The 134,143-nt window shown below is 37.0% G+C and overlaps 1 protein-coding gene, 1 long non-coding RNA gene and 2 pseudogenes across 9 annotated transcripts; 3 read left to right on the top strand and 1 right to left on the bottom strand.

Moving 5' to 3' along the window:
• The first annotated feature begins 19,150 nt into the window (after positions 1 to 19,150).
• On the top strand, positions 19,151 to 57,915 carry LOC144376415 (OX-2 membrane glycoprotein-like; annotated as a pseudogene). Its single transcript, XR_013436879.1, has 6 exons — positions 19,151 to 21,127; positions 25,112 to 25,450; positions 26,142 to 26,436; positions 37,237 to 37,339; positions 39,214 to 39,285; positions 57,729 to 57,915. The product of XR_013436879.1 is annotated as an OX-2 membrane glycoprotein-like (transcript).
• Positions 28,445 to 30,905, top strand: LOC144376416 (UPF0561 protein C2orf68 homolog pseudogene; annotated as a pseudogene).
• Positions 57,916 to 58,163: 248 nt separating the features above from the next.
• Positions 58,164 to 84,584, top strand: Cd200 (CD200 molecule). Of its 7 annotated transcripts, none has more exons than XM_013359715.4 (7): positions 58,164 to 58,398; positions 65,594 to 65,675; positions 68,690 to 69,016; positions 70,897 to 71,169; positions 73,537 to 73,644; positions 74,036 to 74,155; positions 83,299 to 84,584. In XM_013359715.4, exons 1-6 carry the CDS (start codon positions 58,387 to 58,389, stop codon positions 74,125 to 74,127), a joined length of 894 nt encoding a protein of 297 aa, XP_013215169.1. In that variant the 5' UTR covers positions 58,164 to 58,386; the 3' UTR covers positions 74,128 to 74,155; positions 83,299 to 84,584. The 7 variants fall into 7 exon arrangements, with proteins under 7 accessions (XP_013215169.1, XP_077900366.1, XP_077900364.1 ...); XM_040270380.2 differs by lacking the exon at positions 58,164 to 58,398 and adding an exon at positions 59,418 to 59,438; XM_078044241.1 differs by lacking the exon at positions 58,164 to 58,398 and adding an exon at positions 68,428 to 68,534.
• Positions 84,585 to 97,861: 13,277 nt separating this feature from the next.
• Positions 97,862 to 99,915, bottom strand: LOC120883968 (uncharacterized). The gene is made up of 3 exons (XR_005726113.2): positions 99,778 to 99,915; positions 99,015 to 99,108; positions 97,862 to 98,325 (listed from the first exon to the last, which is right to left on the bottom strand). It is a non-coding gene; the product is annotated as an uncharacterized LOC120883968 (long non-coding RNA).
• Positions 99,916 to 134,143: the final 34,228 nt, after the last annotated feature.

Below are 134,143 nucleotides of genomic sequence, written 5' to 3'. Positions count from 1 at the left end.
TTCATGTTAAATTAATTTGTAAATGCTAATGTAACTCTAGTTTAATATTTTAAAGTTTGGGGTAATGAAGCAACAGAGAGATTAAATAGGGTTTCAATGCCATTATAATTCTTTTTTCAGGTTAAATTGACTTTTGACAGCTTTATCAGACCAAATCTGTGTTGTTTTTTTACAGTCTTCAGTTTATTATTTTTAAACATTTTTATTAGTTCTTCATAGTTATAATTACAGAATGTATTTTGACATATTATACACACATGGAGCATAATTTCCCATTCTTGTGGTTGTACATGATGTGGAGTTACACTGGTCATGTATTCATATATGAACAAAGGAAAGTTATGTCTTATTTATTCTACTTCCTATTCCCATTTTCCTTCCTTTCCCTTCATTCCCCGTTGTCTAATCCAAACTCCATCTATTCTCCCTACCCCCTTATTGTGAGTTACCATCCACATATCAGAGAGAACATTTAGCCTTTGGTTTATTGGGATTGGCTTATTTCCCTTAATATGATAGTCTCCAGTTCCACCCATTTACTGGAAAATGCCATAATTTAATTCTTTATGGCTGAGTAATAGTCCATAGTGTGTATATATATACTACATTTTCTTTATCCATTCATTTGCTGAAGGGTTCCTAGGTTGGTTCCATAGCTTAGCTATTGTGAATTGAGCTGCTAAAACATTGATGTGGCTGAGTATATGCAAAGGAGTGGAATAACTGGGTCAAATAGTATTTCCATTCCAAGTTTTCTGAAGAATCTATTTACTACTTTCCAGAATGGTTGCACCAATTTGTAGTTCCACCAGAAATGTGTGCGTGAACCTTTTTTCCCACATACTTACCAATCTTTATTGTTTCTTGTATTGTTGATCATTGCCATTCTGCCTGGAGTGAGATGAAATCTCAGTGTAGTTTTAATTTGCATTTCTTTAATTGCTAGAGATGTTGAACACTTTTTCATGTATTTGTTGATTGTATTTCTTCTTCTGTGAGGTGTGTGTTCAGTTCCTTTGCCCATTTATTGAGTTATTTGATTTTAGTGGTTTTTTTTTTTTTTTTTTTGTAGATCCTGGAGATTAGTTCTTTATCTAAGGTACAGGTGGCAAAGATTTCTCCCATTCTGTAGGCTCTCTCATCATGTTCTTGATTGTTTCCTTTGCTGTAAAGAAGCTTTTTAATTTGCCAGCATCCTATTTATTGATTCTTGATTTTAATTCTTGTGCTTTAGGAATCTTGTTGAGGAATTCAGTTTCTAAGCTGACATGATGGATATTTGGGCCAACTTTTTCTTCTAGTAGGCACAGGATCTCTGTTTTAGTGCCTAAGTCTTTGATATACTTTGAGTTGATTTTTGTGCAAGGCAAGAGGTGTTTAATTTCATTTTGCTACATATGGGTTTCCAGTTTTCCCAGCACCATTTGTTGAAAAGGCTATCTTTTCTCTAATGTATGTTTTTGGCACCTTTGTCTAGTATGAGATAACTGTATTTATGTGGATTTGTCTCTGTGTCCTCTATTCTGTACCATTGGCATACATGTCTGTTTTGGTGCCAATACCATGTTGTTTTTGTTACTATAGCTCTGTAGTATAGTTTAAGTTCTGCTTTACTTTTCGTGCAAAGAGTTGCTTTGGTCTGGGTTTTTTATTTTCCCAAATGAATTTAATGACTGCTCTTTCTATTTCTTTGAAGAACATCATTGAACCCTAATAGGAATTGCATTAAATTTGTATAGCACTTTTGGTAGTATGGCCATTTTACAATATTAATTCTACCTATCTAAGAGCACAGGAGATCTTTCCATCTTCTAATGTCTTCTTTAATTTTTTTTTCTTTAGTGTTTTGTAGTTTTCATTGTAGAGCTATTTCACCTCTTTTGTTAGATTGATTCCCAAGTATTTTATGTTTTTTAACACTATTCTGAATACAGTAACTTTCTAATTTCTTTCAGTTGATTCATCATTTATGTATAGGAACACAATTTATTTATGGGTGTTTATATACTGCTACTTTGCTGAATTCTTTTATAAGTTCTAGAAGTTTTCTGGTGGAGTTTTTGGGGCTTTCTAAATATAGAGTCATGTCATTGAAAAGTAGGAATAATTTGAGTTCTTGAGGATAGGTACATCCCATTCATTTTCCTTTAATTTCTTTCTCCTAATTGCTCTGGCTAAAATTTCAAGGATGATGTTGAATAAAAGTGGTGAAAGAGGGCATCCTTGTCTTGCTCCAGTTCTTAGAGACAATGCTTTCAAATTTTCTCCATTTCAAATGATGTTGGCCTTGGTTTTAACATACATAGCTTTTATAATGTTGAGGTATGTTCCTACTAGCCCTAGTTTTTCTAGTGTTTTGAGCATGAAATGGATGCTAAATTTTGTTAGATGCTTTTTTTTTGTATCTGTTGAGATAATCAAGTGATTCTTTAACTCTATTGATGTGATGAATTATGTTTATTGATTTCTATATGTTGCACCAAACTTGTATCCCTAGGAAGAACTCCATTTGATCATGGTGTACTATCTTTTAAATATGTTTTTGTATCTGATTTTCCAGTATTTTATTAAAAAATTTTGCCTCTATGTTCATCAGGGATATTGGTCTAAAGTTTTCTTTCCTTGATGTGCCTATTTGGTTTTGGTATCAGGATTATTCTGGATCCATAGAATGCATTTGGAAGGTTTCTCTTCTTTTCTATTTCATGGAATAATTTGAGGAGTATTGATGTTAGTTCTTCTTTGAAGGTCAGTAGAAATTGACTGAGAATCCATCTGATTGATCCTGGGCTTTCCTTGTTTGGTAGGTTTTTGATGGCATCTTCAATTTCATTGCTTGAAATTTATCTGTTTAAATTTTCTGTGTACTCCTGATTTAATTTGGGTAGATCATATGTCTCTAGAAGTTTGTTAATGTCTTCACGATTTTCTATTTTATTGGAGTATACATTTTCAAAATAATTTGATTGTCATCTGCATTTCAGTAGCATCTGTCATGATATTTCATCATAAATTTTAGTAATTTGCTTTCTCTCTGTTAGCTTGGCTAAGGATTTATCAAATTTATTGATTTTTTTCAAAGAACCAATTTTTTGTTTTGTCAATTTTTTTTGATTCCATTTCACTGATTTCAGCTCTGATTTTAATTAATTCCTGAATTCTACTGCTCTTGTTGTTGGTTTGTTCTTTTTTCCTAGGGCTTTGAGATGTAATGTTAGGTTATTTACTTGTTGACTTTCTATTCTTTTAATGAATCAGCTTATGCAATGAATTTTCCTCTTGGCACTGTCTTCATGGTGTTCCAGAGATTTTGATATGTTGTATCACTATTGTCATTTACCTCTAAGTAATATTGTTTCATCCCTGATTTCTTCTGCTATCCATTGGTCATTTAATAGCATATTATATATCTTCAGTTGTTAGAGTAGCTTCTATCTTTTAATTTTATCATTGATTTCTAATTTCATTCCAATATGATCTGAAAGAATGCAAACTATTATCTCTATTTTTTATATATTTGTTAGAGGTTGCTTTGTGGACTAAGATATGATCTATTTTAGAGAAGGATTCATGTGCTCCTGAGAAAAAGTGTATTTCATTATTGAAGGATGAAATATTCTCTATATCTCTCTTAAGTCTAAATTATTAATTGTATCTTTAGTTCTATAGCTCCTTTATTTAGTTTTTGTTTGGAGGATTTATCCAGTAGTGAGAGAGGTGTGTTAAAGTCACCCAGTATTACTGTGTTGTGGTCTCTTTGATTCTTGAAATTGAAAAGGGTTTATTTGATGTACATAGATGCTCTATTGTTTGGGGCATAAATATTTACCATTGTTATGATGTATAATTCCCTTAAGCAGTATGAAATTTCCTTCTTTTTCCCTTCTGATTAACTTTGGCTTGAAGTCCACTTTATCTGATGAGCATAGAAACTGCTGCTTGTTTATGAGATCCATGTGAATGATATTGTTTTCCATTCTTTTACCTTCAATCTGTAGATGTATTTGCTTATGATGTGGGTCTCTTGGAGACAGCATATAGTTGGGTCTTGTTTATAAATCCAAGTATGTCAGTTTATGTCTTTTGATGGATGAGTGCAGGCCATTTACATTCAATGTCATTATTGAGATATGATTTTTATTCCCTGCCATTTTGATTTATTTCTGGTATTAAACTGAATTAGTTTCTACTTTGATTGACTATTCTTCTAGTGTAGTTCCTCCTTTAGCTTGTTTTCACTTTCATTTTTCATTTCTTCTTCATGAAATATTTTGTTGAGTGTGTTTTGTAGTGCCAGCTTTCTAGTTGTAAGTTCTCTTAAATTTTGTTTATCATGAAAGGTGTTATTTCCTCATCAGTTCTGAAGCTTAATTTTGGTGAATATACTATGGGTACCATTTTATTTCACAGATTGATACATATTATTCTAAGACCTCCTAGCTCTGAGGGTCTGCATTGAGAAAACACCTGGGATCTGGATTGGTTTCCCTTTAAATATGACTTGTCTTTTTTCTCTGGCAGACTTTAGAATTCTATCCTTATTCTGTATTTTAGGCAATTTCACATATGCCTTCATGTGGGTCTGTTATAGTTTTGTATATTCAGAGTCATGTAAGCCTCTTGTATCTGGTTTTCCATTTTACTCTTAAGTTTGGGAAGTTTTCTGATATTTCATTTTAAAGTTTGTGCATTCCTTTGGTTTGTATCTCTGAGCCTTCTTCTGTCCCACGTTATCCCCAATTTCTTGGAAGTTCTGTTCATAGTCTCTTAACATCTTTTCTCCATGATCAACTTGATTTGATTATACATTTTGTCTTTTTGTCCAAAACTTTGTATTTCATGTGGTCTAGCCTGTTGGTGATGCTTTCCATTGAATTTAGTTTATTGATTCCATTCATTTCAAGTATTTCGCTTAACTTTTTCAAAATATCTGTCTTTATTGAAGGGATCTTTCATTCCTGCATTTTCTCTGATTTCATTCCTTACATTATCCTTTACCTTGCATATTAGTTTAACTATGTATATTCTCAATGCCTTCTCTGATACATCTTCCACTGTGATGTTGATGGATTCTGGTATTGGCGTATCTTGGTTTGTTTGGGGTGATTTGTTCCCTTACTTTTCCACGCTGTTCTTGTGTCTATGTATCTAATAGTATGGGTCTGAGGTAGTAGAGTTTCTATCCTGTAGACATACAGTGTCCACGAAAGTTTCTAGTACCTCACCATTTAGAGGAAGACTAACAACCAATGCAAACAATATATAGCATAAAACAAATAGTTCCTGTTATGACGTCTTCAATGTCTTCACAATAAACAGAGATTTTATAATCAGTTATTGCCTACAGTAAAAATAATAAGTTTGCAAAAGGGTTGATACTTTCAAATTGTGGACAGAGGGATGTGATGATTATGAGGGATTAGGAGAAAAGATAGAAGTAAAAAATTAAAGAGAAGGTTAAAGAAAACAATAGAGATTGGATGTTAGCAGAAGAGAGAAAGAAATGTGAGAGAAAAGATATATATAAAGAAAATGTTTTAAAAAATAAAAATAAAAGAATACCAAACAAAACAGAAATATACTGATTAATCATCCTTGTCCTCACAAAACTGATCCATGAAAAATAACTGGTTTGAAACATGCTATAAATTAGAAAAAATATGAATATATATAAATGTCCATGAGGTCATTAAATATATATATATATATATATATATATATATATATATATATATATATCCATTAAGGTCACATTTAAACAGAAAAAAGAAAAAAGGTAGAAAAAAATTTTGGGTGAAAAGTTAAAGAGTTATTTCTGTTGAAGTTCAAAAGACTCTCAGCTTCCCTTCTCAGCAGTATTAGGTGAAGTCATCTGGAGTATGATGCTGCTCCATGCTTGGGGTGGGGTTGCTAGAGTGAGAGAGTTAATCCTATAGGCAGAACTCCTGGAGGTGGGGTTTAGGCTTAGGCCGGCTTCAGGCTCTTCACTGAATGTCAGTTGGTCTGGAGATTTTAAATCAGCACATCTCCAGGGCCAAGCAAGTGCAGGTCCATGCTGGAAGACTGCACCCCAGGATCTCCCCTGGGTTCCACTCCTGTGGTGGAGGAGCCAATTCTTAATCCATTACATCAGCTGGGAACCACATTTTCTGGTTCAGTCTCCAAACTCAATCTCTCCTGCCCCTGCCCTTTTGAATTCCCAGGCAGGCATGTCTCTTCCAGCCGGTCCTGCAAATGACCAGATTGGAGGGGGAGGGGGAAGGTTGGGTGGATTTTCATGACCAATTTTTCCCTTTGTAAATCTTTCCACGTTTGATTTTTCTTCTGGTCATTTAGGCATACTCTATGTTGTGCAGTGTGGGTTTGCCAGGACTGTATTTCGGGCTAGACTTGGGTTTGTCAAGAATAGTCTCCCTCAGCGGCCAGCCCCCACTGTGGCTGCAAAATGGTTCCTTCCTGTTCTCTTCATGCAGCCAATAGAGATGTGGTTTCTTTCCTGTACAAGGATATTGTGTCACATGCTTTTTAACTCTAAATTCTCTGTATCCAGATCTGCCTCAAGCCTCTTAAAAATGCAGGTTCCTTTAATTTTACTTATGCCCCCACTTTGCTCATGGAGTCACAGCTCTGGCTGGTGCCTCTAGTGGTGGCAGCACCCGTAGCACTGGGGATTTCTTCCTTTTTATATTATATCCAATCTCCTAAACCCCCAATCTGCTGTGAGTGTCCCGTATTAAATTCCAGTAAAGTTCCCCCTTTTTTTTCTTGTTCACCCACTTTGCTATCTGTTTTCTTGGTTTCACAGTATGGAGCAGCCAGGAAAGTGACTGTCTCTATCCTGCCATCTTGAAACAATCCCAGATAAAGTCTTATTAAGGAAAAAATAATAATATACTATGTAGATTCTGTAAATTAATGTATCAATTATTAAGATCTCACTTTTTGCTGCGAGTAGTGGTGCACCCCTATAATCCCAGTGGCTCTCTGGAGGTTGAGACAGAAGGATCAGGAGTTCAACATCAGCCTCAGCAACTTAGTGAGGTTCTAAAGCAAAACTTAGCAAGACCCAGTCTTTAAATAAAATATAAAAAAGGACTGGAGATGTAGCTCACTCATTTAAGTACCACTAGGTTCAATCCATGGTTCAAAAAAACAAAAAAAACAAACAAACAAACAAAAAAACCAAAACCTTAATTTTCTTTGTGTGTGATGGTAATTAAAGACTGCCCTCTTACAAATGGTATTTACATTGTCCTTTACAGTTAGCCACCTTCAGAAATTCTCTTTCTCATGGAATGTGACATTAATTTAATCTTGTCGCTGAAAATGAGAAATCTTCCTTTCAATCACATTTTGCAGGATTGTGGTGACCCTTAAGAAGGCACAGTGGAATCTCAGTAATAGAAGGCACAGTGGAATCTCAGTAATCTGCACATGCTGCAAAGCTCAAACTTAATGGTTTATTGTGTGTAGGTTTAAATCACAAAGGCTGGATTGTCTCTAAACTTTCCTAGTCCACTAGGCAGCCTTTTCCCCCACTGACTCTGAGGGCGAGTAGTCTATCACCCTCCAAATGCCATATTACTCGGAATAAGTCCTTCCTCAGGTCAGGACCCTCTCCATATTCATTACTTAGAAGTGCTTTCCTCTGGAGCTTTACTTTTCAGTGCCTCATCAATGAAAAAGGTGCTATTGAATCATTTGGAAAGAACTGAGGATAAAAGCATAATGGAGGAGGGGTGGGGCAAAGGACCAGACTTTCAAACTAAGAGCCTGGTTAATCTTTAGAAGAGTCCTTGATTATCTGCCACAAGACAGAAACTACAAGAGAGGGCATGGCTGAACCTGTAGCTGAGTACTGTAAGGGCATTTGTTGTTCTGGGAGAAGAGGCTAAGAGAGAAAGCACCAATGGGAATTGTCAACTCCTGAAAGGGAAACTATAGCAGATCTCACCTTCCAGAGCCTCAGGAGGAGTATCTAATAGTATGGGAGGTGAGGCCAGTAGCTTCTTTCACTCCAGAATGGTCAAGACCAACTGCAAACTCACTGACAGTTATTTGCTCCAAGCCCCGCCCCTGGCCTGCACCCATTGGCTTGGAACTCACAAGCCCTGACTTGATTTGCTAGTAAAATACAGCCTTATTTCCCTGTGGACTAAGGCATTTAAGTTATAAGGCTGTGTTCATTTAAAAATAGGTGAGGCCAGATGTGGTGGCACATACCTGTAATCCCAGGGCTGGGGAGGCTGAGGCAGGAGGATCACTAGTTCAAAGCCAGCCTTAGCAAAAGCCAGGCACTAAGCAACTCATTGAGACCCTGTCTCTAAATAAAATACAAAATAGGCCTGGAGATATGGTTCAGTGGTGGAGTGCCCCTGAGTTCAATCCCTGGTACAAAAAAACCAAAAAACCAAACACACAAACAAACAAATAAAAAAGAAACATAAAATAAGTGAATAAATAAATAAACAAGGGCTAAAAAGAAACTTCTAAAAATTGTATTACTTATGTTAATATAAAGCTTTGGAACAGTGAATTTCTGGCAAAGAGCCAATGGATGCTGTTTTCTCAGAATTCTAGGGGGAGTGAGTTTCTTGGATAAAATAGGGTGGTTGAGATTTTGCAATATAAGAATATTGGTTCCTGGGTTAGAAAAAAGAGAATGGCTATTCTGGGCAATTAGAAGAATAAAATCAAGACAGATAGACTAGGTCAATGTTTATTATGGATCATATGTGATAAAATGTTTAGGAATAATGATTTACTCATTTCTTTTTTCTAAATATAATACCAAACTATTTTAATTGAAATTACTTAGCATTGTTACTATAGAGGTGATTTCCATATTTCTACTTTCACAAAAATATTTGGCAAGAAATTTTATAATGATTTTGAAATCTAGTAACTATTGGGCAAGAGATGCCTCTTTATACTTTCGCTGAAAGTTTTTGTGAAGCTATTTTGATTTTTGTGAAAAGGGAGGAAGAGGTGAGAGAGGTCAAAGATTGGGGAAATGAAAGAGGAAGACAAAGATGGAAGTAAATGCTTAGGAATAGCTGAGAAACTTTCTTCTTGGCTGTCAAAGAAGCATTTACTGCCTTTACACAGTATTGTGGACAATAGGTGTTATGAGAGAAATGATCTACACAAGGTTAACATTCTAGAGAACAGTCACTCAAGGAAAGTGCACATAATATTTTAATAAAATAAAAATTAAGATTGTTTTTGAGTCATTCATTTAGAAGGAAATACATATTTATTAGTAGAAATAGAATTAGATTAGATAATGAAACAATCACTATATTTTTATGAGAAAGATAATTGATTCATATTTTAAAGTTAGTTAACTTTATTTTTTATTATTTGTGTTCTGTCTTTCTCCAGCACACTCTTAATTCACTTTGGTGACTGTGAAGATCAGGTAACTAACTGTATTATCTCTAATTAGTTTAACTGGAATTCAATGGAAAATAGTAATTATTTGTTTCTATTATGTGATTTTACAACAGTTATTTGGCTTCCTGGTTTGATTATGATTTTTTAAATGTCACCATTATTAAATTTAAAATTTGTACATGCTAAAATCTATTGATGCTTTTTATTCACAGCTTTCTTCTTTAATTTTTAAGTGACTTTCTTTTATGGTTAAGAAGTTTACTTAATATTAAAACCTATTGACTTCCAATTTTGAAAGAATTTTTTTGTTTGTTTTGGTACCAGGAATCAAATGCAGGAGTGCTTAACCACTGAGCCACATTCTTGGCTCTTTTTGTTTTATTTTGAGACAGGGTCTCCCTAAGTTGTGCAGGGTCTCACAAAGTTGCTGAGGCTAGCTTTGAACTTGCAATCCTCCTGCCCACCTCCTAAACCACTGGAATTATATGTGTAAATCATAGTGACAGACAAGTTCCAATTTTTGAAGTATTATTATTATTATTTTGTATTTTACTTAGGACAGGGTCTCACTGAATTGCTTAGGACCTTGCTAAGTTGCTGAGGCTGGCTTCAAACTCACAATCATCCTGCCTCAGTCTCCCAAGCCCCTGGGATTATAGGCATGTGCCACTGTGCCCAGCAAGAATTAAAAAATTTCTGAAGCCCATTAAACTCATATTTCTTCAAAATTATTTTGGTGTAAAGTAAATGCCATAAAAATGGTGTTATTGCTCTTCAGAGACAAGGTCATAATCACTTTGACTGAGATGATCAGTGAAGGCCTTCCAAAAGAAGCAAGATTGGAGTCTCATGAAGCCTTGTTGAATGTACAAGTTCTGTGAGAAAATAGGGAAAACATAGCAATCATCTTTTATTGCATTATTTCTACATACATAAGAGCAGGATATGTATGTGTGTAAAGATAAACAGTAAGTGATTTCTTTTCCCACAAGCTTTCTTATATGTAAACAAATAGTTATCAATAGTGAGTTACATACAATAAAACTGGTTATGTTAATTATTTATACAAGGAAATAATGAGATTTCTTTTTTTTTTTTTTTAGAGTTCATAGGAGATTGGTAAAAATGGGGGCAATGTTTTAGCAGATTTTGACAGACCAAGCTGTGTATACTCTGGGTTTTGGAAAATACTATGATGTGTTCAGGATGCTTTAAGTAGTTCATTATAGTGGATACTGGGGCTATGCCATTGGTGTGGATAGACTGGTAGGAGATTGTAAATCTTAAGGCTCTGAAGTATATGTGTAATAGTAATTAGGTAGAAAGAGATGGAGAAATTTGTTAAAAAAGTAATAGTTACACTTAATGACAAACACTTATCTTTTTTATGTATCGATTGGCTACTTGAAGATTTTTGCTTGTGAAGTGCCTGTTGAAGTCTGTTACTTGTTCTTAAAAATCGATACGTGAAGGCTGGGGAAGTAGCTCAGTGGCAGAGCACTTGCTGAGCATACATAAGGCCCTGGTTTGGATCCCCAACACCAATTTAAAAAAAAATTATAAATGAGGAATTTTGATTTCTGGGACTACATAGTCAGTGTATCTTTCTCAATCCCTTGCAGTAAGTGTAACTAAAAGCCCTGGACATTATATATAAAATAAATACAAGAAGACTCTGAAGATGAAGAAAAAGGAAACCAGATAGGGACCTTGAGAATGAAACAGTGTTGACTTCCCTGGATGATGATGATGATGATGATGATTATCATCATCATTTTTTGTCTCTTCTATCCCAGACTGGGTACTAGAAATTCCAATGAGTATGGATTTAAAAAGAAAGAAAAGAAAAAAAAAAAACTAGAGAAACCTATTCTTCCCAGTTAAAAAAGAGGAAAGGGGTAGCCTAGAAGACTGAAAACGTTTACCCAAACTGCTCTCCTCTAGTTAAACAACACAGAAAAATTTTCAGTCACCCACCCATACCCATATACCAGCAAGGGCTCAGAGAGAAGCCCACAGTCTTGGCTATGGCTGGGTTCCAGAGCCTTGCCCTTCCATCCATCCCAATCCAAGTGTTATCAGAAAAGGCCTGTGGGATCTGGGACTTTCACACCTGACCAAAAGGAGGGAGGCTAAAGGGAGAGTCAAGACTTTCACAGTACCAAAAAATGATTTCTCAGTGTCTTGGTGGAGGCCACACAGGGAACAGGACTGGGGAATGGCTGAGAGCCCTTTCCCATCCAGGAGCTCTCAGCAGAGATGCAGTCAGAAGCCTCAACTGCCTCTCTTAGCTATCAGAAGACACTACCTCCCCAGCTGTGTGTCAGTTAAGACCAAGTAGAGAAGTTGAACTTTCATCTCAACCTGCCTGCAACAAGATAGAATCCCTGCTTCACACAACAAAGCGGTGTTAGAGAAGCCCTGCAAACATAGGATTTAAATAAAATCTCGAGTATTATAATGTCCACAAGATCCAGATATTAGGTGAAAATCACTCATTCAAGAACCAAGATCAGGGCTGGGGTTGTGACTCCATGGCGGAGCACTTACCTCACTTATGTAAGGCACTGGGTTCCATCCTTAGCACCACATAAAAAAATAAATAAACAAAAACAAAGATATTGTGCCCATGTATAACTAAAAAACAACAAAAAATAAAATTAAATTAAAAATTAAAAAAAAAGAACCAAGTTCATCCCAACTTGAATTTGAAGCTCATCCCATCCTCAAATGACATAAATGTCAAAATTCTCTGAAAAGAATTTAAACACAGTTATCATCAAAATATTTTACCACTGGGCACAGTGGCACCAATCTGTAATCCCAGTGCCTTGGGAGGCTGAGACACTAGGATTGTAAATTCAAGGCCAGGCTCAGCAATTTAGCAAGACACTAAACAACTTAGTGAGACCTTGTCCCAAAATATAAAAATGAAACAAGGGCTGGGGATGTAACTCAGTGGTAAAGTGCCCCAGCACCAAAAATAAATAAATAAATAAACAAATAAATAAATAAATATAATAAAAATAAAATATTTCACCAAATAATGATGAACCTAATTATTTCAGCAAATAATTAATTATTACAAATGAAAAATAACAACTCTAGACAAAAAAATCTCAGGGGAACAAATACATGATATAAGGAAAATACAAATGGAAATTTCAGATGCAGAAAATGTAATCAATACAAATTTTAAATATCAGGAAAAAAAGCTCAAAAAACTAGTGCTTCTTTGGCTACATTTATTCCTAGGTATTGAATTATTTTTTATTATAATGGGATTAATTTCTTCATTTCAATTTCTCCTTATTCATTGCTACTGCATAGAAGTAAAACTGATTTTTCTACATTGACATTGTATCCTATAACCTTAGAAAATTTACTAACTACTTTTCTTCTTCTTTTTCTTCTTCTTTTTTTTTTTTTTTTTGTACCAGGGATGGAACCCTGGGGTGGTTAACCATTGAGCCACATCCCCAGTCCTTTTAATATTTTTTATTTAGATACAGGGTCTCACTAATTTGCTTAGGGCCTCTCTAAATTGCTGAGGCTGGCTTTTAACATGGAAGCCTCCTGCCTCAGTCTCTGGAGCCACTGGAATTACAGGTGAGCCACTGAGTTCAGCTATTTATCAGTTATTACTGGCATTTTGTGGAACTTTTGGGGGTCATTGATGGTTCCATACAAATTTTAGATTGTTTTTGCTATTTCTGTAAAATAAAATGTCACTGGAGTTTTGAAAGAGATTGCATTGAATCTACAGATTGCTTTGGAAATTATGGACATTTTCACAGTATTAATTAATTTGATCCGTGAAGATGTAATATTCTCTCATTTATTTATGTCTTCTTCAACTTCATCAATGTTTTAGAGATTTTGCATACTATTCATTCACATACTTGGTTAAATTTAATTTTCTCCCCACTGGAATGAGCATTTTTATTTATTTTTCAATTTTATTTTTTAAATTTATGTATGACAGTGGAATGCATTACAATTCTTTTTTTAAAAAATATTTATTTTTTAGTTGTAGTTGGACACAGTACCTTTATTTTACTTATTTATTTTTATGTGGTGCTGAGGATCGAACCCAGGGTCTCGAAGGTGCAAGGCGAGTACTCTACCGCTGAGCCACAACCTCAGCCCCTACAATTCTTATTACACATATATAGCACAACTTTTCATATCTTTGGTTGTGTGCATAGTATATTCACACCAATTCGTGTCTTTATACCTGTACTTTGGATAATAATGACCATCACATTCCACCATCATTAATAACCCCATGCCCCTTCCCTTCCCCTCCCACACCTCTGCCCTATCTAGAGTTCATCTATTCCTCCCATGCTCCTCCTCCCTACCCCACTATGAATCAGCCTCCTTATAGTGAAGAAAACATTTGGCATTTTTTTTTGGGGGGGGGGGATTTGCTAACTTCATTTAGCATTATCTTCTCTAATTCCATCCATTTATTTACCTGCAAATACCATGATTTTATTCTCTAAATTTAATTTTTAATACTTTTGTAAATGGCATTGCTTTTTTTATTTCTTCTTCAGATAGTTTGTTGTTACTGTATAGAAATGGTATTTATTGGGTTGGGGGTGTAGCTAAGTGGTAGAGTGCTGAATTCAATCCTCAGTACAATGACAACAGAAAGGTACCTATTTTTGTAAGTTGATTTTTGACCTGCATCTTCATTGAACTGGTTTATTCTAATAGTTTTGTTTTGATGGAGTTTTAAAATTTTTCTACATATAAAGTTCACTTGTAAACATGGTGTTACTTTTTCCTTTATTTCTTTTTCTAGCTTAACTGCCCTGGCTAAGACTTCCAGTTCTATTTTGAATAAGTGGGGTGAGAGTGGTATCCTTGTTTTGTTCCTAATCATAGGAGGCACTATTTTCAGCTTTTCACCACCGAGTATCATGCCAGCTGCAGGCTTGTCTTTATTATGGTCTTTATTATGTTGAGGACAATTCCTTCTATACCTAATTTGAAGCACTTTTTATTGTAAACAGATGTTGAATTTTGTTGAATGCCTTCTCTGTGACTAGTGAGATGACCATGCTTTTTGTTGCACTTATTGATTTCCATAAGTTGAATCATCTCACATCTCCCAGATGAAAAATCTCCATTCACGTTGGTTTATGATCCTTCCAATGTGTAGTTGAAATTGGTTTGCTGATATTTTGTTGGGGATTTTACATCTAAGTTAAATCAGGGATATTGATTTACGATTTTCTTTTCTTGTACTGTTCTTGTTTTGCTTTGGTGTCAGGGTAATACCACCCTCATAAAATGAGTTTGCCTTCTATTTTTTGAAGAGCTAGAACAGGATTGGCATTAATTCTTCTTTATATTTGGCAGAATTTACCAGTGAAGTAATCTGGTCCTGGGATTTTCTTTGTTGGTAGATTTTTGGATTACTGATTTTAAAAAAGTGGATATTTAAGTCCCTTATTATCAAGATTCTTACTTGTAATGGTTATGTTTAACTTTTCTATTTCTTCATGACTCATTTTTGGTAGCTTCTATGTTTCTAGGAATTTGAGCATTTTTTTATGTAGTTTGTCGGCATATAGTTATTCATAATTGTCTCTTAGTATCCTCTTATATTTTTGTGGTAACACTTAATTCATTATTGTTTTTATTTTTTAAAGTCTTCTTTTTTTCTTTAAACTAGCTAAGGGTTTCTAGATTTTTTTCTTTTCTTTAAAAAAAACAACTCTTAGTTGTGTTGGTCTATTCTGTCATTTTTCTAGTCTCTATCTGACTTATTTATGATCTAATCTTTGTGATTATTTTCCTTCTGATAACTTTTTTTCTTTTTCTACTTCCTTCATATATAAAATAGGGTTTGCTGTGTTTTGTTTTTGTGGTATTGGGGATTGAACACAGGACCTCATGTGTCCTAGGCTAGTACTTCTGATCTACATCCCCAGTTCTATTTTATTTCATTTTAAGACAGAGCCTAAGTTGCCCATGCTGGCCTCCAACTTCTTCTGCCTCAGTCTTGAGATTAGTTGAGTAGCACATAATACAGGGAGTTTGGGGGGTACTGTGGATTTAGCCCAGGAGTGATTTACCATTGAGCTACATCCCCTAACTCTTTTATTTTTATTTATTTATTTTTTTATTTTGCAACAGAGTCTTACTAAGTTGCTTAGGGACTTGCTACATTGCCTAGGCTGGCCTTGACCTTGCACAATCCTGCCTCAGCCTCCTAAACTGCTGGGATTACAGATGTGTGCCCAGTATTATCTTATTGATTGATTGATTTTTCAAGAGTGTGTTTTAAAATTTCCAAATGTTTGTGAATTTCAAATTTTGTTCCTGTTATTGATTTATATTTTTACACCATTATGGTTGAAATCCCTACTTGACATTTTTTCCATGTTCTTGAATGTTTTAAGACTTGCTTTTTGACCTAATATGATTTGTCCTAGGGAATATTTTATATGCACTTGAAAAGAATATTTACTCTGCTACTGTTGGATAAATGTTCTACCTATGTCTGTTAAGTACACTTAATCTACAGTGTTGTTAAGTTCTGCTGTTTTCATGTTGATTTTCTGTGTGGAGGATCTATCCATTGTTGAAAGTGGGATATTTAAGTCCCTTATTATTATTGCATTGATGTCTATTTCTCTGTCCAGATCTTGTTGTATATATTTAGGTGCTCTGATGTTGGGTATGTATGTGCTTATAATGGTTACATGCTATTGATGAGCTGACTCCTTTATCATTTTATAATGACCTTCTCTGTCTCTTGTGACAGTTTTCATATAAGGTCTATTTCATCTCATGCAGATATCGCCACCCATGATCTGTTTTGGTTATCATTTGTATAAAATATCTTTTTCCCCCCATGTGTTCATTTTCAATCTATGTAGGTTATTAAAACTGATGTGGAATGGAAGCAAGTAGATGGGTTGTTTTTATACATTCATCCATCTTATCTGAAAGTACAAGTAAACAAAACAGAGACAGATCTGAACGCCTCAATGGATCAGCAAGGCTTTCTTTATTAAGCAGTGGAACAGCACATTTTCAGGAGAGAAAATGGCAACTGGTTACAACAGGGGTCTGATTTTTATAGGGTTTAAGTGAGGCTTGAATCATAACAGAATGTGTCAGTTGGGCAGTCAGAGGGAACAGTTGTACAAGTTCAAAGTCCATTGTTGCTGGGAAATGGTCCAAAGCACATTGTTTTCCTGCTTTCTCTGGGAACCACTGTTCTCCTTTCTCCCTGGGGGTGCTGAGGGCCATTGCCAAGTAGGAATGACGCATCGAAATTTCCTTGCCAGCGTACCCCATGTTAAATGGAAATTTGCTGTGACATTGCATGTGTCTTTGAGAAAGGTGACCCTGCTCAAGGACCAGGGTGGATCCAGGTTGAAGGTGTATCCTGCAGGTTTTAGGAAGTATCCGGGTTTAGGATAATTTGGGTTTAAGGCGTTCCCGGTTTAAGACAATCTGGGTTTTAGGGAAGTTCCAGGTTGAAGTTTATTCCTGCTGGGAATGGGGCGTTCCTGCTGCCTGAGTTCCAGTTGAGAAAGTATTTGGGACGTGAAATGTGCGGGAGAACTTGGATTTCCCCAGAACGTGTTTGTAGAGGGCCGGTGTGAGTTCGGGAATAAAGAATTGCTGTTTGAATCTACAAAGCTGTAAGTGGCTCGTGATCTTGTGCCCAGTCAAGACTGCGGCATGGGGGTTATGTTTTTTTAATATCCTTCATTATCACAGTCATACTTTAATTATTTAGACATAGTTTTCTTTAGATTGGGGATCTGAGTAGTTATTTAAAGTTGTAAATTCTTTGTTCATATCTTCATGACTCACAAAAAAGTGAGTAAGAAGCTGGATTTTCAACTCAATAGAATTTCCGGCACTTCAGCATAGCAGCTGTGCCACTCGTTGATGCAGACACCAGACCACTAAGGAGGCCTCAGGAATGTTCCAAAACCCAAAGTAACAGAATCTGTTTCATTTTCCCTTTGGAAACTGAGTTTTTCTCTTACGCAAGAAAATAGCTTTCAGGTGAGTAGTGGCTTAGAGACTGGAATATAGGTGGAGGGAAGGTTTGTTTGAAGGGATGAAAGGAAGCAGAGACTCCAACACCCACAGCCATAGGAAGGACAAACATTGATGTATCGGATGGGGTGTGTCTCATCAACCCTATATTTTAGAGGATTTTGTTTCTTCTGAGACAGAAGCTAGGGGAGAAATTATAAAAGGGGGATATACTTTTAAATAGAGATTTATATGTGACAATAGGAGAAAAGAGAAGGCCCATTGCCAGAATGTGTCTTCTGTTTGCACACATCATTGTGGTCTTGTGGTGGGGGTAGGGAATGTGGCGGGGGGGGGGAGGTTGGGGTAAAACACAAGTCAAGGCCTAGAAGACCTTTTGTATCTGAAGATGAACTAAGAAGACCTCTAAGGATGTGTTAGGAGATAAAGAAAAGGGAAATTGGCCACTGCCCTTTATCTTTAGGTGAGAATCAAAGCAGGATAATCTCAGCTGTGAAGTAAAGTCAAATACTCATAAAACAATCTCACATGCACTGTTGACATGCAGTCTATTCCCACTGCCTGTAGGAATGATAAGGCTGATCATTTTATCCTGGCCTGACACCACCCGTGATTGTCTAAGTCAGAAAATGTCTGAACTCTCTCTGATAAGCGCTCCAAGTTCCTTCTTTGGGACTGGAAAACAGTACACTGGGGTCTTTGTAGTCCTGGATTGGGAGACTGGGTTGTGTAACTATGTGTGTGTGTGACATGGAGGCTGGATACTGATCTCAGTCTGAAGAAAACAAGACCAACTGTATACCTCTGAGTTGAGGATTTGCCCCAGGTCCCAGATTTGGCTTCATTTTCTCCCACCTTTGATTTATGTGGCTGATTAGGAATACTTTGGGAGATACGGATAAAGATCTTCACCCTCAATTTTTAAGGCAGAACATATAATCTTGAAGACCATGATGATTAAAATACCAAGCACATTTGGGGAAAAAAATTTTCAAATGGACTGTTCTCATTAAAATATGCTGTGAACTGGTAGTGAATGTGCATGGCTTCTCCAGGAGGAAGGCATGCTGGGGAAACATGCAAAATTGTGGGTGTGGAACGCCTTCTGGCAGGTGGTTGGATTGGGATTTAAATGTCAAAAAGAGTAATGAAAAGTACCAGGTAAGGAGCACTTTCCCTCTCTTCATTTTAGCAAGTGAATACTATTTAATTGGAAAGTGTTTAATGATCTTATAGGATATGATTTTTAATTATTTTTAATCATATAGGATATAAAAAATTTTAATTTTTCTACTCCAGTTCTTTGGGGGAAGATGGCAAGAAGAATATTTTTCAGAGGCTTGGCATATATCTATCGAAAACAGTTGTTCAACCCGAGGGCTGGGAAGCCTCAGTGTACTCTTTTTCAATCCCAGAGAAAGAACTTGGATGACTCAACAGAGACGGTTTGGACATTTTTTTAATTCATGTCGTCCTGGGCAACTGCAGAGTGGACCGATATAGAGGGCAGAGATGCTCCGGCAGGCAGAGGGAATGTACAGACAGACTGCATGCTCGCTGTACAGATGGATTTCTTCAGATGTTTTATGAGTATGTTCTTTTATTTTATAACCAAAGTTGCTTTGCTTTGATCTTCACTTAAAGATTGGAGACAAAGGAACTGGCTAGTTTTCCCCTCTTCATTTCCTTTGTTATCACATTCTTTAGAGTCCTTATGTTTTTTTCTTTTTCTTTTTAGATATCTATGCCAGTAGAGTATATTGTAACATATTATACATATGTGGAGTATAACTTCCCATCCTTATGGTTGTACATAATGTAGAGTTACACTGATCACGTATTCCTATATGAACATAGGAAAGTTATGTCTGATTTATTTCACTGTCTTTTCTATTCCCATCTCCCCTCCCTTCCTTCTTTTCTCCTTTGTCTAATCCATGACTCATTTTTGGTAGCTTCTATGTTTCTATTTTTCCCTACCCCCACCTCAAATATTCTCTTTTATATGCAGATGTATTAGATCCGCATATAAAAGAGAATATTTGGCCTTTGGTTTTGAGGGATTGGCTTATTTCACTTAGCATGATAGCCTTCAGTTCCATCCATTTCCTGACAATTTTTAATTTCATTCATAGATCAGTAATATTCCATCGTGTGTGTGTGTCTGTGTGTGTGTGTGTCTGTGTGTGTGTGTGTGTGTGTATCACATTTTCTTTATCCATTCATCTGTTGAAGGGCACCTAGATTGGTTCCATAGCTTAGCTATTATAAATTAAGCTGCTATAAACATTGATGTGGCTGCATCACTGTAGTATGTCGATTTTAAGTCCTTTGAGTATGTGCCAAGGAATGGGATAGCTGGGTCAAATGGTCCATCCACTTCAAGTTTTCTGAGGAATCTACATACTGCTTTCCAGAGTGGTTGCACCAATTTGCAGTCCCACCAGCAGTGTATGAGTACATCCTTGTCTCACTGCCCTGAACAACAAACTTTCCTAGGTTTTAGGAAGCTAGTCAACCATGAATGAGGGAGCAGAGAAAGAACAATGAAGGGTGACTGAAAACCACAGGGAACCTTATCTCACAGATCACACCTGGAAGGTTATAGCACCTGTGTGTTAAACCTGTCCCGGTCATAATTGTATCCCCTAAGAAAATCCATTGTTTCAAGATCATACTCCACCAGGTACTGGACCTTCCCTTATCACTGAAACCATGTCACAACCCCCAATCACCCTAACAACCAAAACATTAAGACCCTCACTAAAAATGCTTGCTGAATTCTTCTCAAAGAGTAATAAACTGATTAAGGGGGCAGGAAATTGAGGCAAAAATAGGGGGACTCAATTTCCTTTAAAACTTCCTCTCTGTGAGTACTATATCACCCCCTCTTGTAGGTAGCCTGCAGTTCTTATGCCGTGAGTCAAAAGTCAAAAGGTGGACCTGGTTTGTCTCTCTGGAGACTTCCCTGGGAACTCCAATAACTCTGGAGGGCTGGAGAAGCACACTGTTCTCTTCCCTGAGAGGACCCACTGTCCGCCTTGAGAACATCCCCTTTTCCCTTTTCCTTTCCCTTCTAATGAAGGCATGCCTGTTGCTCTGAGTGACATGTCTGAAATCTTTCTGGCATGACAGCAAGAACTGGGATAAGGGGGGCCTTCAGGTCTGCCTCAGCTTTTCAGCAGGGCTCTGCCCTGCGGCAGGAGGCACCCAAAGCAGTCTTGTTCCTTGATCTCACTCACTGTGAATAAATGAGCTCGATATTTGTCCTGTGCATGGATAACAGGACATTAATATTAGGAAAGGCTTAGTAACACTCTCAAAAGGAGTGCTAATTAAATTTTCTTGCAAATCAGTAGAAAAGGAGCCTGTGAATAAATTGTGTGACTGTTACAAACAGCAGACAGATATTTAGAAGAATGTTTTTATAGATCTAAGTACCTGAAAAGAACTGGAGGCTAGGCAGACCAGGAAGTTGAAAAACAATAGTTAATAGACTTAATGAGTCACAGGCCTGTGGCGGGAAAAGGTGAAGGTAGTGAATGGTGCACATTCACTATCGGTTCACAGTGCTGGAGGTAGGATAAGAAAATGCATCAATAGTGAAGGTTCTCATCAACAAATTCCATGGGCTTTCCACTCCATCTTGTCCCCCACCTCTTGATTCTTCCCATCTGTGCACAACAAACAGGTAACTCTACAGTTTTTCTTTCAAACATGTTTGGTTGGAATCAATAGTTTAAAAAAATGCCTATTTACTTTTATATACTGAGGTAAACAAGGTGGTATGTTTGCATCTGTATCATGTAGCTATTCAATCATGTAGCTAGCAAGTTGTTTAAACTGAGTCTGTTTGAAACAATGAGTTATTCAACAGAATGCAAGAAAGGTAAGAATGAAAAGTCTTTCTGTATCAGAGGTATCTGAGTTGCTCAAACTGGAGGTTATAAAGCTACCAGAAGCATCTGAACTCTTGGCAAACTTGCTTTGCTTTGTAGGAGTCCTTGTGAATATATTGAAGCAGCATATCTGCCTTTTAGTTTCGAGTCTGACTTGTTCTGTGTCTCTTCTTGTTCATGAAGACCTTTTTGATGCTATCAAGTCTGTAAATCTTTTCCTTTATAGGTTTGTCTATCCTTACGAGCTTTAAGAATTAACAAGTATTCGGTCCTATTACTTTTAGTCATTTAAAATTATTTAATTAAAGATATTTAACCTGAATCCTTCTAAATCCATTTGGTTCATGATAAAAGCAATAACCAGTGTTCTTTAAGAATTCAGGAGATTTTTTTTTAAAAAAATCACAATGATTTCAAGATCAAAGAAAAACAGTAACTTCTAGTTAAGGAGTCTTTTTCCTGGGGGAAGTATCATTTGAATTCAATTAGATATTTGAATTCAATTGAATTCAAAGTTGAATGATGGATGACAGAAGCTGAGGCCAATGCGGGGTGACAGTAGAAGAAATCAGCATGTCCTGTTCTTTCTGTTCTATTCCCCTAATATACTTCAGCACCTAAAATGCACATCTCATTGTGACCAAGATTTAGTGTAGTGGAACAGAAGGTGCTTAGCAAGGAATGCTCCTTTGAACATCTCTGTTTATGTTTTTGGAAAATCTATACATGTACTTCTGTTAGGCATGTAGATAGAAGGAGATTGGCTAATTATAGGAGTGCTTGTATAATCCTCATTTTAATTAGTGTATTCCTGATGACAAAGCTGAGCACCTTAAATACATTTATTGGTCATTTAAATACTCTTTTTGTGTGTGATGTGTGTATTCAAATATTTTGTTCAGTTTTCCATTGATTTGTCTTGTTGATTTGTGTAAATATATATATATATATATATATATATATACATACACATTAGGGTATAAATCTTTGTCATGTACACATATGGAAAATATATTTTCTCACTCCTTGGGTTGCCTCCTTACTTTTGAAGACGTATCTTTTGGTGAATTGAAGTTATTAAATCCTAAAATAAGCTAGCTTTTCATTTATTACTTCATATCACCAAGAAAGGAATAAGGCACTAAATAACAATGTATTCCCTATTTAAAAAGTCAATGGCACCAGGTGCAGTGGCACTGACCTATAATCCCAATGGCTTGGAAGGCTGAAGCAGGAGGATGGAAAGTTCAAAGTTAGCTTCAACAACTTTACAAGGCCCTAAGCAACTTAGTAAACAGTCCCTGTCTCAAAATAATAGATAAAAAAGGGCTGGGCATGTGGCTCAGTGGTGGATCCAATCCTCATTATCAAACAAAAAAAAAAAAAAAGAGAGAGAAATCATTGGCTACCACAGTCATATAGATGTTATACAATATTCTAAAAACTGTGTTTTATCTCTCACATTTAGATTTTCAGTGCATTTTAAGTAGATTTTTTTCCTCTGGTCTTAGGTGGTGACCAATCTATAATTTGTCCATACAGATGTCCCATGGACACAGCATTTATTGGGAAGATCATCTTTTTATGCAACATGACATTACTTTAGCTTTTCATCTAGATAGTAAGTCTTCAGTTTATTGTATTGGCTTTTTAGAATCAACTCCTTAATTCAAGAATTAAAAAAAATTAAAAACTACTTGCGTTTTGATTAAATTTCCACTGAGTTTCAAATTTAACTTGGAGAGGATTGACATTTAATTTTTTTTCCTATCTGAATATGGTATATTTCTAAATTTATATATATCTTCTTTGTTTCTAAGAAGTCTTTTGTAGATTTAAGTAGAGAGGTTTTTATATATCTTCCATTTTGTTTATTTCTAGATTTTCTTTTCGTTAGGAGGGTGAACTATTTTAAGTACTATTCTCAAGTGTATATTTTCTACTTGGTTAGTGTGCATATATAGAGGTACAATGATTCTTTAAAATGGCTTATTTTTTTAGAAAGTTTTAGGCTTATAGAAAAATTGAGAAAGTAGTAGACAGTTTCAGTAACTCCCATGACTAGATTTTCCTGTTATTAACATCACATATTAGTATGATAACATTTGTTAAAATTAATAAACCAAATCTGATACATTGTTCATAACTAACATCCATAGTAAATTTATGTTACTTTAGTTTGTATTCAGTGCGTTTTCTGTGCCTGGATCCCATCTAAGGTATCACATTACACAACCCTGTCATATCTCCTTATGCCCCCATTAGTTATAGGAATTTCTCAGAGTTTCCTTGTTTTTGATGACCATGACTGTTTTGAGGAAAATATATATATATATATATGGAGGGGATGTTTGGCAAAAGAAGCTGCTCACCTTAGGGCGCAGCAGGAAATAAAAGAGAAAAAGGAGCTATAGGGATTTCAACATCCATTTCAAGGGCCTGGCCTAATGACCTAGTTTCTTGCACTATGTTCCACCTCCTAAAGATTGCATTACCTCTCAATAGCACTGCAGCACATTTAGGGATAAATGCCTGTTTATCAGCAACATCTAAGATCCAAACTGTAACACTACATATTAAAAGAACTGTGTAACATGCCAAGCATGGTGGCACACATCTAAAATCCCAGGGACTCAGGAAGTTGAGGCAGGACTATCACAAGTTCAAGGCCAGCCTCAGCAACTTAGTGGGGCCCTAAGCAGCTTTGTGAGACCTTGTCTCAAAATAAAAAATTAAAAGGGCCAGAAAAGTTGCTCAGTGGTTAAGCACCTTGATTTCAATCATTGTACCCAGGGGTGTGGGGCGGAGGGATGTTACTGAGCAGACATCTCATTAAATGAAATACACTCTAACTCTGGGTTTTAAAAAACAAAACAAAACAAACAAACAAACAAACAAACACCTCTCTATTCCCTGATTTCTAGAGAACTGACAACCCCAAATTACTCACCTCTGAGATATTCCCTCTTCCTGAAATTTTATTTCCTTTAATTTTTCTTGGTTTTGCCATTGTCTGATGCTCTTAAGTATATTGTTATGTAATTAATTCAACTTTCCTAGTTGTTCTCAGAGAGTGTTAATATCTCACAGAGTACTCCATCCTACCTAGCTATGACATTTTATGATTTTAGTTTTTTTTAGGTTTACAGATTGTGACACTTAGAAAACACATTCAAACACACACACACACACACACATACACACACACATACACACATATCACTTAATATAAAAATTTTCCAAAGTCTTTACAGAAGCAAAATAACATTTCACTTAACTTTCTATTAGAGAATACATAATCAGATGCCCTTTTCTGCATATCAGGAAAATTATTAAATTTTTTTTGTTCATCCAACAGAGAAACTGTGGCCTCCTGCCAGTCTTCTATTATAGCAGAAGATTGAGGAAATCAGTGCGTTTGAAGATCTAAAGGTTTTATTTGCTGTATGGATTCTATGCCCATAACACCTCACCTTTAGTTTAGATCAGTTAGTAGCATTCTTACCTTGTGATCTACTTTAACTAAAAAGCATTTTTAAAAGCTAACAATATTCATGTTGCTTAATTTGTGTTTCAACTTTTGTACTCAATAAATATGAATTGATTAGGTAATATATGCCAGAAACAATTTTAGAACTAGATATTCAATATAGAAGAGTTTATTTTCTAGTGAGCAAGACAGATAAATAAATGATAATTAAAAGATAGAGAGGTAAGTGCTATGATATGCATTAGCATAAAAGCACATTTTTCTTCATTTTGAACTTTATTTTCAGATTCCTTACATAAAATAAAGCATAACAGTAATGAATCAGTTGCACTAGGAGGAAGTGTGACCATTTTCTGCAATTTGACAACTCCAGCAAATGTCGTGCAAATCACCTGGCAGAAGATCCAAGACTCTCTTCCACAAAATATTGGCACTTACAGCAGTAAATACGGAGAAAAGATTCTTCCACCATACATAGATAGGCTGCACTGCAAGATCATTGAACCCAACTGCTCCTTCCTGACAATCAATGAAGTAACATTTGACGACGAAGCCTGCTACAAATGTCTCTTTAACGTGTTTCCTCATGGAAGTCATGGAGGGAAAATCTGCCTGAACATCTTAAGTATTTAAATGTTTTCTGTGGGATCAGAGTACTGAGGCAGAAATCATGGGCTTGTGGTATTTTAAGGTTGGCATTCAGAGAATGTTAGAGGATGAAGGACTGATAGAGAGCATCCCAGTCAAGTCATTTACTATATGTAAGGCATAAAAAAAAAAAAAAAAGGGATTGGGGGAAAGCCAGTAACGATCACGTGACTGCCCATGTTCACACAGTGCAGGACCTTCTCCCCTGTCCTCTAACTTCTTTGCCCTGCACTGGCTTTCAACTGTGAAGCATCCCTTCATTTAACTGGAGAGTTGAGAAAAGTTAGGAAAAGAAAAAGACTTTAGGGAAAGAGAAAGAATGATGAGGACTAAGAGAATAAGGAGTTTCCAGTCTTCAAATAAACAAAATGTCTCATGGCTTGTGGCAGTGTGACAGAGTCACCATTACTATATTGTGATAAATGTAACTTTTAGGCTGGATGAAAGTTGAGACACCAGTTGTTCCTCTCACCTTGGAGGGGCTGTGGGTATAGGAAATGATAGTATGAGGTTGTTGTTTGTTTTTTAAATGCAAGGAAAGGTATCTGAGAGGGCTCTTCTCAACATTTTGGGATCATATAAAAATTTGGGGAGGCCAAGTTTTTAACAGCATAGGAATCTGGTATGGTATATTTTCATACTTAATTGTGTTTCTCTTTCTGCCTCAGCTGTAACTGAATTGACACCGGAACCCCGATTCAGTCCTGACTCTGAAGGTTTTCTTTAATTATTCAGCCGTGGGAAAACCTGCACCTCGAATCTCTCTTTTCCCCTCACGAATCCTGAATCGTCCACCTGAGGAATACCTTGCTCAGAACCCCAACGGTACCATAACGGTCACTAAAATGTACACCATCTCTGTGGAAACTGTGAGGTCCCTAGGACTCCAACATCTGATTGTGCACATGGATCACCCTCTAAGGAATGAAGAGAAGATTGTTCCTCTGTCAGAAAAACAAGAATGTAAGTAGCCGAGAAGCCCAGAGAGGGGAAATATTTATCTTCCCTTAAAATTCACTTTCATAGGTGTTTGTTAAGTCATGTACTTTGAAAAAAAATGTCATACACATGCATAGTTAAAAGACTGTAATAATGAAGACAGCCTCATAAAGCTGCTCACCTGCTCCCTGGGGCAGCTGTTTTTAAATGGAAGATTTTGAAATTGATCTTGATATGTCTTCTACCCAATTTCTATCTCAATCACTTTGGGCTTATTTACTCTACCTTCAACTTTTCCTCTGCCCTTGCCCTTCCTCTGCAACCTTTATGGTTAAACCTGTTTCTTGTTTCATACTCCACAGAAAGTCTCTCTTTGCTGTCCATTTCTTTCTGTCTTCTTTCCCTTCTAGCTCTGCCAACTGTATTTATAACCATATTTTTTTTGGTTATGACTAGGTATAAACCATTTATTCTTTTACTGAAGTAAAATAACAAAGTATTGTTGATGGACTCCCAGAGAGAAGGCTTTAAGGAGTTAAAAAAAGTAATTATTTGTAATTAGTATGTCAAGGTTTTAATGAAATAAAAATTATATACAACATCATTCTCAAACTAGAAGCCTTAAATAGGTTAGCCCCAAAGTGTTTCTTTTTAAACAGTTTAAATTATTTGTCAACATTTAAAGATCCATAAATTTCAGGTGAATATTATGGATTTCATCTTTTCTCTAAAATGGAAAGTTCTGGCAAATCTGGGCTCACATTTGTGCTCGGTGAGGACTATCTCATCTTGGTTCCTTAGCTTGGGTGTGGGTGCTCACTCAGTTCTATAACCATAATTAAACAGGGTTAATAGGAATGGGATAATTTTTAAAGAGCTCAAGAAATAGTATGTGAATAATGTCTTTATATTCTACCCAGTAATCTTTTAAAATTTAGAATTTCTCCAAATATTTACTCTACATACTGATAATCTGAGGTTTTATTCTACCACTTTACCATTTATTTTCTGTTATCTCACCTTTAGTCTCTAAATATTTATGGTACATACTGACAATTTAAGAGTTTAATCTACCACACTCCTATCATTTTCTGTTATCTCATCTGTTCCTTTCTCTCTTTTTTTTACCAATTTCTTTTGGTTAATGATTTATCTATATTTCCTTTCCCCCATACATTGGTTTACAGATTACATTATTTTTGGGATTGACTTGGAAATTATAACATACATCATGACTAATTAAGGTCTAAAAAATGTAATACTTTAGTAATCACTTCCCAACAGTGCAATGAGTTTATATTAACTCCCACTCCTTGTGCCAATATTTTTGGGCATTCTTTATGCTTATATATCACAGCATATTATCATTGCTATGACTGTTATTTGTTGTACTATTCATTTATATTTACCCTCTCTGTTGCTATTCATTTCCTTGCCCATTTTTCATGCTTTTCTCTGAAATCATTTTCCCTCTACATGGAGAATATCTCTATTGCTTTCCTTTATTTCTCTATTGGCGTACCTGGGACCAATTCTCTCAATATTTTTGATTAAAGAATATGTCTTCACTTTTGAAGAACATTTTCACAAAATTTGTGATTCCAATTTGACAGGTTTTTTTTAGCATTAATTGGACAATGTCAAATATGTCATTTTATTGACTTTCTATTACCATGATTACTGTTGAAAAGACATTTCTTAGTCTTGTGGCTTAGTCTTCAGAAAGAAAAGTATCTTTCCCATCCCCAGCTCTGGCTATGTGTAAGATTTTCTCCTGGTGTTTGTTGCTTACCAGTTTTATTATCGTGTGCCCTAATGTAGTATTCTTATTCTGCTTGTGGTTGTCCAAAACCCTTGATTTTTTTTTTTTTTTTTGTGGTGCTGGGTATTGAACCCAGGGCCTTGTGCATGCAAGGCAAGCACTCTACCAACTGAGCTATCTATATCCCCAGCCTTTTGATTTCTTAATATGGGAGAAAATATCCTTTTCTATAAATGTTCCACATTTTGTTTACCCATCCATCAGTTGATAAATATCTGGGCTGGACCATTCGCTGGGGGCGCCGCGGGGCCCTTGGCGGCCAGCGGTGGCTCTGCACCGCGCCTTCCGGATGGAGGCAGCGCCGGGCCCCGGGCCGGGGCTCTGCTGCCGGCATGAGCCACAGATTCGTGCACCACATACGACAGAACCAGATCGCTCAGGACCACTACGACAAGAAGGTGAAGCAGGCCAAGAAGAAGGCGAGGAGGAGGCACACGCGGCCGCACAATCCCGACCTGCAGGTTCTACCCACCCAGGCAACCCAGACTGTGAGGAGTCCGGTGAAAGCAGCAGTAGTGGTGGCTCCGAGCTGGAGCCTTCTGGCCATCAGCTCTTCTGCTTAGAATACGAGTCGGACAATGGAGAGGTCACATCAGTTATCCTGTTATCGTGTATCAGGACCATGACCCAGGAAGGGTGAGTGAGGAAGTGTCAGCACACACCCCTCTGGATCTGCCCATGCCAGAGGCCCTCAAGTTGCATATCCAGGAGGAGATTGCCAAACGCCGGAGCTGACACTGACCAGGTGGAAGGCATTCTCTCCAGGCCAGAATCCTGCACTTGGATGAATTCTGACTAGGGAGCCCACCCTACATTGCGGTGCTAGGACTTGTCTGTCTGATCTTGAGACGCTGATAAGCTGCTGCCTCCACAGGGGTGTTGCAGGGCTACACCTAGCCCACCTCCCTTGCAGCAATTCTTTCTCTGAGCTCTACTTATGCATCTAGCTATAAAGTGCCTTTGGACCTAGAATGTCAGCTACCGTCCAGCACCTGGGCCAAGGGGGCCCTTCCAGACTCTACCCACTTCTTCCTGCAGGGAAAGGACCAGTCTTTTTAGTCTTCCAACTCTCCAACTGGTGTGTGACTTGAAACATGGGCTCTCACTGGAAGTCTGACTCCCTGGGAGGGAGGCGGTATCTGTCTTCTCGCAGCTTGATTGCCTGTTTCCTGGTTTTATGATAGAACAGAGAAAGAAGGCCCCAAAAGGAGTTGGGGGGCATGGCACCATTCCTGTCTCTTGAAGGGGGAAGAGGTAAAAGAAGGCAGTGTTTAGTGATTGCCTGTTGGGTCCCTTTATGTGTTTGTCATGTGGGTCTCACAAAGGCCCCTTTTACTCCTTTTTTCTTTAGGAACTTTTGTTTATCAAGGACATATATTTCTACCATGACAGCATTCTAATACATGTATGACTTTTGCAGTGACTAAATAAAGTGCTGAGGCCTGTACTTCAGTGAGGGTGGTCCTTCAGAGCTGCCCTGCTGGAGCAGATACTGCTGTCTGCCCCAGAGCTCAGCCCCACTGCTCGCCACCACGTCCATCTGGGGCCAGGATGGTGCTATCCACCTTATTTAAACCTGCCTCCAGACAGCTTGCACCTGTTTCAGAAACTCGTGCTTTGCCTGGAGGAGCATGTCCACAGCATTTCTCACAGGTTCTAGAGATGTCCACAAGAGGAGTGCCCTCTGCCGGTCAGTGCTGAGGCAGCAATCTTAGCCTGAGTGAAGCAACACTCACTTGAGTAGGTATGTTCTCAGCTGTCTTAAAGAAAAGTCTGATAGGCATGTCCATTGGGTATGGAGTGTTCCTCCCTCTGTTCTTAACTGAGGTTAAGCCCGAATTTTAAAGCTTTTGTTTCCTGGGCCACAAAGGGTGATTACCAAGAGGAGGTAGCCGTCATGCAAGGTCTTGGAACTGTGCTTCAGTGAGCTGTGAAGCCTGAGTTGCAGCCCACTGGCAAGCAGGAGGCCTTGGAGTGCAGTGCAGGGAAAGGAAAGGAAAGCTTTGTGAGGTGAGAACCCCAAGCCCCACCAGCCAGTAGGCTAACACTCACAGGAAGAGCCTCTCTGGACAGGAGACTGCCAATCGGAGATGAGTCCACAGGATAGGAGGAAGCCCTTGGGTGGTGAGTGCCCAACCTGCTGTGAATTTGGCAAGATCCATGAACTCAGGGTGCTGGGTTCCCTGATGGTTCACAATTTAAATGAGGACTTTGCTTATCAAGTGAGGAATGAGAATGGAGTCCCCTCTTGTCTCAGCCTTTGGGAGAATCACCATGAAATGCTGACTAGTATTTGACATACTTTAACTCCTCCAAATTCCTGTCCTGTCCTCCAGGAATCACATGACCAAGAAGCCATAGGCACCCACCCCAAGTTTCCCCAGGAGTTGGGGTGAGGTAGAAGTGAGGACCTGCTGAGTGAAGGGCTCCTCCGCCTTCTCGGAGCCAGCAGAGCCCGGCAGGTTGCACTGGCTGCTTGGAGGTGCCAGGTGTGAAAAGGCCTTGTTTGTGTTTTCTGGCTCCCAGTGTGTCTGCTGTTGTGGGTAAATAAAACAGTGTACAGACTATTTGAAAGTCCCAGATGGGAGACATTTTTCAAAAGCAGTATTTTGTTAAACCAATAAACTATGTTTTCAGCAAAATAAAATAAAATAAAATATAAATAAATAAATATCTGAGTTATTTTCATTTTTTGTTATGGCAAATGATTTTGCTATGAATATTTGTGTAAAAGTTTTTGCATGTGCATGTTTCCAATTCTCTTGGGAATATACCCAAAAGTAAATTGGTTGTTCACATGGTAATATGATATTGACCTTTTTGAGGAACTACTAAACTGTTTTCCACAGTGGTTAAACCATTTTAAGTTCCTAATAGCAATACACGAATGTTTGAATTTCTTCACATTCTTTCTAATGCTTTTTATTCTCTCAATTTTAAAAGAAATTATAGCCATAGCAGTGGAGGTGAAGGGGTATGTTATTGAAGTACTTTATACTCTTTAACCTAAATTCCCAAATGCTCATATCCCCAGCCCTGGGAAAAACTAATCTGATTATATATCTATACATCTGTCTATATATTTTCATGTAAATGTAATCATATTTGTGGTCTTTTGTGATGTATGATTTTATCTTCTTTCAGAAAGCATTTACTTTTGCTTTCTGTAGGTGCTTATTAGGGATAGATTGCCTTAATACAATTAGGGATTAGATGACTTGAAATAGTCTATACTCTTCACTCCTTGAAAAGTGGAGTCTCTTTCTGGTCCATTCTTTTTTGATTTTGTTGTTTTTGCCTTTTTGTTTGTTTGTTTTGGGTACTAGGGATTGAACTTGGGTTACTTAACCACTGAGCCACATCCTCAGTCCTTTTTTATTTTATTTTATTTTATTTTATTTTTATGAATATAGTAAGACTCTACAAACATGTTTTATTTCTCTTCAAATACAGTTTTTTTTGCATGTAAATAGAGAGTGTTGAATAATACACATATTTTTACTTCTTTTTGTTGCAGTTTTAGTCTTTTAAAATGTTTAGCTATTGTTTCTAATAAAATTAATTGAATATCAATGAATTTGAGGAAAATTTATAGACATATTCCATAAAAACTAAAACTAAGACTATTAGCATCATTAAAGTTTTCATCTAATTTCATTAGAGAAATTTGATTTCAAAAGCTTTTCAATGAATAGATCAATTATATAAAAGTCTAAGACATTTTTATTTTTAATAGTTTCTTTAAATCCATCTATCAGCAAATATAACATTGTAATTAATTCCAAGAACATTTAATTTACGAAGTCAGATCCTATGTCTTGTATTCCAATTTCAAAATCTAATATACCAATTTATATTAATGAAGATTCCTGAGACTGAAATATATTCTCATGCTTGTTAAATAGAAGGCACTGACTTTTTTTTTTTTTGGTTGTTCACAACATTACAAAGCTCAGTCCTTTTTTATTTTTAGATGAAGTCTTGCTAAATTGCTTTGGGTCTCACTAAGTTGCTGAGACTAGCTTTGAACTTGCCATTCTCCTTCCTCAGCCTCCCAAGCTGCTGGGATTAGAAGTGTGTGCCTGGCTCTGGTTCATCTTATCTCCTGGAGTTTAACTCTTTGGAATTTTAAGCCTCAAGTCCTACCAGGACCCTTTGCCTTGGTAGACTTTTAATTCCAGGCTTTATTGCTGACTTTTCTGCTCAACTTTTCAGTATCTCAGCTTTGGCTTTCACTTTAAAAATTTGTGCTTCTCCTAAGTAAAAACATATCTTAAAATGAGACACTCCCTCTCTTGGCTTTCTCCTTTTATTAGGTCTATAAATTCTTAATGATCTGGTAACCCTTTGATGTTTCAGAACATTTTTAAAGTAATTTGTCCATATTTTCTTAATGTCTTCAGTGGGAGGGTTAGCCTCAAACTAATTAGGTCATTGCTAGAATTAAAACTTGCTTATATTACCCAATTTCATACTGATAAGCATCTTTTCTTCTGTTACAAATGCATTTCCATAGCTTTGTTGCCCATGGGGCCCTTGTCAAAATGTTCAGGAATTGCTGTGCTTTGAACCCCCTCTTCCAGAAGTACAAGACAGCATCATTTTCAACCCTTATCACATTGCCTTAGATATTCTCTACAGAAATGATGAAGAGATCCTGACTTACCTGCTAACCATCCTCTTTTTTTTTTTTTTTTCTGAAGGAAGGTAGAAATGATACTCCTAACATTTTGCTCCATTTTGGGAATCCCTTTATGTTTGGATAAGCACTACAGAACAAGATTTGGATACAAGTGTCACCTAAAAGCTCCTGTGTTAACTCAGGAATATTCAGAGATGGGGCATGATTGGAAAAGGTGGGTCACTGGGGCATGTCCCCAGTGCCATAGTCATGCACATAATCATATTCTCCCTCTGTCCTTCCTGGCCATCATGAGGTGAGCAGTGCTACTTTCACCACCCTCTCTTGTTATGGTGTTCTGCCTTGTCTTGGGCCCAGAGCAACGGACTTGACAGATCAGGGAATAAACCTTTGAAACCATGAGCCAAAATAAGCTTTTCATCCTCCAGCTTGTTCTTGTTGGGTCACAGCAATGGAAGGCTGACTAACACACATATTCTATAGTTTATGTTAACCGTCCTTCTGCCTGAATCGTCCATTGGTCCTGACGAGAAGTCACATGTCAATCTGCTAATTGTAATAGCAGATACGACTCCATATTCTTTTCCTCTTTATTTTTGTTGTGGTTTGGAGATGAGGTGTCCCTCAAAAGCTGATGTGTGAGACAATGCAAGAAAGCTTACAGAGAAAATGATTGGGTTGTGAGAGCCTTAACCTAATAAGTGTATTAATCCTCTGACAGGAATTAACTGAGCACTCACGGTAGGTAATTGGGGTGTGGCTGGAGAAGGTGGGTCCCTAGGGGTGTGGCTTTTGGATTTGTATTTTATCCTTCTTGAGCAGAGCTCTCTCCGCATTCTGGTCCCGTGTTCCCAGATGCTTTCTTCCTCCACACCCTTCCACCATGATGTTCTCCTTCACCTTGAGTCCCAGAGAATGGAGTTATCCATCTATGGACTGTGACCTCTAAAACTGTGAGCCTCCAAATAAACTTTTCCTTCTTTAATTGTTCTTATCAGATCTTTTGGTCACAGCAATGAAAAAACTGATTAAAACAATCTTAGTGCCATGTTTTGTTTTGTTTATTTATTCATTTTATCCTTCAGTGTGAATACCTGTGCTGCATTCATTTAATCTAAAGTATTTTAATTCTGAGCATTTTCTCATTTCTCTGATAATTTCCTGCCTGTTCATCTAACTGATTCTTTTTGTATAAACCTCTGATTAAATAAGCATTGAAATATTTGGATTCAATTTTTTTTCCTAATATTTGTATCTTTTTTTCTCCTTTTCATGTTAGCTGGAAGGTTTTCTAAAAATTGTCTTCAAACTGATTCATTGAATTTTTCCTTTTTTGGACAAATCAGGTTTTTAATTTAGAATTGCTTTGGGGATTTAAAGTGAAAATTGTCTAATTTTTTATAGACTTTAAGAAAGTAATATCTTATCAAATATATCTGGGAATAATAATTTGGAAAGATTATATTTAACTTCTGTTTCTTTAATTGTCTCCCCCTACCTCCACCCCTACCATTTTAACATTATGTTTCTTTTACTTAGCCGCCTCACTTGGATGAAGCTTTCTTCAGAGTGTGGTGAGCCTTTCTTTATTGGAGGTTTATAAAAGGCTGCAGTTTTTGGAGAAGTGAACTTTTGTTGTGTAGAGAGCAGGCAGCAATTAGACCGGAGATCCAATATTTTATTTTGGCTGGGTTGTAAGCATCTTGGTTGTCCAACGTTGCACTTTGGAATATGAAGTAGGCGATTTTAACTATAAATTCTGTTATTCCCCTTGAGTCGTCTTCTGCTTTTTCAAGGTTCTTTCTTCGTTTGTTGTCTGCTTTGTACCTCCCCAAGGCTGCAACCTCTTTTATCTTGTACCTTCATAGCTCATTGCTTTGTCTTCTTTACGTCTCCTATGTTTGATTCTTCATAATTTCTTATCACTGGAAGTTCCTCTGCAGTATTTTTGTTGTTTTGAATTTAAATCTTTTACTTTTATCACTATAATTTTAATGAAGTCTCAAGAAATATTTTTGCTTATCTGTCTCTTGAAGCTGAAATTAATTAGTTTCTTTTTTCTGGTAAATCTTCCCATCTTATCTCCCATCAATCTATTGGCTAATTTGGTTAACTTATGGTTAAGTTTACTTCTTATTAAGGTACAAAGTCTGTAAGAAGTAATGTGAATTTATAAAAGCATTATTCCTTGCTTACTTTTGTGACAATATCAAGGAGGTTAATTTCTGATTCTGTTGAAATCTCATATAGAGCTTTATCCCCCTATGAGATATATATATTTGTTTATATATATCATATATTTATATATGATATATATGATATATATATATCATATCCCCTTTATCCCCCTATGATATATATATATATATATATTTGTTTATATATCATATATTTAGAATGGGTATGTAGTATCTCATTGAATATATCTAACTATCTATCTATCTATCTATATATGAGATACTACATACCCTATTTAGAATGGGTATGTAGTATCTCATTGAATATAGATATATATATTTATATTTTTGTTTGTTTGTTTTGTTTTGTTTTTTTCCTCTCAATACCAGGAACTGAACCCAGAGACACTTGACCACTGGGTCACATCCCCAGACCTATTTTGTATTTTACTTAGAGACAGGGCCTCATTGAGTTGCTTAGTGCCTTGCTAAGTTGCTGAGGTTGGCTTTGAATTCACAATCTTCCTGCCTCAGCCTCCCAAGCTGCTGGGATTACAGGTGTGCACCATCATGCCTGGGCTTCCTGGGAATTGAACTCAGGGGCACTTGACCACTGAGCCACATCCCCAGCCCTATTTTGTATTTTATTTAGAGACAGGATCTCACTGAGTTGCTTAGAGTCTTACTTTTGCTGAGGCTGACTTTGAACTGGCAATCCTCCTTTCTCAGCTTCCGGAGCCACTGGGATTACTGGCGTGTGCCACCATGCCTAGCTCCCCTATGCTTCTTTGTTGTTGACTTTAGAGATTTATGTTCACATTTGGGTCTTCAGGTTCAGTCTCCTCTGACTATTTAGAATGGGTATGTAGTATCTCATTGAATAAGAACATCAGTAAAAACAGAAGCTCACACAAAACAATGGCTGAGCAGTCAAAAGTAAATGGCCAAAGTTATTCAACTAAAACACAGGTGCTTTCCTAACAGCATTTAGGGAAGAAGAAACTAGTGACAAGGCTCTCTTTTCCTTCAATGTAATAGAAAATTCAAACCAGCAAATTAAACAGGGGTGAAAGTTTACTATAGGATTAATATTTATATTTAGGAGAATTTTAAAAAGGACAAGACAAACAAATAAACAAATAAACCCTTACCCTGACAAGACTTAAGAATATAAAACTCACAATATTTCATGCATTGAACATAACTTCAAATTTCCTTAGGAGCCAACATAAAACACAAGTTCAATTTTCTATTTTATCTAAGAACAATCATTGTTAATCCTTAAGAATGGCCTTTTGCTAATTTAAATTATATTAAAAGAAGTAGGAATTATATTCAAAGGCAACATAGAAAGAAGAGGTATCTATCATATGATTTGGGAACACTAGGGTCAAAAAACCCTATTTTTAAAAGTGTTGATGCTCAAAGCCTTGCAGTTTGTTTTTTGTTTTCCCAAGAGTTCATCTTCTGGAGTTGGAACTGAACTTGTTTCCCAATTTTGCCACTTAATCACCGTGTATTTAGGGGATTCTCTTAACATCACAGACACTGCATTTCCCCATCTGTACCTAATAACTGTACCTACCAGTTAATGTAAATAGTCCTTGTAAAATGCTTCTTACAGGTTTTTTGTATGTTAATCTTAAATATTTGTTATTATTAGAAATTCATTTTCTGATGTTATTACAGACTCTAAATTCCATTTTGGTAATGTAGTCATCCACTATACTATATTTTGCTTAATCATTTTTCTGTGATGAATATTTAAGTGGTTATGTAATTTTTTCTCCTTTTTGAGATCAATAGGATTATATTAAATATCACGTCTTATTTTGAAGAATATGTACCAGTTTGAGTATATTTTACTATATTTTTTTATAAATTGGAATATGGCACATTCTTGTAAAGAATAAATTTGAATGTCAGTGAAGCAGTAAGAATCAAAAGAAGAGAAGGAAGAAAAAGGGAAAGGGGGAAGGAGAGATGAGGCATTGAGGAATGAAATTAATCAAATTATTTGTACATACAAACATATCACAATGAATTCAGCACATGTAATTATGATAAACCAATAAAATTAATAATAAAAAAAGGAATATTGCAAATTAAAGGTACCAGGATGCAGTACACTGTAGAGGAAAAAAGTATGGTCATGAAGAACATGTTTCTGGTTTTTCTTTCAGGTGCTACTTGTTCTTCTACTTGCATATGTATAGTTTCAATGATCTTCGTTTGTGTTTTGATTAGCACACTCCTCATTCTCTATTTTTGTTGGAGAAAGATAAAGTAAGTCATATTACTATATGTTTGTGATAAAGAAAGTTGTTAAAACAAGATTAGTTTTAAATATCTTTGTAATAATTTTAAGGGATCTGGCAAAATGCATCATGAAAAGAGGAATGAAAACTCTTCCATATGCTTGGTTCTTTCCATTATCAGAAGTGTGTCTTTGTCAAAATGATACTTTAATTAGGATTGCCATAAAGGTGTAATCACTTATGCTTGTAGTAAATTGAGTTTAAGATTTTTTATTGAGATTTTTATAGGAGACTGCATATGGACCCTAGACAACTGGTGGGAGGGAGTCCACTGTGTAGTAGAAAAGACTGAGACTGGGAGCCCCAAATAAGTCTAACTAAGCCATAATGAGCTGAAAGTGATCTTATTTTTACAAGACTGATTTAATAAAATATCCATTCATTAATCCAACAAATACTTCCTGAGGCCTCTAAATTGCTGTGCATTGTTCTCAGTAACAAGACAGAATTGAAACAGATGAGTTCTTTGCCCTAAGGAGTCTACATCCTAGTGAAAAGAAATAGACCATGGAATGACAAAAGGAAAGAGGAAATATCAGGCAATGATAAGTACTGGGTAAAAAATAAGACAGAATGATGTGATTGAAAGACATGTGGTTAGTTTATGTTAAGAGGTATCTGGGAATGGGGACGTTTCAACTGATACCTGAATAAGTATAACTAAGTATAACAGATACCTGAATAAGCATGAGTGGAATGCTTGGTGAAGAGCATTACAGACAAAAATGAAGAATATTTAATTCATATACTAATGTGGGAATAATCTTGGTGTGTTACAAGAATAAAAAGAAAGTTGGGGCTGGGGTTGTGGCTCAGTGATAACGCGCTTGTCTAGCATGTGTGATTCTCAGCACCACATACAAATAAATAAAAAGTAAATAAAAATAAAGGTCCATCAACAACCAAAAAATATTTTTTAAAAAAAGTCAATGTGGTTAGAACAATGTTTTGGAAATGGAAGTGGTGGCCAGAATAGGTTAGGCCCACAGGCTTGGGATTTTCATCATCTGCAATTTCAATCCATGGAAACAAGAAGCACAAGAATTTGATTTACACTATCAAAAGCTCTGTCTTGCAAGAATGTGGACAAAGTTCCTTAGAAATCAAGAATGAAGAACAAAGAGAGGAGAAGAGAGACAGTCTGGAATACAGTGGTAGAAAAGGGGATGGAGGCATTAGTGATGTATTTGGAATCTGTACATTGGGAGAAGAGGATGTGGGCATCTCACTCAGGCCTAATGCAAATTCTCTACCACTGAGCTACATTCACTGCCGAGGGGTATGTTTAGGATGACAAGATTTACTGAAAGATCAGATGGGGAAAAAGAGCAAAAGGAAAGAAGTATGCTGATTACTAGACATAGAACAATGATGTTATTGGAGTATATTTTGAACATTAGATAAAGACAATTTATAAATCTGGGAAAGAACAGAGAACAAGCTTTGGGTGATGGATTAAGAATTCTATTTGAAACATGTTAATTTAATTTTGAGATGCCTATTTCACATCCAAGGGAATATGTTAATTAAGTATCTACATATATGAAATCTGAAATTTAGGGAGTAAAGACCAGAGGTATAAGTCTCCAATGGGACAATCATAAATTACATTACTATTGAATAGAAACAATATGCAGGTTCTGTAATCGGAGTATTTTTATATTGAACTAAGCACTTGAAAAGATATTTTGGTCACTCTCTCAAGAGAATTTGAATCAGAGTCTTCCAATATTTTATTAATGTTTTGTTTTCATATTTCATATTTTTACAATGTACTGCCATGAGGGGGAGTGTTTGAGCCATGTTCATCTTATGGATGCATCATTGTTACTATATGTCTAGGCACCTGTGTGAACGATCATCATCACAGTCAAGAGAGATTCCTGAGGAGACAGAACCTCATCTGACACACAGGTGATTGACACTGCCTGATTTTGTTTTTTACTGTTATTGTGTATTCCTCAAATTTAATACCTAATTTTCCAAGTTAAATTATGCATTTGGTAGCAGCAATTATCATTTTAGAAATAAAGGGAAACAAAGATTGATTTGTTTAAATATATAATCCAATTCTATGAAGTAGTAGATTCAAATGAGGCTAGTTAATATTAATACTTTTGCTTTATTTTTAATTTTTAAAACTTGAATTTTCTAACTGATACATAAAAACACAAATATTGTGATGCATAGCTATAGGTATACATTATATAATTACATAAGCATATAATATTTAAATCATGTTAAATGTACGTATCTCCTCAAACATCATGTATGGTAGTGAAAACACGTAAAATTATTTGTATTAGCCTTTTACAATATACAGAATTTTATCATTATTTATAGTTATTCTACTTTGAAATAGCACACCGAAAGTTATTCCTCCTAGATAACTAGTTTTTCTAAATTCTCTTTCAGTGAATTCATCACTAATGTATAGGAACACATTTGATTTATGGGTGTTAATTTTATATCTGGTTACTTTGCTGAATTCATTTGTTAGCTCTAGAAGATTTCTGGTGGAATTTTTGGATCTTCTAAATATAGAATCATGTTGTCAGCAAATAGTGATAGTCTGAGGTCTCCCCCCCACCGCATTTGTGTTGTTTTAATTTCTTTCTTCCCTCTAATTGCTCTGGCTAGAGTTTCAAGGACAATGTTGAATAAAAGTGATAAAAGAGGGCATCTTTATCTTGTTCCAGTTCGCAGAGGGAATGCTTTCAATCTTTCTCCATTTAGAATGATGTTGGCCTTGGGTTCAGCATATATAGGTTTTACAATATTGAAGTATATTCCTACTATTCCCAGTTTTTCTAGTGTTTTGAACATGAAGAGGTGCTGTATTTTTTCAAATGCTTTCTCTACATCTATTGAGATGATCATATGATTCTTGTCTTTTAAGTCTATTAATGTGATGAATCATGTTTATTGATTTCCATATGTTGCACCAACCCTGCATCCTGGGGTGAACCCCACTTGGTCATGGTGTACTATCTTTTAAATATGTTTTTGTATGAGATTTGCCAGAATTTTATTGAGAATTTTTGCATGTATGTTCATTAGGGATACTGATCTGAAGTTTTCTTTCCCTGGTGTGTCTTTGGTTTTGATATCAGAATGATACCAGCTTCATAGAGTGAGTTTGGAAAGCTTCCCTCCTTTTCTGTTTCATGGTATAATTTGAGAGGTATTGGTGTTAATTCTTTTTTGAAGGTTTTGCAGAACTCAGCTGAGAGTCCATCTGGTTCTGGGTTTTTCGTAATTATGAGGCTTCTGATGGTGTCTTCATTGCTTGAGTTTGATCTGTTCAAATCGTGTATGTCTTCCTGGTTCAATCTGGGTAGGTCATATGTCTCTAAAAATTTGCCATGTCTTTGAGAATTTTTATTTTATTGGAGTATACATTTTCAAAATATTTTCTAAATATCTCTATTTCAGAAGTGTCAGTAATGATATTTCCTTTGTCATCACAAATTTTAGTAATTTGAGTTTTTTATCTCTTTCTTTTTGTTAGCATGGCTAATGGCTTATAAATTTTATTTATTTTTACAAAGATCTAACTTTTCATTTTGTCAAATTTTTTTTTGCTTCAATTGGCTTGATATACTTAGATGCTCCATTGTTTGGGGCATATTTATGATTGTTATATCTGATTGATCTATAATTCCCTTAAGCAGTATAAAATGTCCTTCTTTGTTCCTTCTGATTAACTTTGGCTTGAAGTCACTTTATCTGATATGAGGACACAGAAATCCCTGTTTGTTTATACAATACATGTGAGCGATATGTTTTTTCCATCATTTAACCTTTAGTCTGCGGTTCTCTTTGCCTATGAGGTGAGTCCCTTGGAAATAGCATATTGTTGGTTGTTTTTTAATTCAATCTGCTAGTCTGTGTCTTTTTAGTGATGAATTCAGGCCATTAATGTTCAAGGTTATTATTGAGATATGATTTGTGTTTCTGGCCATTTTTGGTTTATTTCTGGTTTTTTATTTGAATTCGTTTCTCCTTTTATTGACTAGTCCTTTAGTGCATTTCCTCCTTTCACTGGTTTTCACATTTTTTTTTCATTTCATCTTCATGGAATATTTTGTTGAGAATATTCTAAAGTGCAAGCGTCCTGATTGTGAATTCTTTTAATTTTTGTTTATCATGGAAGGTTTTTATTTCATCTTCAAATCTGAAGCTTAATTTCACTGGATATAGGATTCTTGGTTGGCATCCATTTTTCTTTCAGAGCTGATATATGTTATTCTAGGACCTACCATCTTTGAGAGTCTGGGCTCAGAAATCAGCTAAGATCCATATTGGTTTCCCCTGTATGTAATCTGATATTTTTCTTTTTTTTTCATTTTAAATTCTTTTTTAAAATTTTTATTATTAGTTGTTCAAAACATTACAAAGCTCTTGACATATCATATTTCATACATTTGATTCAAGTGGGTTATGAACTCCCATTTTTACCCCGTATACAGATTGCAGAATCACATCGGTTACACATCCACGTTTTTACATAATGCCATACTAGTGACTGTTGTATTCTGCTGCCTTTCCTATCCTCTACTATCCCCTCTCCCCTCTCCTCCCCTCCCATCTTCTCTCTCTACCCCACCTACTATAATTCATTTCTCCCCCTTGTTTTTTCCCTTTCCCCTCACTTCCTCTTATATGTAATTTTGTATAACAATGAGGGTCTCCTTCCATTTCCATGCAATTTCCCTTTTCTCTCCCTTTCCCTCCCACCTCTCATCCCTGTTTAATGTTAATCTTCTTCTCATGCTCTTCTTCCCTGCTGTGTTCTTAGTTGTTCTCCTTATATCAAAGAAGACATTTGGCATTTGTTTTTTAGGGATTGGCTAGCTTCACTTAGCATAATCTGCTCTAATGCCATCCATTTCCCTGCAAATGCCACTATTTTGTCATTTTTTAGTGCAGAGTAATACTCCATTGTGTATAAATGCCACATTTTTTTTATCCATTCATCTATTGAAGGGCATCTTGGTTGGTTCCACAGTCTAGCTATTGTGAATTGTGCTGCTATGAATATCCATGTAGCAGTGTCCCTGTAGTACGCTCTTTTAAGGTCTTTAGAGAATAGTCTGAGAAGGGGAAGAGCTGGGTCAAATGGTGGTTCCATTCCCAGCTTTCCCAGGAATCTCCATACTGCTTTCCAAATTGGCAGCACTAATTTGCAGTCCCACCAGCAATGTACAAGTGTACCCTTTTCTCCACATCCTCGCCAGCACTTGCTGTTGTTTGACTTCATAATGGCTGCCAATCTTACTGGAGTGAGATGGTATCTTAGGGTGGTTTTGATTTGCATTTCTCTGACTGCTAGAGATGGTGAGCATTTTTTTTTTCATGTACTTGTTGATTGATTGCAGCCTTTAAAATTCTCTTTATTCTATATGCTAGGCATTTTCATTATAATATGCCTTGACGTGGGTCTGTTGTAATTTTACACACTTGGATTCCTGCAACCCTCTTGTATTTGATTTTCCACTTCATTCTTTATATTTGGAAAAATTTCTGATATTATTTCATTAAAAAGATTGTGCATTCCTTTGGTTTGTATTTCTGTGCCTTCAACTATCCTGATAAATATTAAAGTTTTTTTCATGTTATCTTGTAATTCTTGAAAGTTCTGTTTATGGTTTCTTAACATCTTCTCTCTGTGGTCAACTCTATTTTCAAGATTATATATTTTTATATATTGTCTTCATTGTCTGAGGTTCTTTCTTCTAAGTGGTCTAGTCTGTTAGTAATGCTTTCTATTAAATTTTTAATTTGGTTTATTGTTTCCTTTATTTCAAGGATTTCTATTTTTTTTCAGAATTTGTACCTCTTTCTTTTTTTTTTTTTTATTTTATTTTTTTTATTGGTTGTTCACAACATTACAAAGCTCTTGACATATCATATTTCATACATTAGATTGAAGTGGGTTATGAACTCCCAATTTTACCCCAAATGCAGATTGCAGAATCACGTCGGTTACACATCCACAATTTTACATAATGTCCAATTAGTAATTGTTGTATTCTGCTACCTTTCCTATCCCCTACTATCCCCCCTCCCCTCCCCTCCCATCTTCTCTCTCTACCCCATCTACTGTAATTCATTACTCTCCTTGTTTATTTTCCCATTCCCCTCACAACCTCTTATATGTAATTTTGTATAGCAATGAGGGTCTCCCTTCATTTCCATGCAATTTCCCTTTACTCTTCCTTTCCCTCCCATCTCATGACTCTGTTTAATGTTAGTCTTTTCTTCCTGCTCTTCCTCCTTGCTCTGTTCATAGTTGCTCTCATTATATCAAAGAAGACATTTGGTATTTGTTTTTTAGGGATTGACTAGCTTCACTGAGCATAATCTGCTCTAGTGCCATCCATTTCCCTGCAAATTCTATGATTTTGTCATTTTTTATTGCTGCATAGTACTCCATTGTGTATAGATGCCACATTTTTTTTATCCATTCATCTATTGAAGGGCATCTGGGTTGGTTCCACAGTCTAGCTATTGTGAATTGTGCTGCTATGAACATCGATGTGGCAGCATCCCTGTAGCATGCTCTTTTAAGGTCTTCAGGGAATAGTCCAAGAAGGGCAATAGCTGGGTCAAATGGTGGTTCCATTCCCAGCTTTCCCAGGAATCTCCAAACTGCTTTCCAAATTGGCCGCACCAATTTGCAGTCCCACCAGCAATGTACAAGAGTACCCTTTTCTCCACATCCTCACCAGCACTTGTTGTTGTTTGACTTCATAGTGGCTGCCAATCTTACTGGAGTGAGATGGTATCTTAGGGTGGTTTTGATTTGCATTTCTCTGACTGCTAGAGATGGTGAGCATTTTTTCATGTACTTGTTGATTGATTGTATGTCCTCCTCTGAGAAGTGTCTGTTCAGATCCTTGGCCCATTTGTTGATTGGGTTATTTGTTATCTTATTGTCTAATTTTTTGAGTTCTTTGTATACTCTGGATATTAGGGCTCTATCTGAAGTGTGAGGAGTAAAAATTTGTTCCCAGGATGTAGGCTCCCTATTTACCTCTCTCATTGTTTCTCTTGCTGAGAAAAAAGTTTTTAGTTTAAGTAAGTCCCATTTGTTGATTCTTGTTATTAACTCTTGTGCTATGGGTGTCCTATTAAGGAATTTGGAGCCCGACCCCACAATATGTAGATCGGAGCCAACTTTTTCTTCTATCAGACGCAGAGTCTCTGATTTGATATCAAGCTCCTTGATCCATTTAGAGTTAACTTTTGTGCATGGCGAGAGGAAGGGATTCAGTTTCATTTTTTTGCATATGGATTTCCAGTTTTCCCAACACCATTTGTTGAAGATGCTATCCTTCCTCCATTGCATGCTTTTAGCCCCTTTATCAAATATAAGATAGTTGTAACTTTGTGGATTGGTCTCTGTGTCCTCTATTCTATACCATTGGTCCACTCACCTGTTTTGGTACCAGTACCATGCTGTTTTTGTCACTATTGCTCTGTAATATAGTTTGAAATCTGGTATCGCTATACCGCCTGATTCACACTTCCTGCTTAAAATTGCTTTTGCTATTCTGGGTCTTTTATTTTTCCATATGAATTTCATGATTGCTTTATCTATTTCTACAAGAAATGCCATTGGGATTTTGATTGGCATTGCATTAAACCTATAGAGAACTTTTGGTAATATTGCCATTTTGATAATATTAGTTCTGCCTATCCATGAACAGGGTATATTTTTCCATCTTCTAAGATCTTCTTCTACTTCTCTTTTTAGGGTTCTGTAGTTTTCATTGTATAAATCTTTCACCTCTTTTGTTAGGTTGATTCCCAAGTATTTTATTTTTTTGGAGCATATTGTGAATGGAGTGTTTTTCCTCATTTCCGTTTCAGAAGTTTTGTCGCTGATATACAGAAATGCCTTTGATTTATGCGTGTTGATTTTATATCCTGCCACTTTGCTGAATTCATTTATTAGTTCTAGTAGTTTCTTTGTAGACCCTTTTGGGTCTTCTAAGTATAGAATCATGTCATCTGCAAATAGTGATAATTTAAGTTCTTCTTTTCCTATTTTTATGCCTTTAATTTCTTTTGTCTGTCTAATTGCTCTGGCCAGTGTTTCGAGAACTATATTGAATAGAAGTGGTGATAGAGGGCATCCCTGTCTTGTTCCAGATTTTAGAGGGAATGCCTTCAACTTTTGTCCATTCAGAATGATGCTAGCCTGAGGCTTAGCATAGATAGCTTTTACAATGTCAAGGTACGTTCCTGTTATCCCTAGTTTTTCAAGTGTTTTGAACATAAAGGGATGCTGTACTTTTTCGAATGCTTTCTCTGCGTCTATTGAGATGAGCATATGGTTCTTATCTTTAAGTCTATTGATGTGGTGAATAACATTTATTGATTTCCGTATATTGAACCAGCCTTGCATACCAGGGATGAATCCTACTTGATCATGGTGCACAATTTTTTTGATGTGTTTTTGTATTCGATTCACCAGAATTTTATTGAGGATTTTTGCATCTAGGTTCGTTAGAGATATTGGTCTGTAGTTTTCTTTCTTTGAGGTGTCTTTGTCTGGTTTTGGAATCAGGGTGATGTTGGCCTCATAGAATGAATTTGGAAGAGCTCCCTCTTTTTCTATTTCCTGAAATAACTTGAAAAGTATTGGTATTAATTCTTCTTTAAAGGTTTTGTAAAACTCCGCTGTATACCCATCCAGTCCTGGGCTTTTCTTGGTTGGTAGTCTTTTGATGGCTTCTTCAATTTCATCCATTGATATTGGTCTGTTCAAATTGTGTGTATCCTCCTGACTCAGTCTGGGCAAATCATATGACTTAAGAAATTTATCGATGTCTTCACTATCTTCTATTTTATTGGAATATAGGTTTTCAAAATAATTTCTAATTGTCTTCTGTATTTCTGTAGCATCTGTTGTAATATTGCCTTTTTCATCCCGTATGTTAGTAATTTGAGTTCTCTCTCTTCTTCTCTTTGTTAGCATGGCTAAAGGTCTGTCGATCTTATTTATTTTTTCAAAGAACCAACTTTTAGTTTTGTTAATTTTTTCAATAGTTTCTTTTGTTTCAATTTCATTAATTTCCGCTCTGATTTTAATTATTTCTTGCCTTCTGCTACATTTGCTGTTGTTTTGCTCTTCCTTTTCTAGGGCTTTGAGATGAAGTGTGAGCTCATTTATTTGTTGGTTTTTTCTTTTTTTGAGGAATGACCACCAGGTGATGAATTTTCCTCTTAAAACTGCTTTCATTGTGTCCCATAGATTCCGATATGTTGTGTCTGTATTTTCATTTATCTCTAAGAATTTTTTTATTTCCTCCTTTATGTCTTCTGTAACCCATTGATCATTCAGTAACATATTGTTCATTTTCCATGTGATGTAGGATTTTTCCTTCCTTCTTTTATCATTGATTTCCAGTTTCATTCCATTATGATCAGATACAATGCATGGTATTATCTCCACCCCTTTATATTTACTGAGGGTTGCCCTGTGGCATAATATATGGTCTATTTTTGAGAAGGATCCATGTGCTGCTGAGAAAAAAGTATATCCATTTGATGATGGTTGATATATTCTATATATGTCAGTTAAGTCTAGGTTATTGATTGTGGTATTGAGTTCTATAGTTTCCTTATTCAACTTTTGTTTGGAGGATCTGTGCAATGGTGAGAGAGGTGTGTTGAAGTCACCCATAATTATTGTGTTGTGGTCTATTTGATTCTTGAACTTGAGGAGAATTTGTTTTATGAATGTCGCAGCGCCATTATTTGGTGCATAAATATTGATAATTGTTATGTCTTGTTGGTGAATGGTTCCTTTCAACAGTATATAATGTCCTTCTTTATCCCTTTTGATTAACTTAGTCTTGAAGTCGATTTTATTTGATATGAGGATGGCCACCCCTGCTTGCTTACGAGGACCGTGTGCATGGTATATTTTTTCCCATCCTTTCACCTTCAGCCTGTGTATGTCTTTTCCAATCAGATGTGTCTCCTGGATGCAGCATATTGTTGGATTTGTTTTTTTAATCCATGATATCAGCCTATGTCGCTTTATTGGAGATTTTAAGCCATTAACATTCAGAGTTACTATTGATATATGGTTTGTACTTCCATCCATGTTTGATTATTTATCCTTTTTTTTAAAAAAAAATTTAGTTTGTTTCTCCATAATTATTTTTCCCCTCGCCCTCTGTCTTTACCGAGGCACTTCCCTCTGATGGTTTTGGTTATTGTTTTTCATTTCTTCCTCATGTAGTGTTTTGCTCAAAATGCTTTGCAATGCTGGTTTTCTGGCTGCAAATTCTTTTAACTTTTGTTTATCATGAAAGATTTTTATTTCGTTGTCATACCTGAAGCTTAATTTTGCTGGATACAGAATTCTTGGTTGGCATCCATTGTCTTTCAGTGTTTGAAATACATTGTTCCATGACCTTCTTGCTTTCAGTGTCTGTGATGAAAAATCCGTTGTTAACCTTATTGGTTTACCCCTGAATGTAATCTGTCTCCTTTCTCTTGTAGCTTTTAATATTTTCTCTTTGTTCTGTATATTGGATATCTTCATAACAATGTGTCTTGGCGTTGGTCTACTGTGATTTTGTGTGCTCGGTGTCCTGTATGCATCTTCAATTTGTATATCTGTTTCCTTTTTTATTTCTGGAAAGTTTTCTGTAATTATTTCATTCAGCAGGTTACTCATTCCCTTGGTTTGAACCTCTGTACCTTCTTCTATCCCGATGACTCGTAAGTTTGGTTTTTTTATGTTATCCCATAACTCTTGGATGTTTTTCTCATGATTTTTTACCAGCCTTTCTGAGTTGGCTAGACTCTTTTCAAGATGAAATATTTTGTCTTCATTATCTGACGTTCTGGCTTCTACTTGCTCCACTCTGTTAGTGATACTCTCAATTGAGTTTTTAATTTGGTTTATAGTTTCCTTCATTTCTAAGATTATGGTTTGGTTCTTTTTTATAATCTCTATCTCCTGATAAAGGTGCTTAACTTCTTCTTTTATCTGTTTGTGTAATACATTCTCAATGTGTTCTTTCACTGCTTGAATTTGCTGTCTCGTATCCTCTTTAAGGTTCCATTCCATCTGTCTAAGGTGTTCCTTGAGTTCTTTATTTGACCATTTTTCTGATGACTCTAGGTCCTCCTGAATATTTAGGCTGTCCTGCATTGTTTGTACTCCTTTTCTTCCTTGCTTTTTGAAGCTGCTCATGTTACTTCTTGTTCTGTTTGACTGCTGAGTTACTGTTTACTCCTATAAATTTATTTGATGCTTGGGAGGAAAGGTATTAGAAGGGAAGGGAAAAAGTCACTAAAGAGAATGAGAGTAAGCAGGTAGAATTCAAGGAAGGGGGGTAAGATAATTGAAAAGAAATGAAAAGACAAAAGAAGAAAAAAAATAGGAAATAAAAAAGAAAAAAAATTTTTTAACTATTAAAAAAAATTAAAATTAAAATTGGAAGAAAAAAATTGTAAAAAAAAATTTAAAAAAACAAGAAAGAAAAATGAAAATGAAAGAAAACCCGAAATCAAAACTAAAAATAAAAAAAAAGAGAGAAAAAAAAAAACTAATAAATGCAGTCTTAGAGTTTGATTAACTTCTCTTCCAGTAGGTGGCGCTGTGACCACCAGGCCAAGTTTCTCCTATCAATATGCGGAAACCAATCACTGTGCAGCAGCTCCTCCTCCCAGACTGGGCGAGTCTCCAATCCTGGGTGCCTAGGGCGTCCTCTTGTGTCTAGTCACTTCCCCACTTTTCCTCTAGCCAGGCCCCTCTCACGGGTGCCACTCACCACAATACTGGGTACATGCCAGGTCTGCTGCTCCTGGGAGCCCTGTTGTCATGAATCACTGGGCACACTCTTCCAGTTTGCCAATCCCTCAGACCCTAAGTTTGTAGAGCTTGTGGCTGAGAATCCTCAGCGAATTTTACTGCCCCTCCGGTAGCCACACCCCCGGTAGCTGGTGCAAGAGACCTCAGCTGTCAGCACTGGTGGGAGCGGTAGTCCCGCGCCACCTCTAATTCCCTCGGTCTGGCTACCGTGCTCACGAGAGAGCTGGGAGAGGCCCTTACAGGAGAGCTGGGATTGGCCCTTAAGGTTTCCTCGATGTGTGGAGAGGGAAGGCTAGCGAATTACACACCTGTAGCCGCAGGTTTCAATGAAGTTATCTCCTCCGCAGCAGTCTGATGACGTCAGTTGTCTGCCATGGTGGTATCTCTTGCAAATGGCGACAGTTTATTTCCCTTTGCCGGGTGACCAATGCAACAGGTGGGTCCTTACTGTCTCTCCCAAGCCCCGTTTCAAACCTGTGGCCACTACCTATGAAGGCTCGGTTGGCATTTACCTCCGTAGGATCAGAAGGGCTGACCGGTTGTTTCCGCCGGATGGATTAGTGCTGAGTCACAGCTGTTTGTCTGCGGGAAGCAGGCAAACGGGAGCTTGAATTCAGCCGATCCAGGTTCAGTGTGTGTTCTGAGAGGCCCAGACTGCTCGCCCCAGATCCACGTCAGCTCAGCATTGCCTAGTGATCCTGAGCAAACAGAATTAGGCTGTTTACGACTCCCTATGCCTGCACAGCTGAAGAGGTCAGAGAGTTGATCTCTCCGCGCCCGCCGCCATGTTGGAATCCTGTACCTCTTTCTTGAAGTGATATTTTGCTACCTGTATTTGCTCTCTCACATCATCCTTTACTTTGCAGATAAGTTTAACTATGTACATTCTAAACTCCTTTTCTGACATTTCTTCCACTGTCATGTGGATGAGATTCTGTTATTGGAGTATCTTGGTTTGCTCGGGACTATTTGTTCCCTTGTTTTTTCATGTGGTTTCTATGCCTAGCCATCTACCAGAATGGATCAGAGGCAGTAGAGTTTCTACCCTGTGTACTTACAGTATCTTTGAAGGTTTACAGTCCCTCACTGTTTAGGGGGAGACAAATAATAACAACCAATGCAAACAATTTACAGCATTAAATAAAATAGTTCCTACTATGACATCTACAATATTAATTATCACAATAAACAAAACTGGATATGATCAATTATTGCCTATAAAAAAACCCAGCAAGTTTGCAAAAGGGTTTTCATTTTCAAATGGTAGACATTGAGAGAACAGGAGTGATATAGAATGTGATGATTATGAGGGAGGAGGAAAGAAGACAGAAGTAAAGAATCAAAGAAAAGTGAAAGAACAATAGAGGTTGGCTGTGAGCAGAATAATAGAGATAATCCAGGAAAACAGGTAGAAAAAAATATATATAAAGCAAAAATTCTAAAAAATAAAAATTAAAAGAATACAAAACAAAAATAAAATACATTAATCAAAATCCTAGTTCATGGGAAAAAAAACTAATCCATTTAAAATGACTGGCTTCAAAAGAGAAGAAGAAGCAAAATGGAAACTATATAAATGGCCATGTACCATTAAGCTCACAATTAAACAGTGAAAAGAATTTTTTTTAAAAAAAAAGAAAAAGGAATAAAAAAGAAATAAAAATCTTGATGAAAATTTAAAGAATTCTTTCTTTGGAGTTCAAAATGTTCTTAGTTTCTCAGCACTTTAGGTGAGGTCATCTGCAGTGTGATGCTCCACCTCTGGACTGCTGGAGTGAGAGAGGAATCCTGTAGGTGGAGTTCTTGGAAGCATGGTTTAGGCTCAGGCAGGCTCTAGGCTCTTTGCTGAATGCTAATTGGTCTGGAGATTTAGCACACCTCAGTACTTGCTGGTCCATGCTGGAAGATTTTACCCCAGGAGTCTCCCCTGGGTTCCACTCATGAGGTGGGGGAGCCAATTCTTAGTTCGCTGTGTCACCTGCAGACCCCAGGTTTCCTAGTCTTGGGTTCAGTCTCCAAACCATTTCTCCCGCCCTGCCCTTCTCAGTTCCTGGCCAGATAGGTCTCTGCCAGCTGCAAGCAGTTGAATTAGAGAGGGAGGGGTAGTGCCAGGCGGGTTTCCTTGACCAGTTGTCCCCTACATAAATCGCTCTCCACATTTGATTTTCTTCTGGTCACGTGTGCACACTCTGTGCCCTGCAGAGTGTGTTTACTGGTCCTGTATTTAGGGCCAAACTCTGGTTTGCCTGGAATCGGCTTCCTGCATTGCCAACCCCTAGCCACAGCTAGGTTCCTTCCTCTTCCTCATGCCTCCTAGAGAGATGGTGGCTTCTTTCTCCAAACATGGATATCATGCAGTGAGTCCTTCAGGTTTGTTGGGCAATATCCTTGGTCTCTGAACTCTCCGTACCCAAACACTCCTCGGCCCTCCCAAAAATATGGGTTCCTTTAATTCCATTATTCCTCTACTCTACCCACAGAGGGGCCTCTCTGGCTAGAGCCTCCAGCCTAGCTGTGGTGGTGGCTATCCCATTGGAGGGGGAGGGTTCCTTATTTTATTATATCCAACCTCCTGTGCCCTGGTCTGCTTTGAATGTCCAGTTTTAGTGTCCAGTAAAGTCCCCCACCCCCTATTTTTGTTCACCTACCTTATGGAGAAGCTGCCTATCTGCTTTCTTGGTTTCTCACCATGGAACATCCAGGCATGCAACCTCCTCTATTCCTCCATCTTGGACCTGAGCCCTCCACAGTGTTTTCCGTAATGGTTATTCTCATTTACATTGCTGCTAACAGTGTCCACGTCGACCACTGTTATCTGTTATCTATTTTTGATAATAGCCATCCTTACCTGAGTGATAGCTCACTGTAGTCTTAATTTGCATTTCCCTGATGATTAGTGATGTTGAGCCTTTTATCATACACTGTTAGACATTTGTGTGTCTTCATTTAAAGAATGTCTGTTTAGGTCATTAATATTTATTGTTTATTTTTAATCAGGTTATTTTTAAATTTTTGCTATTAAGATTTTTTTGTTCATTGTATATTCTGAGTATTAAATACTTGTCAGATGTTCTCCCATTATGTAACTTGTCTCTTAACTTTGTTAATTGTTTCCTTTGCTGACCAGTACTTTTTTAGTTTGATGTGATCACCCTATTTGTCTGTTTGTCTATTAGCTTTTCCCTGTCATTTTACAATCTTTTCCAAAAAACTTATTGCTTATACCAATTTCCTGAATGTTTTCTTCCAGTAGTTTTATAATTTTAGGTCTTAGATTTAAGTCATTCAATCATGTTGAGTTGTTCTTTTGTAACTAGTAAAAAGTAGAGATCTAGTTTCATTACACATATAGATATTCATTTTTTTCAGCATTATTTATTGAAACAACTATTTCATTTCTAGTATGTGTCCTTAACATTTTTGTTGAAAATCAGTTGGCTTATAGACATGTGGGTTTACTTCTAGGTTCTATTCTGTTTCATTGATCTGTGTGTCTGTTTTATGAAAATATGCTCTTTTCATTACTACAGCTTCATAGTATGTTTTGAAATCAGGTAGCATAATGCCTACTTATTTATACTTTGTGCTCAAGATGGCTTTGGCTATTAGAAGGTTATTTTTGGTGGTCTTATAAAAATTTTAGGATTGTTTTTTCTGTTTATGTGAAGAATGTCATTAGTATTTTGATAGAAGTTGCCTTAAAAGGTGGATTGTATGGACATTTTTATAATACTAATTGTTCCAATCTATGAACATGGGATATCTTTGTACTTTTTGTGTTTCCTTTAATTTCTTCCATCAGTGTTTTATAATAGTTATTGAAGGATTATTGAAATTTTAAGAAGTATTGATATCTTTTTAGTGTAATTTGCTCCGCCCATATTCTGGTATCCATTTAGTCAAGTCTTTCTGAAAGTATTTTAGGAGAAAAATTAAATTTTCTCTCTGTAAGGTTTGTGTAATTCTTCCTTTGTACTCTTCCTTTGCTCACCATAATAAATAATATTTTTTTTAAAAAAATGAAATCTGGCCTGGGGATATGGCTCAAGAGATAGCGTGCTCGCCTGGCATGTGTGCAGCCCGGGTTCGATCCTCAGCACCACATACAAACAAAGATGTTGTGTCTGCCGAAAAAAAAAACTAAAAATAAATATTAAAATTCTCTCTCTCTCTCTCTCTCTCTCTCTCTCTCTCTCTTTCTCTCTAAAAAAAATGAAATCTGACTAGTTATTAGTGGGTTAAAAAATTTCTTGAGTTTGTGAGTTAACTCATATTCAGAAACCATTCTAACCTCTATCAACTCAAAGTTATTCTGTTGATTCTGACAATTTTCTATGCAGATTATCATTTCTCTCATAAATAACAAAGGTTTGGCTTTTAAAATTTTATATATATATATATACACACACAATGATCCTTTCATTGTATGTATGTATGTATATATGTGTGTGTATGTATATATATAATAACATTAATAGTGTTTTTTCTTGTTTCTGGATTAAAAGAAAATGTTAAAAATTTTTCTATTAAGTATGATATTTCATGTATTTTGGCCATTGAGCATATCATCAAGGTTGAGAAATATTTCATTCTTCTTTTTTTCTTAAGTTTCTATTGTAAATAGGTTTTTGAACTTAAGAAGTATATTTCTATTCAGATAGTCATATGAATCATAGTAGTCCACCAATATAATAAGTTATGTTGACAAAATTTTTATTGTCAAACCATTCTGGGAATTTTCCTACTTTGTAAATAAAAGAAGACTACAATTTCATTTTCTTGTATTATCTTTCCCTGGTTTTGAAATGAAGATAACATTACCCTCAAAGAAAGAACTAGGTAACTTTATATTTCTCCTTTTTGGAACATATATAAGATAGACATGTATTCTACAACCACCATCAGATTCTGTGGCTTTTTTCAGGGGAAATCTTTGCTTTCAAAGTTATTGGCCTATTCACGTTTTAAAAATTTTATGACCAATGTGTCACTTTCAGAAATTAATTCATCAAATGTTCTCAAATTGATATGACTGTTCATCATATTGTTCTACTCTTTTTACTGTTTGTTACATCAATATTACCTCTTACTTTTCATTTTATAGTCTACTTAATTTATCTTCCATTTTCAGTAAATCTTGACAGAAGTTTGTTGAATAATCTTTAGAAAAAAAATTTTATTTACATTTTATTTTTATTCCTTTTTGTTGATATCAATCTTTAGTTTTATTATACCCCTTCTTCTCATGTTGGTGAGTTCAGTTTGCTTGTTTGCTCAACATTGACATCTGATAAGACATTCAAGGTGGCATATTCATTTCGAGTGAACACTTTTTTAAATCTGTCCAAGAATTTTAAATGCCCCTTTTTCCTTATCTGCAAAACATTACTTAAATTATGTAAAGATCTTTCTTCTTTCCCAGAGAATTTTAATGCAATTTCTTTACTTCATGGTGGCAGAGAATTTGTTTTCCCTTCTTTTATTCACTCTTCTGTGTCTCAAGGCTCTATCCTTTGTGTTTCTAACCAATTTGTATGTTACAATCACTGATATATTAGGACTTTCCTCGAATTTTATTGTCAATTTTCCTATTCAATTTAGTATTTTCTTATCCTTTCATTAGACTCAGTATTGCTTTGGTGGTTTAATGGGAACTCGATGCTTATTCTTCTGCTATTTTCTCCTAACTTACTAAGAACAATGCTCATACTTATTTTTTAATGTCAATGTCAAAATTTTCCAACATATATACCTTTGCATAATTCTTCCTACCTCTCATAATCTTGTTCTCTAAGCCTTCCATTTAGATCTGAATTATTTAATTATTTTACTTGAGATACAGTTTTGACACCTTGCTTTTGTTAGAAAGCAATAATTCTGGTGAGTTACTTATCCTTTCTATCTTGTCACTTCCTCTTGGATTAATTTTTTCCTTTTACTAAAATATTTCTTTTCAAAAATGTTTTCAAGGAGAGTCTTGATGCAATAAATTTTCTGAGGATTACATGCTTAATAGTGTCTTATTGCATTCTGTCGTTGTATAGTTCTTTGATCATAAAATCTAGGACCAAGACTTTCAACAGATGAAAACAATCAAGGCCCAGTAAAATATCATTTAGCCACTTAAAAAAAGACAAAAGTTAAAAATAATGTGATAGGCAAGTGTATGCCCCAAATCCAAGTTAATCTAACAGAATGTTGTATGTGTGCTTATAAAAAAAACTATGTATCAGAATGTTTATAGCCACACTACTAATAATAACCTCAATATGGAGAACAAATTCCCATTAACAGTAGAATAGGTAAATAACTGTATTGATATAATGGGATTCAGCAATGAGAATGAATGAACTACAGCCATGTAATAAGGTAGATAAATATTTCAAATTTACAGTTGAGTGAAAGAATACAGGCACAAAGGAAGACATGTTCTATGAAGAATTTACATATAAAGTTCAGAAACAGACAAGGTAGTCTATGGTGTTATATATTACAGAGTGTTTTCCAAGGCAGGAGTGGAACAGTGACAGGAAGGTAGGCAGAGGAGTAGGACAGGACCTGTGGGTTATTCAAGTTCAATTTTTTGTTCTGGGTTCTAAGTATATTATAACAATTCAAATTGTGTACTCAGGATGTATACACTTCATGACTGATACTTTTAACATAAAATGTTTTCAAAATATACTAATTTGACTTTTTTAAAAATAAAAGACAAAATGGAATTCAGAGTTCTCTTCAACACTTTGAAAATATTAACCCACTGCTTTCTTGCTTCCAACACTGCCTTGTGACATTTGATGTCCTTTGATTTTTTTTCCTTTGTAAGTGCTGCTTTTGAAGTTTTTAGAATTTCCCCCTTGATCTTTTAAATTTTTACAAGCACACACATACGAGTACTAGAGATTGAGCCCAGGGGAGCTTTACCACTGAACTACGACATTCCCATCCCTTTTTATTTTGATATAGGATATCACTAAGTTGCTGAGGGTCTTCCTAAGTTACTAAGGCTGGCCTTGAACTTGTGATCCTCTTGCCTTAGCCTCCTGAGTAGCTAGGATTACAACTACTATTATTATACTACTGCACCTGGCTTAATTTGATATTCTTGATTTCACTGGATATCTATAAATTTTCTCTTATGTATCACTTATGTTTGGCACTCCATGAGTCATATATATATATATATACACATACATACATACCATGTTTCCGTTTTTCTGAAGAAAGTCATTTATTATTCACAGTCCTTATTTTTTTCTTTTCATGAGTCTGCTCCTCTTACACAAATATTGATACTCTCTGTTCTTCTGTTTGCCTTGTATATGTGTATATGCATATATGTGTAAATATTCTTATTAACACAAATTGGCACACAGTAGCATGTGAGAAAGTGGTTGAATGAGGGGAAGAAAAGAGCTTAGCAGATGTAAAATCATTTCTTCCTTGAGTAACTGATATGCTTTATAAAAGAAGCTTCTGAGGCCTCCAGAAGTGAAAGTGAATCTTAGTTTCCAAAGTAACCTGAGAGGTTAAAAGATGAAATGCATTCTGGCTCACCTGTTAAGTGTGAAGTAATTTCACACTCTGAAAAATAATAGTGATATGCCCTGAGAGTTCACCATGTGCCAGGAATTGCTTTAACCCCACAAGATATTATGAGTCTGGTGGTATAACTCTTCCATTTTCCTCTGTCTAAAGCATTCAGAACTTGCCCACAGTCACATAGCTATTTCATAAATTCCTGGCTGTATGTTGTTTCTGGTTCTATCTATATGGGGTTTGAGTCATATAACCTTCTTTAAGTTGTGGTTGTCACTTACCTAGCTCATAGGTCATTTGACTCATAAATATAATGATGAAGGTCTTGAGAAAAGAAATTTATGTTTCCAAGTAAAAATTTCCATGATACCACTTAATGAAGAATCTAAAATTGTCAGGTAGAATGGTGGTTGGTAGAAGCTGGTAGGAGGGGAAAACCGAGAGATATTAATCAAAGAATACAAAATTACAGTTTTGTATTTTTGAATAAGTCCTAGAGATCTACCATCTAGCACAGTGCCTATAGGTCACAATATTGTATACTTAAAATTTTCATGAGGGTCAATTCTATCATGTGTTCTTATCTCAAGTAATAGTAATAATAAATAGAGTGTGAGTAAACTTTCAGAAGGGATGATTTCACAGGTGTATATTATCTTGAAGTTGCGTACAGCTGTGAATTGTACATAAGCAGTATGTTTATCATTCCTCAATAAAGTGGGGAAGGAAGAGAGGAGGAGCCATAAAAGCTCTGTCCCAGCACCTTATCAGAAGGTACTGGCAGTAAAACGTAGAATGCTTTTTAGGTGGGCTGGGGATGTAAATCCGTGATAGAGTGCTTGTCTAACACCACAGGTGAGACTCTTGGTTCAATCTCCAGTACTGGAGGTAGGAGTGGGGTGGGGGAGAGAGGGCTGAGCATTTAGAAGTGAGCATTTCATTGATATCTTTATCTTTTTTTTTTTTTTTTTAGACTCACGAATTCTGGAAAACTGGAACAAAAACAATCCTAAGCATCCTCATTATTAATGCAAGTGGAAGGATATTTCTCAATAAAGAAAACTGATCACATCATGAAAGGCGAAATCATTACAAAATTGATTACTTGAATATATAATTTGATTCTGAATTAAAAATAATAAAGGTAAATTTTAAAGAAAGTGATCCACTGGTTCAATTCAACTTCAAAATATTTGCCAACATAGTTATTTAAAGAATTCATCTCTCCCTCTTCCCACCACATTTCCTTTCTCAGTACAGGTATCAGGAACATGTTTTTTTTTTTTTTTTTAATTGAAAAAGGAAAAAAATATTTGAAGATGAGCTAGAATTAATATGAAAACCATAGCCCACGAATTGATCCAGGCTCCTTTGAGCTCGTGGGGGCGGGGGGCGGTGGCGGTGGAGAAGGCAGAGGAGGAAAAGAGGCGGAGACCCAGCCGGAGGCCTCCAGCGAGCAGAGAGGGGCACCACCATTTCTGGTGCTAAGGATAGAGACTGAAGCAGGTGACGCCTGGGATCCTCTCCCCTCCCCGGCATAGCTCGGGGGCAAAGACTGGTCGGGGAGAGCTGCCGGCCCTTTTCCTAGCAGCAGCCGGCCACCCGGCGCGAGCGCGCGGCTGGGATCCAGAATGGAGAGGCTGGTGAGCGGGGCTAGGGGATGGGGAGGAGGGCGCCGGGTGGGCGAAGCGGAGCCGGTGGTCTTGGGGCGGGCAGGAAGAATGCCAGGAGCTGCGGCTGATCGCTGTCTGGTCCGAGCTGGTCGGAGGTGCTGATGGCCAACGCATTCTCAGAGATTTACCCTGCTGAGAAGCGACTCTTGCCTTTTAAAGGGTGGTTGACAGGCTGTTTTGGGGGTCGTGGTTCTCCTGGGGAAAGGATGCTTACCCGGCGAGGGCGAAGCTTCCCCGAGAAAAATCACTGCTTTCCGCCCAGAGAAATTGGGGCCGGGAGGCGAGCGCTGGAGGCTGCGGGTGCTTAGGGCGTCTCCACTGGCTGACTGCGGCTCCCGGGGAGAGCGAGGCACAGCCTGCCCTACACTGCCCCAAGAAGGGGATGGCAAGCGTTGGGCTGGCTCGGCGCTGGCAGCCAAAGAGGCGGTGGGGATGCAGAATTCCTATCTCGCTTGCTCCCAGAGAGCTCCTTGCCTCTTTGATGCTCAGCCTGGCTCTTGTCTTGGGAAGCCATGAAAGATCCGATAAAGCGGCAGCAACAATTGAGAGCGGATTGAAACGCTTTGTGATCCTGTTTCTGGGAAGGGTTAAACCCCAGGATATCTAGGGAGGCCGACATTTTGTTTATTCTGGATCTGTTTATATGACCAAAGTCAAAGGCGAGGATGTTCGTATGCCCTCCTGGTATATAATTAGGTAAACATAATCAAATACCATTAAAGCCTCAAGGTAATATACTCATATAGAGTTGACTGGCAAGACCACACAGCCAGTTACTTCATTATCTTTTTTAACAAAGGAGAATGGTAGTCTGTGAGCTAGTGTCTTTTTCTGGATAGATGCTCTTGATCATCACAAGAAGGAATTATTACCCCATTTTACAAATAAAGAAACAGGAAGAGAGATTAATTTTTCTAAGACCATGTGGCTACATGTGGTGGGGTGGGGGTTCGGACTTAGACACTCTCAGAGGAAGAGAGATGTGTACCTGCCAGGTGGGCTGTTTTGAGGTAAGGTCTGGGCCTTGGTAAATCTGGCCTTTTCTGTGAGGGCCATTGTGGATTTCTTTGTTTTCATGATTGGATTCCTGTTTTGTTTCCATTGATTAATCTCTTTAGCTACCTCACACGTTTAGACATTTATTAATCCTAGACTGCAGTAAGTACTGCTAAATACTTTATTCCTACTATAGGCTTATGAGATAACAGCAACATTGATTTAGTGCTTATTTGTACCAGGCACAATTTTAGGAGCTTTACCTATGTTACAGGCTGAATACCTCTTATTCAAAATGCATGGTACTATATGTATTTTAGATATCAGATTAAAAAAAATTTAGAATATTTACATAATTTATACATAATGAGATATCTTGGAAGCAAACTTAAATCTCACTCGTTTTTAATATAGACCTTATACACACAGCCTGGAGGTAATTTCATAAAATATTTTTAGTGCCTCCTTTATGATTACAACATATCAGATAATGTGAAGTGTAGAATTTTCCACTATGACATCATATTAACATTTAAGAGTTTTAGATTTTTGTAGCATTATGAATTTCAGATCTCTTGCCTGTACTTCATTTAGTCTTTTTAACCATGAGGTTAATACTGTTATTTATTTATATATATATATTTTGTCTCAGGCAAAAATGATTCGTCTTACCTTATACATTATAGTATTTGTTTTAGGCAAAACTCAAGTCAGCCAGAGTCTTCCTTTGTGGCTACCATACAGTAATGCCAGATAGACTTCTTTAAAAAATAAAAATCCTGTTTTTTTCAAGTTGGCAGTATTTTCATTTACTCTACTTAGAGTAGAGGAACAATTGTGATTCTTTTTTTAACAGTGGGGTTTTCTTTCAGATTACCTTTGACTCTGTCACTGTATTTTTTGTTTCTTAATATTGCTGGCTCCCAGTCCACAGTTTTGCATTTTGGTATATGTCTGCTTTTTCTCTTGTCCAGAAACAGATTTTCTCTATGAAATCCCAATTCTGCATTTTCTCATGACAGCCTGCTAGGTCCTGGGTTTTCAATGAGAGAAGCACATAATTATTTCTTAAAACAGCATGGAATTAGGATGCCAATATCTCTTGCCACAATAGCTTTAACTGAAAATAAAACAAAATGTGTTGGTATCTGACAGGAGATCCTGAGGAAACATTTGGCTGACTATAAAATAGAATGGGGCAGTCCCGGTAACATTGAGAAATTTTTCAAATAGTCACTGGGGCACTTCAAAACTAAAGGCTTTTTGAATGTGGTACCTGTGAGTGGGTGAGTAGTGCGAGGTGAGCAGGTGTTATGGGGGCTGAGTATATTTTCAGATAGCACATCATCCATGACTTCCTAAAGGCAGTAACTGGTATTAGCCTTAGATCTGTGAAAACAAGGGGATAAATCAGCAGGTAGGCATGGCATGCTCATGGTATACTTAGGCATTAAATAATAAAATACATGTGCAAATGGTAATTTGTCCTAATGGCATGTTCAGATATAAATTTTATTTCCCCATAACCTTAGAAATGTAAGGGAAAAACCAACTTGTGCCACATAGATGAATATCAGTGTGCACCATGATGGAATTCCTTGGGATTTAGGCAGAAAATCTGATTGGGCCTCCCTGTCTGAAGATGAGGAGGCACTACTCCGATATTGGGTGGCACTGGAGATAAGACCACAGAGATACATCATCCCTTCCAGGGCATCCCTCTCAAAAGATCTACAAAGGACACAAATAGAAAATGTGTTGGAGATTATCCATCTCTGGATTCATCCAGACTGTGAGAGCTCTGGTGCTCCATGAATACATCCACCTCTTGAGGACACGTGGGCCCCAGAGGAACTGAGACAAGCCTGATTCTGATGTTCATCACAACATTAATTCCAAACTACGGACTGGGCCAGGACAACTGGGGCTCCTCTCATTATAGCCATATGCCTAAGTGTAGCTTAGGCAGGTGGTTACTCCTCTTCCTGAAGAAAAAAATCAAGGTTGCATAGTGAGATTAATGTTTGCAAAACATCGGATGATCTAACCTACATTGACAGTTCTACTGAACATTTCCCAGTAAGTTTTAGGTCATGGTTACCCTCTGAGGGATGAAAAGATATGTACTAATTAGAACTAAGATGTCTATACAGTGGGAAGAAAAAAACTTATTAAAATTGGGATGCTCCCACTGAGGACAGGAAAAGGAAAGATAAATTCCTGTGGCAGGTAAGAAAAAGATATTTAGGTCATCAAAGACTCTGTTCCCCCACCGTTCCCCCCATCCTAAGGCCACAAGAAGAAATTGGAAACCCCAGGGATCTAGTTTAGAGTATTGGGGAAAATGAACTCTAGCAGAGTTTTTGCTATCATTTATTCTGTCTTTAATCACTTTATTCAAAAGCAATTGTAAAAACAAGGCTTAATTAAGGCAACCAATGAGAATGAGGTGATGAGAATCCTTCAGGTACCAGCCTTTGCAACCTGATATGGAACTAAGGCTGTTTAAGTGGATATGGTTCAAATAGTTTAGAAGAAATCTTCAAGTTATAGCAGAAGCTGGAGCTAAGCAGTTCTGACAAAACATCTGCACATTTAGAACAGAACACCCACGCTGGGTTTGTTGTGGCAATAGATTGGAACTTGGAGAAAGTGGTCAGGATGTCCTGAGGTTCTTGTGGGGTAATAGAAAAAGTGGTTAGATAAGAGATTATTTCTAGCCAAACAAGACAATGTCCCAGCCTCTGAAATTTAGCTGAAATTTTTCTTTCTGAGAAGAAGTTTCAAAATTGGCAGTTCATGTTTTAGTATTAAATGTTTTCCGATGGATAAGAGCGAAGAAACAGAATAACAGACTGGGGTGAGGGATGCTAGACAGGTGGCATGCAGGTTAGGAGCAGTGTCTCAGGGTCTGGGGCTAGGGGGAGCTATGTTTTTGAATAGGGCATTTTCTCTCAAGGTGGAAAGTGGACTGGTGTGTTTAAACAAGATCTGGAACTGGTGGGATGGTAGACATAAGGAAGTAGGAGCCTTTGGTGGGGGGAGCGATTAAGTCTATTTGGTGCACCAACAGGCTCACAGACCTAACCAAAAAATGCTTCTGAGGCACAAGATCGCTGTGCCCTAAAATGACTGAAATCAGGTTCACAGAAAGCCCTAAAAGATCTAAATAAAAATCAGGGAATTCATTTTTGGTAGGGGAATGGTTTAAGCAAAAATGCCAAGATAGAGAATTGTGTGGTGCATTGAGAAATAGATAAGAGGGGAAGGATATGTAGGGAAGCAGTGGAAGATGAGTTTTCAGGAATGGATCAAATTAGGTGAAAATGCTGGAACTATTTTCTTTAAAAAACCAGGGAAGATAGAAGGTTCTTAAGGGTGTGGTAACTTGTACAAAGATGAATGTTAAAGAGAATCTGTCTAATAGTATTATGTATGTATATAAGGTGGATGGTGAACTTAATTTGAGATGGGATGCTGTGTCTGCCTGATCCACCACTGTCTCCAAAGCACCAGGGACAGTGACTGGCATGAAGTCAGACTCAGGAGAGATTATTAATGACAGAATAAATGATAGCAGAAGCTCAGTAAGTAGGAAGACAACTACACAAAACACCCAGTGTTAGGAGTCGAGACCAGGAAAGGTGAGGAGCAGGGACTTCACAAAGTATGATGTATTGTGTAGAGAGACTAATGACATGTCTGGGAAGTGAGAGAATGTGAAATCCAGGATGACTCCAGTGACTGGGAGATCAGAGTTCACAAGAGAAGTCTTTTTGATGAATTTAGTGTCATTCATAAATGTATTCATTCACTCCTTTCCTTTCTCATTCATTGGATCCACAGCACTGGAAACCAACTGAAAACCTAAAAGAACTAATGCAGAAAGAAGCTTGGTAGTTTCAAGGCCTCCAGAGGGTGGTAGGGAGAGCTGAAGGGCAGGGAGAAGAGCACAGTGACATGAGCTGGGAGAGTATCTCTGGAGGTGCTGAGCCATAGGGGTGGAGATGGAAGCCAAAGACCCGAGTCAGACATCTGTGGGGGATGCTTTATCACTACCAGAGTTTCCAGAAAGTTTCTCAGTGGTTCTCATTAAATGTTCCTTAGGGTACTAGTTTCAAAATTGAATATAGTATATTGTTCCAGGGCAATGAAGCCGGGATCTCTGGTGCCTGAGAGTTTAATAATTCCTTATAATAGTGATTTGGTAAAAGGCAGTAACAATATCATTTTATTAAAACCAGAAACATTACAGTATTTCTGTAGTAGATTATGGTTAAGAGCTCTAGAGCCAAACTGCCTGGGTTTAAAATCCAGCCTTTCTAGCTGTGTGGCCTTAGGAAAGTTAACTTCTCTTGTGTCTCATATTCTCCATTTTGGAAATGGTGATAATAATGTTACCCGCTGTTTACCGATGACGAGTCCTTGCTTCCCTGAATGCTGAAGTATATAACACCAGAGAAGCACATGGAGGCAAGTGTAGAGTGGAAAGTAGAAGTACAGAAGAAAAGACTTCTCCAGGAGGAAGAAGGGGACCCAAAAGGCAGAATCCATGGAAGGAGGAGGTCTTCCCTGTATTATAGTGAAGGTCTACTTTAGCTTTCCTGGCATTCCTGTGGCATTCCCTGTCCTTTGTCCTCCCTTACCTTGCAGTGATGGAATGTAGGTGGGAAGGCCCAAAGGAAGGGGGACCCCTGGGCTGAAAGAGTAATCTGGGCAGGAAGGGGCTGGGGTGTTTGCCTTGAGCTGCTTCATTAACATTTCCTTGGGATGGGCTCTGGGCATTGGGGACATAACAATTCAATTTCCCCAAGTGCTGCTCTGGTTTCCTGGATTCCATTCTCAATAATGGCCTCCATTTTATTTGTCTTACTTGATATTAGACCCGATTTACCTAACTACACTAACTACCTATCTTTAAATCTGGCTTCAATAAGAAGGTACTGTAATAGCTTTATATGAACTATTAGATGAAGTAGTTTATCTCAAGTGCTAAGAACAGTGTGTGGTGCATAATAAATATTCAATAAAGGTTAATATTGTCATCATTAGTGTTTTTGTCACCTGAGGCAAAATGGAAGTTGGAGTGTTGTTTTCACATATTATCTTGTATGTTTTTGGATTCTGGTCTTTTGCTTCTGTCTCCTGGTCTTTTAAACCAGACAGTCAGGCACCCAGTACTTTAGAGCTCTGCCACAAGAAAGCAGGAAGGAATCTCAAGTTTCGCACAAGCAAGATCCTAAACATTCAAGTTTCATATGAAAGACCAAGGACATAAAATTCATGCCAGAAAAAGCTAGAGAAAACTTAAATTTCTTACACATCTTTATTTTATTTTATTTATTTATTTTTTTGGTACCATGGATGGAACTCAGGGGCACGTGACCACTGAGCCACGTCCCCAGCCCTGTTTTGTATTTTATTTAGAGAAATGGTCTCCCTGAGTTACATTTCTTGCTGTCTTCCTTAAAATGAACATCCATGGAGACCAAGTGAAGGAACCCATGAGACAGCTGTAGGGAAAAGTTCAACTGAATACACCCTTCCTGCTCATTTTTGAAGAAAGCAATGCCCAAGAAAACATTCCCTTAAACAGCCCCATGACTTACAAGAAGGCCAAGGATTTCTGCCTAGACACATGAAAACACAGCAACGAAGAAAAAAACAATCAAATTAAAACCAGTACTGGTTTTTTAAAAGGTGCAATTTATACAAAACTTGTGACATTTGCGGGGGAATCTGACTCCACAAATCTCTAGGTGGTTACGTGTTTCTGAAGTGTTTTTCTTAATACTAACAGACGTGGACTATTTGAGGAGTGGATACATTCTCCATTTGTATTCTCTGCATTTTCTGTATTGATTTAAGGTAGTTTGTTTTCCCCAGTGTCTTTGAGACTTTGCTGTTGACAATGGTGGTTTAGGAGCAAGACCACCCATTGCAAGGGCCAATTGCTATTACAAAAGAGCCACACTGCAGCTTTGCCCTCTCCACATCCTGAATACTCTGTTATTTCTTCTATCTATAACCTCTAACTACTTCCACAAAATCAAATTCTCTGGGGAAAACTTAACTCTCCAAACATGTCCTGAAATAGCACTTAGATGGAAGATTGCTTGGCCTTATCCAAATGCAAACCCCATTTCTGTACTTTGCTTTCTGTCTTCAGGTATTCAGGAAGCCCTTCTGTCATCTGTCCACCTACAGCCTGATTTGGGGCATGGCAGCAGTGGTGCTGTGTACAGCACAAGGTAACGATGTTCAGTTCTCCCGCCCCGAGTCCAGCAAATGCAATGTCTGGGGTGGACACTTTGGCCACTAACCACTATTTGTGCTGTGCTAGTTCCATTTGTCTGCATGAATTATTGAAGCATGTAATTTGCTTGGAAGAATGGGAGTGGTTCTTTCTGCTTTTCACATGTTTGTTTGCAGTAGAGAAGAATAGCTGTTTCCATAGATGAACCAGGCTTATGAAAAATATTCTCTTTGAGTTAAATTATGTTGTCATTTTTCACCCACCAAAAGACTTCAAGACATAGTAATTCTTCTGTTTGTAAGGATATGGGAATGCTTATGGGAGTCTGAATGGATTCGATATTTTTGGAAGACAATATCACAACCTTAAAACTGGGCATGTCCTCTTTTTACAGAAAAATATAGAAAGTAATGAACTATAGAGGATATGTAGGTTCACATTATTTATCATGTAAAAATCATACCCATGCCATCCGACTGCTGCATTCCTTATTTCTCCCTGCTCAATCCCATAGGTCACTGCTGACTTTTCTGTTGGACTTTATTTTCTAAGTTTTAATTTTTAATCATTTTCAGTGTATTGTTCCTCAACATTGCCCACAGGGGAAGGTGATGATTGTGAAGGACAGGTGGGCTTCATGCCCATCAAAACCCTGGTCCACAATATCCAGTATTTACCAACTGACTGGAAAATCTAAATGGATTCCATACCAGCAACAAAGAATGATGAAATTTCCCATCAGTGGCTTCTTTCATAGTCAAGGGGGAAAAAATTACCTAGGTGTTGAAACCTACTTTTGATCTCTTTTCCACCACATTCTGAAAGCAACAATTTCTTCCATTCTTTGCTCTCCAAAATTTCAACAAACTTTCAGGACACCTCAACCCTACCAACAGGTGTTGCCTCCCAGAACCTTCTCTATGCCCCAAGAGTATCTATCATTAAATCTTGAGTCACACAACAGGGGTCCAGAATGTAATCTGTTACTCTTCTTCTCTTTTTAACCCTGGTACTGTTGGGGAGTTCGTGTTTTTTTTTTTTTTACTTTCTTTCTTTTTGGTGCAGTCTTCTTTTTTTTTCTACAATAGCTGCCAACATTTTATCTATTTTATTCATCTTTGAAAACAAATTTGGTGTTTTTAATCAAGTCTACATTTTATGTATTGGTATGTTAATGGATGCTTTTATCTTCATTAAGGTGGGGGGGTGTAGGTTTGGGAGTAAGTTTATATTCACTTTCAATTTCTCTTATTTTCTAATAAACATAATTAGGATAAGATTTGTCCCTCTAAGAATTGCTTTACCTATTTCCACAGATTTAACATTTTTTGCTATCACTGTCAGTTATAATTTATGGTTTCTGCTGATTTCTAGTATAAATAAAAAGTTAAAAGAAGTGTGTAAATTTATGATTTTATTGCATTGTGAAAAGTGTTCAAGTCCACAAAGTATAGCAAATTTTGGTAGCTGATTTCAATTTTAGGAAATATTTTATATGTGTTTTGAAAAGATTATGCAGTCTTTCTTTGAGTATTATATATTTAAGTTATATATATATATCCATAAATGCTATATAGTATGTATGTAAATATGAAATGTTTTATGCTAAATATATAAAGCATATGAATAAATTTTTTTTTTCAAATTTTCTCTATCCTTATATTTGTTTTTTTCTTTGTTTATTTTAATATATGGAATTAAAGATTCTAAAAGATCTATAGTAAATGCCTATGATAAGTGTGGATTTTTAAATTTTTGTTTGTAATTTTATTCATATTTGCTTTATATATTTCAGAAATAGGTTGTTAGGTGCATGAAGATTCATGACTGATATATCTAACTTTAAATTGTTCTTTTCCTCATTTTGAATAATTTTCCTTCTTAAAATGCTTTGTCTACTACTCTCTTTTCTCTCTTTTTGCAAATCTTATTGGATTGATATTGGAACATTTAAGTCTGCTCATTGAATTTTTCTTGAATCCCTTTCATATCCTTATCCTTTTGTGCTACATTCTGGAGGAATTCCGTGACCTGAACTTCTACCCATTTACTGTGGTATCCATTCTGTTAATTGAGCAGTCCGTTGAGATTTTGTATTTTTCTTTTTGCACATCTCTAATTTCTACCATTTACAAAATTGTCTTCTTACACACTTTGGATATATTCATGTCAAAGTATTTATTGATTTATGATACCTTTATTTATTTGGTCTGGCTTCTTGGGTTTGTGGACTTTAGTTTTCCCTTTTCATTGTGTTAGTTTTCTCAAATGCGTGGTTAGTTTGTTACGATGTGGAGGTTTCCCATTAAATCATCTGTCATAGAGAGTAAGTGGCCAACACTGCAGAGCACAAGAAATTACTGTCATAAAATTCAGTGAAAATGGGGATGCATAGATTGTCATTGAGTACCAAAGCTTCAAGGTCCTCATAGGTACCACAAGCCTCCCAGAGCGCTGTCTTGTTTATCTCTCTATCTGATGTGCTTATCTTTCTGCTTTCTGGAGGCAAGCATCTCTGTGTTATCCCCTTCCTTTGTAGGCTGTGTGTGTGTGTGTGTGTGTGTGTGTGTGTGTGTGTGTGTGATGAATAGAGCTGCTCTATCTTCTTTGCTTAAACTGACCACTCTGCCTGTTGTCCTTTGGCTCCTGGCTTCTACCTCTCCAAGCATGAATGTACTTGGTGAATCTTCTATACAGTCTAGCAGTTTTCATCTTCAATCTCATTCTACTTGTTTTCCAACTTACAGGGATTCTCCACAATTCCTGGTCTCTGAGCATTTTCTTTCTTATTATTATACTCTATTACTCTACTTTGAAAGATTGAACAAGTATATATTTGTCTACCAAGAAATAGGTATGTAAATAATTTTGTTTTCTTCTTTGCATTTTTCTCTTTTTAAAAATTGACTTTCACATACACTTTGTTTATTATCAGGAAAACATGTTCATGTGTGTATGAAAGTATGTATTAAAGTCTTAAAACACACATGTTCTTTTATGGTTCTATAGAGGAAGTGGTGACCCAGGATGAAAAGTTGCTGCTGAACACACCTGCATCCTTAAGATGTTCTCTGCAATCTGCCCAAGAAGCCTTGATTGTGACATGGCAGAAAAAGAAGGCTGTAAGCCCAGAAAACATGGTTACCTACAGCAGGAGCCATGGGGTTGTGGTCCAGCCTGCCTACCGGGGCAGAGTGAACATCACCGAGCTGGGACTCCAGAACTCAACCATCACCTTCTGGAACACAACGCTGGAGGACGAGGGGTGTTACATGTGTCTCTTCAACACCTTTAGTTCTGGGAAGATCTCGAGAACAGCCTGCCTCACCCTTTATGGTGAGAATCTCTGGGAATGCACTGCCTGTGGGGAGACACTATTTGCAGGAATGTTTGGAACATGGTGGTATGGCTAGTTGTTCAGGTTCATAATCACAGAATGGCTCACTAGAAGACACAGCCTTTCATGTCTCTAGTAGCTATTTGCTGTGGTTTTCCTTTTTTTTTGAGGGTTTGTGGTGCTTTCCTGAGTTGTTCTGCTGGAGTCAGCTTTCTCTTAAAATACAATAGGCTTAGTTTGATGAGATTTCTTTCCTCTTCACTATCATGTTGCTAAGGATTAGGATATAGGAATAAGGGATGACTTGGAGACATGGCACACTTGGCGGTGGCTTTAAGAAGGAAAAGACAAATTTAGACAGGGTTATTAAAAATATTAATGTGAGACTTTAAGCATGCCAACATTATTGGCCACAGGAGGAGAGAAGATTCAATGAGGTCACAATTTAAGGAAGGCACCACAATACCAAATACAAGTTTCTTTCATTTATTTTGCCCATGCTGGATCCTCTCCACAGAAACTTATGTCAGGGTTTCTTCTTGCTTTTTGCTTCTGTCATTTTCTGTCTGTCCATTCGCTTCTCTCCCCACCTCCCTCCTTCCTTCCATCATATTTCCCTTCTCCTTATCTTGTTTTTCTTTTTTTTCTTTCTTAGGTCATAATTTTTGGATTTCTGTTCCTATTTCTTCTTTTTCTCTCATCTTTCTCCTACTCTGTCTCCCTTACACCTAATTTTCTGTATTATTGTTCACCTGAAAATCAGATCACTCTTGAGTTTTGCAGCTTGTCATACTGTTCTCTTCCACCAAACCTCTCCTTCTAAGCCATTCTTTGGTACATCTCCAAAGAATCTGGACACCTAGTCTGGCCACATTAATCACATTCCTCTCTCTTCCTTTGTTCTCTTTACCTCCAGTGCTTGCTTTGTTTGGAATCTGGACATTCTTTGGACACAGCTGTAGTTCTACAACCCTACTCCTCCTCATCCACCCACCTCTTAACCTAAAAGTATAGATCAGCTTTAATTTGGTGCTGCCCTGTAATTGTCTTGAGGGCTCCAAAGCCAACTAAAGAATATTCTGCACTGCTTGGCAGAGATAAAGTCTACATTCCAATGAAGTGAAGTCATTGGGGAAATTTTAAAAAGGAATAGGCTATGGCTGGCCTGAAAATTAAATTTTTTTCTCATAAGCTAGTTATTTTCCCTTAACTCTATCAGGTGAGGCCTAAAGTCCTTTAACTGCCGTATTTTGATTTTTCAGGTTATAGGATAGGAATTGCTAGTTTGTATTTTGTGTACATCTTTCAAACAGAGATTTTCCAAGTCTTCTCTCTGTATCCGATTTGCTCATTCAGCTTTGAGGAAAAAAAAAAAAGAATTGGTATCACTAAGTGGCAGTCCTTCTTGGGGCTGTCTGTTCTACACCTACCCTGTGCTTCTGATAGATGCAGAGTACATGTATACAGGTGCTGGTGGGGGCTACTGTCAAGCTACTTGAGAGGAACACCCAAAAGAAGGGAGAGGTGCTACATTACTCATGCAAGAGGAGAACATAATAATTAGGCTTTGAAATATTTGAGAGAGACAAATCACATCTGACTTTTCCATAACTTTCTATCCATCCAGCTAGTTCTGCTGGAGGCAGTTACAGAAAGGGCCTTTCTCATCACAGGTTTACACCAGGCCGTTCTCTATCCTGCAAATTAGAGAAGGAGACCTCAAATAACTGGGAAGGCCCCAGCCCCAGTGGGTGTGGGATGTACGACCTCATCTAACTAGTTTCCATTTGTCATTCTGTAAGGACCTTTTCCTCATCGCTGTAAGGAGACTATGTGCTTAACTGATGGCAGGTCATATATATATATTTTTTTGTCCCAGTACAGCCCACAGTATTCCTTCACTACAATTTCTTTGAAGACCACCTAAATATCACTTGCTCTGCCACTGCCCGCCCAGCACCCATGATCTCCTGGAAGGTTGCTGGGTCAGGGATTGAGAACAGTACTGAGAGTCTGTTACACCCTAACGGGACCACATCTGTCACCAGCATACTCCGTGTCAAAGACCCCAAAAGTCAAGTGGGGAAGGAGGTAATCTGCCAAGTGCTGTACCAGGGGACTGTGACTGAGTACAAGCAAACTGTGAACAAAGGTAAGAGAAGGAGGGCAAAGATGGCTATGGTCACATCTGCATATATCCGACTGGAAGGTGGCAAATATCCTTCAGAAATTTTAAGTCTCTCAACAAAGGAAGTAACTGGGGAGAGAAAGGTACAAGTAAGGAAAGAGAAGCAGAGTTGAGGAAGCAAATAAAGCAAATTTTATAGTAGTCTCCCCTTATCTACAAGAGGATACATTCGAAGATGCCTAGTGGATGCCTGAAACTGCAGAAAATACTAAACCGTATGTGTATGTGTGTGTGTGTATACACACATGTATATAATATGGCTTTATTATATTATATATAATTATATTTATTATATAATATATATATTATTATATAATATAAATATATGTATATTATATATAATATGGTTTTATTATAGTTATGTTTATACTAATAATAAGATAAACAAATTATAACAATGTACCTTAATAAACATTTGTGATTTGGGTCCATTATTAAGTAAAGTAAGCATTACTTGAACCCAGCACTGTGATATTACAACAGTTGTCTGATAACCCAATCAGCTACTAAGTGACTACTAGGCTGGTAGTATACACTGTGTGTATACACTGGACAAAGTGATGATTCACATTCTAGACAAGATGGAATGGGATAGTGTAAGATGTCATCACATGACTCAGAATGACATGCAATTTAAATTTTATGAATTGTTTATTTATGGAATTTCCCATTGAGTATATTCTGACCACAATTGACCATGGGTAACTGAAATCAAATTGCAAATAAGGGATAGTACTGTACTTTGGGAAATGTGATGCACTTATCAAATGCTATTGCTGATATGCATTCATTCATTCATTCATTCATTCATTCATTTATTTCATTCTAAGATTTATTGAGTGTCTGTTATATACTAATCTTCAGGTTGAACACAACAAATTCAACAACAAGCAAGACTCAATCACTGCACTTACAGAGCTTATAGCCTACTAGGGATACAGAAAAGTGTCTGGGAAATTGTAAAACCTCATGCTTCAAAAAGAAAGTCGTGGTTCACCATATGGGGACTGAATGTGGAGAGGTGGGGCATCAGCTCAGTTGAGGGGATTAGGAAGGAAGACCTGACATCTGTGATGAAATCTCTGTATAACCTACAGTAGGAAAGGGCCCATCTGAAGAGTCTTCATCACTACTTTAAAACAATCTGTCTCCCATTCAAGCCCCTTTTGCTCTCTGTGTTTCCTTCTGAACTACTGTCTGTGAGCCTCATAGATACAAGAAGTGAGAACTGGGTGAGAGAATAAAGGGAGCAAGTCTTAGTGATGATAGCCAGAATTTTATTTCTCCTGTAATTTTGAAGCATCAACTCTTAGATGAGCACTCAGTAATAAACTTCCTAAAAAATATTGCTGTTCTTTTGGGTGCTTTTAAAAAAAAACGTGGCAAAGCTTTCCTGTGTGAAGCTCACTGGCCAAAAGGGTTGTGGTGTTAGATTTGGGCATTTGTGAAGAGATTTTTAGGTTTAGCCAAGGCAAAGTGTTAATTTCACTGAAAAACAAGAAGAGGAACATATTTTCTATTTGAGGAATGCTAAATTTGACTTATATCTTATATAATGTTTAAAGCCACTGGTATATTAGTTTACTCTGTGAACATTTACTAACAACCTTGAACTAAAAGTATTAGACAAAGCTCTGGAACTGTAGAAATTAGATAAATCCCTGTCTGAAGGTTAGTTAAATTGTGATGTGAAAAAAAATCCATTATGGAGAAGATGCTAGACACTTCAGCTCTTTCTTTGCTTTGTGTTTCAAAGTAGTATTGAGGAAGACATTTAGGCCAAGTTCCATTACTGACACCTGGAAAGAGTTTTATAAACAAAGACAACAGATTAGAAGAAATGCAGTAAAAACATCGAGACAAGTTATATCTGGGAGTTGAAATCATGAGGTTCATGATTTTCTTTGCTTTTTACTTAGTATATTCCAATAAACTTGCATTATAGGAAAAAGAATATGTGCTTTGCTCTTCTTCCTCTTGCTGCTTTGATTTGAAGCTCGCTGGCTTCTCAGAGGTTCGGATTTAAAAAAAAAATCTGTCAGATAATAATAATAATACCTGACTTAGGACATTTTGAGCATTAGATGAGATAATACAAAGACCTTATTATATAGTAACTGCATAAAACGTGTTACCATTACTAACGTTTTCTAGATATTATTAAAATCATCTGAAGTCATGAATATAGATCTCTGTAGGTGTGCATTTAAGGTTAATTTCAGTTAAAAACTCTTGTAAAAACTCATATCATACCTGTTGCTGTATCAGTATTTTTTTTGCCTCAACAGCTTCCTCTTGTGATTTTCCTTTTTCTACCTTCAATATCCACAGGCTTTTGGTTTTCAATTCCACTCTTGTTAAGCATTGTTTCCCTGGTAATTCTTCTGGTCTTAATCTCAATCTTATTATACTGGAAACGTCACCGGAATCAGGACCGAGGTGAGTCATTACAAGGAGTACAAAGAATGCAACAAGTTCCATGATTGGTTTAATAATTTGGGAATCATCTGAAGTTATGAATTAGGGGATGGCCACATGTGTTTTGTTTGTTGTTTCCAAAATACATAAATTGTTGGTGCAGTTTTAAAATGCTTTAGAATTATTTTCTTGCAATTGGACATTTCTCCTTTTCATTTGCTAAGATGTTTCAAAGACAAATTATTTTCTGAGCTGAGAGAGAAAGAGGGCTCAGGAGAGGAAAGAAATGAGAATAAAGTGTTTATTTGATCACAATGGAGTCATCCGATGGCAGAACCAAAGAAAGAAGTCTGGCACCCATGCAAGGTCCTCTCTACCTGTTAATAAAGGATAATCTTTTCTCTTTTTACAGCATTCCACAAGCCAGCTGCCCATTTAAGAGACTGTGAAATTGTCCAATATGATCACTCATTAAATAGCACTTCCTATGTTATACTCCCATGATGTCTCAAACACTATCGGCAACATACAGGTGATCCACACTTAAGTAATTGTGTCATGTCATTCTGCCCTTGTAGGCTGTGAGTTTCTCTTTATCCCCCACAGCATCTATCATGACATCTTATTTATACCACATGTTCAATAAATGTTCATTTATTGAATGAATGAATGAATGAAAGGGATGATGGATAGATTTTTTAAAATGAATTTTTCGATTTCCTTCCTTCTATTGTAAATTCATTACCTCATAAATGCCAAGTCTAAGATATTGTGAGATATTATAGAAGAAGACATGCCTTAGAAACAAGAGAAGTGACCTGTATATGTAGAAAGATTAAAATTTCTTTGGTTTCTGAAAACAGTGCACTATATTGCACAAATTGTTAAAATGAGCACAAAGTTTCAGTTTGTGCTATGTGAAATGGGAGTTTCCTAGGGCGAGGGGGTAATATGGGAGTTTCCTACATCTTAGATGGCTGAAGGTCTGGGCTCAGGAATGAAAAAAAATGTTGGTTTTGAGTGTTATTTTAGTTTTTAATTTAAAATCCCCCTTCAAAGACTACCTTATTTTCCTTTTCATTTTATGTTTCATGGACTGGGTCTTTCATGTTCTAGTTTCCTTGATCACTTTATTTTGCATAAGCCTTACATTAATCCCAAGTTAATTCTTGTGAATTTATAAAAGAAGCAGCAAATCTTCAGTGTCAATGTCAGCCCTTTTGCAAAAGTAAGTAAAGGAATTTGTTCTATCTGGAAGAGGAGATTACAGATCAGATACTCTTATGGCACATGAACACATAAGCACTGGACAGAATATCAAAGACTGAAATTTGTTTGATTCCTCTTTATACAAATATTTCACTTTTCTAATTTGAAAACTAAAGCTCAGAGAGGAGATTCAACTTCCTTCTCTAAGGTCACACAGCTTCTTAACAGCAGGCTAGGACTGAAACCTGGATCTCCTGACCTCTGCCAGAATGCTCTTTTCATTACAGATGCCCTGGATTCCTGACTTAAACAGAGCTATTGTTATCAATTGCATTAATTTTAATCTGTGCTTAGTGTATTGTTCTTGTGAAAATGCAAGCAGAAAAGCATAGAGTAGTCAAAGTAATTTTTAAGTTCCTCTTGGAAAAGAGTCTTATAATACAAACTGTTAAAGCCCAAGGTAAACTCCACTCGTTAGGGATATTTGCAATGTCATTGCCCTGTGTTCATTAAGTGAAAGTTGGATTTTCTGGGAAATGCAGTTATTCAATACCATATCCAATTCTTGAAACAAAAAGAGACAGTTTATTTCTGTGCCCAAGTTTTTCCTCATTTATGAAATAAACACCTCAACTTGTGTTAAAGCTTGTAAGCAGTAGGATTACCATTTACTGGTGATGTCTTCATGACATATGGCCAATTCAGTAAATTTCTCTGAATGTTCTGTGGCATATTCTAAATGAGTTGATTTTGACTGATTAAAAAAAAAATTCACAGCCAGAGAATGATTCTGTATACAGCTAGTAATACCAAATGTCAATTATGCTGATAGCTTACATGCTCAGAGCTAAGGAAATGGTGTTTCATTAAGACCAAATGTTAAATTATATTTTCTTTTTTTAAAAAATTATTTCTTCAAGTAAGGAATTTTGTTGATTAATTTGTGAGAAAAGGGAATATCCTATACATAGGACTTTCATTTTTCCTTACTTTAGTTTTGTTTTCTTTTTCCTTTTCTTTTCATCATCTTTCTAAAGCACTAAATTTTGGGGTCAGGGAAACATGATCATATAAAACCAGAGCCAGGATTCTGAACCCTGAGAAATGATGCTGTGAGCATAAATAAGGAAGTGAAAAAGTGGAACTGAGGTGTGTGTGTATTTGTGGGTGTAGGTGTGTGTTCAGAGTTCGTAGTGAAGTAGAGAGTAGAAAGATGAATTAGTGCTTGAGTTTATTAAGTGAATCATCAAAGATGATTCTTTGATCATCTTTGTGGAGCTGCCCAGTAGCCAATAATAAAAATCTGTTCAAGTCAGCCCTGTTTGATAAATGACCAAAGATTTTTTTTTTTTAAAGCTCATCATCACTATTCATTTACCCACAAAAGTCAACAAATTTATAATTTCTGCACAGAGGGGTCATTGCCAATGGTTGACTTTATATTTGCAAAGAAGTTAGCTTTGACTGACTTTTCTTGTAATGTTCTTTAATGACAGAAAGCATGACACGGGTTTTGTCAGCTGTATAGTTCATTTTGGAGGAAGATATGATGAGTTATAGGTCACTTCTCTGCACATTCCTAATAGGATCATGAGTTATTTCCCTGGTGACTACCGTAATAAGACTAATAAACTTACAGAGAATATCTTTTTTTTTCTTTCATAAATCTAGTACTTTATTACTGAAATAGAAAATGAGAAAAACATTAAAATTTCCTAGGGAAATTTTCCATCTCATAATAGTTCTTTCTATTAAAATGCAGTGGTGTCATAAGTTTGTGCCTTCCCCATATAGGACAAAGAGGTTCAGACTTGAGGTTGAGAATAATATTTTATTTATTTATTTGGCACCAGGAATTGAACCCAGGAGTGCTTAACCACTGAACCACATCCCCAGCCCTTTTTTAAATATTTTATTTAGAGACAAGGTCTTGCTGAGTTGCTTAGGGTCCTGCTGAGTTGCTGAGGCTGGCTTTGAACTCATGATCCTCCTGACTCAGCCTTCTGAGCCACTGGGAATATAGACGCGCACCATGGCACCCAGTGAGAATAATATTTTATTTCTCATTAGTCCACCCACCAATGATTACATGTTTTTCAGAAAAAAAAATACAAGAAATTTTACTTAAGAGCAGACCATTGCAGACATATCACCTGACTTTTATTTGAGTTGTCATTTTTTTGTCTGTTTTGTTTGATTGGCAGTGCTGAGTTGAAAAACCATAGAAAATTTAGACCAATGGTGTAACATACATGTTCTAACTTTACTTTGTCTTAAATTACTAGCAATTTCATGTAGGAATTTATTTTCCAGCCACATGATCTTCATGTTTGCCTTGAGTTCCTTCGGTTCACAACAACCTGTGAATGGATCCTTGCAATGAAACAATCGCCATGTTAGGAAAACCCCATTTCCTGGGCAGGAGCACAACACTGTCTCCTATTTTAAGCTTAGTACTACCTCAAATAAAAAAAGCTCAATAAAAAAGTGGTGGTGGTGAAGGAGATCATCAGTTCGAAGGACATTACAAAGAATATTTGTTCCTAAGACAATTTGCATTGCTAAATAAGTTTTTCATACTCATCCCCACTCCTACCTGGGTATCCTCAGACTTCCAAGGAGAAGGAATGGGATGCTTTGTATGGGGAAAGCAATGGGGAAATCTTTATTGAACTGCTCAGTGAAATGTCACTTTCTAGGTGACATTTCACACTCCAAGGCTATTTTCCTGAAAAAAAAAAAAAGTTTACAATTTTCACACATGTATAAATACCACTCGATATGACTAAATAGCATGATAAAATCTGATCACTAAGTTCTTACCTTACAGGCCCTTAAAATCTGGACATTCTTTCCTAGAGCTGTTCTTTGCTTCTCTGCTCTTCAATACTTAAACCCACATTAGCTTATGTGACCCAAATTTTGCTTTTTAGTGTATGGGAATACTTCTAGGAGTCAAAACCTCACCATATCCTACCCAGTAATTAAATCCCAGTTCACTTCTCAGATAGCACACTCATTCCCTTGGCTCCTTATCCTTCTAGTAGCCTCATGATGGTCACCTCAAAGGTTTTGTTTAATTTTTTTATTGTTGTTGCTTTTATTGGTTCATTATAGTTATACATATTAGTTGGGTTCATTTTAACATAATCATAAATGCATGGAATTTAGTTGGCTCCATTGCAGTTATGGGACTGTTTTAAGGAGATTTGCCATCAGTATTAGTGTCTTCTGTTACACACATTAATGAAAAATCAAGAATGAGAAAATATCCCAGCTGAACAACCCTCCCACATCTCTGTTGCTTTTGCATTTTAGCTTGCGTTCTTTAGAGTCTAATTACTGGTTGCTTTCTTTTCCACCGTCTTGCCCTTCATCTTATCCCTACCACTAAGCTTGGCTCTGAATAGATTTAAGCTTTTACTCCCCACTGCTACAAGAAATCAACTTGAAGGTCCTTAATCTGGAAAAGATTGGATTCCTTTATGAAAGTACTCAGCATGTCTTTCCTGAGAAGGAAACATCATAAATGTTGTACTAATTGTCTATTGCTTCTTTAACAAATTATCACAAATTTAGTGGCTTACAACAACACAAATTTGTTATCCTGCAGTTCTGCAGGTCAGAAGTCCAGAATGGTTCTCATCCACTAGAGTCATGCTATCTATCTAACAGGGCTTCCTTCCTTTCTTGGAGGAGCTAGGGGACAATCCTTTTTCTTTACGTAGCTTCTAGAGACTACTCATTTTCCTGACCCTTTTGTCACATTCTACCTGCAAAGCTAGCAACAGCCAGTTGGGTCTTTCTCCTATTGCATCACTCTGGCTGACTCTATTGCCTCCCTTTTTCCCTCTGAAGGACCCTTTTTTGATGACATTCTGTCTACTTCTATAATCCAGGATCATCTCTCCATCTCAGGACCCTTCATTTAATCAGTAAAATCTCTTTTACCATATAAAGTGACACATTCACAGATTCCTGGAATTAGTATGTGGACTTTTGAGGCCACATTGGTCTTCTCCCATTTATTATAACTCATTAAAACAGTGATTTCTGAGTCCATAATACTTGCAGAATATTGTAAAGCCATGATAGTTTTTGAAACTTTAATGTTTTCCATATTATTTCTAAAATTCTTTAAAATCCTTACTTATAGATTCAAATTGATGGCAACAGCCCGTATACTGTGCAGCAGTTCTTCCACTGGCAGTTTCTTTTTTTGAAAGGAAAAAGACTTATTTGCTCTGAAGAGAAACCAGAGTATGAAAGTTCTTTTGTATACAGATCATATATATGTGTTATATAATTTGGATAATCTAATATGTATTATATATATATATTTGACTAAACATAGCAGGTGTAAAAGTGTTAGAATTATCAGAAAAAATAAATTAAGAAATTCTCAGGGTGTTTGAAATGAAAAAATGAAGTCTTTCTAACAATTATATAATATATATATATATATATATATATATATATATATATATATATATATATATTCCTCTAGAAAATAATGAACAAATGAGATTTTGCAAGACAAGTTTTGCAAAAATCACAACTTTAGTGTTAAATCCTACATGTCATGGAGGATAATTATGGAAACGTCTATGGACAAGAGAACACCACAAGAACCTTTTGCCCTTGGTAAACACACAATACAGAATGTCACTAAGGCTGACAAGTGCTTCTAGTTCTAAGAGTCACTGATTTGTAAATTCCCCAAATTTCTCTTATATTTGTACATTAAAAAGAGAGGATTGGCCTTATATTCTGTGAGTCTTTGAAAGATTATGCTGGGCATGGTGCCACACGCCTGTAATCCCAGTGCCTCAGAAGGCTGAGACAGGAGGATCTAAAGTTCAAGGCCAGCCTCAGCAATTTAGTGAGGCCATAAGCAACTTAGTGAGACCTTGTATCAAAATTCGAAAAAAAATTTTAAAAGGGCTGGGTATCTGGCTCCATGGTAAAGCATGCCTGGCTTAAATCCTCAGTACAAAAAAAAAAAAAGATTATTTATTGAATATCTTTGGGACTTAGGTAGACAAGTTTATTTTAATCTACTTTAAAAGTATGTTTCTTTAATTTTTATTATTAATTTTCTAAATTGAGTACAGATATATATATATATGCATATTGTGTATAACATGATGTTTGTAATTGTGTAGTGGCTAAATCAAGCTAATTAATGTATCATTTTTTCATATACTTATTTTTTGTAGTGAGAACACTTAATATCTACACTTTCAGCAATTTTTAAGGATACAATACATTGTTACTATAGTCATCAGATTGTATAACAGGTCTCTTGAACTTATTCCTCCTATCTGGCTGAAATTATTTTAATCTTATGCAAAGTTTCATGAAATAATTCAGAAATTAAACATGATATTTTAATTCTATAAAAATATTTCTTCCTTTAAGACTTTAAATTTTTAACTGTCAACTTTAGCACAGATGATTATAAATGTCTATAGATTTGGTTATTTTCCAATCAGTCATTATTTTCACTTGCAACTGTGACCACTCAGCGATTTAGATCAAATCCTATCTTTTTACAAATTATCTGAGTACTTTTGGGCAAGCCATTGTGAGGATTTGGAAGGGAATACCTGGGACCAGAAAAGTGCCTTGAAACAATGGTATGTTGGGAAACCAGTTTGAGGGAACGCTGATAGATCTGCTCTTGCCAGCTTCTGTGGCGCAGATATTCCCACCATGGTTAATTTCAGGTTACCAACAATTTAACCATCAGCGTGAACCAATAAAGGTCCAGCACACAAATGCAACATAGTTAGTTTCCAGTAAATAATTAGTTTCTGTTATTACTAAATCTAAGGTCCCTCAAAGTTTTATCAATGTTGTGAATTGTACAAATGATAGAGGGGTGTCCAGGTTAAATAGCTAAATGGAGGAAGACATTATAATTATTAGCAGGTAGGTTTTGAGAAAGATTTTAGAAGATACCTAAATTTAAACATGAGGGCAGGCATATATGGAAGGGAGAACCCTTATTAGTCACTGAAGTAGCAGTCTTGAGAGAAGTTTGGAGAGAAGGTAAGAGGGGAGATAAAATCAGAAAATATATGTACCCAAAAGCCTACATGTGCCGAAAGGAACATACGATACCTAAATTGATTTCTAGATATGTGTATAGTATTTATTTCTTTTTGGATATGGGGAATTGTTTTGATTAGACTTTTTGTTTGCTGGAGGATGAAAAAAAAATAGTTAATTATTAAAGTTACTGGGAGTCAGGGTGTAGAATGAGAACAGTTACTGTGCGGAAGTGTGTGAATGGGTTTCTAGGAAACCAAAAATGTCAGGAAAAGCAGGCTAGCAGTGGCTTTGGGTCCCAAGTTGCCCTGGGCTGCTCAGCAGCACTGAATCATGGGTGTTCCATTTGGTTTCCCTATTCTTACTGTTTCCTCCTTTTTTCGTTAAACAAGTTCTTCATCCTCTGTTCTGTGTATCTTAAACATAACTCATAGTTTCTGTTCTTTCATAAAAGTGGTTCATAGATGACTCAATTTTTTTTGTTGTTGTTTTGTTTTTAAAAGATGCATCTGAGCTCCCTAAAACCATAGAATCTCTAAGTGTGTCCTAGGTGTTTGAAATGACCCAGTTCTTCTGGTGATTCTCATGCATCCTAGAGCTCAGAAGCTCAAAGGTTCCATTTGAGTATGAGTTGTGAGTAAAGTATGGCCCCTTTTGTTGGGGAGGGAGGGCATATGGACATATTTGCTCGAAAAGCTATATTTTAGAGAAAGGAAAAAAACTTTTTAAACTAGATGCAGAAAATCAAACATTCAGTCATTCAAAGTCAGGCTTAAGAGATTTAAACATCAAATTATTCTAGTGCTCTCTAAAGAAAACTATGCTGTCATTTGGATTATTATTCTGGATTCCAGTCAGTGGTTGGGTCAAACTAAAATGTTTGTTATTGTTAAATGATAATCCAAAAGAAATAGTCATAGGGGAAAGTGCTTAGATTTTAGAGGAGAAAACTTTGGAAGTGGGAATGTTATTGGAGATGAAAGGAAAACATGGACTGGGCACTAAAATATTTAAAAGGATGTTCATGACACAAAAGGAGTAGATTTTTCTAGAAGTTATATTTAATTCTCACAGCAGTGTATGAGGAAGATGTGGTCATTTCTGTCTTACAGATGATAACAGGGCTTGCAGAAGTTTATTCATTCATTCATTTTACAGATATTTATTAATAAGTTTTCCATGTGTGTTTTAATAATTATAATGAGCAAAAAAGGACATTGCCACTCTTGTGGAGATGATAGGGACAGAGAAGCCACCAGTGAACTAGAAAGAAAGGATATGCTCTTAAGTCCTGAGAATGTGACTGTTAGGAAATAACACAGTACATCACACAGAAGGAAAGAGAATTAGGTGACCAGAAAACTATTTATGTACAATTTGTTTGGAAGATTTCTCTGAGGTGATGATGTTTAATGATCTTTACTGATGAAATATACACTAGATTTGAAAGGAGAGAATAAATCAACCATAGAGGAGAGAAGGCGAAGTGGCTTCTAGCAAACGAATGGCAGATGTGAAAACTGCAGGGAAAATTTCATTGATATTATAGAACAATGTTACACAAATGTGGTCTGAGGATGTTTGCCCTTCCGAGAACCATTTCTTACTAAATCTGAAGTAAAATAAGCACCTAAGTGAGAGTAAAATAGATACCATGATAACAATTTGACAGTAATTTTATGTCTGTTGAATCCAATAATTAAAAATGAGATTATAGTTAGAAAACTAGAGTTACATTTTATATATATTTTATTTTGGTAATAATTCATTGGGGTTTGGTTTTTGTTTGTTTGTTTTTTAGTATTGAGCTAATTTGGGGGGGAAATTGTTCTTCTGTGGAACATTAATAGTTGATATTAGACATGTTGACAGGCTCTGAAATATCCAGAACTTCACAGGTTCTGGTAAATTATCCAAGATTACATAGAGAGTGAGAACTAGAGCCAGGATAAATTGTAGGGCTTATTTCAAGTCCACATGCCTTGTAGAGAGGAGCATGTTCCTCTCAGGTTATGCGCTAGAAAGTCAATAGCCCCTGAAAAAGTCCCTGTGTCTACTTTGTGACCATTCCCAACATATGGTCTAGCAAGTTACTCTCCATTGGGAACAAAGCTCCAGGGCTTATCAATAAAACACATTTAGATCATTTGACATTCTTGAACATGTCCTTTTACTTGTAATCGTAGGTGATTCTCCAGACTCATATTTCTTGGATGCCCTATGTGTTTTTTAAAGAACATCATGGTTCACTTATCATTTTGGGTGGGGAACATCTACTTCTTCATCTTTACTGATGAAATATACACTAGATTTCTGAGTTTCTTAAACCTTTTATTGCATATCTTCTTAAAATACATGAACATAGAAATTGTGCATGTCCAAAGTTAACATCTTGGTCTTTCTTTTATCCAGAGCCCTAGAGGAGCCACACGGAACCCTGAAAGATTTTCCCTGATCTACTTGAATCTGATGTAAGAGGAAAGCAGGAGGAAAATAGGTCATTCTTCAAGGCACTTATATGAGCAAAAGAGGCGGGAACAAATGTTTTTAAGAATTCCACGACTTTTCACTGCCATCTAAGCTACTCAGTGTTTGAAGTCCAAGAGAAAGTCATTTTACCTCTCAGGTCTGTTGTAGGACTTGATTTTGTAAAGCAATGCAGTGTTGTGCTGTTGGAAGGCACTGGACTTAGAATCAGGACGTTGAGCTCACAGGCTGACGTGGGCTCCCACTGGTGGGAACCCTGTGTTAGTCACTTTACCTCAATGAGTGTCTGTGTCCTCATCCAGAATGGTAACAGTGTTGGACCTGATAATTTACCATGCAGTTGTAAAAATTGATGTAATTCCAGGAAGAAAAAAAAAAAAAGGAATAGGAGAAGGAGGAAGAAATGAGAGAGAGAAGAAAAAATATGAAGGGTCCAAAGAACTTTTCTGAGACTACCTTTGCCTTTCTGTTGTTCTGTCTCTTCTGTTGTTCTTAGGCCCAGGAGCCTGTTTTCCCGCTGTTTGGGATCTAGTCTATTAGCTGCTCACTGTTTTGCAAATTGTTGACCTTGCTAGAACCTTTGGTTTCCCTGCCATTTTTTTTTTTGTGTGTGTGTGTGCTTCTCTGAGGTTTACTATGATGAAAATAGGACAGAATTTATTGTGAAATAACATTAGCAACCTTAACTTATCTACTTAACTTATTTTTGTAGCAGTATAAATAGTGTTAGTCTTAGACAATAGCTCACATTTTAAAGACAGCATGCTTCCCCTGACCATTTGTCCCATCCTATGACCCCAGCCCTCATTCTGAACTCAGTCTAGTGTAAAAGAAATATATTATGAAAACAGATATTTAGACATCCTGTAGAGCAGTCAGCCTGTTCATACACTTGGCCTCTCCTGGATCCTTTTCCCATGAGTTAACAACTTCCCACCACAGGAGAGGAGACAAGTATGAACTTACAATGACTTTATCTTAAAGATATTGTTCTAACTAGTAGAACAATATGGATTCTTAACCATAAGACCAAATTAGTGTGTTTCTTTTCAGTATTTTTTCCCTTGTCTTTCTCTATCCAGTAACCTAGAAATTAAAATGTAAGTTGTTTTCATTGTTGAATTGAATATTTATATATTTAGTAAGCTTTTCATGTGTTATTTAATTCTGTATTATTTCTTATATTTGTATTAAAGTACTGAACAATTAAACGTGTCACCTGTAAATATTCGATGTATGCTACTCTCTTGAGAAATGTGGAATTCTTATATTTTTCTCTCTGTGTGTGAAACCCTTCTCTCTTTTCTATCTCCCACTCCATAAAAAGATGCAGTAGACATTTCTGATTAATCACAAAAGCACAAATCGAGGACTCTGACCTGGCCAGAGGAAGGTCCCCCAATTTGTGTCCTTTAACATGGGCCATGGGTCATGGTACACTTCCTGATGTTTGGTTTTGTTTTGGTTTTGCTTTTAGATACCAAAAAAATAAAAGATTTCAAAGGTTCAATAGCTCACATAGTTTTGAATTTAGCGAAACCATCACTCTGTATTTTGCTAGGTTTCTGGTACTAGAGCAGTCAGAGTAACTGAAAGCACCAGTTCTCAAACATTTTAGTATCAGCACTGCTTTATGCACTTAAGGGGACTCCAAAGAGCTGTTTTTGTAAGGTGAATTATATATGTTCATATTAACCATATTTGAAATGGAAACTTATAAAGTTTTAAATCAAAAATTTATAATCCCCTATCATTGTAGCCCTCTGAGTGTTGCCAACATCATATATCACAGGGCACATTTGGGAGACCATGAGAGAGAAAAGAGAAAATAATGGATTGATGTAGTTATGAAAATGATTTTGATTCCATGGACCCCTGAAATGGTCTCAGAGACAATATTCAAGACTTCTCAGGAGAACACCTTATAAGAATAATTCATGAGCCTTTCTCAAAGGAATTCCTTCCTTCCTAGACAGTTTGTGGGCACTTCACCATTCCCCCAGCACTCTATTCAGGAAATGGCCTTTCTGGAATCTCTCTTTCAAAATTTAGAGATTTCAGAGAGCCCTGAGACTAAGCCTTCTTCACCATTCATCATTCAATTTACATTGGTTATTAAACAGCTTATCAGTTACCTTTCAGAACCTTAAGACCCTTGACTTAGAACAGGGATGTGTGATGGAGATGACTTGGAGGGTCAGAGAGAAGATAAGAGGAGCAGGAAGGGGTAAGGTAGAGCAAGTGCCTCTGTCTGAAAGGGCATGACAGTGTGTGTCACTGTGGTCCTGCCTTCCCTGTGACTCCTGCCCTTTCACCCCTGGGAGGGGCTTCCCAGCCCTCCCACTCTCTACTCATCTTGAACTTGAGATTATGGGTGATTTTTGTACTTGTGAATTAGAAAGACGTAGCCAGGACTTTGCATATTTAAGCAAAATTGAGGAAGTTGTAAACTTTTGAGTCACTTAGAATAATTCAATCTCATATTTCTTAGTAAAAATTTGAAAAAATTCCAGGGTGCTGGTAAGCTTGCTCAGAGATAAGGGAAAACAAAAGAAGATTTGTGTCCTTAACTGAAACTGAAATCTGAAGTTGAGGATTTTTTTTTTCTTGGTAGTTATTCATCAGTCACTAACTAGATAATTCATAAATCTAAGTTGGAAGAAAACAAAATCCATATTAGTACTAAGAATCAAAGACTTTGGTAAAAACAATTTTCTTGAAACAAATTTCTTCTGTATATATATCTTACCAAGACAGTGATTTCACTTTTTAAAATAAGTCTTTTTGGATTATTTCCTCAAAATTATAATTTATTTTTTTTGTATTTGTCCTCAAAAATATTCCAGAGTTGATCTCAGTGCCTCTCTATGGATACTTAGAATAATTAACTTAAGCAGGACACATAGAGCTAGGACACAACCCAAGCCAGTCAACACTTGCACAGATACCATAATCATTGCACAGATACCTGGTGAGCCCATTTGTGGAGGTATAAAGGCCAAGATTCCAATTTTTTCAGCTATATCTTTAAGTATCACTGGGTATGTGTTATGGGGCCAAAATTGCAACTCAGAATTCCAGGTTTCCTGTCCAGTGTCCTCTGCTCCGCCACCTCTGCTGTGATCCATCCTACCTCCCATGTGTGAGTGTACCCTGTTTGCTTTAGAATTCAACTCCTACCTCCAGTCCCACCTTCTGACCCAAACCATCTTATCATTCTCCTAGTTCTTGGCAACTGCTTTAATTAATCTCTCTGCTTCTGCCTTCTCCTCTGGTTAGTTTATTCTAAACATAACTTTTCTAAACTACATCAAGTCAAATCATGCCACTCCTTGGTACAAAGGGTCTAAGTGCTTCCCATCTTACATACAACAGAAGGCAAAGTCTTTACATGGTCCATAAGACTTCACATGAAGGTTCTCCCTCCTCCTCTGAAGTCATCTCCTACTGCTCTCACTCCTGATCTCTGGCCTCTCTGATGTTTCACTTATCTTCCAGACATGTTTCCACCTCAGGACCTTGGCACTTTCTTTTCTCTCTGGAAGATTCTTTCTGCAGAGAGCCACATGGCTCATGTGGTCTCCCCCCACCAACCCCCGTGACCAACATGCCCTATCTCCCTCTCCTACTTCATGTTTCCTCCATCGCGACCATCACTATTCAAAATATTCTATATATTTTACTTGCTTGGTTTATTATTTGTCTGTCTCCTTCCACTAGATTGTAAGCTTCATAGGAGTTGGAGATTTTTATCAGTCAGTAAATCTTTCTCAAGTGAATTCTTTTCCTACAAATACCTTATGGGAGAGAGGAGCAGTTCAGGAGACATTGAACTGGAGCATCCTTTCTGCCCTATGGGAGAATGAGTGTTAAAAAAAAAAAAAAAAAAAAGGACTGAGAGAAATTGGTAGTTGTGAAGCACAGAAACAAACATGATGGATCCCAAAGAATGGAGTTTCGTTCTATGCTTGGCATTTCGTACGTGTGATCATGGGCCAGTCACCTAATCTCTTTGGAATTATATTTTCTCAAGTATAAACTACAGTGTGCACCAAATCTATCTCCCGGGGTGGTTACGAGTTTCAAAAAACAAGGAGTAGATTCTTCTCCGTGAACAAAGTCCGGTCTGCTCAGTGACATCAAAATTCCCACTGCATCAGCACAAGCTTCTTATCCTCAGTGACCTGTCCAGTGCCCCCTCGCCCCACAGTCAGCCTCATCCCTGTTCAGAACTACACACAGGGCTGAGGAGGAAGTGGAGCCCTGGAGCCCATGGGAGCTGCCATTGGATGAGCAGAGAGAAAATCCATCGGGTTTTGCTTCAGAAGCAGAGGCCTGAGTGTACTACCCAGCATGACTTGGCCTTTCCTGTGCTGAGGATGAGGCAGAAGGAAAAACATGGAAAAGGTCAAAGTCTGTCTCTGCTGTGCTGGCTTGCCCAGAACAATTTTATTGTCTGACGCTGGAGTATGAGTGTTTGTGACCCCTTCAGGGACAGCAGAGAGATTCCAGGTCACTTAAAGCAGATGCCAAAGCTGACATGCTTGGTTTCCCTTTCCAGAGTTATGTTATTAAATCAAAGAGATAACATGTCATGACAGAAAGATCTGGCCAGAACTTGAGTGGTTTCAGAGAACTCAACAAATTCTTTGATAGTTTTAATCTGATGAATATTAGTCTAGATAGTGGAGTATTCAACTCAAAAATAGATTGAAACACCAGCTGGTACCCCATGAATATGTACAATTTTATGTGTTAGTTTTAGAAATTTTAAATTAAAAAAGTTGGAATCCAAAAATGGAGTTATAAAAAAATACGTAGTTACATTTTTTTCTGGGAGTAGTTTTCCCTTTTCAATCCGAGTACAGAAAGCCCAGCTGCTTGGGTTTACGAAGCTCAAATACCTCATGATTCTTGATCAAGTGGTGATGTTTAGCTCTGTACCTGATAATTTTCTTAAATTCTACACACGTTTCCTTTCTGGTAGATCAATGATAATTATCATATATATCTCATTTAACATTAGGTCAGGTGTTGGCTTTGATTAAATATCCTTAAATAGCATATTGATTAAGAGACTGGATGACTCTTAGTTAACAAACATCAGGAAGTACTACAATTCCAGTAACTAATTGCAAAAACAGTGAGCAGTCAGATGGAAGCACACTGATCACCTGTGAACCTTTAGAGGTAGGTAGAACTGGCTTAGCAGTGTTTGTGAAATATACCCTGTAGCTATCCTAGACATTATTCTCCCCTACCCCTTGTCCCAGTGGATTTCAGAGAAGTCAAACTGGTTCATGGACTGCTCAGACATGGTTGGAGTTATTCAGGGAAAAAAGATGCTTCTATTTCATTTTAGAGCTAACTTTAATTTTTCAAACCATCATGTACAACCACAAGAATTAATTTTAAAAAAATAACTATGGCAGAAAAATCAGTGGAGGGAAAGGAGCCAGAGCTAGGGAGTGGGAAGGGAGAGAAGAGGTTCTGGATGGAGACTGAATTAGAATGAGATCTATTCCAGGCTTTTTAAATTATGTCAAAAGGATTCTACTGTCATGCAAAACTAAAAACAACCTGTTAAAAAATATAAAAAAGCTTAGAAAGAAAGAATGTATTCCTTCAGAGAATTCAGGCCTATCATACTGCATTTGATTTAACTAGATCATATCTCAAAGTGCCACAAGAAGCCACTGTGTATAAGAAAAGGTCAGCTTGAGACTTGGTGTCTCAGCGGTCAAAGGACAAAATGCCCTTGGATATATTGAAATTCCTGATGGTCACCAAGAGGCAAAGTACCCTATGAGTCTCTAGAAGAGACTGGCTGAGAACCCTAGAAGGTTACTCCTAGAAGGGATCTCTTTTCTAGATATCAGGTCTAGCAAAGTTAAGGGACTTCCTGAGACTACACAAGACCCACACACATCTTTGTGGGGATAGATGGGAGAACCAGATGGCAGAAATTCCAGTACCATTAAAAACAAATACTCTCCTGTGGCTTTAACAGTCTGGTCTGGGCACTGGCTTAGCTACGATAGCCACTTCCTAAGTTTAAATAGAGTGTCAGGACCTCAGAGCTTACTGGAATCCAAAACTTTCCTTAACCGCTTCTGTGTTTCTTAAGCTATTCCCATCATTGTTTTTTTGACTTACTTCCAGCTTCTTTGGCAATGGAAAAGTACACACCTGGTTTGATAATTAATATGAACAGTTCTGATGTTGCAGTTAGTTATGGAGAACACCTTTTCTGGTCCAAAGATTTCTCTTGGCTAGAATCATTCTGATTGTTTTCAGCAAAGGCATTTTTTTTTCCCCCTTAGGTCTTAGAGAGACAGAGAAAGCACAGGAGTTGAGTGTATGAGTGCATGCTTGGCTAGGGAGGGGGAGGTGTCCAGAGATATCATTTAGCAACTGCCACAAAAACATAGAAAGAAGCAAACACTCAAGAAGCAAACACAAACCCAGATGCAAATGAATTTCTGTTCTCTCTCATCAAGTTTCAAAAGACAGACATATCAGAGAGAAATTTCAACAGTGGAAAAAAAAGATGAAGAAAAAGAAAACAAGTGACTTCAAAAGTTTGGGACCCATGTTTGGCTTGATTTATTCAACAAAGAGAGAATACAGATGCTGATGTCATTAGATGAAGTTTGTGTTTATTGGATTTTATAACAAATCTATAATAATTTTCTAAACATACATTGTTAGAAGGCAACATTACAAATCTCTTTACTATATATGTGCTTTGGCATATAATATTTATGGTGATCAAAATAGCACTTTGGGCTGGGGATGTAGCTTAGTGGTAGAGCAAGGGTACATAAGGCCCTAGGTTCAATCCCTAGCACTGGGGTTGTGGGGTCAGTATGCCTGGCAATGGGTAGCATTTACCAAGCTGTCATTTGATAGGTACCTCACTGTACTGGGTCCTGAGAGATAGTAGGAAAGGAAGGCATTAATAAAACCCTGTCCTGGAGAGATTTAACACTTAAGAAGAGACAAAGTAAAACTATCTTCATATATTTAGAAACAACTTGTGGGAATTCATGAAGTCATATCATGAATATAAAAGTAAAATTTAGAAATGCAAATTGAATATCCTTTCTCCAAAATACTTGACACCAGAAGGATTTTAGATTTTGGAGTATTTGCATATACAACGGAGTTATTTTGGGAATGGCACACAAGTCTAAACACAAAATTCATGTAGGTTTGATATAGACCTTATAGTTATAGCCTAAATATAATTTTATACATTTTTAGTGTGCCTGCATTTTAACTGTAATCCTTCCCATTAATTCTGCTGTGGGGTTTTTCCACTTGTGGCATAGTGTGGGCCCTCAAAAAGTTTCAGCTTTTGGAGTATTTTGGATTTCAGATTCCCAGATTAGAGATGCTCCAGCTGAGTATTTTTTTTATAATTAAATTTGTATTCTTTTTCCATATAATTGCAAATATCCTGGACATGGATAATAAGGAATAAGATTATTCATATGCTGATCATTGTTGAAGAGTCCATTGGGCTCTTCTTTCTAGAGGTTTGCAATCATTTCTGACTAGTTAGTGTGACTTTCTTAACTGCCAGCGATTTATCAAAGCGTGCATTATTGCACACAATAAGGTATGAGTGACATTCCCTTCACATCCTCTGGTAGTATCAACGTCTTCCTCTGTGACCACATTGACACAACCAGAAGTACAGGCTGGGTACAGGCTGGAAGCCTCTCACCCATGCCAGGACCTCATCATTTCTGGATAAAAATACAATAATATTGCAAAACTTAACACCTACTTTGTTTGTCATCCTCAGATATTCCAAGCTACAACAGCCAGCCCCAAGAACATATTCAAGCCCAGGAAAATCACATTAGACCTGATCACTGTGCATTTATTCTCCCTCTTGGGCTCATCTCACACTGATCCTTAGGGGCAATTGATTAAGGGCACAAAATCCATCTAATTGGCATTTATTCTTGAAGCACACCATCTTAGCCCATTACAGAGTTATTTGCACTTTCTGTTTTTTTTTTTTTTTTTTTTGGACAATACTACAAGAAGTATCACCAGCTATTTTCAGTGTATTTACTAAGGAAAGGTTCTGAGGTCAAAATACATTATACTGTTAAGCCCTGCAAGTGAAGCAAAGCTAGAAAAAAATATTGTTTTACTGAAGGAATTGGCATATTCCCTACTTTCTGATTCTAACTATATAAATGACTAATTTTCCCTTGTTGCCTTGACTATTAAGAATTTTTTTCTGATTTTTATAATAGTATATGCTCATTATAAAGAAGTTGTGAAGTACAGAAGAGTAAAAATGAGGAAAGGAGAACTATCAAAAAAGTTAAAGGACAATCCCATCATCAAGAAAAGCCAGTATTAATATTTGTGTGTGTGTGTCAAAGTCAAATATGACACTTGATTGGTGAAATTGTATTTGCCATTATGTTTCATAGGGTTCACTTTTTCCCTAGTTTTAATTTTTACAATTTACACTTTAAGTGTAAATTGTAAAAATTAATTACATTCTAACATAGGGAGTTTGCTTTGTATCTTGTACTGAAACTCAAAAGTGTGAGACTTGATATTGAATTGATGAATATTTCTCTCTGGAATATATCTGATTCCTGGAATTCAGAATTATTCCAATGCCAGTTATTCCAATTATTATTAAAAAAATAATCCTGAAATAAACTGATATTGTGGCAATATGAGGCAAGTCTTGCCAGACCTAGGTTTCCTGACATAATAGTAATTCAATCAGGGGATTATGCGATTGATTAGGTGAATCACTGCTTACATGTGGAAAACTGAAGACTGCAATACTATGAAGTAATTCTAACAAAACCGGCTCCCATGTATCGAGTACTTTGGTATTTGACCAGGAATGGAACAGATTGCTGTTCATAATCATGCCATCTAATATTCACCACAGCCCTGTGAGAAGGTAATATTATTTAATTTACAAACAACAACAAAGAGACTTGGGAAGGCTAAGTAATGTTTCCAGTTAGAAATTTTCTAAGCTAGATGTTACTAGATGAAAAAAGTTTGACACATTAAAAATTTTTGAAGTAGTTCTGGTAAAAACCTCTTGGAGAATTTCTCCAGGAAGTCATACGTAAATCTTAGCCTTTCGTTATTAAACAGTCTACTCTACTCTTTTGTAAGGTAATGGGAGAATAAGTTGAGGTTACATTTTTGGATTAGTATAGTTAAGTAGAAATATCACTCCTCTATTCGAAGAAAGAAACAGAAGAAGTAAGACACTTAATTGACCTCTCCATAAACTATTTCACTGGAGATCAATGAAGCAGAGAGAATAAAAGAGGAATCATCTCCAGGGAACTGTTGAAGGATGGAATGGGCTGAAAAGAAGAGAACTGCTTCTACCGGAGGCAGAGCCAGGAGATTAAAATTTACTGGTTTAATCATGTGATTGGACATTCAAATATTTTTGAGCATCAATTATGGGATTCTGCTTACTTCTAATAATACAAAATGAATAAGAAGAGATCTTTTCTCTAGAGGTGTTCAGGGAAATCATCATATAAGCGAGGACAATGAATGGAGTACAGCATGATGAATATTTCAGGCAGTCAGACTGGTACACGCAGGTGTGGGACAGGTGAGTTAAGGAGGGAAACATGAGGTCCACGGTTTGGGGTGGGCAACAGAAAAGGACCATGAAGAGATAGGGGAAAAGCAGGATACTTTTGCACCACAGACCATTCTAACATAGGGAGTTTGCTTTGTATCTTGTACTGAAACTCAAAAGTGTGAGACTTGATATTGAATTGATGAATATTTCTCTCTGAAATATATCTGATTCCTGGAATTCAGAGTTATTCCAATGCCAGGAATTTGGTATATTTTATTCTTTTTTTAATATTTATTTTTTAGTTCTCGGTGGACACAACATCTTTGCTGGTATGTGGTGCTGAGGATCGAACCTGGGCCGCACGCATGCCAGGCGAGCGCGCTACTGCTTGAGACACATCCCCAGCCTGGTATATTTTATTTTATAGTGACAATCTATGTCAAACAAACAAATAGGGAGATGTCCTGGTTTTGCTGGTTTTACACAAAAGGAACAAAGGAAGTCAGTGCTATAGCTAGACCTTGTTAACTTTTTTCCACATTGAATATCAGATTGCCTCCATCATATAATAGGAAAATTAGTGAACCAAGAAACTTCAGATTTATCATGTCTAACCCCCATTTTATTTATTTATTTATTTATTTATTTATTTATGTATGTATGTATGTATGTATGTATGTATGTATTTATTTATTTATATTTTGGTACTGGACATTGAACCAAGGGATGCTAAACCACTGAGCCACATACCCATGCCTCTTTTTATTTATTTTTTATTTTTTGGAGACAGAGTCTGTCTAAATTGCTTAGGGCCTTGCTGAAGCTGGCTTTGAACTTGTGATCCTCCTGCCTCAGCCTCCCAAGTTGCTGGGATTTCAGGTATATGCCACCGTGCCTGGCAAATGCCCATATTTTGCAGATGAAGAACTCTAACTTACTCAAGGTTATGCACACAGATGATGATGTGACTTTGGCTTAAAAATTCAAGTACATCCACTGCAAGAGTATTCATATGCCCAAACAACTTAATTGTATCTTTTAGAATTGCTATCCTCATGCCCTTTTCAAGCCTGGGCTTATACATAGTAATTATACTTGATAATACAGTGTCCTTAGACTTTATGGTTGGGTGAGTCAGATCACAAAGATCATGATTATGAGTAGAGATTCACTTATCCTGGTGACCACGTATTTAGAACATGCCAAGACTCAATTTCAAACCAGAAGCTGTTTCTCAAAAATAAATAGTTTTTTGTTTGTTTGTTTGTTTGTTTTACAAAAACTCATGGCTTTTCTCCAAAACCAAGTACTTTGAAATTGTAATTCTTCTGTTGTGACTTGCCATGGGTTCCTTATAACAACCTAATCTGCTTTAGATATTTGAGCGCCATTGCATCCACATATGTACCCTCTGTTCTTGGGATCCATAGACCTTCTCCTAGCTCTGCTCTGTTCCTTCCCTCTTCCCCATACATGTGCAATTAATTCCCTTCTACCCAAGAGTTTGGGCTTTCTGCATATTGTGAAATTAAAATAGGTTAATGTTACTTTCCCCTCGCCTTTTAAGTGAGACACTGAACAAAAAGATCACCATGTACAGAAAAAGAATGCACAGAAAAAAAAATGCACAGAAAAGAAATGTTAATAAATAGGAAGGGAGAAACTATAAACTAATATATCATATATAATTTTAGACATGCCTGGAACATAACAAGTCTTCAGTAATGGGAATCATTTTTTCCTTAATCTGAACAAGAGGAAAACCAATAACATGTATTTAAACAATGAATGGGCAGCTCTGTGGAATAAGAAATAAATGTGTTCTTTGGAGGTTGTAGCATCAAATTTAGTCTCTCAAAATATAGATCTACATTCTCATCCCCAGAATCTATAAACATGACCATATTTGGAAAATGAGTCTGTGTGGATATAATTTAAGTTGTACACATCTTGAAAGACATCATCTCGGATTATTTAGATCTGCACTAAATCCAGTGAAAAGTGTCCTTAGATACACACAGGGAAGAGGAGAAGGAAATGTGATCATGAAGCAGAGATTGGAGCAATGTGGCCACAAACCAAGAAGTGCCTGGAGCCACCAAAAAAACAGAAGTCAACAGGGAGCAGACTTCCCCAGAGCCTCTGGAGGAAATGCATCCCTGCCAGCAAGCACCTTGCTTTTAGACTTCGAGCCTCTGGAACAGTGAGAGAAGGGAGCTCATTGCATTGAATTGTGGGTCTATTGGGACTTTTCTGCTGTTATTTTTCTAAGATTTCATATTTCTAAACATAGTTTTCTGGAATAACTTCTCAGGAATCCCCAGACTCACATTGTTGTTCACTATTTCTAATTGGGTTAAGAATGATACAATTAGGTCCAAGCAGGAAGATTAGTTTCCAGAAAAGGAGGAAGTCTCTGTTGACAATGCCTGGAAAACAGATTGGAAATACCAGATGGAGCTTCCTATGTGTGCAACCATCTCCCTGCAGTTAATTCATCTAATGCTTCTTTGCTGGTAGAAAATCAGACTTTCTTAAGGGCAAATAAAGAAATTGCCTTATTAATATTAACATAGTCTCTTTCTTTGGATCACCAGCCAACCTGGGACACAAAACTTGAAAACTTTGAGTTGACCTGAAAGTTAGCAAAATCATTATTCTTGCCTTTGAAAAAAAAAAAGAGAATTAATACTTTAAGTTCATTTAGGTTATCTTATTAGATTGCCATTCAGAAGCCACAGGTAGGTCTTAACCTAGGAATATGAAATGGTCAACTCCATGATCTTCTTCAAAATTTGAGTCAGTTTTTGCTTTCTAGAAAAATCAGATGATCTCCATATCACTCAATTTAATGAATATCTTTTAGATCTTGTCTGCATGTCTCACAGGATATCACTTTCTTGAAATTCTCTTTCCCATTATCCTCTGTGACCCTATGGGCTCTTGGTTTTCCTCTGATCTTTCTAGTCTACTGTCTTATACCTCACCTTTAAATTTAACCTGGAATGCCAGATGACCCCCCAGTAGTTTATGGTGGTTGATAACATGTTGGGAAACCATGTAGTTTAGCACATACACCCCTCATGGCTTAAACCAATCAATTCAAAGGAATCCCCCTATTGTACTAACCAATCACCCTTACCCAACTTGTTCCTGCCAGTGAATGTGCTAATCAATGTTAAGAGTTGTTGTTTGATTTTCTTGCAGTGAGTGATGATTTGCTAAGAGATGCTATGATGTATGTAAAGTCCCTGCCTTCCCCAAAGAGTGTATAAAACTGCTGCAAACCCTGGGCTTGGGGCCTCTCAGCATCACCAGTTGCTGTGTGCACAGAGGACCAAGCTACCTCACAAAAAAATGCCTCTTTGCTGCTTACATCAATCTTGGTCTCTGGTGGTCTTTTGGAGGTCCTGAACTTGAGCCTATCACAACATATCCAAAGAACTTTCTAAGTGCTGATAATGTCATTCCTCTGATTCACATCCAATAATGGTTTTACATTTCTCTTAGAATGAGATCTGTAACAGAGTGAATAATCTAGACTCTAACTACTTCACCTGCTTCACCTTAACCATTTCCTCTGACACTGTAGGCTTTAGTCATATTGACTGTGTCAGTTACTCATGTCAATTATATTGCAAGCCACCACCACATCACAGAAACACAAAACCATCATATATTGCTCATGTAGCCTTGACGGTTGGCCAAGCATACTTTCTTAGTTAGGCTTGCTTACTCATCTGGGGAAGCAAGTTGGCAATCAACTGAGGCACCTTAATTTTCCTCTCCCTGTCTCTCATCCTCCAGCAGACTATCCTGGACACATTCCTGTGGCAATTAAAGAAGTTCTAAACAAGTAGAAACTTACAAGATCTGGGTTTGGAACAGCAGATGTCACTTCCACAACACTCTGTTCATCAAATCAATCAAGTACATCCCAGATTCAAGAAGTATGAAAATAAGAAAATATATGTATGAAAATAAATGGAAACTTTTCTTGTGAGAGGAACATCAAAGGCACTTAGAAAAGGGTAAAAATAAAGAATGGAATTTCAGCATTATCATCACAATCTGTTGCCTTCATATCTGGAATATTCCCTTTTCCTTCTTGTTTCTACAAGGCTCCACCTTGACCTCACCACTCCCTTTAGCTGCCTAAAATCTATGCATTCTTCAGCACTTAGATAACAAAATTATCTAGAAGAAAGCTCTTACAACTGCCCCCTCCACAAAGCTCAGATATTTCTACCTCCTTACTTTGCCCCAGATATCCTCTTCTTGAGTCAGTACTTCTACCCACATAAATAATTGTGTAATTTGCAATAAAGTTCTGACCACCCTTTTGACAGTCTCAGTAACAGCAAGAAGAGATGTTTTTAAATAATTTTATTTTGTGTCTCTAGAACTGAACACAGTACCTTGCACAGATTAGGTGCTCAGCAAATATTTGCCCAAAATAAGACTGAATGCCTACAAATGAGAAAAGGATCTGTAGTTTTTATTAGAACTCAAGTTGGTTGGCAATTCTCAAAAACATTAGGAATCACTTCCTGAGGATGATATGACTCTGGAAGATACACTTGGAGGATGGAAGTTCTACAGCTTGGGGAAATTGGGATCTGAACTGAGCACTCGGTTGGTGGCCTGGGGTCCAACATATCATACAGGAATATCTTGGGTCCTGTTGAAGCTTTGGTGGTAACCAAAAACTTACTTCCTCTACTTCATGTTTTTGTTCTCTTCCTATTGGCCTTTTGAACCAATTTGCAGAACTATTTTCATATCAATTCCTTTTTTGGCATTTTTATCACTATAGAGACAAGCAGAAGATAACTGCAAAATAAAATAGGTATTTTTTGAGATAATCCAGATACTATGTTGAACTCAGTTCACATTGCTTTATTTTATATTTGCAGCATAGCCACACAATTGTATCATTATTTACATTTTACGGGTGAGGAGACAAAGGTCAATGGGATTAAATAAATGAAGTTCTTAACTTTCATAGTCTTGACTTTAATCTAATGCACATTTTCAGTTTCGTTCTTTCTTTCTTAGTGGCAAAATAGACATAATTAAGAGAACTTAATTAAGCCTTAGCAGGATATTCCTTGGTGTAGGTTTTGCTGAGGCCCAAACCACTGTCTCCCAACATACAAATATATTTTTTTTCTTTTTCTTTGTGCACACTTTTTCTGTCATCTTTTGTCCCCCTTTCTCCCTTGTTTTTAATGCCCCCAATCTGCCTTGCATCAGATACCTCTCAGATATGATAGAGGAGGCTTTAGTCCTTTAAGTTGTATCTTCTGAAGCATCTGAGAAATGCTGAGAATTCCCCACCAGGCTTGCTGAAAGATAAAGTGTACCAAGTTTTGGAGCTTGAGAAATGTGAAATAGAATCTTCACTTTACTCATTATTAACCTACTAATTTTGAAAATATTTCTTAGTTTTTTTTTTTCAGTTTTGAGTTCCTTATTTTGGGGGGGGAAAAAACCAATGCAATATGTCATCACTTTAACATAGCAGCCTTCAAATTAGCTTCAATTAAGCTGAGAGAGGGAAGGAGAGGCATGAAGGAAAAGAAGCACACAGAAAAGGTGGGCTGGAAACCTTCATCTAAGTGCATTAGACATATCCTGGATACAGAACTCACCGAACAGGAAATTCTACAGAAGGCTGTAAGTTTCAGAGGAAATTGAGTTGCAAAAGAAACCACTGTCGTAACTAAAAGGGTCAACTATTTGAGACGATAAAATAAGAGCTGGGCCTCTCTTTAAACAAGGAGATGATGGACATACTGTGCCCGTTTCAACGCCCAATCCCATGTATGACATCAACACTAAATAAAATTCCTTTCCTCCTCTATTGCATTCCCACCCTTAAGGATGATTCCATATTACGTTTCTAAGTATTAGATCACTGGGTTCTGGAGTAAATTGCTGACATCTACGCTTTAGAGCTCCCACCCTGTCAGGGCCAAGAGAATTGGAAGCAGAGATCAGAAGGGTGTTTGGAGGAGAAAAATCTTGTAATCACCTTTGGCATAACCAGTGGAGCTACTCATCCTCCATGAAGACATGATCCTTCTTCCTTCCAACTGACTCCACTCGTTCTCCCAGTAACACAAGCCCTGTGTGGAAATGACAGCATTTACTCACAAGTTATTCAACATGTAGACTCCTTTCTAACCTTCTGAACACTCCTCACGTCTCTGATGGCAGCTAAAAGTCAGAGTTCATGGTCTGACTAATACTTATGGGGACTGTAAATGGAATGTTTTTAAAGGAGCTGTCAATATTGACAGGAATCACATAAGCTCTTTGACTCTGCGATTTTTTTTCTTTTTTTTATCACCTCTGCTCTTTGCACAGCATGATCTTTGGATGTGATTTTTTGACAAAGCTTTCATTGGTGCCTTGTTCTGGTGGAATGTACACATTTCTATTGGCGGACTGGGAAAGCAGGGTCCTAACCTATTGCTGCATCTAGATCCTGGAAATCCAGGGCATCCAGTTGAATGTCTCCTTTAAGGAATTGGGGGTAGGGAGACTGGGAGAGGGAAAGAGAAAGAAGATGCTGTGGTTTCCCTTCCCTTGGGCTCCACTGTGGGCATGCCTGCTTCTACATGGGAAAAGCCTGCTCAAGTGCCCCATACGACCTTCCTTCCCACCCTTTCCTCCCTCCACCCATTGCATCCTTTCTTCTATAATCCATAGCCAGAGCTAGCTCACCCATGCTAAAGAATCTCTCTTCCCTCAACTCTGCTAAGAAAGCGCAAACAGGACAGAAACAAGGTCACCTCTCCTGGAGACATCTTGTTCCATTCCTTCTGTTTCTGGCATTTCGTTCTGTGTAGAGCTGAGGGCCTCCTCGCAGAGCAGTGTTTTTTCCTTTTTATCTAAAGCCACTGCTTCTGCTGTGTTAGGAGTTATTTTCTTGGTACTCAACCCATAAGAGATTAGGGAAGCACTAGTTCCCTTTTCTCCAATTAAGGAGAAAGTGAGCTAATTCACATGAAAGTATTACATTACTTCCAATCATTTTAAATTATGGAATTCTGGAAAAGGCTTAGAAAATAGACAAATGACCTCAGCCACTGGTGGTTATGTTTTGTTTAGCAATAAAAAGTTTTAACAAAATTGGAAAATTTCTTGTAAAAGTATGAATTCCTTGATTTTTTTTTTTAAGGAAATCTGCCCATGCTTGACCAAATGTACAATTTATGCACAAACCACAACTTCCTTTAGACTGCCAGGATCCTTGGTTTTCCACAGACCTCATCACCACATCCTTTGCTTATTCATGGGAGAACAAAGGGGTTTCATTTTGGTTACCGGACTTCTCATAAAGCTTGAATTTGCAACTTCTGATTTAGAGGAATTTGTATCTGGATTGAAAGGAAGCTTCCTCTGAAATACTCCACCCTTTCCCAAGGTGAAACACTCACAGCTCCATTTTACCACCTGTCTTCCTCTTTAACCTGTCCAATCCCTTTCTTAGCACATGACAAGCACCTGGAATGCAGAGACAATTTCAGTGTTTAATGGAATTTTAGCACAGTCAAAATGATTAAAATGTCTGGTGGGTAGATTAGGACTCATTGAACTCTATTTTGTGTCTTTCCTGGCAGACTCTATAAGAATTACTCCAGAAGTTTCTGAATTTGTCATTTTTTTGGCTGTGTCTATCCTGCCATGTGATTCCTTTTGGAGGATGCTGTTAAGACTGTACATCTTCAAAGCACATCTTCTCTGTTTATACAAGTCCTGCTTCCCCTCAAGCACAATCTTGTGTCCTCCCCTCTTAAAGGATGTTTTCAGATTTCCCATGCTAAGATATCACAGCACTTTTGTAGATTTATATTTTAGTACTTTATTTGGTAACATTAGGTGCTTGTTTTTCCCCACTGGTCTGTGGGGACAGAATGTACATTTTATTATTCTTTCTATCTTCAGTAACTGTCAGAACTAGGCACACAGAAGGTGTTCAATAAATACTTGTAAAATAAAGTGGCTTCAAATTTGGGGATCCTGACATGAACTTAAATTGTTCCTGTCTTAAACAATATATATAAAAAAGAAAACTAGAAAAGTACATGACATGTTATAAGGGTATACATCAATACACGAAGTACTAAAAAATATGTACTAAAAAATATATCCTCATGATATATATTTCTTCTTCTGCCTTATATGAAAGTGTAAAAATACAGAATCAAAATGTAATTGAGTCATTTAATAATTTAATATCGACACAATTAAGCAGATACTTCCGTATATATTTCAGCAGAATTTTGGAGAAAAACTCAAACGTGCTAGCCATTTTTTCTTTTCTTTTTAACCAACTTGAATTATAACCCTATTATAACCTATCCTTTCCTCTAGAAATATTTCAGATAATGGACAGAGATCCTCCTGTGGCTTCGTGATTATATAGACACAATCACTTTTTGAGACGCTGTTACTGATAGACAAACACAAAACGGCTGAGAAATGAAAAATAAAAGCCCACCCCTGTTCCTCACTAGTTGCTATGGTTTGGATGAGGTTTGTTCTTAAAGGTTCATATTCTGGAAGCTTAACCCCTAGTTCTTGCATTCTGTATGCTTGCAGAATATGCATCACATGGATACCACCCAGGTCTGTGGCTTGTTCCTTTCAGAGTGACCGCATGTGCCAAGCTTGGACCTCTTAGACCATTTCCCTTCTACTTCTTCACCATGTTGTGATGTAGCTGGGGGCAGGGGTAGGGAGCTCATCTTGATGCCAATGACTCTCTATAGTCACCAGAATCATAAAACAAATAAATTTATTTTCTTTATAAAGGACCCAGATTCAAGAGTTTTGTTATATCAACAAAAAATGTACTGAGATAGTAGCAGAGCTGGGGTAGGAACCCAGGTGGTTCAGATTCCAAAGCCCAAACTCTTTTCTTCTTTATCTTGCTGGCAAAAATTATTTCTATCTAAGTTTCCATTTGAGGCCTTGTGAAAAATGACCCTAACGATCAATCATCAGAATTCATGAGGGAGCCCTCAAACGTTGCTTGCTTCTTTTGGAAAGATCCCTAGCCCAATATTTCTCAAATATCCTAGCTTTGTGACCATTATTTAATATATCTTTACCCTTGTGCCAGTCAGTTCTTGCAGGAAACCTAAGACTGGCTTCTAGGAAATTGCTTATTCTTCTAGACACTAATCTTTGTAAGGCTCTGCAAATCCTTATTCTGGCCCTACTGCTCAGTAATCCCCACCTCCTGAAATCTTTGAACTCTGTTGCCTGGAACTTGGTCAACAACCAGTGAACTACCTTGTGTCCTTGATCTTTTTTTCTAAGGGTTCTCTTCCCTCAGCTACACTACCTTATTTTGGCACCCCCTGAAGGACAGTGTTCACTTGTGGTGATTTAATTTTCCTTGTACCAATGGGCTTGGACATGGCATGAGTGGAGGTGTCTTTTCTACACACAATCCCCACCCTGCATTGCCACGACTAAGCTGCTCTAAGCTGCTTTCCTTTCCAACTGCTCTCTTTTCTATGAAAAGCCCTTTCTTTGCATTTAAAATGATCAGATAATTTAGCATCTTTGTTATAAAGTCCATCTACCTTACCCAGGTCATTCTCTCTCATTCCTTAAAGATTAAAGTTGCTGGTTAATTATAGGTACGTCAAACTGCTATTGTAATCATTGGTTATATCCCTGTGTGCATAGATGATCCTCATCTTTCTCTGGCCTCTTCCTCTCCACTAACCTAGCCTTCACTCCAGCTCAGGCATCCAACCTTGCTCCTGTAATTATATTCCACTCTGCATTCATACAGAAATCGCTACTCCCAGTGACCTTATTTTCACATTTTCTATTGTCACAAAACCATCTCCAATTTTTCCTGTTCACTTCCTCTAATACTCCAACTCTGGTTGCCTTTTCTCTGTACTTTATCCTTTAAATCTGTGGTTCTCAACTGAGGGTGAATTTTTACCTCACTTACTCCAGGAGACATTTGAAAATGTCTAGGGACAGTTATGGTTGTCACTTCTAAGAAGGTTCTATTCTCATATAGCCAGCAAAGGCCCAAGGTACACAGGACAGCCTTCTACAGTGAAGACTTATCCAGTCAGGTCTGTGAATGGTGCCAAGGTTGAAAAACTCTCACATTCCTAGGACTCTACCTGTATGTTATGGAAGAAATTGTGTCCTCCAAAATAAGATGTGTTGAAGACCCAACTCTCAATTCTATGGAATATGATTTTATTGGAAGACAGGGTCACTGAAAATGCAGTACAATGCAGTAGTGTGGGTCCCTAATCCATTAACAACTGTGTTCTTCTAACAGAAGCACCACATAAACCATGGTTCTGTTCTACTTGATTAAATACACGGCTTTGCATATCTAAGATTGTACCAAAAAAAAAAAAACGCATATAGATGATGAAAAATGAATGTGATATTGTTGATGTATATAAAATTGTATGCAAATATAGCAAGTATAAGAATCATTATATTGTTTCCAATAGGCTTCCTGTTAAAAATGTTTAAGAGAAATCAAACAATAGACAAGTGATTTTAACTGAAGTTCTTGGAAGATTTTGCCCACTTGTGTTTGTACATTTTTTTTTTTTATTTTTTGGTTTTGCACCAGAGATGGAACCCAGTGGCACTTAAACACTGAGCCACATCCCAGGCCTTTTTTACTTTTTATTTTGAGACAGAATCTCACTAAGTTGCTGATGCTAGTCTCAAATCTTTGATCCTCCTGTCTCAGCCTCCTGAGTCACTGGGATTACAGGCAGGTGACACTGTGCCCAGCTATACCAATTTTAAATAGTTAAGATAATTTGATTTACTGAAATTTTGAGTTTAGGTTTTAAGATTTTGAAATGTTTAAGAGAATCATAGAAATGTTTAAGTTTTATTATCAGCTTTAGTACAGTTTTTATATATTTTGGGAAGGTTTTGTTTCTAGAATTTCTATTCTGCTTTTTTGGATGTTAGAAGTTCTTGAACAGATCCATTATATTGATGTTGTGATTGTAGCTAGAAATATTTACAGGAATACAATTAACCAGGTGTATAAAATGTGCTTATGTGTTTAGTAACAATCAAATTGCTGGGTTTAAAAGTACACTTGTTGAATTACATACACTTTGAAATATAATATACTAGTCAAAGATTTATGCACATTTTATTTGTGAGATGTATATTGATCAAACAATAACCAGATACAAACTATGCTTGATCTCAACCTTAAAAATTCATAGATTTATGAGTTAATTTGCTAGATTTTTTAAAACTATATTTAAAGCTTAAGAAAAGTAAGGTTTTCCATTTATAGCTGTAGTAGTATGTAGTAGATTCAATGTCAAGGGTTAACACAGGCTACTATAAGCATTGTTTTCTGCACAAAAAAGCCTTTATGAGGTTTTTTTTTTTTTTTCTTTTTTAAAAGCTTTACTGATGTCAGACTGGGATTGATTAAAAAAAAAAAAAAATCTTTCTGATGAAAGTGTCACCAAGGCTGAAAAGAAAAGAGTCTGAAAAGAGTGATACAGGAAGAGCCTGGGTGGGACAGAGGGAAGAAATTGTGTAGGGAACTTGAGGACTTCATTCTCAGAGGATGAAATTTAAAAACAGGAATTCCTAGGGAAGCAGATGCCAAAACTCCTTAACTGGAAAAGTATGCAAAGCAGAGGAGAACAACTCCTCCAAATGCCTCCCACTTTCAGTGTGCGGTGTGTGTGCGCACACCACACACACACAGATGCACAAACACTTGTATGAGAAAAATGAATCCAATGGCTTCGTCCAGACCTCTCTTGTGTGAAGAGGCCTTGGTGGGCAGTGGCCCTGGGGAAACAAATAAGGCTTTTGTTAGTGTTTCCTTGAGCAGAGCCTCGTGCCAGCTCCAGAGCTCAGGAAAAAGAGCAGGATTGTTTCTCTCCCCTCTGCCCTCTCTGTCTAAGCTCATAAGCTCATTTCCTGGTAGGCAGTCAGGCCTCCTCCCCTCCTCCCTTCTTCCGCAGCCCATCTGCAGGGCCTCCATCTCAGTTGAGGTCAATGCATGGGTGTAAACGGGAGGAAACCAAAGGGTATCAGGAGGAAGCGCGTTTGAATGGGATAAAATGTAAACCAGGTAGACCTCTGCCCTGCCACTGAAGGCCATAGGCAGACTTTTCCTCCTGTCTGATCACAGGCGTCTCTTGTTCTCACTTCAGGGCTTTGGTATTTGTTGTTTCCTCTGCCTCAAAAATGAGCCTTCTCTGTCTTGTTCATTCCTGCCTCTCCCTGTCCAAAACAGTGTCTTTATATGACAGCCGTTGAGAGATTCCCTGTGGCTGCAGGAATAGAGACCAGCAAGTCCAAGACATTCTCAGCTTCCGTTCCCCCTCAGAGTGGAGTGGACCCCTCTGGGCAGCAGCAGACTTGCCTCCTGCCTCCCTCCAGGAGCAGCAGCTGGGGCCCTTCAGGGTTAAGAGAGAAAAACTAGCTGCTTCCTGGGAAGCTCTCAATGCAGTCTCCCAAAGGCACTGGTGGATACTCTGCACTTGGTTCTTTTTGTCATGCCAAATGTCTGCAGAATCCCAAAGAATGAAAGATCAGAAAAAAACTGTCAGGTTGGCATGTCAGAGCCTTGGATTGATGCTGTCCCTTGTATTGCTAGCTCTGTGACTTTAAGCTACTCAATAATCTTCCCAGTATGTCCATTTCCTTATATGTAAAATGAGTTTTAAAAACCTCCTTTAAATGACTTAGACAATAATAGGCTTGTACTTGGTTGCAGTGAGGAACAAAGAAAACATTTGCAGAGATTTACTCACGTTCCTCAAAGCGGACATGTACAATTTATATCATTTGTATTGTGGTTTTTATTGACATTAGTATAAAAGGATAGTTTCACTTGGTGGATTTCAAACTGTGTTTCAGATAACTATACGATTTCTAGAGGAACTTCAGATTCTAAAACTGCTTAATTCTATTGCTTTCATAGACTTAATTTATAAGTTTTTAAAACTAGATTTCATTTTTAATCTTTAGCTATGTAGCATCATGGAGCCACAGATACTGAAATTTTCCCTATCTTCCCTCAACACACACAGCTTCCCCCACTAGCAACACCCCATGCAAGAGAGTGACTTTTGTTACAATCAAATCTACATTGACACATGATTATTACCCAAAGTTCACAGGATACATGAGGGTTCATTCTTTGTGTTGTACATTCTATGCATTTTGACAAAGAGGTAATGACATTCGTCTACTATGATAGTATCCTAAAAAATCATCTCACTGTCCTGAAAATCCTCTGTGTTCTGTTGATTCACTCCTACCTTCTCCCTAGCCCTTGACAACTGTTTGACCTGTTATTTTCTCCATAGTTTCACCTTTTGCAAGATGTTATATACTTGGTGCTAAGGTCTGGATGTGTGGAATGTCCTCCAAGGGCTCCAAGTGTTAGGAGCTGGTCCTTAGTTTGGCAATGTTGGGGGTCATCATGTGGCATCCGTAAAAAGTGGGGTCTAGTGGGAGGTGATTAGAGTATTGAGGGAACTGAAGCCAGAATTAGACAGGCAGTCTGTGTAGTAGGTAAATTGAGTCAGATTGGATGAAGAAGGCCAATTTTGAGTGAGTCCAGCAAGTTGGAGACTGTCCTCTGAGGGATTATAATGTTAATTGCTTCAGAGCCCTTTCTCCACCCTTATCAAGAACCTACCCCTGCTCCAACTTGTTGCTAAGGTAACTGGTCACAGGAATTGCCCCTCCCTGCAGGAACTTATAAGATTGTTAATTAATGTGTCCTTGCCTACTCCATCCTGTCCTTCCCCCTTCAGCCCACCTGTTTGCCACCTTTTGGCCATCCCACGGAGCATTTCCTAGGCTTAGTAAAATGCCTAATCATGTACACAGGAAGGAGAATGATAAGGGGAAGAGGGCAGGAGAACAAAGGAAGCCTAAGACATATACAAAGGGCAGAACACCTCACTTCTTGGGATACCAGGACACCAGCCATGGCCCCCTTCTCCCTCCTGGGAGAAGTCTATGTTACCCCTTTTTAAATAAACCTGCTTTTTATGCTTGACTCCAAGTGCTTCTCTAATGTTCAAACTTCAACATGTGAGGAAGCAGAACTTGTCACCGATAACTGGCAGTATCAGAATTGCACTCAGAATAAATTGATGAAGTTGCGTGGGACCTTGGTTAGTTCCTGCAAGAGCAAGCCTGGCCCTATGGTTTCCTGTCTTATCATATCATCCCTCTCTCCCACATTTGTTCTCACCATTGTGAGAATTCTCACCATCTGCCATGAGGTTCTTCCCAGAGCCAAATCATGGACAGAAACATGTCCTTGAATCTCCAAAACCATGAGATAAGTAAACACCTTATTTTTATACATTACCCAGTCTCTGGTATTTTATTGTAGTAACAGAATTTGGACTAATACAGTTAGAGTCATACTCAGATTGGCTTGCTTCATGTAGTAACAATGCATTTAAGGTTTCTCCACATCTTCTCATGATAGTTAATTTATTTTAGTGGTAAATAATATTCCATTTTTGGAGTGTACCATGGTTTATTTATCCATTCAACTATTGAAGTATATCTGGCTGCTTCCAAGTTTGGGCAAAGGTCAATTGAATTTTCCCCATGTAATCTTCTAGGTATTTTATAGTTCTGAGTGTTATACTTGGATCTTTGATCTATTCTGTGTTAATTTTTGTGAGGGTTGTATGGTCTGTATCTAGATTCTTTTTTTTTTTTTTTTTGTATATGGATGTCCAATTCCTTTGGCATCATTTGTTAAAATGACTTATCTTAGCTCTCTTGTGTTGCTTTAGGTCCTTTGTCCAGGGTCAGCTGACTATATTTCCAGGCTCTCTATTCTATTCCCTTGATGTATTTGCCTATACTCTCAGCAGTACTCACTGTCTTGATTACTGCTTCATGGTATGTTTTGAAGTCATGTCATTCCTCTAACTTTGCCCTTCTCCCACAATATTATTCTGTTGGCTATTCTGGGTCTTCTGCCTCTCATACAAACTTTAGAATAAGTTTGTTGATATCTACAAAATAACCTTCTGGAATTTTGATTGCCATTTCAATGAATTTATAGATCAGTCTTCTACAGGGGAAAACTGACATCTTGTCAATATCAAGTCTTCCTATCCATGACCATAGAATATCTCTGCACTTAGTATGTTCTTCTTTAAATTTTTTCATCAGAGTTAGCAGTTTTCCCACAAATGTAAATTATATTGTTTTTAATTTCAATTTTATTTATTCATTGCTGATCTATAGGAAAATAATAACTTTTGTATATTAACCTGTATTATCACTTATTATTTCAAAGTTTTGTTTTCTTCTTATCAATTCTCTCAGATTTTCTATACAGAAAATTATATGTATACAGTTTTATTTCTTCCTTCCATATATACATGTGTATGTGTGTGTGTGGACACACACAAACACACACACACACCTTTTTTTTGTCTTACTGCATTAACTAGGACTTTCTGTATGATGTTAAATAGGAGTAGTCAGTGGGGAAGTCTTTGCATAATTTATTGTCTTTGTAGGGAAGAATCTAGTTTTCACCCACTTAAATGTGATGTTTGTTGAATTCAACTTTTAAAAATAACCTTTAAGTTTTAATAACTTTAAATATAAAATAAGATCCTCAAGTAATTTTAAGTAAATACAATTAGAGGCCCAATTTTAAATAAACAAAGATAATTACGGTGCTACATTTTTCTGCAAGGGTAACTTCTGGAAAGAGTTGGAACAAAGCTTACTTCTACATTCTTAAGTTCTGATAAACATGTCTTTGGTTGGAAACATTTTAGGTCTCCTAGATTTTACTTCCTTGGTAGACAATGTTGAACTTCCTGAGAGTTGTCCGAGATGATTCCTGGATGGCAGCTGACTCTTCTGTGTTCAAATTCTGATCAAATTATAAGAATCTTTGACGTGAACTTCAGACCCAATTCTCTTATAGCAAATCTAAGTGTTGAGAAGAGATCATTTTCTTTGTATAAACCCTCTGCTTTCCAGTCAATGGCAGATATGATGCTAAATTGGCTCCATAACCTGTAAAGTCATATTAGTTACTTGATTCTTAAGGAAGATTCTAAAACAAGTATTCTATTATACATTAAAACCTTTATAAAACTTCACTATGTGCAGAAAAATGGAAACATAAGCTGATTAGTAAAATTCTCCCACGTTTCAGCAGAATGGCACCACGAGGCTCTCCATATAGGACGGTTTACAGAAGTTTGTCTTCTTCACCTTCATCTTGTTCCTCTGGCTCTGGAAATTGGTGGGGGACACTTTCAGAATTCATTTTGTTCACACAATGTCCTTGCAAACAACCAGGGATAGCAATGGTTTAAAGTGCTCTAGATTTTATGTGCCTTCTTACACAGAGTTCCAGATACTTTTGAAATTATAATAAATATGCCTGAAGAATAGATTTTGTAATGTCTTCCCTTTTCCAGCATTCCAGATATTTGACATTGCTTGACCTTCATCTTAGATTAGAGGGAAAACTATCATGGAGAGTCAAGGAGTTAAAAGAACACAAAAAGAAAGGAAGTTTGGACAAGCAAACATAATTATTTTTCATTGAGTAGGATAATAGGGTAAATTAACACTATTCAAGAATGCAATGTAAAATCAAGATTGACAGCTCAAAACCAAAGTAATAAGTTTTTTTAGATATTTTAATTAATAAATGTATACAAACTAATTTATATAAGAAAAGCTTTCTGAGGATGAAGAGTAACATAAAAGCAGCAATGCTCGATGACCAAGTTTCAGAGATAGACTAATGCCAACTGCAAACATCATTCAAACTCTTGGGATATCCATCTTAGTACTTACTTCTTTGTTTAAATTTTAAAGTTCTTTTTGTTCTTGATACTTTTTGAAAATAATAAAATCCCATGTACCTATTTTTTTTCCTGCTATTAAGTAAGCAGTAAGTTTATTTCCAAGCCCAGAACACCATTAATATGTATGGGAATCACTTTGATACATTCTAGCCAATAAACATGTATTACACTTCCATGATTTAAGAGGTGCTTGGGTTTTACTTTACAAACTATGATTATATTCTTAACATGCAATGACATGTTTCCTGTAGATTTACTCTTTGTACCCTATTGTCAGTCTCAGGGTTCTTTCACATCTCTTCCCTGGGGAAGCTGGAGCACCTCCGATTCTTCTCCTTGTTTTTGCCTGAAATTAAACACCAACGATATTTGAAGTAATTTTTATGACCTGGATTTTTAAGATTAATTCTACTTCAAATTTTCATTTTAATTTTTGATTCATAAAACATGTCAGTCATAGTCATTGTAAATGATTTCTTTGCGTTTGTCTTTTTAAAGAACACATATCACACATTTGTCACATGAGGGAAGGTACACTATAAATATTTGCTGAGTAAATTGATAAATATGTTTTAATTTAATTGGAGGCAAAACCTATCAAAGGAATAATATTTAATTTTCAGTGAGATTGGAACAATTTTAAAGGACAAGTAAGGTCCTTATTATCTGAAGTTTTATTTTTAATTTCAATTTTATTTGTTCATTGCTGGTCCATAGGAAAATGATTACTTTTTGTATATTAACCTGAATTATCACTTATTATTTCAAAGTTCATCTCAGTTTCAAAAGTCTCCATTGCAATCTTCAACACTGCTGTGTTTTTGCACATATGCACATTTTTCTGCCTAGGGTGAAGTCTCCCTCCACTTCTGCTCTACTAATGCAGGTCTTTTCCTTCTGTCAAAGCCAACTCCCACAGGAAATTCTCCTAGAACCAGTTTCCATTTTTCTTATCCAGTAACTAAAGAGAGAAAGAACTGGGGGTAAACAACAAAATATTAGATCATTTCCCCTAGGTTTGGTTCATTTTGTTTCCTAACTTTGTTATGCTAGAGTTCGGGACCCCCAAAAGACCACCAGAGACCAAGATCGATGTAAGCAGCAAAGAGGTGTTTATTGCTAGCTAGCTCGGTCCTCCACGCACACAGCAGCTGGTGACGCTGAGAGGATCCAAGCCCAGGGTTTGCAGCAGTTTTATACACACTTTGGGGAAGGCAGGGACTTCACATACATCATAATATCTCTTAGCAAATCATCACACACTGTGGGTAAATCATAAAACAACTCTAAAACATGATTAGCACAGTCACTGGTGGGAATAAGTTGGGTAAGGGTGATTGGTTAGTATAAGAGGGGAATTCCTTTGAACTGATTGGTTTAGGCCATGAGGGGAGTACATGCTGAACTACATGGTTTCCCAACATGTTATCAACCACCATAAACTACTGGGAATGTCATTTGGCATCCCAGGTATTTTCCCTGTCTCATGCTGATTGGTGGTTGCTAGGGAGTTGCTATGGGTCCCCACCTAGCCTGACTGAGTCAGGGTCACCTGGCACCACAGATCTCTCCTGTTATTTGTAGATAAACAACTCAGCAGGGTGGGTATTTGCCTAGGAGTGCTCTGTGGGTTTTTCCAAAGACAAGGGTCATGTCCCCTTCCTTAGCTGGGCTTTGCTCTGAGGTAGAGGCTGGTTTCTCCAAAATGAAGTCACATCAGTTTCTCAACTTGTCCAAATGAAAAGTAAAGGAGTTATTAAGATGAGGTATTTTGCCCTGAATTTTAAAGATAAGTATATATTGCATGTTAAATATGCCAAACTGTATCATTTAAATAAGTGATAATTAGGTGATTAGGTGATTTTAGGTTTACCAGTTACAAAAGCAAAAAGCTCTTTGTAGTTTCTCTTTGTTTAAAAAAACCAATCATTTGTACTTTCACTTTTCTAACTTAGTTTTTGATGCACATTTTAAAATTAATCAGTTACTCTCTTCTGAGATTGTTTATATCGTGTTATTTAATGTCTGCACAAAGACATAATGGTTCACTGGTTTAAAAACATAGTAAGGAGTTCAAAAACCAAGTGAAGTCCCCAGGAATCTTGAAGGAAGAGAAATTATCTTGGGATCAATGTAAGTTATGAGATGCAGGAACTGAGATTTTTAAGAAAAAAGGAAAGAAAGGAGAGCAAAGGCTGCTCAGGCCTTTAGGTTGGGGGGTAGGGTCTGCAATTTCAGATGCCTGTAAGAGTCAGAGGAGGGAGATTAAAATACAAGGTTGAACAAGAACAAGAAGTGTAAGATTCATGCAAAAGTCAAAACTCAAAGCACTAGATAATAGGAAATGAAATGACTAGGAAAATAGGAAAGTATCCCTGTAGCCCTGGGATATCAATTTGTAGTAGATGAAAATGAATATTTTTAAGAACAATACTTGGTGGTACTGCTTAGATGTCCCATATGTCTTCCGACTGAGCCCAGAGTAAATTTCTCCATGTTTCTCAATGGAATATCTAGCCTGGCTTGATGTTTTTGAGTCCTCCATCCCTTCCCGCCTTCTTGGAATTAAGATTCCCCAGTGAAGGATAAAGGAATTGAATAAAGGCAGTACTCCCAGATTTTTTAGAAGGTTCTCTGCCTAGGGTGGGTGCTTCAGTAAAACTGCTCATGCCCTATCTTTGTAGGCACTCCTGGGCCAGCCCTTACCCCTCTCCTCACCTTGGAGTGAGTTTTCTCCTCTGACTCACTACCTGAATTCTGAGGAGATTCTTTTTTTGAACTCCTTGACCCCCAGATTTACTTTCCCCCAAGATTACGCCTTCAGTTTCCCCTTTGTTTCACACCACATTCTTTTGTGAAGTACCCTGTCACTATCAGACACACCTTTTAGAAAGAGCCAAAGCACACGGGCAACAAGGACAGCCAGGGCCACTTGCTTTTGCAAATGGTCTCTGCAGGCTCTCCCGGTAGCAGCAGCAGCGTTCCTGCACCCACATTGCAGATGTTTTGATGGTGTTCGAACTTCCTATTGAAGGAGGCCAATCCCCAAGTGAGGGGAAAACAGCAGCATGTCCCTAAGAGGAGGAAGCTAACCCACCTGCCACCATGAAAATAAGTGACTAGACCCTCACAGGAAGGAAATGGGGAGGGAGAACTCTTGAAATCGTTAGTGGAAGGAAACCATTGTCAGAGATAGCTGAAAAAGCATGTCTATACTCTTTGTTGTCCTTCCCCTTGATGCTGTGCTCCTGGGAAGCAAGGCTACACAGATGTTTCCTCAACAAAACACTAAGCATAGTAGAGTAATGCAGGTATCCTGAGCTTGGAACCAGAAGACCCAGCTTTTACATTCTGGTATCACCATCAAAAGGCCTCTCCCACCAGCTGGTTATCACCCAAAACCTTGGCTTCTAAATTTTAGTTTTTTCAATTGGTAAATTATAACTATACACAATACTGGAACTTGTTGCTACATTTCCATACATGTATACAATATAATCATCTAATTTGATCAACTGTGTGTCCACTACCACACCTGACTTCCAAATTTTTAAAAAATGAGATGATATAAAATATTAAGAAAAATAGGAGAATAAAGTTACATAAAAGAACTTAAAACACAAAGTACCTCATTAATTTGAAGTTGTTTTATGACTTTTTTTTTGCGGGGCGGGGGTGGGTAACCAGGGATCAAATTCAGAGGCACTAAACCACTGAGCCACATCCCCAGTCCAATTTTGTATTTTATTAGAGACAGGGTCTCAATGAGTTGCTGAGCTCCTGGATTTTGCTGAGGCTGGCTTTGAACTCACCATCCTCCTGTGTCAGCTTCCCGAGCTGTTGGGATTACAGGCATGTGCCACCACACCCAGCTGTTTTATGACTTTTTAATGCTTTAGTACTTAGGGTATTTATCCTAAGCATTTGTGAATTAAATATTACAGATCAGAAAGAGTATTTCTGATCTTAGGGTATTTATCCTAAGCATTTGTGAATTAAATATTACAGATCAGAAAGAGTATTCAGAGTTTTAGTCCAAAAATATTTGGGTATTAAATAAAACATCTAGGAGGGTAGGTAGGAGTACTATCATAGTACGATGGATTTTTAAAATCAGTTATACCTCAGTTTAAATTCAAGATCTATAATATACTAACAATGTGATAATTGGTTACCATTTGTCATGCCTGGTGTCCTTGTTGTGAGTGATTCTTTGATTAAATGAGAAATTTATTCATGACTAAATAGGAAAGCATAGCATATCATACATAGCAATAGTTTTCTTTATTTCTTCTTTTCTTTTTCTTTTTCTTTTTATTCTTAATTTTTAATATATATTTTTAGTTGTCAATGGACCTTTCTTTATTTACATGTGGTGCTGAGAATCGAACCCAGTACCTCACACACACTAGGCAAACACTGTACTACTGAGCCACTACCCCAACTCTTTTCTATTTCTTGACGTGCTTCCTCAGTCTCCCAAGTTCATTAAAACAGGAAAAAGGACACTTACCTAATAGATCCAAACGTGAGACTCTGGCATGGAGTCAGGTGGAGAATAAATATTTCTTCCAGGGCAGACAATGCTGGCTCTTTATTCACCATGTGCTCCTATAATTATAAACCTACAGTAGCTAGTAAAGAAGTTTCGGGTGATGCAAAATAAATGGGAGGACACAAAGTGGTCATTCTGGAGAGCAATACAGAGAAATGTGGGAAAATTATGTTTCCATGGCTATCACTGTAATTTCACAGATTTGAGGGTTTTTTTTTTTTTTCATTTTTTTTTTTTCCTTGAGCTGGCACTTACAAAGATGTACCTCCTGAATTTGTGGCCTACAATGGTCTTGTTCATGAGTTTGTGGTATGACTAGGAAAGCTTCCATCAATGGTATATTAATGACAAATTTCTCCAACAAAGAAAAATTTGTGTGCTGGGGATATGGCTCAAGCGGTAGCGCGCTCGCCTGGCATGCGTGCGGCCCAGGTTCGATCCTCAGCACCACATAAAACAAAGATGTTGTGTCCGCCGAAAACTAAAAAATAAATATTAAAATTCTCTCTCTCTCTCTCTCTCTCTCTCTCTCTCTCTCTCTCTCTCTCTCTCTCTCTCTTTCTCTCTCTTTAAAAAAAAAAAAAGAAAAATTTGTATTGAAGTTATTTTAAACACAATGGGGTAGGAGGAGCCTGGGAAGGCAGAACTGAGAATTTTCAGTTCCCATGGGTGTGTGGAAAAAAACAATTCCTTAATCCCAGGATTCCTTTGCCTTGTAAAAATCTTCACCAGATGTAACTTCCTTAGGGCAGGATGAGTTATATATTTTATTTTCTACCAGATGTCTTGAGAAATCATTACTGAACAAACAAATCAGTGTCAACAAACAATGAGAACACTTGACTAACTCTGTGGGAACAGTGGCTAAGGCTCCCCACTTCTTCCTCAAGAAAGTTTTACCATCAGGGCTGAACTGGAAATGGATGGAAACCGAGTGCTTAAGGGAAGTGGTGATGGCAACAGGCAAGGGCTCTTTGAAGTTGGAGAGGCTTTGTCTAAAGTTTTCCCAGACGAGCATTGTGCCAGGAGGTAAGTGGCAGCAACCCAAATCGTCTCCTGTACATGGCCAGGGTCATGGCATATCTGTAGGTGCAGATTAGCAAGGGGAGAGTTCCTTTGGCAATGGCTGTCACTTTCAGCCATAAAGTTTGGTTCAGAATAATGAGTTTGTGAATCAATTTTGGTATATTCCAGTCTCAAAGAGAGGTTGCAGAGTTTCCATTCTGTGAGTTAAATCAATATGTATATATTATCAGCGCATTTGGGGTAACATGAAGAAGGTGACCAAAAGGGAGAAGGAGGGCTCAGTATTGTGAAGGATGATTCAATACAAAGGCTTAACCTGGCTTTGATACAAATAATAGAACAATGGGACTTTATTTGTAAGCTTTTTTGAAATGGGATCAATTGGTTGCTTTGGTAGGCATAAGTAAGAGTCATGAGATGGACCTCCTTATAACTTATAAAAAAAAACTTACAATGAAAAGTCTAATTCTTTATAATAAAAAATAAAGGTATCCAACTTTCTCTCCTGCTTCAAACAAGAAATTAGTTTTATCTCAGAAAGAATCCCTTATTTGGACATAAGATGTGGATCTTTTTCAACTTTAAGAAAATATAATTATAACTCCAGAAAAATTAAAAAAAAAAAACAGAAACACCCTACATATACAGAGTCATAATTACTCTTAGCATTTTATACACTAATCTTTAAGAGCAGTATTGAGGGTCACATAAAAGCTAGGCAACTAACTCTTTGTATAATTATACTAATTAAGGAAATTACTTGAGTAATTAGGAAATTTGGCTTGATTTCATTAACTGTGAACTGGCAGGAAAACTGTAAAAACCTACAAAGAAAAATAAATGTTATGGAAGGAACAACAACAATAACAACAAAAACATGACAGGAAATCAAACTAGAGAAATTAATGTTATCAATTCCACAATTAGGGTAGTTTCAAGTATGGTCTGGTATTTCTTAGAAAATAATGCCTACTGCCCTTTAGCAAAATCAGAGAACATGCATTCAGGAGGAGACATTATTCCTAATAGTTTAACATTGATATCTTTTCTAATTATATTAATCTATATTAATTGTACAAATCAATGCGACTCACTGTGGTATTTGATACATTGCATCCTGCATTGATCATATCCTTCCTCATTTCTTCTACTCTCTTCCTGAGTCCTCTATCCCTGCTCCCTCCAGGACCCTTTCCAGTGTCTAACAGTTTCTCAACTTTTAGGTTGCTGCTCTTTTTCTCCAATTTTCATATATAAGAGAAAACATGCAATACTTATCTTTCCATATATGGCTTTATTTACTTACTATAATAGCCTCCATAGATGACAGGATTTCATCCTTCTTTATGGCTGAATAATCCTCCATTGTATTGTACATATCACATGGTCCTTATTCATTCTCCTGTTGAGCATTAGCTAGGCTAGTCTATGTCTTAGTGATTGTGCATATGGGCTTGCAGGTCTCTCTTTCATATTCTGACTTCATTTCCTTCAGGTATATGACCAGGAATAGGATTGTTGATCATTTGTTAGATCTATTTTTAGTTTTTTGAGGGACCGCCTAATTGTTTTACATAGTGGTCATACTAGTTTACTTTCCTACAACAGTGTATAAGAGTTTCTTTTTCTCCACATCCTCCAGCATTTATTTTTGTTTTGATAATAGCCATTCTAACTTTAGTAAGATGGAATCTCATTCTAGTTTTGTGGGTTTTTTTTTTCATTTCCCTGATGGCTAATTATAATGGCAGTTTTTCATATCTTTATTGGTCACTTGTGTTTCTTATTTTGAGAAGTATCTATTCAGATCATTTTTCCATTTTTTGATTGGAGTGCTCTTTTTGTTTGTAGTTCTTTATACATTTTGGACATTAATCCTCTATCAGAAGACTAACTGGCAAAAACCCCATTCTGTAGGTTGTCTCTTGCCTCTGCTGATTATTTCCTTAGCTGAGCAGAAGCTTTTTAATTGGTATAATCCCATTTGCTAACTCTTACTCTCATTTCCTGTACTTGGAATGCTATCCAGGAAATCATTGCCTGTGTCGATATCTTGAAGTGTTTCCCCTATGTTTTCCTCTACTAGTTAAAGAGTTTTGGGTCTTACATTAAGACTTGTGATCCATTTTGAGTTGATTTTTGTCCAGGGTGCAAAAAAGGAGTCAAGTTTTGTTCTTCTACATGTGTGTACCCAGTTTCCCCAGCACCATTTGTTTAAAAGACTGTCCTTCCTCCAATATAGATTTTTGGCACTTTTGTCAAGAAAAGTGGGCTGAAGATGTGTGGACTTACTTCTGGATCCTACATTCTGTTCTATTGGTCTATATGTGTGTGTTTATGCCATTGCCATGCTGTTTGGGTTACTAGGGCTCCTTAGTATGTTTTGAAATTAGATACTGTGACACCTTCAACTTTGTTTTTTTTTTATTCAAGATTTCTTTGGCTTTTTAAGGTCTTTTGTGTCCCCACATGAATTTTGGGATTGTTATTTTCTAGTTCTGTGAAGAATGTCACTGGTATTTTGATGGGGATTTCATTGAATCGATAGATCACTTTGGGTAATATAGACATTTTAACTATTAACTCTCCTAATTCATAGACATGATATATCCTTCCACCTTTTTTGCATCTTCTTTAATTGTTTTGTAAAATTCGTGGTAGGTGTCTTAGTTTATGTCTTAGTTTATCCTTAGTTTATGTCTAGGTATCTTATTTTTACATATGCTTATTGCAAAACTAGATTATTTTCCAGATTATTTTCTTAGCAAGTTCATTATTGATGTTTTAAAAAGTTACAGATTTTTGTGATTTTATATTCTGCTGCTTTACTGAATTTATCAGCACTAATGCTCTTTTGGTGGAAACTTTTTATATTTTTACATATATTGAATCATGTGAACAGCAAACAGGGGTAATTTCATTTCCTCTTTTCTTATTTGTATGTCTTTTATTTCTTTCTCTTGTTTAATTCCTGTAGCTAAAATTTCTAGTATTATATTGAATAAGAGCATTGAAAGTGGACACCCTAGTTTTGTGCCTGATCTTAACAAGGAAATGCTTTTTGATTTCACCATTCAGTGTGATATTGGCTATGTGTTTGTCATCTATAGCCTTTATTATATTCAGGTGTGATCTTCCTATTATTCAGGGCTTTTATCATAAAGAAATGTTAAATCTTATCAAATGCTTTCTCTGCGTCTATTGAGATTATCATTTTTTTGGTCCTTGATTCTGTTAATATGATGGATTACATTTATTATTTTGTATATAATGGTTCATTCTTGGATCCCTTGGATCCCTAGAAGATCAAAGTATATGATCTTTTTAATGTTCTGTTTGATTCAATTGGCAAGATTTTTGGGGGGAGGGTACTGGGGATTGAATTTAGGGGCACTCAGCCACTGAGCTACAACCCCAGCCCTATTTTGTATTTTACTTAGAGACAGGGTCTCACTGAGTTGCTTAGTGCCTTACTTTTGCAGAGGCTGGCTTTGAGCTTACAATCCCCTGGTCTCAACCTCTTGAGTTGCTGGAGTTACAGGTGAGCACCTGCACCCGGCAAGTATTTTGCTAAGGCTATTTGCACCTGTGTTCATCAATGATATTAGTTGACAGTTTTGATTTTTGGTTGTGTCCTTGTCAGGTTTTAGTAGTAGGTCTTGGGCTTTTCTTTATTGGGAGACTTTTTATTATTGATTCAATCTCATTACTTTTTCTTGATCTATTTAAGTTTTCTATATCCTCTTATTAGGTCATATGTGTCCAGAAATCTTTCTGTTTCCTCAAGATTTTTCCAGTTTATTAGCATACAATGTTCCCCTAATGAGTCTTTGAATTTCTGAGGTATTGGTTGAAATGTATCCTTGTTCATCTCTACTTTTATTTATTGGGGAGTGTCTATCTTTTCCTATCCCTCGCTTTATCTCCTCCCCACTCCTCTCCTTCCCTCCCTTTCCCTTCCTCCTTCTCACTCTGGCAGTTTAGCTAAAGGTTTGTCAGTTTTGCTTTTCTTTTCAAAGAACCAACTCTGTTTCTTTGTTCTTTGTATTGTTCTTTAGTCTCAGTCTCTATTTCATTTATTTCTGCTCTGATTTTTACATTTCTTTTTTTTCTACTGATTTTGTGTTTGACTTTTTCTTGTTTTTCTAGGATCTTGAATTTTATCACTAGTTGTTTATTTGAAAATTTCAAATCATTTGTAGTGTAGGTGCTTATTTCTAAAATGTCCCCTTTCGGTACTAATTGTACTAATTTTGCTGTATCCCATAGGGTTTAGTATGTTATATTTCCACCTTAATTTGTGTCAAGAATTTTTAAAAGTTCTCTTTTGAGGGCAGCAGAATAAAATAGACATTATTATGGCTGTATGTATATAGGTGACTGTATGACCAATGTGATTCTGCAACCTGTACAATCAGAAAAATGAGAAGTTATACCCCATTTGATTCAAATGTATGAATTGTCAAGATCATTGTACTGTCATGTGTAACTAATAAAAAAATTTCTCTTTTGATTTCTGCATTCGCCTATTAATTTCCATGTTTGTATAATTTCTAAAGTTTCTTTTTCATGTTTGATTTACATCCTGCCATATGGCCTATGCTGGAGAAAATTTCATGTGCTTATGAGAAGAATGTATTTCACAACTGTTTGTTGTCCGTCATGTCTCTCAGGTCTGCTTGGTCTATAACATAGTGAATACCAGTGTTGTTTTTAGACTGAATAGATCTGTTTGTTGATGAAAGTGAGACGTTAAAGTATCCAAATATTATTTTATTAGTGTCTAACTCTGATTTTTATAATGTTTAGGAATTTGAATGTACCATAGAATTGTGTACAAAAATACTTAAAATTGTTATTTCTATTTAGTTGAATTGATCCCATTATTTTTACATAGTAGCCTTAATCTCTTATTTGCTGGCTTGAATTTAAAGTTCATTTTATCTGATGTAAGTAAGCATAGCAACTCCAGCTTGCTTTTGATTTCTCTTTACAAGGAATACTTTTATTCATCTATCCACTTTCAGTTTTTATGTGTCTATACCAATAAAATGAGATGCTTGAGTCTCATATTTTTGTAAATCACTCAGCCAATCTAAATCTTTGAATTGGGTAATATAATCTATATATATTTAAGGGTTTTTTTTGATAGATAAGCACTCTTTTCATTCTGTTAATTTTGTTGTTGTTATTTTGTATAACCTCTGTTCCATTCTTCCTCTTCTTTGTTGTTCAGATGTGTAATTTGGTGGCTTTCTGTAATGATAAGGATTATTTTTTCCCTTTTTTTGTGTGTATATACTCTACTCGTGAGTTTTATATTTTCACATGTTTTCATTATGATAGCTATTGTCCTTTTGCTTCTAATTGTAGGAATCTCTTAAGCATATTTTGTAGGACTGGTCTGATTGTTGATGAAATCTCCTGTTTTAAAATATCTGGGGAAATTTTTATTATTCTTTCATTATTGAGGCATAGCTTTGCTGAATATTGTGTTCTTTTTAAAAATATATTTATTTTTTAATTATAGGTAAACATAATATCTTTATTTTCATGTGGTGCTGAGGATTGGACCCAGGATCTCACACATGCTAGGCAAGCGCTCTACCTCTGAGCCACAACTTTAGCCCCAGTATTGTGTTCTCTATTGGTAGATTTTTTTCTTCTTCTTCTAGGACTTTGAATATATTATCCTATTCTCTCCTGACCTAAAAGGTTTCTATCGAGAAATCTACAGTTAGTCTAATAGGGATCCCATTATGTATAATTTTCGCTTAATATTTTTAGACTTTTCTCTTGGACTTTTCCAAGTTTGACTATTATATGCCTCAGAGAAAACATTTTTTGGTTGACTCTAATTGGGTTCCTTTGAATTTTCTGGACCTGGATGTTCATATCTTACCCACCAAGATTGGGAAGAGTTTTACTATTATTTCATCAAATAGGTTTTCTATGCCTTTTCTTTCTTCTTTTTCTTCTGTAAAATATATAATGTGAACATTAGCTCACTCAGTAATGTTCCATAATCTTATAGACTTTCTTTGTTGTTGTTTTTTTTCCTTCCCTCTTCCTGCCTCTCCTTCCTCCCACACCTCTACCCTTTATTTTTTGTCTGACTTGGTTATTTCAAAAGATATTCTTTCAAGCTCAGAAAGTACTTCTGCTTGTTTAGGATTTTAGCTGTATTTTCAAATTTCATTCGTTGAATTTTTCAGCGCTAATATTTCTGTCTGGTCCTTTTTATGATCTCTTTGTTTAATGTCTCTTTCAGAACATGAATTATTTCCCTAATTTCCTAATTACTTTTATTTGTAATGCTTCTTCTATCCCTAAATTGATATTTGCACATCTGGTGGATAAACTTTCTCTTACAATTTTATAGGGTGGCTTTCACAGTAAAAGGTGATCTTCTGCAAATGTGTCCTAGGATGTCAGAAGTAGGCTTGGGTAGGATACACGTGCTTTGGGGAGGCAGTAGTCTCCATGGAGTTTCCTCATCAGTAATCAACCCTGGTGATGTCTGCAGTGCTCAGTTGCTTAGGCTTCTGGGCTTTGTGGGAGTTCTCTGGCAGCTGAGATGTAGCTAGTCTGGGCTAGCAGGTGTCATTGCAGGTGCAGAGTGCTTGTCAGTTTCTGTGGGTTGTTTGGGGGTGGTAATGATCTGGTGGGCCCAGAAAAGTGAGATGCAGCTGGCATAGCAAGGGAGGTGGTGTGCTCTGTTCAGTGCCTAAAATTGTCAGGCCATTCTGGAAGTCCTAGATGAGTGCTTGCAGTTCTCCTGGCAGTGGGGGTGGGGAGCTAAGAAGACAGACTACACTGGTGGGCCCAGGAAAGATGCCCATCAGTGTTGAAGGGCTCCAAGGTGCTTTCACAGGGCCTCAGTGGGTGAGTTCCTTAGCTCCGTCTTAGGGCCACAAGTGGGTAGGTAGGACCAACTGGTTGCTTCCTCAGGGCTGCAGGAAGGTAGGTAGGGCTGCTTCCCAAGGACCTAGGTGGAATGAGCTTCTGTGGGTGTGGTTTAGCTGCTGTGGGCTCCTGGGTGACAGAAGACTAGATGGAGTGGTGGAAACATTGTTGGATGCCCACCTGACTGATTTTAGGACCATGGGTTGTATAGTCTCAAGAAGGTTCTATGAAGCAGGAGCCCGAGTCATGGAGGATCTCTGTCTCTCTGGGTAATGCAGTGGTGTGTGTATTCCTTGGCAGCTTCCCCAAACTGGCCTTGGGATCTGTGAGGGCTGCAGGCCTGTCACATAGCAAATTTATGGCATTAGTGGGAACTGGGCTTCCTGCTCTCCCACTATGCAAAGTCTCTCTTGGTTAAGGATTGATCTTCACTGGGGAGATGGGGCAGCAGATACTGTGTGTTTTGTTTTGTTGTTTTTAATTCCATCCTGAATCTATGCTCTGTGGGCATCTCTACCATGTTTCCACTGCACCCCAACTGTCTTCCTCAAACACTCCATTGCAATAGCATTTGTGTTTCTTTTGATCGGTTTTGTGTGGAGGGAAGCTCAGAAGGCACCGTCTAGCCAGTCATCTTGCTGACATCACATGGGAATCTTCAGTGATATGAAAACAAATACTTGAGAAAGCAGTTTTTGAAATTAACCCAGCAAGCACAAATATAAAATAATTCTATTTTTCTTATATCATGAAAGCCGAATACATATTTTTAGTATATGGTATAGCATGCCACTTCTCCCTGGGATTTTTCTCCCCTTTTTGAATTGGTAAAGCCCAATAACTTCTACATAGTTTATTTATGTTTTTCTTTTCTATGGTTGTTTTTATAACAATGGTTGGATGGATGAGTGAACGAATAAATGATGGCAAAAATGTAGAACTTCCCAGAGTGAATTTGTTATTCTTAAACTTTGACTAACTCCTTCCTTTTCTTTGGCATACACCAAACAAATAGTCCTTGTCTTTCAAATTTCTGCACACATCTACAAGACTTGAATTCCTTTAAATAAGTTGTAGCAGAAAATATAATTGTGAAATATTAAAAATAAGTTTTAATTCATGTCCTGACAGAGATATTTATACTTGAATAAATTAGCCTGTCTCTCTTAATGCAAACTAAACTTCTTAAATATGAAATTAAGAATACATTTCATATTTAACAAATTGTTTGGGAATAAGTATGAAGAATATCAGGAAAATCCAACACATACACACTTATCTAATCAAAAAGTTTGTTAATATGAAAAGTATTTGTTATTGTTTCATCTCACTCTAGTTATCTGGAATTTGTTACTCAAGAAGGAATAAGTGCAATTGCAATGAGAGTTTGCTTAGTGAAAGAGAATACTGAAAAAGTGGAGGAGGCAGCCCTCCCAGGCATAGTTGAAAGCAATAGCTAAGAGTTTTTGACTAGCCCAAACACAGAGAGAGCACAAAGGAGACAGAAACTGCAGTATCATATATGACAATATATTAGTGATGGGAAAAAATAAAATAAAATAAAATCAGGCGAAGACTGGGGCAAATTCTTGAAACAAACTTCTAAAAGGTCAGTCTGTCAAATTTTAGTATAAGTTTGAGAGAACACGTGTAAAAAGAAAACAAACAAAAAAAAATTAAAAAACAGAGTTTTGATGAGAAAGTAGAATTTGTGCCTTTCACCTTTTATTATCTGTAATAATAATTTGTTTTACTTGATTACACATGCATAATGAGACTTTTATACTTAACAAATATCAGTAAATATGGAAGTTTTATTTTGCTTACCTGAGGGAACGTTTACTTTTCAATGTGCCCCTTGGTTCTGGCTGGTCTCTCGGTCAATGGGCACATTACTCACCCTTCATCTGTGATTTCATGGAGCACAGCCTCAGTTTACCCATGGGAAACCACAGATAGGACAACCCCTTATGTATGCAATACAGAAAGAGATTTTGAGAGGAAGAAGGAGATCACATTTATGTAACTTTCATTATAATGTATTATTGTCTGATTTTATCAGTAAGTAATGTTGTTAACCTCTTAATGTGTCTAATTTAAATTATATTCTATCATAGGTATGTATGTATAAGAAAAAAACCTTATCATATTTATAGGATTTGGTACCATCCACCATTTCGGGCATCCACTGCAGGTCTTGGAACATCTCTCTTGTGGATAAAGGGAGACTACCTTAGGAAGTTACTACAGAGGCACTCAACAGGGATTGAATGCAAACAACCAGATATTTTTCACAAACCTCAACTTGGACTTTACAAGTGACAGACTCCTCTTAGGGTCAACTAATGATGAAGTGAGATGAATAAATATTTTCAAGAAATTGGAAGGAGGTTATTGGAAATTCTAGGAAGAATTCAATTTTTTTGTCTATTTTTAGACAAAAATAAAACTAAGTCTTTAGGAATTCATTGTAAACCAACTCTTTGAGTGTGCTTTATAATAACTGCTCTTTAGAATCCCAGGCCTTGCCGCTTACTAACTTACTTCAGCCTAAGAGCTCTGAATGAGTATTATTTCTCAAAGACCCAGAAAGATAATAATTCTTTCAGACATAATTAATGATATCTCTGTACTAAATCATTCTTGTTGAATTCTTTTACATTTATTCTCATTTTGCATATTAGGAAGCTATCAGGGATGTGCTTGGACTGACCCAAAGTCTCACAGCCAATTCATGGTAAGGCCAGGACTCTAACCCCTTTCTCCTACCACCCAGAACACAGTGACCTTTCTGGTGTATCTGATTGCTTTAAAGAGTATCAGATGTGCAATACTAATAATACTACTAATAATGATAATATACATTGCCCTTCATGTTAGTATGTGCAGAGACACCCTGACTTTTTGTCGAAATTTGTAGAAAATACAGCGACTTTCACCTGAGGCACACAGGCTGATTTAGGTCCCAAACAGAGAAATCCTTCATTGCAGGCCCTCTTCTAATTGCTTTATCCCTATCCCTTATTAGTTATCCATTCTGGAGATTAAGTAAAGGAAATAAATTGTTACAACAGGAAGAGCCTGAAGGAAACTATTAATAAAACATGTAAAATGATGTTAAACTGCAGAGCTGCCACTGATTTCATCTAGTGAATGGTTTAAATTATGTATAAATTGACTTGACACTTGAAAGCATGGAATTAGGAGTAACATTTCTATATGTTTTAAATGTTAGATATTATGCCCTCAAATATGGACACAGACCATGTTTTCACTCATTGAATCCCCAGCATTTAGCACAGAGACTGAAACACAGCTCAGTGCTTAATAAATGCGTGTCAAATAAATGTTAAATATAAACTATGAGGTTAGGAAGGGAAGCTGAGAAGAAGTAGTAAAAGAAAAGAGAAAAAACAGTCCCTTCTTTTTTTTTTTAATTAGCTTGTATGATAGCAAATAAAAAATTACCCAGCTTTGGCAACAGTAGAAAGCTGATTAAGAAATTTTCTATTCTTTAAAAACAGAATGTTTTGTATCCGAGGAAATTAGAGAACAAAGTTTAACAAATTTATTTCACTTTTATATTCCCAAGTTCGATTAATCATGGAGCTCAGAAAGACATTCCTATTGTATATCAATAGCAGAGACATAAAGTAAATTATCTACTCTTAGAAACATTATTCTTAAGTTCTTATTCTTGGGCAGGGCTTCTCAACTTTACTGTGCATATGAATCTTGTGGAAAACTTATGAAAATACAGGCCTTACAAATCAGAATTCATTCAAATCTTCAGATGTTCTGAGTTTCCTCATTGCTAACAATGCCAAAATGATGCCAACCTGCTAATACTTAGATTACATTGAGTGAGTATGTTTTGTGAACTTTTGGGAGAAATTCTCACATTTTCCTTCATCTTAAATCAAAGCTTTACCATCTCAATATTATTGACTCAAATATAGAGGTTTGCAATGTCTTTGTCTGTTTTCTGTTGCTATCACAAAATACTTGAGGTTGAATAATTTGTAGGGAAAGTTTATTTTGTTACATAGTTCTAGAGGCTAGGTGTTCAAAAATATAGCTTCAGCTCATAGAAGAAATCTAAACGGTAGGCAGCTATGCTTGATAACAGCCCTCCCTAGTGGTGCCTAATCCATTACCATGAGAATGAATTTACTGCCTGACAAAACCATTAATCTAGCTTAACACTTCTTAATGACCTTACCTCCCAATACTGCAAATGACAACCAAATTTCATGGTGAATTTCAAAGAAAAAACTGTGTTCAAACCATAGCGGTGGGTCCTTGGGTCGAGCTTTTACTTTTCCTGTGTCACAGGTTGTATTTGGATCATAGTATCAGGCTGTTATTATGATGTATTTTGATTAGTTAATATTATTATTATGAATGTTGCATAACTGAGAAATAACAAGCACTTCAGGAAACCAGTGATATGTAAATTCCTACCTGAATGTATCTCATCACCTTGTAACAAGCAGAGCTTCCCAAATAGGTTGTCAAGCCATGAGAAAAATCCCTTCATCTCCTCATCCTTTTGAGTTTTTTTTTGCTGTTACCTCAGATTGACGGAGGTTCCATGAAGGCTGGGCCACTGCTCACTAATCATTAAGCCAAAGCAAAAAAACCATTCTCAGTCACCATCCTTTTAGGCTATAAGAGGTTTCAAAATAACAACAAAATGAAATTTAATGTAAAGAAACAATGAAGTTGAAAACTGTTTTAGATCATTTAATAATTATAGGAGTGACATCAAGAGGGGGAGACAGAAGCCTTAATTCTCTACCAAAATCAAAACAAAACACAAAAATAAAAGCAAATATAGGCAGCTATCCACAAACCAAAAATAGGCCTGAGAGAGCTTCAGTGTCCATTATTAAACCTGCAGCAACACAGTGGGACAAAAGAAGAGACTATCCAGGCAGAAATGACTGCCAGCGAGATGAGCAGAACTGAACGCCAGGGGAGAGCTCTGAACAAAGACAGGTGAAGGCTCTCTGTATCCGCCACGTGGCAGGAACCACAGTGGTCCTCCGTGGCCTGCTTCACAGAGGTCAGGATGAACCCAGCCTGATTCCCATCCTAAGATTGGAAGCCATCTCATCACAAAGTCACGAAAAGTTGATTTCTGTTTTACTATAAATTACTGCAATTTCTAAACTTGTTAGGAATGCCTGCCCACGCCTTGAACTTGCCCATGCCAGGCTTTTCCTGACCAGATAACAACCCTCTCTAAAACCTCAGTGGTGCCTCATAAATCCTGGCTCCCCCTGACCAGATAACAGCCCTCTCTGAAACCTCCGTGGCACCTCATAAATTCTGATGTTGGAATCTGAATTTACTTCCTACCTTGAAATATCATGCCATGTAGATCATTAACCTGCTATCTGCCTTTGTATTATGCGTGTCAAAATCCTGTTAGCTGTAAGTTCTCAAGACAAACCCCGTTTGCTACTTTTTGTGCTATAAAACCATGTTCTTGGGAAGCTGGGGTGCTAATCTCTAGCCTGGGGTTTTCGGGAGTGACAGTCCTGGCCAGCTGCAGTGTACACAAATATAAGCTTGCTTTAATTTGATTTAAAATAGGAGTCGGTGGTCTTTTCTTTGTGTCGTGGTTTAACAGTCACTATCAAGTTCTTCCAGTAAAATAACCCCCATGATTCCTGCCTGGGGACCCCAGAGAAAGAGATGTGGTTGAACACCCTTCACATGCCCAGAAACAGTTCCTGTTGTGCTGCTTCAGGCCAGAGCTGCCACCCTGCATATGCTCTGACCCCTAAACCACACTGGTCCTGCGGAGACTACACCATAGACCTGGCTCTGTGGCTGCACCACACCTGCCCATGTCTCAGAAACTGAGGCCTTTGCACGGGAAGCTAGTTAAAAAACCAAGGACTCTGAGGACTCCTGCTCCAGGCACCAGAAAGCTAGGTCCTACCCTGGTGCTAGAGCTACTGTACCTTTGAGCATACCCATGCTCTTGTTCTGGGCTAGCTCACTTGATGCTTCACAGGCTCGTGCACCTAGTATGCTGTTACCAATATGGTACCTGTACCTCATGCCCCAGGGCCTTTATCTCCCTAGACAACAATCTGCCTGAATTCAGAGATAGACTCCTGGAATCTGACACCATGACTTTGACTGCATTTTTATTCTGATCTATAATTAAACTGGCTGATGATTTACTGTTGTTGAGAAACTTCAGGGATGTTGAAGTTTAAACAGGTTGTTGCTGATGCTAGAGGATATTACTGTCTTAACTAACATTGTTCTAAGAACTAACAAAAAAACACAAATGCACAATTAAAACACAATCCATTCTTGTGCCATAAGCTATTTCTGGATCTCACATAAGTCTAGAAAACACATGATGAATATAAGCCCACATCTGCTTTCTCTTTCTCCCTCTGTTTTTTTCTTGCTTTCTCAAAGAACTGTATTTTCTCCATTTTTAGACAATATTTTTCAAATTTTCCTTCAGATATTGTACAAAAACCTGATTTTTTTTTAAATCAAAGAAGTATTGTATAATTTCAGGGTTGTCTATGCCTTCCTTTAATTCATTGGTTTCCTTTTCTAGAAAAAAAATGTTACAAAAGACTATGGGAAACCAAATTAATAATGATGTTATTCATATCACTGAAGAATACATTCCTGTTAAACTCGTTCGCATTTTAACCCTGAATAATTTTAAATTTCTCAGAACATGTCTTTGTTCATTTGCTGAAAGAAGTTCATTGACATTGGATTCAACTTTCAGTGAAAATAGGAAAAAAAATTCAGAAACTGCGATCTAAATATACAAAATCATGCAAAAACTAAAAGTGTTGAACAGCAAAGACTAGTAGAGCGCTGAGAAAGACAAAGGGTTTATTATTTTTAGAGGACTCCTGTACTCCCTTCCTCCTGCCCCTTCCCTGCTACACTTACTGCAACCCTACCAGGCTCTCTTGAAGACACAGTCCCGGGGCTACTAGGCCTCTCTGTCCTTTTCCCCTTCTTCCCCCCATCCCCATTAAAGGGAAAAGATTGAACCAGGAACTGGTGGAAGAAGCCCTTTGCAGTGAGAGGACCTCTCCTCTAAGGAAGGGGAAATTTTAGGGCAGGACAAGGTTGAAGACAAAAATTCCTGTAACTCAGGGCCAGAGCACAGGAGCACTCTGGGAGAGAAGCTCAGGATAACAATACTCATGCCCAAAGAAAGCAGCTCCATCACAGGCAAAGTTCAGAAGATGCTTTTTGAAGCCAAAAGAATTGGTGTTGAAGGAAGCAGCAGATCTAGCAAATAATATTCATTAAAATAAAGCATATTCAATATTTACACATTTACATTGGATGCTTTGTAATGTGTATACATTTTCGCATCTAGAATGTATTATGTTTTTTTTAAATATTTTTTTTTAGTTGTGGATGGACCCAATACCTTCATTTTATTTTTATGTGGTGCTGAGGATTGAACCCAGTGCCCTCCACATGCAAGGCAAGCACTCTACCACTGAGCCACAACTCCAGCTCTGTATTATGTGTTTTGTAACTTTATGAATTCTGATCAGGTTTTTAAATAAACCCTGGAATTCAGAAATACTGGAATAAATCCCTAAATATTGGCATTGTGATTTTCCAGCAATATCATGCTGACTTGTTTAATATGTCTAAAAATATCACCAAAGTGATGATTGTCTCCCAAATCCTGCCTTTCCATCAGTAAAAGGAATGATTGTGCCTCCCTAGGCATTCCACCCTAGGCAGTGAGAACTCAGGCCCCACAAGCAACCTGCTATCAATATCTCACTGGCCTTCCTTCAACTCTTTAAGACACTTAGTGTTTTTCTATGAAGCACTTCCTGTGTGTTGGTCCTTCAGCTTGAGGCAGTCTTTTTCTAACTTTAACAGTGTCCACTGTTAATTTATTGCCTCTAAGTTCCAGTTCCCCTTTGGTTCCCTGAGCTGTCCAAATGGATCTGGGCTCTTTAAATATTTCCCTTTGGCATCTGACATGATGTTAATGCTTGTTAGTTGAAGGCATTCAACTGAGAGACATTACGTAAGAAAGAGGACTTCCTTTCTGATTCAAGTGGCTCATTTGCCAGTCTCTGGGAGAGCATGATTTTTTTTTTCTTCCGTTGCTTGGCTGCATGACTTTCATTGGTGGGAGGCGCCTACGTGGTGCAGTTTTCTCCAACATTTGGTCATCACATATTTTATTTGATTCCTGACTACAGCATCAGGTTGTGTGTGGACCTGTTTCCTAGCTGAGGTTGCTGATCCCTGCATCCTCTCCTGGACCTCATATGTACACATGAGCTGACCTAGAGCCACCTTACCCTAAGCCTCCCATGGCAGAGGACTGGGATCCCCAAAAGGGAGTCCTCTCCATTCCAGCTGTGCCCCAGCTTTCTCTAGCTACTAATCTGAACTCCCATTTTCCCAAACGGTCATCTCTAATTGCCCAGAGACTATGGGCCAACTCTGGACCAGGTCACCTAGCAACTTCTCCACCCTCTCATGTGTTTCATCTGCTTCAACTACATCCTGAACCTTCCTTGCAAGATTTTCTTTTTCTCATCCATGCTATTCTAGCCCTAAAGTATCTTTTGAGTCTCTTACCATGTTTATAGTTAATCTCTTATTTTAGTTTGATAATTATTTTTATATTAAACTTCTCCTGTTCAAGTTAGTGTGTGGTTTCTGTCTTCTGATTAGACCCCTTCCAATTCCCATGGCTGCTCATATTCCTGATCTTGAGGTAAATGTCATTTTCTCCAGCAAATTTCTCTTCGCCCCCAGACTGTTATATTCCCATATTATATAACTCTTACTGCATTTATACTTTTTCTTTTGTGTAATTCTTACAATCATAATAATTGTGCAATTATTTACTTAATGTCTTCCTTACTATATTGAAAGGTCACTGAGGAAAGGATATGTTGGATTTTCTTTTTATATCCTCACACCCACGAGAATACCCTGTACACGTAGAATGCTTTCAGAATACTGGAGTTTGGAGCAATATTTTTCCAGCTATAATGGAAAAAAAGTAAGATGGTATGTATTTAAGGTATACAAATGATGCTTCTAAATATGTACATATTGTTAAATATATACTATCAAGTTTGTTAACACATCATTCATGTCATGTAATTACTTTTTTTTGTTTGTATGTGGGGGATTTGCTCTCAGCAAATTTCAGGTATACAGTTCTGTGTTGTTAACTGTATTAACAACTGTCAAATAAATAAATCCTGTGTCTCTCTGTCAGAGATAGTCTCTTAAGAGGCAGGTCAGTGATGGATGAATGCTTGATAGCTGAAGCACCTTTTTTCATTACTTTTAGTTTTGGCTCTTATGAGAAGCTAGATTGGGGGATTTTTGCTTTATCTGTTAATGGACTCAATATGAATGCTTCTTTCCAAATCAGCAATCTATGGGCATCTTTTCAAGCATCAGTCCATTTCTTCTTTTTTTGTTTCACATGTGCTTTGGAGACAATACTGTATATCAGGACATCGATAATGGAAATTTGCTGGTTTTCCCACTCAGAATGAAGACTCCCCATCTTGTGGTCACAGAATCATGCTGTTATGGTGGCTTGCTCTTTCCCCACCCTTCTGTTCATATGTAGCAAGAAACTGAATTCACTTCTGTCTCTAAAAGCTCACTTGCAGCAAAATCTTAATTCAAACAACACGTTTTATATATCACCATTTGGTCTGGTCATAATTTGGTTCAAGAATAAGTGGCATCTAAGCCTGGAAAGTCAGAATATGTGAGAGTCTGATTTCTCTTTGAACTTTCTGAGACAAGGACTTTCTCTTTTTTCTTCAACTTGGAATTTTTAAGATATATGTTCTGGAATTTCTGCAGCTATAGTACAACCACCAGGATAGATCATAAAAGGGAATGCATCCAAAACAGAGGTGGAGCATGATAGGAAGTTGTAATTCTGATTCAGGGAATATGAAGTCAAAGAAACAAAACAAAAACAAACAAAAAAATTACAACCCACTGTTCCTACCCTTGAGGAACTAGGTGTTATGTTAAAAACGAACATACAAACAAGAATAGAAGACTATATGATATAAAGTAGTTAGAGAAGTGAAGTACAGATGTTTGTGCACAACATTATAAGAATAAAGAAGCACGAGAAAACAGACCCTGACTAGCGAAATCTTCATAGAGCAGGTCATCTTCAAACTGGATTAGGGCAGGAGTTTCCAAAAACATAGCTACTCTCTCACCAGCACAAATATACAGCTTCGGTGGCTGCAGGCAGAGGAAATAACCCCCAAGGAGCAGAGCACAGACCACAACTCTCTTGAGGAAGGACGACAACAAACAATTCCAAAAGGAATGAATCCTACCATGTCTAGATTCCATCTGGAACTAACTGATCAAATAATAATACATTCCTTCCACAGGGAAGATTACTAGTGGTGAGGCAGAGATGCGAAAATACAAGTAAAGGAAGTGGTTTTGTTCTCTTTAAACTTTAGGCTTCATGATTAAGCCTATGGGCAGGAAAGGGCATGAGATACTTTTTGAGAAAGAAGATTAAAAGTTTGTAAGGTTTATCTTGCTCAAACCTTCACCAAATTGTTTCCCCAAAATTCTAATCATATTTTAAAATGAGGAAAACTAAATAGGTAAGTTAAGTATTAGTGAGGTCTTTATGGTCATACTTACTATTGGGTGATACCTGCTAATCTTGGTATTTATAGTTAACAAAACCAATATATCCCTCCATTGAACCCAGACAGGAAATCTAAGAAAGGGGGGGCAGGCAGGCACAGGTAAAGAGAGAAAGAGAGAGAAAGAGAGAGAGAGAGAGAGAGAGAGAGAGAGAGAGAGAGAGAGAGAGAGAGAGAGAAAGAAAGTTATTTATTAGTTCTCCAAAATCTTAATGGGAAGGGTTTTTTGTTATTGTTTGTATGTTTGGTACCAGGGATTGAATTCAGGGGCACTTGACCAATGAGTCACATCTCCAGTTCTATTTTGCATTTTATTTAAAGATAGGGTCTCACTGAGTTGTTTAGCACCTTGCTGTTGCTGAGGCTGGCTTTGATTCCGAGAGATCCTCCTATCTCAGCCTCCCAAGCTGCGGGGATTACAGGCGTGCGCCACCTCGACCAGCCTTGGGAAGATTTTTTAGAAAAAAAATATTTTTTAGTTGTAGATGGATACAATACCTTTAATTAATTAATTAATTAATTAAATTTTATGTGATACTGAGGATCAAGTACCTCACACTTGCCAGGCAAGCACTCTACCACTGAGCTAGAACCCCAGCCCCAATGGGAAGAATTTTTAATAGGGAAGTAACATGAGGAAAGTTACTTTTTTTTTTTTTTTTTAAGATTGTTTGAGCTTCTGAGTAAAGAATGTGTCTAAGATGGTCAAGGAAGAACATAAGAGAGTTGGGAACTGCTGCCCCCAAAAGGGAAATTATAGTGGCTGGGATAAAGGTGATAGTAAAAACCAGTGAGAAATGCATAAAAAGGATACATCTTTGAGGATAGTAACTAACTGACAACTGAAGGTGATGAAAGAGTAAGAGAGAAGTGATGGATGGTTTCTAGGTTTTTGACATTAACTAAAGAAATACATGTCATTTACACAGGAAAGACAACAGATCTGGCTTCAAAGAGGAAGAAAATTAACAGTTCTGTGTTTTATCTGGCAAGTTATTGGAGTTATCTGTCAAGTTATCTGTCAAGATACATTATTGGAGATAAGTGTGGAGTTATATCTGTGAATCTGAACGGTAATTAGTTTTAATAA

This window comes from Ictidomys tridecemlineatus, chromosome 3, assembly GCF_052094955.1.
Source record: "Ictidomys tridecemlineatus isolate mIctTri1 chromosome 3, mIctTri1.hap1, whole genome shotgun sequence".
Lineage (NCBI taxonomy): Eukaryota > Metazoa > Chordata > Mammalia > Rodentia > Sciuridae > Ictidomys > Ictidomys tridecemlineatus.
Note: the sequence above shows the minus strand (reverse complement) of the source record. Positions and strands in the feature narration are given on the sequence as shown.

Excerpts from the sequence above, each read along its gene's own strand:
- Cd200 (XM_013359715.4), top strand. Across the intron at positions 69,017-70,896 it reads AGCCTGCCTCACCCTTTATG|TACAGCCCACAGTATTCCTT; the intron begins GTGAGAATCTCT and ends TTTTTGTCCCAG. Across the intron at positions 73,645-74,035 it reads TCACCGGAATCAGGACCGAG|CATTCCACAAGCCAGCTGCC; the intron begins GTGAGTCATTAC and ends CTCTTTTTACAG.